This window comes from Indicator indicator, chromosome 19, assembly GCF_027791375.1.
Source record: "Indicator indicator isolate 239-I01 chromosome 19, UM_Iind_1.1, whole genome shotgun sequence".
Taxonomy (NCBI): Eukaryota; Metazoa; Chordata; class Aves; order Piciformes; family Indicatoridae; genus Indicator; species Indicator indicator.
The window spans coordinates 18,432,679-18,576,857 of record NC_072028.1 but is presented as its reverse complement, the minus strand read 5'-3'; the positions used below and the strand labels follow the sequence as shown (position 1 = coordinate 18,576,857).

At 39.2% G+C, this 144,179-nt stretch overlaps 2 protein-coding genes across 5 annotated transcripts; one reads left to right on the top strand and one right to left on the bottom strand.

The window, feature by feature from the left end:
* The first annotated feature begins 6,248 nt into the window (after positions 1–6,248).
* Positions 6,249–47,182, top strand: ESRP2 (epithelial splicing regulatory protein 2). Of its 3 annotated transcripts, none has more exons than XM_054389647.1 (15): positions 6,249–6,383; positions 7,308–7,436; positions 25,071–25,184; positions 27,629–27,743; positions 28,513–28,611; positions 28,734–28,788; positions 29,543–29,653; positions 30,117–30,249; positions 30,430–30,472; positions 30,993–31,294; positions 32,777–32,998; positions 33,941–34,139; positions 35,304–35,496; positions 36,484–36,661; positions 47,024–47,182. In XM_054389647.1, exons 1-15 carry the CDS (start codon positions 6,249–6,251, stop codon positions 47,180–47,182), a joined length of 2,187 nt encoding a protein of 728 aa, XP_054245622.1. The 3 variants fall into 3 exon arrangements, with proteins under 3 accessions (XP_054245622.1, XP_054245625.1, XP_054245624.1); XM_054389650.1 differs by lacking the exon at positions 47,024–47,182 and adding an exon at positions 44,258–44,347 and having other exon boundaries at positions 33,941–34,127; XM_054389649.1 differs by lacking the exon at positions 47,024–47,182 and adding an exon at positions 44,258–44,347.
* Positions 47,183–61,794: 14,612 nt separating this feature from the next.
* On the bottom strand, positions 61,795–128,336 carry NFATC3 (nuclear factor of activated T cells 3). 2 transcript variants are annotated; one of them, XM_054389905.1, is made up of 11 exons: positions 128,237–128,336; positions 111,904–113,035; positions 100,601–100,763; positions 87,372–87,571; positions 86,053–86,225; positions 85,133–85,273; positions 83,783–83,838; positions 83,086–83,212; positions 81,386–82,438; positions 73,613–73,714; positions 61,795–65,282 (listed from the first exon to the last, which is right to left on the bottom strand). In XM_054389905.1, the coding sequence occupies exons 1-11, from the start codon at positions 128,334–128,336 to the stop codon at positions 65,158–65,160; spliced, it is 3,372 nt and encodes a 1,123-aa protein (XP_054245880.1). In that variant the 3' UTR covers positions 61,795–65,157. The 2 variants fall into 2 exon arrangements, with proteins under 2 accessions (XP_054245880.1, XP_054245881.1); XM_054389906.1 differs by lacking the exon at positions 73,613–73,714.
* Between the last annotated feature and the right edge of the window lie 15,843 nt (positions 128,337–144,179).

The window sequence follows — 144,179 nt, the reverse complement described above, 5'->3', positions numbered from 1 at the left end:
TTGGACTTGCAGTGTGCAGTCTTTGGTTTTCACTCGATGATCAGTTCTTTCATCACTACTATACTGCAGTACACTGATTACCAGCTCTCAGTAAGTGAGAGCATGTAGATCTTTTGATGTAGGTAGTGACATTTACATCTCTAATGCTGTCTAATTGGGTTTTTATGTTTGCATGCGAGGTGACTGGAGCTGAATATCCAAAGTTCCAGGTGGCTTGGGCTGTCTCACTTTGAGATATCAGTGATTTTATGTTTCACTGAACTGAAAACTTTCTAGATCTACAGTGTGTGAATCCGTTTCTGTGTGGGCATATGGCAGGCTGGGTAGCATCAATTCATTGAAGGAGCAAATGCAAAAATTCTTTTGTAAAAAGTTGAAGGGTTTCCTGTGCTGCTGTTCCTCTGACTGGAAATGTTGATATGTTGGTATGTTGATATGTTAAATACAAAGTATAAAATGGCCCAAATTAAACGCTTCATGTAGACATCAGATCATTCTCATTTTCTGTCATTAGGTGTTAACCACTTGATCTTTTCACAGAAGTATATAAGGTTCATTCTGTCAAACTTTAAATATGTGAAATAATTTTAAATGTAATTGTTTATAAATTAATAAGATTATTCTATTTAATTGCGTGTAAATAGTAATGAATGAAAGCAAACATTTTGGCTTTGAGCTGTTGCAGTGAATTGTTATCAATTTCGGTATTTATTCTTTTTGCTGAGGTGTGTTAGTGGTGGTAGCAAAGATGGTGGTAGTGGGTTTTTTCCTTTAATAATTGATGTAACAAACATTTCATTATATTAAACCATATCATCAAAAAGAAAACTTTTACCTTTGGATATGCAGTCACACTGACAGACTTGTAAACTGCTATATCCTTTCAGTGGTCAAAGAGAGGATGGGTCAGAAGTCTTTTAATCTAAGGTTGAACATCAATTTGCTTAAAAACCTCATGGAAATATTATTTTCTATTGAATTTCCACTTTCATATTACACATGAGACTAGTAAGAGAAGTGATCAGTTGCAATGGACATTTATTTAGGCAGATTCTAGAGGCAAGAAAGCTTTGCACAAGGTGAATTTCAATCACAAGTGGAGTAGACTGAAAGGTTCCGGAAGTACTTGCATATTCATCTCATTAAGTAACAGAAATTGTATCACATGGCTTGTCTGACTTACCACAGCTTAAATATCCTGTCTCAACTAGTTGCAGTAAATTATTTAAAAATTTAGCAGTGAGATCAGATTGGCCACCAGGAGAAGGTTTCTCAGCAGCAGCATAGTGCAGCATTGGAGCAGGTCTTCCCTGGAGGTTTTCAGCACGGCTAGACAAAGTATTGGTTGGTTCACTCTAGTGCTGGCAGCAGTCCCACTGTGGGCACAGTGTTGAGCAAGAGGACTTCCAGATGTCCTCACCAGCTAACATTTCAATGATTCTAGTTCCAGATAACTGTAGTAAGTTATTTGAAGAAATGTGTTATTTCCAATGAGAGAAAAATCTAAATTCACTGTGTATTTCTTGTAAACTGTTAACTTTAATGGAAACCTGTAATAATATTAGGTACTAGGCATGCACATTGGGTAGAAAAGTAAATGCTTAGATCTTCAAAAGCCTGGCACCTATAATCTTGAGAAATCTGGCTAAACAGCAGACACCTACACTCCAATGGGAGCTAAGCACCTATAAAACACTGGATTGATTATCACCCCATAAAGGAAAGAAGATATGTAAAAAAATAGCAAAAGTAATTTCAGTTTTACTTATCTTGCGTAGTCACCAATGTTATGTTTTAATTTACCTCTGAGCCAACAGAAATCAAATTCCAATTGATTTAGTACTCTAAGTGAATGGCTTGATGGGGTGAATATTGGGAGGGTAACAACCCACTGACAACCACCTTTATGAAGCACTTTTGCATATTGCCAAGCTTCTGTGAATATTCCAATGGAAATTATTTCAAGGCTTCTACACTGGGTTGTAATCATGACAGACCTACCTGGCAGACCAAAAAATCAGATCTCTCCAAACATCTGGACAGCAATCAAAGAACAGTGTTAAGCAGTTGTTCCCATGCCCTTTCCCACTCATTCACTGTTAAAGAAAGGATGCCAGGAAATTCTTTACATATGGGGTTATGTTTCAGGAATTACATTAGGCTCCTCCTTCAGAAAATATTGCTACAATTGCTTATAATCCCACCCAGGAGCTCAGGGACTGAATGGCTATGAAATCTAAATATCTTCAGCATTAGAGATGTTTTACTTGCTGTGCCAATTGAAGATGCTGAGGCACACAGAGAATTTACTACTATCCTGAGTAGTATTTATTTAATTTAGCATCTCTTTTTCTTGGAAAGACAGAATAATTTTGTCTAAAAGAGACTTCTGCAAGTCATTGTATCCAATTTCCCTGCCCCATCAGCATGGCCAATTTTGAAGTTAGACCCAAGTTTAATGTTAGTTCACTTTTTTCATATTTTGCAAGGTTAAATATTGTCATCATTGTCTTCCTTTTAACTGATGAGTAAAATATTCATAAAGAAGAGAAATAGCATCTCGATATTACACAGGTTTGGAACAGAATATTCACTCCTAGCTTCCCTGAAAGGCTATTGAGGTATTGCTGTAGATGTGAATGTGGTGAGGGTATTACTCATGTCTCCAAGTTTCATACTCCTTTTATCAGCTATAACAAAATTACTTCAGTGATCAGGACACCCTGTCCACAGGAGTAGTTAATATGCAGGTAGTAAAGGTATAAAGAGGTGGGAGTGTTTTTTCTTCTCTCTTTTTCTGTCTTTGTCATAATCCATGAAACAGTGTAGTGTGTACAGTAAGTTGTCACTACAGATACATGCATTGCAAGCACAATGCACTTAATGAGTTTGTTCTGTATTCTCATGTGATCTAACTGTAAAACTGTTGTGTTTTCCAGTTTTGTTTGATTAAAAAGAAGCAAACAAAATAATCACAGTATTGATCTAGTATGACAATGAATGTCCATCTCTAAAACTTGTGTTCTCAACTCAGTTACATTTATGAGACTTTTTTCTCATATGGAGCCTACAAACAAGAACTTCATAAATATGCCTGCCAGGATTAAAGCTAAAGGTGAGCAATAAGTCTTTATTTCAGCAAGATCTTGGTTAAAAATTAACTTTGCTAATGCTCAGTGTACAAGGGCTTGTCCCACATGTTGTTTCAGGAAGCGGATCCTGTTTCTGTTCTGTGAAGACGTGTTGCCATTCCTTTGAATTTTTATGGTCCATAATGTTGCAGAGACTGGTATAATGGAGGGCTGCATACAGAGAGATGGAGGGTCATGGAGAGAAGGAGAATGGGAAACCAATTGCATAATCTGATACTTCAAAATTTCTGAAATCACAGGCCAGTTTCTTTACATTTTTTTTTCTCATCATTTTAGAAGATGTTTGAAGTCTGTTTAGCTAGAATAGTTCAAATGAATTAGTAACAATAAAATTAGATGAGTCAAGATAGTCTAAATGTAGAAACCAGAAGGGCTCTCTGGAAGAGCTACAGCTTGTTATTAGATGAGCTAATTTTGAAAAGCATACAAGCTTTGGGGCTCACTAGCCTTTGATACCATGCACAGATTACCAATAATTTTCAAGGATTTTTGGCATTGATGTGAGCAGGGCTTCTTTAACTTGACATGTTGCTGTAAGTGAATTATGATACTTTTTAGTTTCACATAAGATTCTGAGAGACAGTTATGTGTGGATTGGCATTTTCTGTGCCTGTTCACTGAAACCTGTAAATATGTGTGTCAGGCTGGCCAAGAATATTTCGTATGTATGACCTTCTACAGAAATCTTCTAATTATAATCCCATTCTCTCTGAGGTAGTTACATATTAGGGCTATGAAATGCCACCCTCATGAAGACAGCTAAATCATAGCAGACAGGTAGTTTTTCTCTGTGAACATAGCTACAGGTAAAATCTGTGTTTAGATTCATGCATACGGTCACTGCCTCCCCCAAACATCCCCATGATACAGGGACAAGTTGGGACAGAGGAACAGTTCTCACACCTGAAGTCAGTGTATTTTTGTGGTTCTTATTACAGGCTTAAGGGGTAAGAATCATCCTTAACAGGACGTTGTGCTGCTTCATTACCACTGTATCCAAAGGATATGACTAACCAAAAGGAATATTCATGGGGTTTTATTCTACCAAGGACTTCTAGACATGTATTCACAGTGGAAAATATAGTTGCTGTGTAAATTCCTCAGTGCCAGAAAGTAAACTGCTGAAAGCATTTTGAATATGTAAATATATATATATAAGTTACAGATCCAAGTTTTCATCTGTCAGTACTTAGGGATCTGCCTTTTCTGTAGCAATGATCTATCTTCAGGACTGCTTTTCAAGCAGCTGTACTGTGAGCAGCAGAGACAGCGGCTGAGAGGCATTTAACAGCTACCTTGTGATCTTCACTGAGATACACCTGTGTGCTGCTCAGTTCTTTGTGTGGCCTCTGCCAGGTGAAGACTTGCAAGACGAGTTCTAAGATAATTCATATGAGACAGCATCCTTAATCTATAATTTTAATTGAAATTAAAAAAATAGTCTTGGTGATGGTGTTAGCATGTGAATTGATATTGGCTGAAGAAGCCCCATAATAACTGCTATAATTAACCAATTATAAAATTAGCATGTGAAAGGAAGAAAGGAAAATTTGATGTTAATATTTAACATCAGATATTCACAGCTAAATGTCCAGCTCTGCACTTTCCTGTGATAAATATCAGTAGCTAAATAGCAGCACCATTTTTCATTGAGTGAAACCTTTATTTCCATACAACACTAACACTGAAGATTTATTAAGCAAAAGTAACGACCAGTCTAACTTGCAATATTTGGCCTTTAAAAATGATTGATCAGTGGTGGAAATAGGAAAAATAATAACATAGTGGAAACAGTTTAGAGGCCTTTTTAATTTCTGTTTTAAAATAAATCTGACTTTGGCAAAGTCTCCAAAAATAGCCTCAGCCCACAGTCTTACAAACACTATTGCTGTTCCCACTGAGCAGAAGTGGTTAAAGGAGTATTTTTATAGGAGCTAAACTAGATGTGTTTGTAGAGTCTCACCTGTGAGACAGAAAAGAGGTACAGAGAAATATTGTCGATATTGGACTGCTGTCAGTGCCCAGGAGATAGTTCTTTACTGAGCACTTAGAAGGGTAGAAAATACAGGGCTTTGCCAAACATCCTGGTTACATCCTTTCTCAAAACCAAAAATTATTTTACTAGGACCTACCTTCATGAACTACATGTAGAACTGGGCCTAAATCACTAAGTACTTTCTGCGTTAATATCTCTCAGCATTCCGAGTGGGATAATGTAATGCCGGTAGGACGAATTAAGGCCGGCATGGCTTGTGCAGTCTGTGCCCAGCGCCGGACAGGAAGGGCAGCAGGTGAAGGCCTTGGCGCTGTGCATTGCAAAGCTAACTCAGGAGATTCTGCTTGGTCACATTCTGTACTTTCTTTAGATTGCCGCAACAAAAACCAAGGATCTAGTCTGAGCACCCAGACCCCCATCCCGGCACAGCACACCGGGAACAGGGCCACACGTCTCCGCAGGCGCGGAGTAGAGCGCGCAGTGCCCGTACCCAGCACCAGACGGGATCCCGCAAAACTGAAAGCAGGTAGAGGCACTTCCTGCAGGCAGAATTGGAGAGAGAGAAAGGGAGTTTTCCTCTGATCTCTCTCAAAAACCAATCAGGCCAGATCAGCCAGGCGTTGATTCTCCCTCCGTCCCTCCTACACCTTTTCCAGGGGCCCAATGGCCTCGTCCCTCTGGGAGATTGACTAGAGTCACATGAGCTGAACCAAGGGCAGGTAACTCAGGAGAGGGGAAGGGGAAGGGAAGGAAAAAAAAAGAAAAAGCCCAGACTCAGGCTGGGCTTCTGCCATGATGTCAGAGGGAAAGGAACCCACAGTTTGCTAATTTCACCTCCCAATCAGCCCTAGGAAGAAGGAGATCACCGGGAACAGGTAGGGATGCAAGCTTCTCCATTTTTTTTGTCTCAAACACCCTACCTCCTGAAGAGCTCTTTCTCTCATCTTGATATCGTGACTCCTCGTTTGCTCCTTTCCCCTTTAATCACTTGGAGGTAGGGGGTGAGCCCTGTAAGATTTTTTTTTCCTGTTTGTGTCTCTTTTTTTTTTCCTCTCTTTTTTGACCTCTGCTTTTGATTGTAGTTGTTTCCCCCTGTGGTCATGACGGCTTCGCACAGTGACTCTTTGGTGGTGTTGTTTGGGGCAACAGCTGGTGCATATGGGGCTAAACTGGGTTCGGATGAGAGGGAACTAATTCTCTTGGTGTGGCAAGTTGTGGATCTACACAGCAAGAAGGTATGGCTTCGACCCCTGATGCGAGGCGCGTTCTCGGGGCGCAGGGCGAGGAGGCTCGCCCGGCTCCTCGCCGCCTTCCCGGAGCCGTTTGTTCATTTCACAAATGCACCGAGGGGAGGGAGCGGGGCCCCCTGCCCGGGGGTCATTCACTCCTTGGGCTAGGCACTCAAGAGGGCCATTTTTGTTCCGTTTGAAGGGAAGAACGTACTTTTAAAGCAAGCTTGGCCGCTTCCACCCCCTTCCCCATCTCCTTTAAAACATCTGTAGCTTCAAATTTTGAAGATGTCTACGGACTTGTGAAGCTTTACAACAAAAAGGTGTTCCCAGTAGGCTCCAGTCGTGCACGCTTTCGTCGGAGCTGGTTCAGGGGAACCCTTGGACCCTTTACGGCCTGCAGCGGGAGACTTTTTTTTTTTTTTTTTTTTTTTTTATAAAATATTTTGATAACCTTTAGGAGAATATTGTCTTCATTTTTTTAGCTAATATGAAAACATGCTCTGATTATTTCCTTCCCGCTCCAAAAGCCCTCTCATAAACACGAACCCCCTAGAGATGAAGGGCTTTGATAAAACGAACATGACTATCAATTTCATGACTAGATTCAGTAAACTGCTTTAGCATGATGTGATCGTCCCTTTGCAATTAACAACTCCCGCAAAAGTCGGTGTTAAACAGCAAAAGGCGTCACATGAAAAGCGGCTGGGATTCACCGAAGCGGAGAGCGTGGCCCTCCTGGGTGGGAGGGAAAGAAACTGAGGCCAAAGGTTTCGATTTGTGAAATCGACAAATGCTTTTTCTTATTGCGATTGTTATCGGGAACGTGATACTGCACCTTGCTGATTTTTCTGCAGTCTGGACGCGTTGTTACAAAGCGCTAACTCGATTGTGCCTCACTTTTGTCCATAATTTCTTAAATGTTTTTAGGTAGGGACATTACACAAATCCCTGGTGAAAGCAGACAACTTGGACTTAAGTGACCAGTGTCGTGAAGTGAGTGGCTTGACACCAGAGGGATTGGGCAAAGCTGAACCACTGGACCGGGTTCTTCAGCAGGTGAGATGCTGAGCTTGGGAGCATGGGTGAAGCCAGGGGACAAGATTCAGCTGATTTGATAAGAGAAAATAGACTTGAACTTAGCTTTTCACTTGGTAACATCTGAACCATATCAAACAGGAAACTTGTAGTTCTGAAACAGTTATACATAATGCCAGAATATTTGAGCTAATGCTGAAGTCCTTGGGAGATCTGCCTTCAGATTATTTTGTGGGGTTGTCTTTTATTTCAAGTTTTCCTTATTCTAACCTTTAAAATGCAGGCTGATAAGAGCATTACTTAATTTAGCAGTGTTCATCAAACTTTCAAAACTCAAGTGGTGTGTTTTAACCTCCAAATTCACTACTGTAATGTGTATTGAAAAACCTGACCTCTTTTATTCTTCTTGAAGTTAGTTGAAATTCTCAAAACTATACTTTCATAAAACATTGTCTGTGCTTGTTGCATATCACTCTCTTCTAGATGAACTTAATTAGTTTAGTGGATTATAAAGTGACTGGATTTTTTTTCCTACTGTTTCTGTTTTGCTCTTTAGCTCGCACTGAGACAGTAAATTTGTACATTTATATGATCCATGTGGTTCAAAATCAAAATTGCCTCACAAATGTTAATACAGTAGTATATACTTAAGCAGTTGCTGGAAGTTTGATTGCTTTCACTGTCTATTCTATGTGAAATGTGCTTGAATGGAAAAACACAATGGTGCATTTTTGTGTAACATACAAAACTAGCTTTCCACACCTTGTCTGAATCATTCATAGGTGTGTTTCAGCAAGAAACTTGTTTAGGCAGTAGAACAGGTTCGTATTGCTGTAACTTCTGGTGACACAGATAACTTGGCAGACTAGGTCCTAACCCTCTGATATTGAATGGTTAAGACTTCACTCTGGAGTGAGTAGCTTTGAGAATAGAAATGTGTAACTGTAATGTCTCTTAAAATCTGGCAGTGCTAGTTGCACATGCCATTTATTCTACTTGTACTGGTTTTACTGGAGTCCAAAAGAAGTTGTTTTTTTGTTGTTGGGGTTTTTTTATTTTTTTTTTTTTTTAAAGCTTCAGAATAACCCCTGAGAAAATGTGCAGCTGCAGGTTTGATCTTGTCCCACATCTTGCACTAAAGACATCTGGAACAGCTTAGCCTAGTACACTCTGTTTACCTTTATAACAGACACGCTTTAATTAGACTCAATGCTTTATGAGAGATTGTATCTTATTGCCGTAAATTGCACTGTAGGTGGGTCTGCTTTAGCAAGTAAAAGGAAATACTACCTTTGTGTGTAGGTGGGTAGAGACTCTTGAAAAACAACAATTTTTTACTTTTTGTTTGGTGTATCTATGCAACTAAATAATGATTTTGCTGTTATTTGTTGGATGCCAGTTGTGATGTGGCCAGTTCCATCATAGGTCTTCTGGAATTCACTTTACCTAAGTGTGTCTCCCTTTTCCTCCATGTGTCCTGACTGTAGGAGTTAGGAGGGAATTAAGTCACTTGTAATGGTGTCATAATGCAAAGTTCCATGTTCTTTAATAGTAGATACTTTTTTGTATTTTTGAAGATAAGTCCATTAAATATGTTGTGTCATGTATTTTAAGAATTAGTCAACTATTGGTCAACACACACAGATGTATTTTTTTTCTTTTGCTCAGTTAAATGTTTTGATTAGAAAAAGCACAGGTGGGTGAAGTCTTTATTTGAAAAGGAAATTGACTCGTAACTTAATTTGAGATAATGTTAGAGGGTATGTGAAATTAGCTTTCCACACCCTTCTTGGATTGTGGTAGAAAATTTGATGATGCAGCTGAAAATCACTCACTTCAACACACATCTCAGTCATGTAAATCAAAGTTTCAGTGCTTGCTTCTGGCTTTTGCCCCAGGTTCCCAGTCTCTGCATGTAGAGAGAAATGAGAATCGCTAAGCACAAATCCATTCTAACTTCTTTCTGTTCTTCAGAGGTCTCTCCCAACCTCAACCGTTCTCTGATTTGTAACTGGTAAACAGTAGAACAGGTGCTGTGAGACTGGACTTTTCCCCTTGATCACAGAAGGCCTCCTATTGCTCTTTAGTTCACTTTTCAGCAATGATACAATGTACCAAAAGCTTGTAATCTGTAGTTACATCTTTGCTCTGCTTGTAACAAGGCACTTCAACAAATGATGCATTATTTCATGATGCATATTGTTATGGTGTTACATCTCACACCCCATACTATTGGAGTTTGTCTTGAGAAATATTCTAAAATACACCAGTATGTTTTTGATGTGTAATTTTACAAAATGAGGTTCTGAAGCACAATGCCCCCAAATAACTATATACGTTCTGCTGCAAGTTTTAAAGTACTTCTCCAGAGTAGTGAGCACTTGATTGTACAGATGCTAATGCATTTATGGGATCCAACTATGTTTTCTGACACTGCACATCACCTGTGGTTTGGGTGGGTAGGGGAGCTCCTGATAATGCATGACTACTAGGGGAATAGCTACCTGAAGTCATAAAATATGTGCCTTTTGGAAGCAGTCTGCTTCATGCATTTAGTTCAAAATAGCATGAATAACTTTTCTCTGTTGTTGGACCCATAATGATGAACTTGGAGCTGCTGACTGAGATGTGGTGTTGTAGTTGCAGAATGCCACTGAGTAGAAAAATGAATTTTTTTTTTTTTTTAACAAAGTGTGTGGAACTGTTTTGAGCCTGTGATGTAAACCTCTAAACATGCATTGCTTATACTGCTTACAAAAGGGAATAGTGTCCTATGTTTCTTCCTGCATTACTGGGAAATTCTTGCAAGGTTTCATTGTTCAGGTCCTCAAATCAGAGGACTGAGTTATTTTTAGCTTGCTGTGTATACTTTTTTCTAAATAACTGCTGTTACTCTACGGTTTTCCAGTTTCCATGGTTTTAAGGGAGAAATTATTTTTGGGTTGCTCTCTGAAACCTTGCAGGAATGGAAGGTTCTTCTGAAGAGCAAAACCAAAATGAGGTTTATCTTTCTCACAGCCTTGTTGCACTGTCATTAAAAAGCTGATATCTTCATGTGCTTCTCTGATTCTATCTATAGGGCTTCTTAGTTAAAGATGTTTCTAAGTTGAAAGTGGTGTGTATTTCTTAATCTTCCCCATACAGAAAACCTCACCGAGTCAGCATGACTTGCTTTAAGACATGTTACTTTCCTTTTGCAAGGCAATATTTGCATGGCTTCCTGACAAAGGATAAGTCTCAGAAGAGCTAATAATTTTAGAGAGCTGTCTGCAGTATTTAGCTATAATTAACATCTTACTTTGAACGATAAACATAAAAAGGAAAAGGTTCTCATGAGACCTGGATCTGCTTTGGGACATAATGAATCCAAATTTCATTTATGAATGGACATTTCAGTATTAAAAAATTGTCTGAAAGTCTGTGCTAGCCTTGCTGATCTTTCATTGCATTGTATGTTGAATCCAGTGACAGATTCCACTTGTCATCTTAAACACAGAAAAGACAAAGCTGAGTCATTCCCCCCCCAAAACTATGCACAAACTGAAAACATTGAGGGGTTGCATTTCATCAGGTGATAGCAATTTACGAGCTTTCAGCTTATTGATCATCCAGCTGAGCTGCAGGTGCAATTTATTTTCTTACATATCAACATACTCATCAAGAAACAAGCTGGTTAGATGAGCATTTGGAAACGAATGGGCTGAGGGGAGAGGCAGAAGAACCAGTGAATTCATCTAACCTGATAAACCGGTTACAACTCCTTTCTTCTTTTTTTTTTTTCCCAAGAGAAACTTGTTCTACAGCCTCTTCTTCACAAAGCACAAAAGTAGAAAGTTTTCTTGGCTCGCTTACCAGATGTCACATCTTCATTTTGGATATTTTTTTTTCCGTACACCTCTGAATCTTCAGACTGCTGAAAAAAGCTTGAACGTGCAGAGTGATTGTTTTCTGGTTTGTTGGTTTTGTGTTGGTGGTTTCGTGTGTGTGTTTGTTTTCAAGTCTCATGGTTGATCTTCCAACTCCACATTATTTGGTGACTGCATCTTCTCAGTAAAGCTCCTAACAGAGTTTGTATTTTGGAATGTTTGCTGGGTCTGAGATCTGAAGTACTGAAGCAGGTGTTTGACAAAGCTTTGGCAAGTGTTACTGAGCAGGCTGCTTTCTCCACAGCAAATACTTAGGGTGTAGTTTCATAAGTTTGGCTTCAGCAGTGAAGCCAGCTTCTTTCTTGCCCCTGCACTATACTTTGCCATCTTTTTGTTGTGTCAGTAAAACACTTTGCGAAGCTGTGCTGTAAACAGGCTCACCGAAATGAGCAAATAGGGTGGGAACTGCTGATCTGCTTTGCTGTCCAAGCTCATGTCCCGTGAAACTACACCCTTTGGTTGTATTTTCATGATCCAACATGTCTGATGGCAATACCAGCTTAAGGTATTTCTGCCCCCGCATCATGTTCTCAAGCAGCAGTTGTATGAAAACTTGTTAGTGGCACCTTTCACTTAGGTGCTGCTATACTGGCCTCCCTCACCTATATTCTGCCACTACAGAAGTTTTTGGGGCTGCGCTTTAAACTGTAACAGGGCACTGTCCTGGGTTAGAATCAGTGCTGTTTGGAGCGGTTCCGTCTGATGTGCAGTGTTGCCAGTTAGGTAGTTAATCTGAGGGCAGTCATTACACCAAGGCGTGGACAAGCAATGTGGGTGAGGGATGTTTTAAGACAGATTGGCCACCAGGCAGTTTGTATTGTGAAACTGTGGCCTTGGATTGGTATTGGCAGTGAGAGGTAAGGATTTTTCTGATGGACTCGAGGTGCCCTTCAGGGTGTCAGGGCAGGCAAGTTATAAACTCCTGCTCTGTGTGTATGCAGCCTGGTGCAGGGTTCTTACTATATATTAGCATCCAATAGTTCCCTCTTTCCCATGACAAACTTAGATGAGCAGTGGTTAAATTACATCTGATACCTTATATTGGAATATCATCAGCCTTCATTGTGGGGAGCTCAGGATGTACTAATGCTTTCTGTAGCTGCAGGCTGTGACAGCATGGAGATTTTTTTTTCTTTATTGGTGAAAATGGATGGTTAACTCATGCTACAGAAGACTGCTTGTAATTCTCTTGTTGATGGTACAGGTAAACTATTTTCCCTTGACAAATCCTCTGTACTACCTAGCTCACACTATGACATTATGGAAACACGAACTTTTATTCTTTCAAAAACAGAAGTGTTAATAGCAGAAACAGTTCTTCTGTTATCTACATATGTATGTATACATGAATATACATATGTGGATCACGTAAATGCATTTGTTATTAGCAGCATTTCTGTTCTGTTAGGCTTTGTGGAAAAGCAATAACCTTAGCTTCTCTCATGGCTGCAATACTTTCATCTGAGTATTCCCTTTATACCTTGCTTTGCTCCTATATTTAGGTGCATTTCACTTCAAAATAAGCAGAGAATTAGATAAAGGATTTTGGGCTATCTTCTCTTAAATTTAGAAGTGGCAATAATCACTAGAAGTGAATAATTTGTCCCAGTGGTCTGAGGATGTGCCTAAGCAGATTTGTTTGTTTGTTTGTTTTTTAATGATAGCAGATGCTGTTGCTGCTTCTGATGAAGTTTAAAAATTTCTTACCAAATTTGGGGGTTTAGCGTATATAGGAAAATAAATTTTACTACGACCTGTCCAGAATAGACAGGTAGAAGCCAGGTTAGGAGCCTTTTAATGCAAAGATTGCTCAATTACGTGATCTTCAGAGACTCTGAACTTCTTTCCACTAACTTGCTCTAAGCAGCTACTAAGAAAGTCACTGGAAATGTGTTAATGGACTATTCTCATGGTTTTCAGATGTGCCTGAGGAATGGTAAATACAGAATACAAATTCTTTATTCTTCATTTTGACAATAATTATATGTGCACCAGTTCTTGCATGTTAATGTGGAAGCAGCTTGGAAACGTTTGTGGATACTCTGGATTGTCTGCGAACATTCATTGTTTCCCTCTTGCTCTTGTAGCATTTTAGCTGGTTCTTGTCACAGCATTTTAAAGAGTTGCACAGTTTCTCCATCTGTGTTGGTTTGCTTGGTTTTGTTTTTTTCTTTTTTTTTTTCTTTTTTTTTAGAAAAACCCTTCAGTTAAATGCAGAAGGTGCTGGGTGGCTGAGTGCTGCCAAACGAGGGCAACATCTCTGTCAACATATTGTAGTACTTCTTTGCTGAACAGTTAGGTTTAAGAGTGATGCATAGATGCTGGAATTGATACTGCTAGCTAAGCAATGTTGTGGCCAAAACTAGAAGTGCTGTTTAGAGATTAATAAAATAAAACCAAAAACTATTATGTCAGGCCTGTTTTATTTTATAATTTCTATGGTTAATATTGAAACTTTTATGTCTCTTAATTAGAAACATAAACAGTAATTCTCCCTCTTCCTTATATCTGTGTCCTTGCCATCTAATGTGTGTTCTGGCAAAACTTGCTTTTTTTTTCACCATAATCATGATCAATTTCTGCTAGCAACAATTTTATTTCCAGAAAGGAGGCAAATATTGATACTCTGAAAGGCAGCTTCATGTATGTCCCAAGAAGGTACTGAATCAGAAGTCACGTTTCCTCTACAAACAGTTTTTTAGTGCTTTGCTCTGTTAAATCTATGTTGCTGTTCTTTAACCTCCTCACAACTTACTCCGATATATTTCTCCCCAATAGCCTCTCGTAATGCTTTGTTTCTAAACACCTCCTTTACTAATCTGACCCTCATTAGTTAAATCTATGTGCTGTGAGGGCAGATGCAAGTTATAAAAGAAATCTTAGGCAAAAGGAATTGAAGCCTAAACACTACATGTGATGAGTGACCAAAAAAAGCCCCAAAACCAAAATGCCCTGCCACTTCTCCCATTTTTCCATTTAAAAGTATTTTAGTTTTTCATTTCCTTTGATACCTTTCTTTGTAGACCTGCAGTAGGCAGAGATGGAGGATAAGTGCTGAGAAACAGTTGCATTCTCTTTTGCAAAAAAACTTGGCTCTTGTGATTATTTTGAACACCTGTTAGCTTAAAAGAAAGGTTTCTATTTCTGTAGCTTTAGGGCTGTCCCTGAATTGTGTTATCATTTGTACTGAATTGAAATCAACACTTAATTAGTAGTACTTCCATTCTTTGGCTCCAATTCTTGAGCAGTTTTAGCACGTGCTTTAATATTCTAATGAATTGTGTAGATTCTGGCAGTGTGTGAAGTGAAATGTCTTTACAGAAACTATGTCAGAATTACTTTCCTGATAAGTAATTCTGTTGCAGTGAATTGCACTAAGGGTAAGGTGGAGCTATAGTATGCATCTTGGAAAATAAAATTGCTAAGACCACTGTGGAGGTTTTATTTTGTAAGTAGACCTTGCTGTAGCTGTGTACCTGGAAGTTAATTTAGCAGTCCTTTGCAGCAGTGTATGAAACATCAAACATCTTGACTCAGATAACTACTGGATAGATGGGGATGCATGAGAATGAGAACTAGAAAATACATAGCAGTCACAAGATGACTGACAGAATTGTAGGGTTTGCTCAAGTCTATTAGCTGATGTTATTTCTTACAGAAGAATTAAACTGGTACAGGACAAACTTTTGCTCATTGTAAAGGATGTGAAGTGGCACCATGTAAAGAAGTAGTGCAGGAGAAGAAAACTGCTGTTCTTGTGGCATGCTTAAAGAAGCAACTGAAAGTATAAATCAGGCTCACTTCCTATAAACCTCAGACCCTGAGAACTGATCATAAGAAGCTATGTGACTTGCTTCATATTTCAAGTAACACATCAAGTCTTTTCAGTCATGAAACCACTTGGGAAGCAAGAAGATACCTGAGAGGACGTAGTTCTGTAAGAGGAAGCAACATCTCAATGTCACCACTTATGTTCTTGTTCTATATTTGGCTGGTCTGAATCCCTTGGAAGGTGAAGTGTAAATTCTGATCTATTATGAATTGTTAATATCTTAGAAATAATAATGTCTTAGTCCGTTTTTCCATTTATCAAACATAATGGCTGATGCATGGGGTTGCTACCCTAATCTCTGAATTTAAAATTGCAGAGTCAGAAGGCAAGGTGATTTAAGGATCTACTTCCACTTCTCTTTTATGTTTTGTGAAAGCATGTTGAACAAGTGAAAACTCCACATTTCTGAAGCAGAGCAGAGCCAGTTTCGAAAAGTTTGCCTTTTTTGCTGATATTAGTAAAGGTCTGAGCAAGAATTGCTTGGATTCTTATATAAGCCAAGATACTTCTGGATATCAAGGCTGTTATCCAGAAAAGTCCATGCCTATGATCCTCTTACAGTATAAGTTTCAAGGAGGAGGAGGGTTTTGAGAGAGTTTTGAAGGAAACTGTATCATGGATAATGTGTACATCTTCTTTCTCTTTATATCTCTTCTTTTTACTTTCCCTGGATGTTGCTACAAAAATAACCTGGAATACAACTCCATAGAAAGAAAAGCTTTAATTTTGCAAGTATTGGCTATTCTACAACTGGTTAAGCTTGCACTGCAAACAATGAGGTAGTGTTGAGTAAATAGAGAAGTACCATGCATTGCAGTCAATAGAGCCAGTGCTAAAGATCACATTGCTAATGAAAGTTTGTCCTTGAAACACAGGTAAGTGGAAGTGGGGGAGGTGGAGAGCACTGAGGGAGAGAGCTGGTGCTTAAATCAAGACTTCAGGAAATATTGCAGTCATGGCATTAATTAAAACTTGGAGTTTGGAAAGTATGTTCAACCTTGTCTTTCAGGCTGTAATGACTTGCTCTGTGAGTTGAGCTGATAGCAAGCAGCCTGTGAGGAGTGTGAGGCACCATTGTAATCTTGCTTGAAATGTAGGTAAAAGGTTGACAGAATATAGATTTTTTTTTTTTTTTTGCTTTACTAATATTCAGTTTCTTTTTGCTTAAAGACAGACTTGACAACAACCTATGCTAACAAATTCCAAAGTGTTCTGCAAGATAGGCGTCTTTGTTGCATTACTTTGTTATTTTTGTTAGTGAGTGGCTTCTTTCATACAAGTTAGTATAAAGGTGAAAAATTATTGTATCTCAGTGTTTCCTTATTAAACAGTTTCCTGACACACAAAATAATAGTAAAGTAAGTCCAGAAACTGAAATTCTTAAGTTGCTGGACTGGGGTGCTTTATCTTATGCAAGGCTAACTTTGAGTATCTTATTTGTGGAGTACTCTGCATATTTCAACACTCTCTTATTAAAACAGATTGTGCTTTTGAAGATAAAAGCTGTGACCTGATTGCTGTGACATTTAGATGGCCTCAACCATGGTCTAGCCTTTTATGCTTAATGCATTACCTGAATTAGATGCTGTAGATACCGTAGCTGGAAAGCATGCAAATAATCTGGTATTGCAAACTTTCATCTAATAAATAATTAATCAAAAATGGTCATAAAATGCTCATTCTTTCCTCAGAAGAATTAAAACTTTCAGTTAGCTACTGTTTACTTTGTTGTACAAAGACCCAGGCCAATGGAATGAGCCAAAATAAGAAATAATGTGGAAATTTCATCTTTAAGAAAACTTACCACAGTCCTGAATCACAATGGTCTGTTTTCTGTGCTCTGCAAACTGCTGCTGGACAGACAAAGTGTAACAACTGTTGCTCCCTTTCTGTATTTCATGTTCTACCTGTCACTGAACCATACTAAATCAACCTATTTTTATGCAGAAAATAAATATAGGCTACTCTCACCTAAGCTACAATTTTCCAGGCCCTCTGTGTCATTCTGAAGGAGTGTGATGAATTTCAAAGTACTTTTCAATGTTTTGTTGAATGGAAGGATGTGATAAACTTGAAGAGCACCTTCCATTTTTCCCCCTTCACCTTGTGCAGTCATTATAAGAGATGTATATGTTCCTGACCTGAGAAACCTGTAATGACCTGTCTGATGACACCAGGAGGAGGACAGGGTGATTTTACTGCCTGGGACTTCAGCTTCCCAACAAAATGAAAGGTAAAAGTGGGTATCTTATAAATAGTTTTAAATATATATTAATTTGCTTGTGTGTTTGTTTGTTTTTTAACAACTTCATTTGAAGATTTGTGATGTTTGGAATTTTATGGCAGAACCTCAACCATAGAGTAGTTGAGACCTTAACTCTGTTACCTTTGTTAGCTCATGCCAGGGGTGGAAAATAATTGGTTTCTATGTATGGACACCCAGTGCAGATTAATCTATTTTGGAACAGCATCAGAAGGACCAGGATGTGTGGTATTTGGTTTGCTGTTGTTGGACTTCTGTTCAGGAAAGAATAAGAAATGACAACAAGATTAGTTGGTAGTAAGTAGTAACTTGAGGAGAAGACAGTCTATGGTGCTTGAACAAGCTCAGTGCCTTGTCCTGAGTCTCCTTGAGACTGAAGAAAGCAAACCTGCTTTTACACTTGCAAATTCCAAAGTTGCATAGAAACTGACTGGTTTTGGGTGGAATATACATCTCTTTTGTGGCCATTGTGACTGATGACTCATTCAGTTATTTAATATATGATCTCAGGAGTCATAAGGTGATATGTAATTTGACTGATCATACTGAGCACAGCTATATCGTCTGTGGCATGTTGGAAATGAAAACCATGCTTTTGTCCAGGCTAGTCTTCAGTCACTGAATAATCTCTGGCATTAGTGTTCACTAGAGCAAAAAATTGCTTTCCTCCTAATAGGACAAATCAGACTGGCAATATTGCTTTTGAACATTTCTGGTCAGTGGACCTGGGCTGCCTCTGTCATCTCCTGCAAGTTTCCCTGGCAAAGAAGTACAACCAAGGGACATTTCTTTTTCATGTTTGTGTCTGACTGGTATCTAAATACATAATTCTTTTTTACTGTTTTGCTAGAAGGGGGGGGGGGGGGGGGGGAAGTTAGCTGCTGCTTGTGGTTGTGCTGTGGCTTGCGATTCTCTATTTCTTTATTTTTTTTTTTTCTTTTCCATACAAAAATTTCAGTACAAGGTCACCATGTATCCATTATCAGCCATGTGGAATAGCAGTTAACAGATGAACAAAGGCAAAGACTTACTATAGGATTCTCTGTTTAAAAAGTTACCTAGCACAATAAAAGGTTATCATACTTGTAAATACTGCTGAAATGCAGGCTTGCACCTCCCACTAGTATTGACATGCTTTAAATTCCTCCATTGCATGGATAAGACTGACATTATCACCCAGGTTTGAAGAGTGAAGGAGCAGAAAAGTGCCCATGGAGAGTATTGTAAATAAATGTGAAACCCACATGGGTTCAGGATCTGAGGCACAAAGTCCAAGTGAAAATACTTCCCAAAGTTGACATGTCACTCTCTGTGTGGTATATGCATGCTAAAGCTTTGTATACTAAAGCCAAGGCTTGAGATTTCTCGTGTGGTGTTTATATCCTTGAAGTCTTAAGGGAGACTTCAGGGTTGCAGGATATTTGTTTTCCAGTGGTGCTTCAATCTTGATTATGAATATCTCCAAGAATGGAGACTCACAGCTTCTCTGGGCAGCCTGTTGCAGTGTTGAGCCACTGGAGGTCTCCTTCCAGGAACCATACCTGAAACTGTATAATTGATTTTGGGTGTACTCTGGCGAAAAAGTTGCAGAGGACTTCTTGTAAAACCAGGTTCTGAGGACAGAACTTGGGAGTAGAAAACCTTCAGACACACCTTTTTGGACCTGGTCACTGTTTTCTATGCTGCTTCTATCTGAAAGAAGACAGATCATTGTTATATGCTCTATGCTACAAGTGAAGAATGAGCCACACCAAAGGCCTAAGCAGCAGTCTAAAGCTCTGATGTGGTAAATCACAGTAATATCTAGTGATGATTACTTTTTAACACAAGTAAGGTTGGATATCATACATGGTTGTAATCAGTATGGCTTTAGTCAAAGCATATGTGATATTTGTGGCCAAGTGGTAGCATATATGATATTTAAAAGTCTGTGGTTTCACTGCTAGGAGAGCTGCAGTTAGAAAAGTTTAATGTCTTTTTTCAACTGACAGCTCACATGTGGCAAAGTGTGAGAGTATGCATAAGAGTGAACTCTGATATTGCTGGATTGAAAAAGAAGTGGTTGCTACCTGAGTTGTTTCTACAACATAAATCACTGTTGTATCTGCTTAAGACTGTGTAGATCTTAGGGCATTACTGATTTACCTTGGTAAATTGTATTTGATATTCTAACAGAATACAAGCTGTAGTTGTCAAACTTCAGCATGCTAATAAAATATAACAAATTTCAGCACTTAAAATGTTGAGAAATTAAATTGAAATTTAGAAATAATTTTATAAACTTAGAAAGTCTGAATAGACATCCAAACATGGAATTTCAGCTGATGTGATGAGATTTTTAATACTATAGTTTGTGTCATATATAATTCTACACCTAAAGACATGAATGCGTATGGAGAGATATGTGGTTTTTTTAGATTAGAGCTTCCTGCCTTTAATGGTGGCTATATTGCTCTCCCTTTTTGTTGAATAATTCATTACTGGAGGAAGTTTCTTATCTAGGTAAAATTATTTGCAAAGGAGATCTGAAACAGGTCTCTAGCTTCTGCTTTGCTTGGAGATCTGTGCTGGTCAGAGTGGAAATTTATTCTTGATTAAAAAAAATAATAATAATATGAAAAAAAAACCCCAAACACATTTAGCTTGTTTTTCAGGTTTGAGCAAAAGACATGTAAGCAGTTCACATTTATATGCCTTAGATATGTTTTTCTTTTTTTCATCATAAACAGTGTATTTTGCAGCTCTGTGGAGTATATTTTTACTTTCTCTAGGACAGACACATATCAGTAATAGGAGTCCTTCAAGGTCAAGGGAATATATTGGAATATATGAGCCTAGGGGAGCCAAAAAAAAAACTTATCTTCTGACTTATTCCTGAAAGTTTTCCTTTTAATAATGACCAAAAGATGTCACTCCTGAATAAGTTTTTCTTGGTTGTTGTTGTTTTGTTCCCAAAAGTCTGCTCTAAAATGCTAAGCCTGTTCTAGTTTTGACAGACTTTATTCCAAAGGAGGTATCATTTTCTGTCTTGTGTCCTAATTTTTGACAGGACCAGATGTAATTTGTCCTCCTCACTAGGGCTAAAGATGACATTGAAGTCATGATGACTACTTCTTCCCCCCCCCCCCCCCCCCATATCCTAATTTGCCAGAAACTTGATTATGCATTTATGTGCCATCACCAGATTATCTCTGCAGGCAATTTAGTAACATGCCTGTAAATAGCACTGATTTGTAATCAGTCCCAACATTTGAGCAAAGAATATTGATAATCTAATAACTCACCTTTCCACTTGGGTATAGGTGTGTGTCTACCTTAAGCATGGACTACAAGCTAAGCTTCTTTCTGCATATTCATGTTACACTTCAGTATAACATTCCAGACCTGCTTAAATTGCATGGCTGCCTTTAATTCGTAAGGCACAAAATTGTTCACAAAGCTTGTCTGGTGCTGTTTGCACTGATGCATCGGTAGGGCTAAAAGAAGCAAAGCGGAGAAAGTTTGTGTATTGTTAAAGAGAAGGATTCCATTTTGAAGACCAGTAGCTGCTAGTGGAGGTCTGATGAATAAGCAGAGCGAAATGTTTTGCTGTTTCTCAGAGGTGAATTAAAGAGAGAATCCCCCAGAGTATCTTGGTGTTTCAGAAATGGTTCACTTGACAACATGGATGTGTTCTGCCACTGAATTATCTCAGCATTTCACTACCATGCCAGGCACAGATGCAGTGGCCTTTCTCAAGGATGAGAGCTATTTTTATTTAGGGAAATGGGAATATCCAACTAGCCAGAGATCTATTTTAGTGCTTTGTGCATCATAGCTACAGAAAGAGCTTAATGAGGGATATTCTGGTTCCTCTCCTCCACAGCTTTGTTCAGTTACAGTTAAGGCAACACGAAGGGGGCTGTGTCCTTTCAGCCACTTGGGATTCATTTGCAGAAAACACAGCAGCTCAGGCTGGCTTTCATCCAGCTTTGCTTCTGGTGAAACATGCCTCTTCACTCTCTTTGTACTCTCAGCTACATGACCAAAATCCTGTTTAGCCAGTTTTTCAGACTGGTGCTCAAACTCTGTACTTCCCTCTCAGCACCCTTTCTCCAGGAACTCTTAGATTTCGTGGACGTAAATGTACACAGCAGCTTGTTTGATTCTTCTTCTCCTTTCTGTTCAGTTTGTAATCATAGTATTGAATTATTGACCATATTCCATTAAATGTGAAATGATTCATCAGAAGTCTACTAGAGAGACTGATCTGGTGGATTAAGTTATAGAGGGTGGAGGGTGATGCCAATGCATTGTGGTTCTTGCAGCTGAAATGAGGGCTGGTTGCAAGAAGCAAACACTGGTAATTAACGCTCTAGAACTCTGTTGCTATGAAATGAGCAGATTAACAAGGGAGCCACAGGGTGTGTGAGCTTGGGGGAGGAAGCCTTAAGGTGGGGCGGCTTTGCATGCTAAAGTGAGGGAGTGCTATGGAGGGCAGCACAAAGATGAATGACAGGAGGTAAATGGTTGAGATGGTTTTTATTAGTGGAGTGAGGGAGTTGTGGATGGAATTTACGAAATGACAGAGCTGTGGACAGGTTGTTCAACATGTGTGACAGAAACGTAATGTAAATCTGGCACTGGTCTTAACTTGCCTTTAGCTTGCTACATTTGGGTGTATGCTGGTTCAAGGTTGTTTCTTAGATACTGTCTGAAATTTCTAGTGAGTAAAAGCAGGCAGAAGATGGCTTTTCCACAGGAGCACTGAATTGCTTAACTTAGTGTGGCTTTATAGACACATCTACACTGGTTGCTTTAATTCCTTTTGATACATGTGATGGACAATACCCAGACTTAAGGGTCCAGCATGATCTGTAGTATTGGTCCCCAGCTCTGCTTTTCACACTTGACCTTTGCAGAATTTGGAGGCGTCTCACATAGATGAAAGAAGCTAGTTCAGACTAATTTCAAATATCTGTCCTTCCTTTGTGGCTAGGCTTGCTATTTTACCTATGCTCTTTCTCCTGGGTACATCTTCCCATTGACACTCTGCTACCCCATTCCTCTCCTCCTTTAACCCATGCAAGAACTAATCTCTTCTGGATAGGAGAGATTGCTTATGGCTCTTGACTGTTCTTCCCACACTCCTTTTGCCCTTTTCTGGAGCAGTACACCCCAAAGTTTGAGAAAGGCTGATTTTAAAATAGAAGTTTCTAAATAAGTACTCAGCAAGGCCTGCCAACCTTCTGGCATTTTATCTAAGGAACTTTAAGCTGCAATCCTCTAGTAAGAAAAACAGAGAATTGTTTTGACATGTCAATTGTCCCATTAGAAAGAAGCTTGTGATGTTGAATGTTATCACTGACATTTAATAAATATGCAGTGCAAATACTTAGGCTCAGTTAAAAATTAAAACAAATGGTGCTTTCTTTAAACCTTAGTATACTCAGAATATTTGGCCTATTGGTGCTCTTATGTCATATTTCACTTTTCTGGATGCCTTCTCAACAAGGGCTTCTCAAAATAGCTGTTGTGTGTCTGTCCTTTCAGCTGTGTGTTGTGTGGAAAACGCTACCTGAAAACAACGTGACTTTGTCAGTGCACAGTCTTGGTCTTTACCAGCTTAACCTCTACCATTTGACCTGAGCATTTCCTCCCTTGACCAAACATTTTTCTCTTTGTTTTCTGCCTTGGTGAGGTCTTTTTTGAATTGCAGTTCCTATTTTTCATTTGTAAAGCAGGAGGATGCATACATTTGCTGCTTCCCTCAAATGGTGTGTGTTTGATTTCTTCTTGTATCTGATCAAATTAGCTCCCTAACTGCACTGTTTATATATAGGTTCGTGTACATCTTCAGAGTGCAGGGTCCAAAGGTGAAGGTTTCAGGAGTGTTTTTATTACTGTTCAGTAAGACTCTGCTTCCTTTTGGCAAGAATCCCTATATACCTTTGGGAGGCTAATTCCTATCACAATTTCCAATCCCTTTTTACAAATATTTACTGTGCCCAGAAGTTAAAAAGAAGTAATAAGGTACTGTGTTTAGTAAGAACACTGTTCTTGTCTGTTATTGTAGTGAGAATATCTCTTGTTGATCTGTGGCTGTGGCTGTACCCAGAACTGTTTCTGAAATGGTTCCTTTTGAGTCCTCTGGAATTTTCTTCTTTTTCTGGTGTTTACACTCCAACTGAGGTATTTTGAGTACTCTCAGATCTCAGTTTTCTGACTTGAAATTGTCCTTAAACAATGACTTGCTTTATAGCCTCAGGTTCTTCAAGACGTCTGTTTGTGGTAGGAACACAACTTGAACTAGAAATCAGGAAGAAACTGACTTTCTGAAACTGCAAGGATTAGTTAGGCTGATCGTGTGACAATTTATTTGTTTATTTTTAATTTCTCTGTGTGCTTTAGTGTGTTTTAGTAGCATGCAATGAATTGCAATATAAAGGTGGCTGTGGGAGGGATAGTTCACTCTTCTTAAAGTTTCAGCTATCTTCTGCTTTTTAATAACTAGATTATATTGATGTAATTGTATCTGTATTTATATCTGTGAATTACACAACATGCTGATGTTTCTTACCCAGCTCTGCCCCTCAGTTCTCTCTTTTCTTATGTAGTAGCCACTACTGCAGCATTTCTAAATGCAGCAGCAGTGGAACCCTGCTAGCTGTCCAAGCCTAGAAAAGGGCCTGAATTTGGTTTGAGCAGTTGTTCTGAAACAAAGCCTGGGTAACCACATCTCTCCTCCTACTAAACCATGAGTGGTGGAGCCTTACCTTTGGCTTCAAATGCTGCAGCATTCGTTTTTACTGCAAGTACTTCATTGGTTTGGGATGCAATCATGAGGACATCATCTTTTTTTGAGCAGTCTCTAACCATGTAAAATGTCACATGTCAATGATGAAGCTCCTCATACAGAGGCTAAAAGACAGCATGAAGATATTGTCTGAATTTCAAGTCAGCTTATAGTTTGCTTTTGGAGATACCTGTTTTGGAGTTGTAAGATATTGCTGAGAGCAATGGGTGGCTAGTGCATCAAGATGTTAATTATTGCTTTGTTTGTGAGCTGATGCTTTCCTGGGAGGGAATAGCATCTAGGGGGAAGCTTAGAATAATTGTGTTTGTCCCCTTGAAAGGTGGCTAACAAGCTACTATTTACTGAATTCACACATGTAAATAGCATAATATATTATCTGACTATTATGAATAAGGAATTTAGCACTGGTATAGAGTAATGAATGGCAAGAAACTTATATAAGGATGCAAAATAATATTGAACAAGACATATGGAGACTTTTCCTCTTGTGAACTGACCTATTGGGGGTTATTCACCTTACACACAGGGAATAATTTTATCTAGAGTTTGTAACACTATCTCTACCAAGAACTGGCTTAGGTCCAACTCGATTATCATTTCACTGTTGAAGGCATTAGACCATAATTTGTTTGTCTTTTCTTTAAGCATTTAACTTCTGAAACATAAGTAAATCATGGGTAGCTTGCTTTTTTTTTTTTCTTTTTGAAGTTCAAATTAAAAACAAAAAATTAAGGACATAACAGAAGCCAAAGATGCCATTAAGTGTTATGGTACATGCTCCTTTTATGCAACTACCTGTATCAGTCAGTACAATGAAATTTATCACTCTCTTTTTCAGTTTAGTCAGCTGGTATCCAGTGATCTCAAAGTACTTGGAAGGAGCTCTTACACACTCTGCAGTGATGGCCAGTTACTCATTCGACAAGTCCTCCACCCAGAAACATCTAAGAAGGTATGAAATCACAACTCATGCAGAAGGGCAGTACTGTGTTTTAAGGACATCAAAGAAAGTATCTTAGATAAGTTTGAGATGAGAACACAATCCAGCCATGGGAACTACAGTGTTCCAAGGTTATTTAAGTTGATCTCCTCCCTATTTCAATGCTGAACAAGAGAGGAGACTCTGGCACTTGATTTTGGAAATCAATTCCAGTGCTTCAGGACTCTCAGATGAATATAATGAATAGGAAAACTGGGAAAGACAGGAATGATACAAGTACTTTGAGTTCTGTGTGTCAAGAAATGGAAGCAAAGGTACAGGTCTGACCTCACCAAGGTGATGGAGAAGCTTTGTTAAAGCTTGAGTTAAACCACAGGTTCCATGGGTTTCTACCAAGTGTCAATGTCATGTAGAGAGTAAACACGCAGGCAGTGACTTGCCCTGAGTGGTTCGCCATCTGCATTTATTCAGCAGGAAGTAGTGCTGCAGCTTATTCACTCCTCCTGCATGAAGAAGCAGCTTCCTCCCCAAGTTCCTGCAGGGGCATAAACAGGCTGTCTTGCACAGGAAGAAGAATCTTGCCTTTGTGCAGGGCGGTGGCTCTTGAATTAGGCTGCTTGGCAGGGCCTTCAGGAACCCCACAGGAATGGGAGCAGTTGACATGGAAATTGCTGACCAGTTGGGGTTTTTTCCCTATATAGGGGTATTGGCTCATGATGAGTTTCTACAAATAGTCGTTTGGCATTTTATAGAATCATAGAATCAGTCAGGGTTGGAAGGGGCCACAAGGATCATCTAGTTTCAACCCCCCTGCCATGGGCAGGGACACGTCACACTAGATCAGGCTGGCCAGAGCCTCATCCAGCCTGGCCGTAAACACCTCCAGGGATAGGGCCCCAACCACCTCCCTGCACAACCCATTCCAGGGTCTCGCCACTCTCATGATGAAGAACTTCTTCCTCACATCCAGTCTGAATCTCCCCACTTCCAGCTTTGTTCCATTCCCCCTAGTCCTATCACTACCTGATATACTAAGAAGTCCCTCCCCAGCTTTCTTGTAGCCCCCTTCAGATACTGGAAGGCCACAATAAGGTCACCTCAGAGCCTTCTTTTCTCCAAACTGAACAGCCTCAACTCTTTCAGTCTGTCCTCATAGGAGAGGTGCTCCAGCCCTCTGCTCATCCTGGTGGCCCTTCTCTGGACACGTTCCAGCATGTCCAGATCCCTCTTGTAATAGGGGTTCCAGAACTGGACGCAATACTCCAGGTGGGGTCTCACCAGAGCTGATTAGAGGGGGAGAATCACCTCCCTTGACCTGCTGGCCACACTTCTCTGGATGCAGCCCAGGCTCTGGCTGGCTTTCTGGGCTGCAAGCGCACATTGACAGCTCATGCTGAGCTTCCCGTCCACTAGCACACCGTTATTTGTGTTATATTAAAACATGACACTGTGGCTTTTTGTGAGAAGTGCCTGTTGATGCAGGGATGAATCAAGGAAGGAGACAGGGCGATGATGTTGAGCATGGAGAAGTGATAGTACTTTTGTGTTTTGTGGGTGATTCTTTCTGCATCCCCCTTGAAACAAATGGGCTAAACCAAAGCAAACTCCGTAATGTTGTGGGAGAAATAATTGTCCATACCAGATGGAAGAATGGACCTGAAAAAGTTCTGAGTCTCTTAATATTGCATTTCTTTCTCTTTTTTTTCCCTCTTCCAATGCTTTTTCATTTGTGAAAGCTTTTGCTTCCCTGCACACTAAATGTTAGTAAGCCTCAGATACTGGCTTTTGCTGTTCCTACCATTCTGAGAAGCATTACCTTGTGACTTTTCTTAATTCTTTATTTGTAAAGATTAGTGCTTTATGGCTAGGCTAAAGTCAAAGTTCTATATAGTGAAACAATTGGGAAGTGTGAGGAATTAAACCAGAATTAGGTTTATTTCTTGGAAAAAAAAATTCACTCAGACATTAGCCTAGTAATTATGTAATTAAAGTTCTTGTTCAGTACACAACAGTAATGAATAAATGTCTCTAAGTTGCTTGAAGATATTTTGTACATTGTAACAATATTTATTTAAACTTTATTACCATGTTTTGGTATAATGTTCTTTTGTAGTGTAGTCATAAATGAAGAAATACAGTTTCTTAAATTGGGAGTATTTATAAAGCAGAAAAACTTAGGTCCTGTTTTTATTGTAATTTTTTTTCCTTCTCCATCCATTTTCTCAAGCTGTTTTGCACAGGACTGCTTCTCAGAAGGTCTTTAGGTTTGCTCATCTAGACATCTAATTCTGTAAGGCTATGGAATTTGAACTGTTGCAAAGGACTAAACTGGTCTATTGTAGACAAGCTGATGACATGCATCTATGTGGTTTTTTAAAACTGCCTCTCTCAGTCCAAAAATATTAACTGGAATTTAAAGGATTGGTGTGTACAAAAACTTTTTGCCTTCTTCGTAGAACTTTCTGCTGTCGGACTGTTTCTATTCCTTTTATGATCTGCGCAAAGAATTTCACACTTGCTACCCTAGTTCAGCCGCCGTGAAAGATCAGACTATCAAGACCATGGCAGAATGTATCCTTTTGATGCAGCTTTTACACCAGAATCAGTTATGCTTCCTTAGGTTTTATCTCTGTCATTGTTACAGGTTTTATTCTGGTAAACTAAGATTTGGGTGGTGAAAACTCACAGGTGAAATGGCAGATGTGTTTGCTTAAGTGTGTGTTGAGGTGTGCTGCTTATTTTTTCTTTTCAGTTTGATTCTAATGCTGAATTTTAAACCAAATTTAGTAAATCCACTCAAGAAAAACATCACTTGCATTGATACTTGATCTTAAAGGAAAAGTTTAGATATCAGTGGGCCTTTTCAGCACCAGGTAGCGTTCAAGCTTTTACTATCTGCATATAGTAATAGTTCTGTTGTATAAGCTTGACTGAACTGAGTTTAAAAAAGGGGAAAAAATGCCAGCTAAACAACAGCAAAGCACGAACAAACAAAAAGGCAACCCAAAACCAAACCCAACGCCCTGCATGTAATTTTTAAGAGGATTGTTGTGGCCCACCTGAATGTGGTTAAAGTTCAATTATAATTGAAGTGATTGTTTTTCTTTTTTTGGTAACTGTTAACGCTGATATGATATAAGCTATCCACAGTCTTCAGATTGTTGAGTATTAAAGTGAATATTAACCAGTTTATGAGCAGAGTGACAAATGTCTAATGGTCATGTGTCCCTGCTAAAAACAGTACATTTGATTACCAGTTCTGTATTAATATCAGGAAGGCCTTATGATTTGTTTACAAATGATTGTGCAAGTCTGTTGTTTTCTGTAATCACCTGTTTAGATCTAGGCTTAGGGACAGATGAAACAGAAGAGGACTTTGGCGTGTGGCAAGTGAAAACCATGGTGGCTATCATTTTCAGCATGCTCTCTGAAGGTTGTAGTAAGTGAACTATTCATACAGAATGCATACAGGTCTTCCTTTTTGTAAGACCTAGCAGTGGTGCTGTCATTCTTCAGTGATCTCTAACCCTGGTTATATATAAACTTCCTGTTTTGTTGCAGATCATGTATTTACTGAGCCTGAAACTGTGAAATACAAGTATGAAACAGGTCCTTGGTAAGTGCCCTTGTCATGCTTGTTTACTCATCTACAGTGAGAAAATCTTGTGAAAGTGAGTTGGTTCCTGAACACAGTAACCCTGTATTCAGTAGTCTAGTGTGGACAGGCTGTAGCTGATAGGTTTAACGCTGTAATTTAGTCTGTTTCTTTAAAGTCACTTCAAGTTGAATGCTCTTTGTTCTCTAGCTTCTGTTTTGCATAGCAGTGAGGCTGACTTATCTTACCCAGTGGTGAGGAAATGTTTGTGAACTTTCCCTAAGTCAACAGGGCTGCTGGCTAGTGCACCCTGTATGCAGCTGAACTACATGTTGCTTCTGAGGAGGGGTCAGATGTGCTGTATTGCATATTGGGTTTAGAGAGAGAAGGAGCAGAATAGTTCCTTGTTTTCAAATATATTGCAGTGACTGGAGAACAAAACATCTTTAGCATTAGTAGTATGTACTCAGTTAGGCCAGCCTTGCAATCATCGATGCTGGATTGTTAGATATTTCAAATAAAATTAATCCAGTTCTTTATTACTTCCCTTTGAGACAGTATTCCTATTTTAGTCTTTTTGAAAAAGCTGTAATGTGTTGTATATATAAAAGGATTATTTTTCCATTATTGAAATGATGAATAACAGAACAGCCTCAATGGCAAACATACTCTTGATTTACAAGTTAAATTAGTTGAAAATTGAAATTTGGTATGAAAACAGAAAACCTAAATTAAAGCTTACTTTGGCTGTTTTATTTTCCTTATTTCTGTGCAGTAGCAAATCTGAAACAGTAGACAGTGAGACAGTAATACGTGCCAGAGGTTTGCCATGGCAGTCTTCAGACCAAGATATTGCTCGATTTTTCAAAGGACTCAACATTGCCAAGTAAGATAATACGAATGCCTTGCTTTATCACTTGTCTTTAACAGCAAGCTGTTTTAATATTTGTTTAACACACACCTCACAACCAGGCCCCTTCCCACCCCGTGGTCATAACTGAACAGATTTACCAGCCTTAGGTGTACAAGAGTTTTGAAGTGTGTGAAGAAAAGACTTATCAATGGAAACCCAACACATTTGTTTAGTGCTAGTACCTAAAGGGTGCAACTCCAGATTCTTAACACTGAGGAAAAAAAAAAAAATTACAGGTATGAGGAAATTCAAATCTGCATCTCTGAGATAATAAGAAGGGCTTGCAAAATTACTTCTGCATGGAAGCCCAAGTGGGGAACAGCGTGAGATCCAGGATCTCACTGAAGTGGATCATGTAGTACAATTGTGTTACGTGAAAAATGAAATTAAATTGTGGTCATCAGCAACTTCATTTTCCTTGCTTTTTACCTTCCAGAGGTGGTGTGGCTCTTTGTCTAAATGCTCAAGGAAGAAGAAATGGGGAGGCATTGGTTCGGTTTGTCAATTCTGAACAGAGAGACCTTGCACTGGAAAGACATAAGCATCACATGGGTAGCAGATACATTGAGGTAAAAAGTAGTGACTTGAAACACATCTTTGGATACCAACCTGAATATTTTAGACTAGAGTTTTAAATGAGAATAAACTTCTGTTTTGCACAAAGTACCAAAATACAGCTCTCTCACACTTGTGTGTGTGATTAAGAGTTGAATGTTACGATATTCATGTGTGGCTTTTTTCTTTTTAAGGTTTACAAAGCAACTGGGGAAGAATTTTTAAAAATTGCAGGAGGTAAGTGCTGCAGGAGTTCAGTGTGATTACCTAAGTTCATAGGAGTAGTGTTCTAGTTCCTTTTTTTTTTTTTTTTAACTGAGGACATAAATGGATAATGAAGTAGCTTTTCCTGTTTTGCCTTCCAAGAATACCTGACCCTGTCAAGTTCTGATTTCACGTGCTTGAATTTGAGCTGGGAGCATTTGGGCTGTGGTGTTCAGATAGGTCTTGTTGTTTGGAAGGAAGATGAGCCTTTGCAGTGGAAGCTTCTCTGTGCCTTGTATAAGTTCACACTAATATCATCTTTGTCCCAGTTTCATTAATATATCAAACACTTTCAGGGTAAGGCATTTTCAGGCATAATCTTTAAAACGGATTACTGTGAGGTAGTAGCATCTCATGTCTTCTGTGGGTTTGTTGCTAGCTACTTGTTCCTGTATTGCTCCTTAATGCTTTGCTGCTCCTGTATGCTACGGAATTAACAGACTAGCATGACCATATGTTTTGGGCTGACCATATGTTGTTATTTTCCCACCAGGCACTTCCAATGAAGTGGCTCAGTTCTTGTCTAAGGAGAATCAAGTTATCATCCGGATGAGAGGCCTTCCATTCACTGCTACTCAGGAGGACGTCTTGGGGTTCCTGGGGCCAGAGTGCCCAGTAACAGGAGGGAAAGAGGGACTTCTCTTTGTCAAGTACCCAGATGGCAGGCCCACAGGAGATGCATTTGTGTTATTTTCCTGTGAAGAATATGCACAGAATGCACTTAAAAAGCACAAAGAAATACTTGGAAAACGCTACATTGAACTCTTCAGGAGCACAGCAGCAGAAGTCCAACAGGTTGTAACTTTGGATTGTGAAACCTAACAGTTAAAACACTTCTTCTAACCCTTGCACACCAACACATTCTAGACGACCAGGAAAGTCTATAATATTAAAGATGCCGCATTCTGGAAAGGACAACACTTGCCCTGATGGTCATGGAAGATTGTGCAGCATTGGGTTTTGGTTTTGGTTGGTTTTGGTTTGTTTGTTGTGTTTGGTTTTTTTTTTTTTTCACTGTCAACATTCTTCAGATTGCAAAGTAAAAATCATTGGATAATTTTCTTCTACTTAAAGGTTGACTGAAATGAAAAAAAAAATTATAAAATTACACTAGATACATAGCATTGTAGTAACGCTTCTTGAAAATCAGCTAAGTTATCTTTAAATTGTGGTCTCCCTGTACAGAATTTCTAGCATTAAATTCAAATCTGGCTGTGTTAAAACAGCTTTTCCTATAACTGCTTTGTTGGAAACAAAGAGTTACCAGGATGTATCTAATTTTTATTTGGGAGACCTGGATAAAATGTGTATAATTATATTCTATCGGTATGTCATTGCTTCTTCCTCTCTGCCTCTATGATAGGTGTCTAGGATGACACACCTTTTTTTTGTTGTTTGTTTTGTTTTGTTTTTGGGGTGGGGAGGGTTGGGTATAAAGGGGGAGAATTGCATACTGCTTATTTGAGTAATTACAAGAGGTAAAGCTAGCTCTCATCTTATTAGAGTTCAGAAAAAGTGATTGCAATATCCTACACACAAATGAGGGAGCAGATTTCTAACCTGAAAGGTGCTACAAGTAGATCCTTAAATAAAGGCTTCTGTTGAGACAGGTTGCTGAGGCCGAATCATTATTGACAAAACTTAAGCTCTTATTTAGTACTGCTTTCAGTGGAATGTGTTTACTTCTTATTGTCCTGGGCTTGGCTTTCTGAAGGAACTAGAATTAGTTGTTTGTTTTTTAACTTGTGAGATACTTCAGGTCTCAGATCTTTAAAAATTACTCTCTTCAATTTACTCCAATCAAGAACATTACCCAAATTAAGAACTCTGTGACAATATTGGTTTATTAGCACAGAAGTGGTTTTCCGATGTTCCTTTATGAGGTATTTTTAAACGGACATTAATCTGCTTTTCTTAATAATGAAATTACAAAAGTCTGTTGTAAGGGCCTTAGCAAATTAAACTTGTTAGGCTTCCAGTTTCTGCTTCTGAGTCTGAAACTTTCAAATGCTCCACAGCAAACTACTGACATTCATTTAAGGTCAGGCTTGATGGGGCTCTGAGCAGCCTGATCTAGTTGGGGATGTCCCTGCTTACTGTAGGGGGGTTGGATTAGATGACCTCTAGAGGTCCCTTCCAAACCAGTGCATTCTATGACTCTAAGACAAGCATTTGTGTTAAGAAGGGATTTTTCTTTTTTTCTGTAATGTAGGAAATGGTTTTATTTAAATGTGGATTTTGTGTAGATCTCTCTCAATGTGCTTTTTTTGCCAACAGGTGCTTAATAGATACATGTCCACACCTCTTATTCCCACTCTTCCAACTCCCATCATTCCTGTCATACCCCCACCATACACCATTGCCACGGGTAGCATACGTGACTGTGTTCGGCTCCGAGGCCTTCCTTACACTGCAGGCATTGATGACATCCTGGAATTTATGGGAGACGCCACAGCTGATATCAAGCCCCATGGAGTTCACATGGTCCTTAATCAACAGGTAGCAGCGTTTGGGTTAACTTTCCAGTTACTGAACAGGCTAAAACCTCTTTCTGGCTGTTGCCCAGTCTTTCCCTTCCTTCTTTCTCTTCATTTCTCCTCCCCACTTACACAGGCATTTGCTTTTCTTTCTATTTATAAGACTAGACTATATATAGACTTTCTATATATAAGACTAGGGAGGGTGAAGCTTTTTTTTTTTTTTTTTTTTTTTTTTTTTTTTTAAATAACAGCTTTGTCCTGGAGGCTCTCTTAAATAGTCCCATGTGTTTCAGTCAAGTGCTGGAAATACACAAGGCACAAATGTCTCAGGTTAGATGACATTAGGTGATGTCTCATGTTTGGTGATAGCTGCTCTGTCAGCTTCAGGGTTTCTGCTCAATGATAGCTGTGGTTTTTGAGTGATACTTGTGGAAAAACTTAGGTTTTCTAAGCTTTTAACTTGATTAGAGATCTCTCAGGCTTTAAAGGAAATAAATAATTAAACATTGTTTCGGATATGTTTTAATAACATAATCATAAGGATATTTGTTCCCTGTCATCTTACATTAAAATTAGTCAAGCAGCTGAATGGGGTTTCCAGAGATGCTGCGGAATCTCCACCACTGGAGATGCTCAGATTTCAAGTGGAGAAGGTCTCATATAATTTGAAAATTAGCTCTGCTTTGAACAACATTTGAATTACAGGTCTGGAAACTTTGTTTCTGTGCTAAATTATTCTTTATTTCTTTTTGCAGAAGACAGAAGTGTTAACTGGGTGCTGATTGCTTGGGTCTTGCCTTTCAGCTTCTAAGAATCATAGTTGTGTGGTTAGTTGTTGGTGCTGGATGAAAAGGAACAATACAGATTTTCAGTAGACATTTCATCTTAGTACTTTCTGCACCTCTTGTGCTCGGGGAGTTCTAATAACAGATTGACGTGATTATTTCCCCCCTTTCCCTAGGGACGACCATCAGGTGATGCTTTTATTCAAATGAAATCTGCTGATAAAGCCTTTATGGTGGCTCAAAAATGTCACAAAAAAATGATGAAGGACCGTTATGTGGAAGTATTCCAGTGTTCAGGAGAGGAGATGAACTTTGTTTTAATGGGTGGCACTTTAAATCGTAGTGGCTTATCCCCACCGCCATGTAAGTTACCATGTAAGTCTCCCAATTCTTCCGCTCTCTGCTGCTAAAGGCTGATATGTGGTAGGTGCTGAAGCTTTGTGGCCTTTCACCTTTTGACTTGGGTTTTGCGATGATCAATAATCATCCATCTGTATACATGCTGAGATTGGAATTGTTCCCTTTGGGCAATAATGGGACTGGTCAGAGGCATTTTTATTGTATTTCGGTGGTGAGTAGAGGGCAGCAAAGCCTTGCCAGTGAAATTGTTGCATACTCTGCTTTTTATGGGTGTACTGTTCTTCTGAGCTCTGCGGTAGACTTGCCTGTAGTGAAACCTACTTGGAATTAGGGGGAATTTTAAAAGGGGGGAAAATTGTGTTCTAGCTGCTGATGAGTGCTCTTGCTATCTTGCCTTAGAGCATTGAGAAGGTACTCTATGGGCTTATTTTTGAAGGAAAACATCCACTGGGATGATACATTAACAGACCATAGAGGGGTGAAGTTGGGTGGATTTTTGTATGTTTGTTTTATTTAAGATGACAGCAAACTGTACTGTGGAACTATATTGGAACTTTACTGTGCTGGTCATGAGCAGATACTGACGTGTATTTGCAAAAGAGTAAAAAGCTGCTGAATAAAAACAGTTTAACTGCACACCAAACCAAGCTGTACAAATCAGATGTTGCATCAGACTAATGATCTAGTGAGGTCTTCTTTTTTCCATTTGCTGTATCCTAAAAATAATTTTTTAAGTTGGTGGAAGCTTATACATGAAGACTCATGGTCAGCAGTTGTGGATGCCTGTTTGTAGCTCATATTATGGTACTGTTGTCCCACAGAGTACAACTTCTGTTAGAAAAAACAGAGGGTGTGTTGGTGTGCACTCCTGCTTTCTCTGCACATGGCTTTATGCTTTCCTTGAGTAATTCTGAAGTTCCCTACTCTCTGTGTGCATACAAACAAGGTTGCTCAGCTTTAGGAGTTAGGTACTCTTAGGAATTGCTGATTTTGAATGCCCCAGTTGTCATTAATAATGATGCAGCAGGGATCTCCAGAGGAGAGACTAGAGAGCAGTCTTTGCACAAGTGCTTAACTCGTCATTCCTGGATACTGTTAATCATATTGGCATAAGGAATTCCTTTCCTGGAGCAGACATCTCCATTCTAATTGGTTTTCTGTGCCCTGCTTTGTTTTCAGGTCTTTCTCCACCAGCTTATGCTGCTTTCCAAACAGCAGCTGTGATACCAGCAGAGGCAGCGCTTTACCAGCCCCAAGCCCTCTTGCCAACCACCAGGACTCCCCAGGCCTCCACAGCTGCTCCTCCAGCAGTTACCTACTACCCAGCTCAGGCTGCTCAGCTTTATATGAATTACACAGCTTACTATCCCAGGTAACCCTGAGGTTTAGCTGCTTCTTGATTTTTTTTCATCTCAGTGGAGCAGGCAACTGTGTGGTCACCTGTGAACAGCTCTTAAATTTGTTTCTTTGCTGTAGATAATCCTGGGAACTTGATGTTCATCAGCAGAGGCAGCAGCTATTTTAACTGAATTTCTGTGGACTTATAATGAAGTCTGGCTTTTCTACAGCTTTCATCTGAATCTTGTGATAATGTTGGTCTAATATTTAACAGTGGTTTTGGCACCAGGGCAATGTCATCACGTCGGTCCTATTTCTTGGCCAAATGGCTCTACCCTCATTCCTTAGCTCTTGTACTTAAGAGAGCTTCAATACTGAAAGACTTGTCATAGTTGTGTACTAGGTTTGATTTCTGATATCAGTGAGACCAAAGAACACATTACATATATAAGTAAGGTAGAAAATTGCTACCTTTTCCCAGATGGATTCACTGGTCTGGTTCTTGGGTCGATGGAGAAATGGCTTGTCCATTGAGAGTTCCTAGGCTTGTGACACTTGAATTAGCTTGAGTGTTTGGTGAATTTCTAGACAGGCCCTGAGCAGAGTTGACGCTTTACTTGCTGTTTTGTGGCTCAGAAATACCAGATTTGGGTTCTTGTATGCTTTTCACTCTGATACCCCTCCACAGTTTTGTTTTTTTTTTTCCCCCTTTGTGGCTTTATTAACCAATATTAGAACAAGTCATCTGCAGCTACTATTTTTCTTCTCCACTGGGAAATCACAAGTACCACTCTTTATGTCTTTAACTACAAATGTTAGCTGTTTTCCTTTTCCTCTGCTCTCTAAAAATTAGCAGATGCTGAATAAAAAGCCCACAAAGTAGTCTATGCCAGGGCTGCTTCTTTTTCTGTGGTTTTGGGCTTATTCTCAAACTTAAATTTTCAGTTTGATCTTTGCCTATTCTGAGTAATAAAAGCAGTTTTTGGTTTTCATAACGATTTTGCCCTTCTTTCTATTTCAGTCCTCCAGTATCCCCTACCACAGTGGGGTACATTGCAGCTCCTCCAGGAGCTGTAGCTGCTGCTGCCACTGCCACCCACACTCCGCTTCTGCCTCAGCCTGGAGCGTTAGTCCGTATGCAGGGCTTGCCATATAACACAGGAATGAAGGAGATACTCAGTTTTTTCCAGGGGTACCAGGTCAGTATGCAGTCCTTCTTCTCAACAGGGTATTTGGACCTCTAAGTAATGATCAGTGGGGATCAAACCAAACAAGTGAGTGCTTTTGCAAATTGCTGAAGCAATTCAATACAGTGTGCTGTATTGAACTGGCAAAGTGTAATATGCAGTTTGCCTTATTTCTTATATACAAAGCACATCCTAATTTTAAATCAAAGATTTGGTGCCTGGGATTAAGATTTAAGTTTGAAGAGTGAGAAAGTGCAAAGCCTCACTGATAGTGGGGTTAGGGGCTGCCAAAAGCTTTCAGCCCTTGCCACTTTTTGATGGGAAGCCTAGGGAGGGTCACTCTTTGACCTTCAAGACTTCAGTGTTTAAGTCTGCCTGGAGCAAATTTCTAGTACAGAAGAAGCTATGACCTAGGTATGGTGACTGACTTGGAAGAGGAGAGAGCCAGGTGCCTTTGTCAGATGCTCTTTCAAGGACTTACTGTTGTTAAAGGCAGGAACATTTCTATTAAAACTGCATTACATTGCAACCTAAAAACTCCCTCTATTTTCTGAACTGTTTTATACTTATAGCAAATATTCTACATGCTGTAGGTAACTTCAGTCAGTGTGTACTGATTCAGTGAGCAAACACAAAGAAACTTCTCATCTTGAGGAATATTGGGGCGGAAGTGCACCATGTACAAACACTTTTTTTCCCCAGCAGCACTTATTACTCATGGCATGATTATTTCCATGTCTTCTGCCTCTCACCATCAGTGTTTGCTAAAAGGAAAGATGATTGAGTATGGTATGTTCTGGCAAGTATTTAACTTTTGTGGATAACATCGCATAGACAAATATCAAATCTGCCCTTTTGGTACTGCTTGGAAACCCTGACTTAAAATCCTCCTGGTGGGTCTCAAACCACTGATCAAGTGATGTATGTAAAAAGATGGTAATTTTGGTCTGTTTGTCTTTCAAAATTCTGTCAGTAGAATAACAGTGGATTCTTCTCAATGCATGGCAGCTGTTTATACAAAACAGTCAGGTGTGATATGTTTTCTTCAAGATTCCTAAAGGATGACAGCCTTCGAATTGTAGAGCCAGTTGTCTGCTGTGTAAATGAATGTAGACTGAGAACTGGTGCTTAAATGTCTGTCTTCCAAGTTTTGAGTATTTGGAAAACCTGTTGTGCCTTTTTTTCAGATGAAACTACTCCAAGTTACTGAAAGTAGTTTCATATTCTTGGTTTTTCAGTGGAAATATTTGAGGATTAGCTTATGAAAGGTGTGATGCATTTTGACTATTGATATGTTACCTTTTTGTTTGTGCCAACTGATTGGGGGTTTTGGTGGATGGATGGTGGATATATTGACTGGGGAAGCCTATTTTTGAAATTGAAATTCAGACAGTGTAAGTGCACCATTGAAAATGTGACCTGACCATGGTCAATGAGAATGTCTGGTAGGCCTGTCTTGCAGGAAATATTCAGGTTTTGGTGAATCATTGAGTGTGGTGCTGAATTTGCCTTAGTCTTTGGTTCCACATCTGAAAAGGAGTTTATATTGCACAGTTAAATGCTTCGAATGTCGCAAAATTTCTGCTCAAGGTGAAAACTTGAGTCTTCTGCTGCAACCTTTTGTGGTCACCAGTTACTGTTATTAAATTGGTCACCTCTTGGATTTCTTTAGAACATGTTGTCCAAATGAGATCTGGTTCCAATATCTTATAAAGGAGCCAAGGAACCCTGCATGTGGTGATGCTGGTTTTATACTTGCTCGTTCTTTTAGGGAAAAAGAGGTGATGACTTACTGTATTGGGACAATATTTAGTCTCTGAGCAGTGACTAATATTTTTTTTTTTCTTTTCCCCTCCCTTTTTCTCTCTCCTCACATTATTTTTCCATTTTCTGCTGATGCCCAAGGATTTATTACATGATGCTTCTGCTTGTTTATAAAGTGAGCCTCTAATAATCATCAGTGGTTTGGGCATGGTTTTAATTTCTGTGTAACTATTTGATGTTGGTATTCAATGGGCTTCAATGTTGGTATTCTGGGAGCCAAGTTAGAGACGCTGAGATTGAAGGCTGATTTTTGTCTTGGTATGTCCTTGTCTAAAAGGAATAGGTTTTTAAGTTTTAGTTTTTGTTTTATTCTCTTCCGTTTTCTTCCTTCAGTCTTCATGGACTCTGTATATTGCATGTGTGCACATGTTGCTACTTTCATGAAAGCACCTTTCATACCAGACCTGCCTCTTAAGAGAACCTTTGCTTATCATGGGCTTCAACAAGCTGGCCTCAACATCAGTACATGCTTCTAGTAATAACTAATGTACAAGTCAGCAGATCAGCATTTTAATTTTAGTTTAGTTGTACCAGCACTAGCTTCTTGTTCAGCAGCTGGATTTCTTCTTGTAGTTTTGCTTTCTTCTTTTCATTGCTGAAAGTTTTTTCCAGCTTGCATATTTAATGTATCTTACATTAAACAATCTTGAAAAACCTGTGAACAATTTTAATAGTTAGTCTTGGAGATGGTAAGTTTCCCCATCACCTTCCTGTATAATATTATAGCGTACTATAATCTTCCAGAGAGATGATATCAGTAGTCTTTGATTCAGTAATTAATTCATGTTACACTGCTTTTTAGTTCTACTGTAATGCAGCAGGGCCATCAGTTTGACTCCACTCATGCACTGGATGCATAGCTATATGATACTTAACCAAAACCACAATAATAAACTCCACCTTACAATTCAGATAGGACACTGGGATGACAGTGGTTGCTTTGACAGGTGCTAAAACACCAGCTGCTCAGCAGATGATGGTCTTGGGGTAGTACTTGGAGGAAACTTCCCGTTATAATTTGAAAAATACATGATTGTGAAGAGATCCTTCTGGAATTAAGAAAAATTATTTGCATTTCAGATCCTATGGGGGAAAGCCTGAGGAAGAAATGCAGAAATAGTTACTATATGTAACAGACTTTACGCCATCACTTTTTACAGCTGTAGAAGCACTGAGAGAAATCAAGTAAATAAGGAAGGAACAAGCATAGTAGTTGAGTGATGGTTTTACATAAATTTTTTTGGATATCAGAACAAAATTTTACGCTAAGGCATTTATTTACTGGCTAAATCCTCTGTGGATTTTATTCTGTGGATTTAGCCATTAAATGAATCAATGAGAAATATTTCTAGTGGGTGTTTGAGAGGTTTTTTTATGGGGTTATATTTGGGTTGGTTGGGTTTTTTGGTGGTTGTTTTTTTGCTTGTGAGAATGCAGGTTTATTGCTAACATTGGTATTCTGCAAGAATTGCTAGGTTTATGTGCAATTAGATGTAATTTAACTGTGCTCATGGTCCTAGCTGACCAAAAGCTAGTTTACAACTGTCATCTTATTTAGCATTTAGTAGCAGTTGCCCAGTTTATTGGAAGTTGGCATAAATGTAAAGTGAAGTCATCTCTGCCTGGGAAAGACCATGTGGATTAATTCTTAGAGAGCAGACTTACTATTTAGGTAAGTTATGTCTAAGTATAGTAGTATGTTTCATTCAGAATTAGTAAAAAAAACTGACTAGGAGAACACTAAGATTTAGGGGCTACAGTCACCATCTGAGCTTTATTTAAAGCCTCTTGATTTAGCTGGAGAAGGTCAGGATGGACATGTAGGGACTTCTTTGTGTACATGTTTTTATGTAATGGAAGCTTAAAATAAATGCTGTTCTTTAAACCTGTACTAGGCTTAGGTGCCTTTTATCTGTACCTAAAGAGAGCTTTTGCAGTATATTAATCCTCCAAGTCTTCAAAGAATTCAAGGCTTATTGTTGTAGGGGGAGGAGGAGTGGCTTGTGCTTAAAACAGTAATAAGGACGTGAAGGGAAGTGGATGGCTAAATTCCAACAGCATTAACAACATTTCTCTCTCATATCAGGACAGCAGCCTTCATTGTTACTGGCTGTAGGGATTAGGGTTTTTTCTCTGAAATGCATGCTTAAACAAAGAAGTGTTCTCTTTCCTATGGATTCCTTTTGAAATCTGATGCTTTGGAGTCAGAAGGATACCCCATGCTCTGTGTGCCAATTCCAGGCGTAGCACCTCCTAACCAGGGAAGCGAAAGAGGACATGGTAGGTGAAGAATTCCTATTTGCTGGTTATTTGAAGTCATCTGGCAGTTACAGACATTATTATATGCTCTCCCCCATGCTCTCAGAATAGAGGATGCTGGTTGTTCTGCTTGCCTAAATTTATCTTCCTGGAAATGTTGCCTGTGTGGAGAAAGCATCTGTGAGACTGTGACTACTAAATGAGTAGTTACTGTTTCTGGCTGCGGCCTCCCACACTTAAAGCAAGAGACTAAAAGGGCACCATCTTTGAGCTGTATTTTTGGGAACAAGCATTAGATATTCCACTGTCTGCACCACAAAACATTCAGGTAGTGGCTGTTCCACAGAGCATTCTGGTGGTTACTGGTGCTTACATTGGCACTCTTAAGGGAAAACTGATACACCTTAGTGGCAAAGCCAGTTTAGGGCATTTCTTCTGACTCTGGTGCTGGAGGTTGCAGTTATTTAGTCATTAAAACTGATTCTGTGTTCCAGACTTACTGTATCTAGACAGTTTCCCAAAGTCCAAGAGCTGGATTTCTTTCCTTTTGGGAGCTGTTCTTTGGCAGGGTTTCTTGGTCGTTTAGGCTAGAACTCCAGCTGCAGTGGCCATTTTGCCTCTGATGTTTTCCATTTCTGTCACTTCCCTTTGCTTTTGCCCAGTTGGGGCATGTTTAAATATACTTTCCAATTCTACTTTTGTTTTTATCAATGGATTTTAGTTTTTTCCCCACTAGATTGCTCTGCATATGCTGTTTTTAGACTGATCTTTGAATATCTATTGTAGGAACTGCAAAAATTAAATGGAAATCAATGTCTCTCTAGTTAGTGACCTGGTAAAATCTGTGCACAGTGTGTGAAGAAACAAGAACAATCCCATGTTCCTCTCAACACAGCAGGTATTTCTGAATCAAACAGCTTGGAGAAAAATCCAAACCAAACCAAAACAACAAAGAACAGGTAGAAAGAGCAAGTGTAGTGTAGTATCTTTTTATTAACCAATCTATCTTTGATTCCTGCTGTCTTAAAAAGCTTTGCACTGCAGTAAGAATAGCAGGTAATCTGTCTGGGACATACTACCACACGGGAATAACAGAATATTTTAGTTCAGAAGTGAAGTCCAACCCCACAAGAGCTGTGAGCTCAAAGGGAAAAGGCAGCCAAGGCAGCAGCTCTGAGGATAGGGGGCATTTCAGTTCAGAGAAGCAAGTCAAGATGATAGTGGGACAAGAGGAGGGCAGTGAAGGCACTGAAAGCAAGGTCTGCTTTTTTTTTTATTTCACTTAAAATGAAAGGGCACTCTTGCAGTACTTGGTAACTTACACCAGTTATTTGTGTATTAAGGCTAGGTATTTGACAATACATGGTTTCATGTTACCTCAGTATGGTCAATACTGTCTCTGGTCTCAGTAACATTTATACAGGAAACACACTGCTAGAATCTAGCTCAGTGAACTTGCACTTGGTTGTGCTAGGGGGGTAAATCTCTAGGTGGTATTTTTCAGATCTAAATGGAAGCAGAATTTGACCTACTGCACTGCAGGTAAAGCTGGTGAAGCTGTATTTCCCTTTTGATCAATGAGTTTACCCTTGGCTTTACAGTTTGGCTAGTGCAGCTGGATGTTTTTCTCACAGGTTTCCGAAATGGAGTCAGAAATACTTATGATCAAGTAACTTCCTCAGCCAAGTTAGGGTAGTTTTCATGTTATTCACAGGGAATAAGAATTTCCCCACTTTATTTCTTATCTTGATTTGCAGTAGTACTTTCTGAAATGTGGAAACTTGAAGAATTTACTGTTTCACAACTTCTGTCTTAATTAACTGCAGTATCTTACCAATCTATCTTGTGATTAGTTGTTTCTATTGCTAGGTATTTTGACTTTTCTTTCTTTTTCTCTTGTTATGCCTAGACCTAAACTTTAACAACCTTGATGTTTCTGTGCAGGGTAGTTTTCTGCATTTCAAGTGTAAACTTTTAAACATTGTCCCTCATAAGAGATTATAGATATTACAGATTTTTACCTACTGTACATCTACTAATAATCTAAAGTATGTACTATCTTGAGACATTCCTCCCAAAGAGTAAACATACATTTTGTAGATTTGTTTCAAGGGCAGGTCTGGGAACAGATAAATCTAATATTTGCACGGTCTGGTAGCTCTGGCAGAGACTATCTAGAAAACACTTCTTATATTTGTCTTTTATTAATGGCATGGGTCTAGATGTGAAGGTGGCTAGAATTCAGTAGTAAATACTCTGGGAGGTTCTTTTCTTACATTCCCTGGGCTCCTGGTTGGTGTTCTCTATGGAAGGTCTATGCTGTGATGTTTGTTTTTTTTTTTTTTGTTCAACTTCACTTTGGATGGATAGGATGTGCCCAAATATGCTTTTATCTCCTTAAGCTGGCAGGAGACTTTTTGTATTCTAGAAATATCAAAGGAAGCAGCATAATATGTTTACATTGTGTGCATTTGGTAATTGTCTAAAACATTAGTGCAAAAGAGCCAATTTTGTGGGAGACAGAAAATTCTTTTTGCCATTGAAAGGGTATTCTATAGCTTGGGTTATGCTAAACATGTTGTCTCCTGGATTATAAGAACCACTCCAGTAGCCTCTTTAGCATGTGCAAGAATGCTTAGGCCCTTTCCAGGACATGCAATTTGGAAAGTTTGAGATGTTTCTCAAGATCTGTTTTCTGACTGTTGATTCCATGTCGGTAGCTGGCTCTCCAGCAGTATACTTATTGCTTGGGTTCAGGATCTCATACATGTTTTTATATTTGTTTCACATTGGGCATTTTCGTTTTAATTTATTGGTGTGGTTGTACTGGGCAGGCACTTTTAATTTTAATATTCTTCTACTGCAGATCTATCATGATGCAGTTACACCGTACAGTTTATTTCTTTTCCCTATATGGAAATATACTGTAGTAGTGTAAATGCTACTTTAAGTGCATTCATTCCAAAACATGGATTTTCTAACTACACTGGTGTAGTCTACATAGTGCAAGTATTATACACAACTGAAGCATTTATCACTCAGCCCTGGAGAAGCTGCAGTTTATTTTCATGACTGCATAAAAGACCTGAATGAGATCTGTATGCTGCTTCTAATCCCCCACTTCAGTGTGCATGCTGGAGGGTGGTGTTATGTTCCAGTGAGAGTCCCTACCAGAAGAATGATTAATGCAAGCTGAAGAGTTTTGTTACCAGATGCTGCTGTCTCGTATAGAATGACGAAAGGAGCATTTCATGGTCTGAACTGTTTCCCTTGATAAGGAACAATTAAAATACAAGTTTAGAATATTCCCCACTTGTGTTTACTTGAAGTCTATTGCTAAAACCAGTAAAGCCCATCAGTTGATGCATTATTTTTTTTGAACATGCCTAAAAATGTCAAATTTACTGTCTCCTGCCAGTTGTTATAGCTGATGCTCTTATGGTTGCAAATGATCATCTATGTGGCTTGCTGTACCAGAACTGTTCCTTCTCTTGCTGATTATCATATGTCACACTTGTACTGTAGTATGCACCTGATGACTACAATGGCCTTATTCAGCTGAGTGATCAAGCAAGGAGTGTGTTACAAGCACCGAAAGAGTGGGTCTGTTTGTAACTCTTTGTAACTTCTGAAGAAGGTAAGATGTGACTGGCAGAAACTGCATCTCCAGTGGTGAATGGGAAGGGAAAGAAGGGCTTGGTGATAGTTTTGCTTATCGCTTTTCCCCTTCCTAGTTTGTGTTGGGATCCTTGCTTTGATTTTCCTGCTTCTGTCCTATTAACAAAATCAAAAGGAAACTGGTTGGCTGTGACCTGTAGCCAATGGGGAGCAGTGGCAGAGGTAGTGTGATTGCTTGGTTCTGCTCAGGTGGTATGTTAAACTTCCAGTTAGTGCTTGGTCCTCATGTGAAGCTTTCAGTCCAATATTTTATTTTTATCATAGCAGTAGAAAATGATTTTTTTTTTTCTTGACGTGGCTACTAAGTACACACACATTGTGTGAGCAAAAGACCTCAGACCTCTGGCTTTCTCTTTTCTGTATGACATAGCTGTCTAGAGATTAACTTATTTGTGTCTTGATCTTCCTAACAGAATGTGAACTATTATTTTTTTTAAGGAGAGGTTTCTTTAGTATAGCAACGTTCTTATCTAACTAAATTTGTTGAAGGTAAACCTCCCTGTATTTTTAGCACTAACGTCATTCTTAAAGATGTTTTATTGTGACCTGTGGAGTTTGTGATGTCCCCATGCTATTGTATGCCATTCAAGATGCTACTGATTAGTTACTACAGGGTTTTTTTTTCTCCTCTAAAAAACCCCAAACAGTACAAAATAAAGGCCATCAAATACTGTGCCTTGATAGAATTATCTTCATAGATAAAGCTAAGTTCGTGTAATCGCTATCAACTCAGTTGTTTTCTAATTAGTTGATTTCTCATGATAGTGTTAGACCTGCTAGGGAGAAGATAGGCTGGAGGCTGCATGGGCTGGTGGTTTACAAAGAACACCCACTATTACTCTGAGCATTTCTGTGTTTATGTGAGATTGGACGATCTTGTCTGGCTCTCATTTCACCCAGGTTAACTGGAAAACCAGAGCAGCAATATAGGGGTCTACTATGTATGACATGGAAACAGTCTTTGATGAGAAAATAATTCATGGAGTTACTCATCCTGAATTCTAAGCAGTCCAAAGTAGTATCAAGCAGATACCGTTCTGTTTGGAACAGAACATCAGGGAAAAAAAAAAAAAAGATTTGTACTTATTTGAATCTATGTTTGGGGAAAACAAAAACCAAAACAAACAACTTTTTAAATCTATAAATCTGTGTAAATAAGAACCTAAAACTAGTGTGTCTTAAAATGAAACTCAAGAGTTCTATTTAGTGCTTAATTATACTCCTTGCAGAATGTGTAGACTTCCCTGCTATATTTACATGCAACTCCTATAACATGAATTTCCAGATCCTTTCATTGGTATTACACCAGTGCAGCTATTTGAATTACTTCTAAAGCTCTCGGTGCTCAGAGGTCTGACTGTTCTCCATGTGTGTTTTCAGCTGACTCTGAACTGCAAAAACTTACATTCAGGACTGATGCTTAATTACTTGATCCCATATGGATTAAAGAGCTGTTTTAGAGCACACCATCTTTTAGCTCCGATTTGTGGCTCAACACAAACCATGTAGAGCTTTCTCTTTGAGCACAGCATTGGTCTGAAATACACTAAGATTACCTCTGAATCTGACCTGAGCTTCAGATATGATGAGGTTTATTTGTCTTTTAATTTTTCTGCATGCCATTTCATGACTAACTTTATTTCTGTGAGAAGTAATGACATGAAGTCTATACCAATTGTCTTGTATGTGCTTTTAATTTCTAAAGCATACTGTTGCTTATATCTTAAGAATGCTTTTGCTGCCTGCTAAGTGTTTGGGTGAGTGAAGCTCTGACATGTACTTGCTTTCTTTTCATACGTTTGAATGCGAAGCTGGTCAGAAACTGCTACTTGTAGTGACTGAGAAGTCTGATGTTTCTTGTAGCATACCAGGCAAAAAGTGAAACCCTTAAGTATTTTAACAGGACATGTCACATGAACTTGAATAGAATTGAGTTAATAATACTCATAAACCTGTTTGTTTTCCAGCATTGAATGTATGTTTTGTTTGGCACTGGTGTCTCCAACAAACTAACCATGTATGCTGAGCTTTGCTAATTTAACCTGTGGTTTCAAAACTTCGCTGAGATCCATTTCTGTCCAACAAATAGCACTCCCAAACTTTGTTGGGAAGGACATTCAGCATGTTATAAGAAATGGTTGGGGTACCACAGGGCAGATAGAGATGTCTGCTTTAAACTCAGCAGTTTAGAACTGTCTTTTAAGAATCCAGGAGGAAAGATGCACTCCAAAGTAAAATCAACTCCCAACTAAATCTCATTTTGTATCCTGTTTTGGATCTGAATTACTTCTTTAGCAAAATCTTTACATGGAATTATGTCTCCATCATCCTGCTCAGCACACCAGCAGAATAAGAGCTGCTGCTGTTTGCCAAGCCAAAGGCTGAATTCTTTTGGTCCCTTTTTCTCCTTCCCATTCTTACATCCAAAATCTTTTTGCCACTGACACAGAAATGGGGTGAACCAGATGCAGAGCATTAAAAATTGCATTTCCAGGTGCGGTCTCTGGTCTTAATCCTTTTTTTTTTTTTTCTTTTGTGTGTGTGTATGTGTTTTTTGTTTTTGTGTTGTGTGTTTGGTTTTTTTTTCCTTTTGTCATCTTGTCATCATTGCAGCTCCATGCAGATTCCATCCTTGTGTTTTACAACTTTAGTGGGCAGCCCAGTGGAGAGGCCTTGGTGACTTTTCCAAGCCTGGACCTAGCTAAGAAAGCAGTGGCTGAGAAAAATGGACAGCTCCTGGGAAACCACTGTGTAGAATTGTATCTGGTGTAACTAAACACTCTTTTGGGGCTGCGGAAAGAACGTCCCGCTAGACACCGTGCCTTTGGCAAAATAAGAAGTCTTCCCATGCCACCCAGGCAGCAGCAAATGTGCCTTTTCAGCATAATATGTTGGAATGCAGAGTGGTACATGTCCTGTGTTTAATTTGAAAAATGGTGTGTCCTATGCCAAAGATAAAGTGAAACCAGAAATTATGCTGTTAATTTACTTAATTTCTAATGTACTTGTTTGAAGCTGAGCAAACCTGCTCCTGGCATCTAGTTAATTTTGAAGACAATCTAATAGCACTTCAGCTATCATGGCCATGGAGAAAGGAACCTGTTCAGTAGTGTTTGAAGTAGAAAGTGAAGCTGGAGTCATTCAGATTCTTCTGTGTTTAGTTTTTAAGCATTTACACTTGACAAAGTATCTGTTTTTTGTAGAGTTTAAATGTCTTTAGAAAGGTCTTTTGGAATGCATACCTTTCCCAGTTCAAAGCCTAGACCATACTGATAGATTTATTTTGTTGTTGTTTTGGTTTATTCTTGACTGGAAAACACCAGGATGCTGGACCCCAAATGCAATTGTGCTTTCTCATGTTTTCATTATACATTGTTTTGCAAAAGCCATATTTGTCTTTCTTACCAATGTACTGCTGCCAATGTGTAAAGCAAAATAATAAAAACAACAGCATAAATCAGAAAGATCCTTCCAGCCCCTAACCCCAAACTTTTAATCTCTACAGGACAAAAATGGCACATAAACCTGAGTACTAATAAGTTATATTTTTTTATTTAAGCGTAATAGCTTTCAGATACTGTATTAAAGATTTTGCTCTAGTTTATGTGCATGCAATTTGTTTACATCTTTAAACTACTTTATTTGTATATTATGAAAGAACATGATGTGTTGGAATCTGAATCCTCTAGTGCATGCTTTTTTCTTTTTCCCTGTGTGTATATATACATAAGCTAGAAGAAGTACTTTTACGTCATGTAGCATGTGTTTAAAAAAAGACATCTGCTGTAGAAGCACTAAATTACTTTGTTTTTACTGTGCCTTACTTCAAAACCATTCCAAGTGCAATACCAGCAGAGCAAAATGTAATGAATCCCGTTGTAACATGTTCATGGATGTCTGAATTGATCTTTTTGTTAGTGTACAATTTGAGTTGTACTTAAAGGAACTGAATGATGTATGCTTCTTTATATTACAACAAATAAAAGAGATGCTTACGATGTGTTTTGGCTTTTGAAAGTAACTTAGGCTTTGCTCTAATGTGTTTTCATGGGACATGACTCTGTGCTAAATAACCTTGTACTCATTTTTCTTTCTCCTAGTTTTAGGTAAGCATACATACCTTGCAAGAGTAGTGTGATTTTTTTTTTTTTTTTTTCCCCTCCCCCCCCCTTCCTTTCTTTTTTCACACACTGGTAAGCCAGAAAGATGCATTGTACATATTTCCCGGGTAGTGGAACACTTTTTAGGCAATGTGATGACGTAGCTGTTTACAGGCTTAGTGCTGATATACTGGTGCTAGAGGAAATGAAGTAATGAACTTGAAATTGTGTTCGTGTTTGGTTTTAACTGGCCTAATGGGTCACTGGCTTTTCTGTGCAATGCAAAAAGCTATGGTTATGTCACAATAGAGTCATCACCTTTCTGTAAGAATCATAGAACCATAGAATTGTTAGGGTTGGAAGGGACCTCAAGGATCATCTAGTATGTATGGGAAGGGGAACAATCATATTAAGATAGTAAGGCTTGTTTCTCTCTTGGCAGAAGCATCCCATGCCAGATACCATCTCATTATTAAAACTTCCCAGATGCAGTTTTATCCCAATGAGGTGGGACTGGATGTAAATATTTTCCATTATCTTAATGTGTGACTGTTTGAATTAATTTGTTTCCAAGATTTGTCTTTTTGAAGTCTACCAAAAATCTGACTTTCAAAGTAATTTGAGTATTAGAGAGGACTGCACCATCACAATTAAGGTTCTCATTGTGCCTTTGAGAAGAATGTTTCTCCCTTTGAAAAGCTGTGGGATTCTCTGTCCTGAGCAATACAGTACCTGTGCTATGTAGTTACCAGTCTGTTTATTACACCATTACATTCTGCTGTGGTGCAGATGGTCATCTTTTGATGATGGCTTTGCACTCAGAGAATCTCAGAATGGGGAGGGTTGGAAGGGATGATCCAGTCCAAGCCCCCTGCTAAAGCAGGGTCACCCACAGCGGGATGCACAGGGTCACAATCTCCAGGTGCATTTGGAATTCTTCCAGAAAAGGAGATTCCATAGCCTCTCTGGGCAGCCTGCTCCAAGGCTCTGGCACCCTCACACCAAAGAAGTTTCTCTTACTGTTTAGGCTCAAGTTTGTGCCCCTTGTCCTGTTTCTGGACATCACTGAAAAGAGTCTGGCCCAATCTACTTGCCCTTCATCCTTTAGATGTTAAGATCCTTTCTCAATCTTTTTTCTCCAGCCTCAGCTCTCTCAGCCTTGAAAACATCTTATTTTTCTCTTAATTTCCTGTATGGAATTTGTAGTTTTCTGTTAGCTAAACTAATGCTTAATTTACTAAAAACAGCTAGTGTTTTCACAACTCCATCTGTTGTACGTGCTCTGCCCCTTTCTTGGCAAGAGGGACAACACCCCAAGTAATACATGAGCCATGTTTTGAATGTAAAAATTTCCCTTACCCTTTTTAACACTGTCATGGCTTAGTCAACAATAATTGCAGTTTAAAGTGCAGTCTGGTGCTAACAGGAATGAAAAATACTAACATTCTGCTATAGGGAAAGAATGTTTCTGTGTGTCTGTTAAAGAAAGAGGCTTTAGCTATTCCAACTGCCCTTCTATCCTTGTTCAGCCTGAGATGGTGAAAACTAGTTACAGAAATTGAGCTGGGGTGTTTCACATCGTGTGTTTGGGTTTGCCAAACCTAACAGGTGTGTCTAGGGCAACCTAATAAAACTCAGCAAGACGGAGTAGAGAGTCTTTGCACCTGGGGGGGAATAACCCCATGTAACAGTACCGATGAGGGCTTGGATGCTGGAAAACAACTTGAAGGAGAAGAACCTGCATATCCTGCTGGACAGCAAGCTGCTCATGAGCTAGCACCATAACTGTGTGGCCAAGAAGGGCAATGGTGAGTGCATTAAGAAGAGTGTGTCCAGCAGGTTAAAGGAGGTTCTCTGCCTCTTCTCCTCTGTCCTAGTGAGGTCACATCTGGAATCCTGGATGCAGTTCTGGGCTCTCCAGTTCAAGAGAGATGAAGAACTACTGGAGAGAGTCCAGTGGAAGCTATGAAGATGAGGAGGGGACTGGAGAATCTCTGTGAAGAGTAAAGGCTGAGAAACGTGGGGCTGTTGAGCCTGGAGAAGAGTGAACTGAGAGGGAATCTTATCAATGCTCAGCACTATCTAAAGGGTGGAGAGCAAGGGGATGAGGCCAGGCACTTTTCAGTGGTGTCCAGTGATATTGCAAGGGCCAATGAGCACAAACTGGAACCCAGGAGGTTCTATCTGAACATAAGGAAAATATTATTAGCTGTGAGGGTGGCAGAACCCTGGAGCAGGCTGCCCAGAGAGGTTGTGGAGTCTCCTCTGGAGGGATTCCAAATCTACCTGGACATTGTGATCCTGGGCAACCTGCAGTGGGTGACCGTGCTTTAGCAGAGGGGCTGGACTAGATGATCTCCAGAGGTCCCTTCTAAACCCCACCATTTTTTGATTCAGTGATTTGTGAGCAGCATACATTATTTAGACATCTTTGCAAAACGACTGCAAGGGCGATGACAGTGTTTTGGTTAGACCAGAGAGCCTCAGATCTGAGGATCCGACAGCACATCAAGCCTGGACACACTCTTACTCTGACCTTTCTTGCTTGTATTGAAAGCTGTGGTCTTGCCTGAAAGAGAAGTATGAAAAAAAAACCCCAAAACCCAACAGTAAGAGACTATTCAGTGGAAGAGGTCAGTTCAACGCATCGTGCTGCAGCATTCAGAATGCAACATAGCAGTAGCAATAACAAGGATGCCAGCTCCGGCCCCTCTGCGAGCTGGCCGCCCCGCTGCTGGCCCTGCCCGCCGGCGGAGGGACAAGGAGGCACGGCAGGGCCGCGGCTGTCCCCGGCTCGCGCCGCCCCCTGCTGGCGGGGCCGGGCCCAGGGCTCGTGCTGCCCGCAGCCGTTAGGCTCGCGCGGGCTTGCTGCCCTCAGGGCCGTGAGCCCCTCAGCGCCTGCAGCGCTGCGCCTGTCGCACTCGCTCTGCCCTGACCGTGAGGCGGACGCTGAAGCTCTAGCACGGTCAAGACCTGACATCGGACAGGCAGAACAGTTTTTACTTCAGCCAGGCGGTGTTTGCAATTAGCGTTCCAAGTTTCCTTGTAGCGAGCCAAGAAACAAACCTCGCTTCACCGTGACGTCTTCCTGCCCGGGCCCGGTGGATATGGCTCACCTGGCCCTGAGGGCTTATGTGGCTCAGCTGTGGGAGGGGGAGGCTGCTCCGAGGTCAGGGGGAGGCGTTGGAGTGAGACATACAAATGCGTTAGGGAACTCAGGTATATCAGGCAACTCCTGGGCGTGTGTTTGTGTGTTATATCTTAACTGTGCTTCTGGAAGCAGCATGCAGTTGAAGTCATGTCAGTTTGGAGTTACTGATGTGCATTTTGACAGTAGAGGCTTTATAGCTGGTGAGCTGGCTTTCAGGTCTACAAGTTCTTCACAGCTAGAACATCAACATTTGCATTGTGCATCTTTGGTGCCTTACATCACTGGAGAAGGCTGGGAACTGGGGGTAAGGCCTAAATATTATTTTTCTTCTATGTGTGTATTTATTCCTTGTGACTGATTTTTTTTAGACTATGCTGTTTTGCAGAAGCCTAATTAAAGTGATGGCTGTCTTTACATGCAGTTGTTTTAATGGTAGAAGAAAAGTAAATACAGAAAATGCTGAGCATTAAGTTTTACATAAAAAGAAGTGAGGTTTTGGAAAGAACTGGGGTTTGACTGTTGTTAAAGAAGGGTCTCCAGAGTATCATCAGCTCCTCCAGAAGCTTATTCTGAGCTGGTAGTCAGCAGTGCTCCTTACCTGTGCTTGTATTGCTTGTTGTGTAACTGAAGAACAGAATTAGTGTCATCTGTATTGTGTTAGTTTTGTGCTTCTGATACAGTTAATTTGGAGATGATACCTTTCTGTGCTGGTTTGAGGCCAGACAGAAGGTCTCTTGCCCCGAAAGGGACAAAAGAATGAGACTCACACAAACGGATTGGAGAGTGATGGAAAGTTTAAATAGAAAAGCAATTGGTGAAGCTACAAAAGACTACAAAGGATAGTGCCAAGAATATCCCAAAAGCATACAGAACCCCTCACAGAATTCCCAAAGCTTCCCAATCCTTCCCTTCTCCCCACCTGAGGGTCTACCCAAACCCCCAGGGCTCTTTCTTCCCCCCTCCTGCTGCTAGGCAAGTCTCAGGCTAGCCAGGTCTGAGACTGCCCCCCCCCCCCCCCCCCCATCCTCCTCCTGGCATTAGGCCTAGTCAGGCCTAAGTGGCCTGAGATACCCCCCGGCATTACCCGATAAGAGAGGACATCTCCCATGGGAGCAGGGAGGGAAGAAAGAGGAAGAATATGACTCTGCAGATGGATTTATAGGGCGCAGGATTTATGGGTAGAAATATGCCATTTCCTGTGTCCACCCCTATTGGGTGAACATCCAGGACACCAGAGGTGTATCTCATGCAGCAGTGGCAGGGGGCACCCAGCCCAAACTGCCACACTTTCCTCGTGTATTGCTGTTCTCATTGTCTTGATGCTAATAGTTTTATCTAAGAATTAGTCATATTGTGGTTTATGCTACATGAGGTATTTCCTGTTTAGAGACAAGAGCTTATTACATTTAAGATGAGGTGAGGTGGGCTATTCTCTGGTTTAATAGTTACAGCTGTGCTTTCAGATCAGGTGTTTTGTATTGGAATTTCACCTGCAGAGCAGACTCGCCTTAGGAAGGCTTGAAGTTTTGCTTGTTTGTGAGGTAAGATGTTTTTAAGAAACTTTTTATTAGTGAAACTCAATCGCTGTTTGTTTTTTTTAATAATTTCACCATCTTCATCTTTACAAGAATGTTTATTTAATTTCAGTCAGTTGATCATAAGGCTTGCTGTTTAACTGGTTACATCCTGGTTTGTATAGATTTGTATTGAGCAAAGCCCATGGTAATGAATTTTGAGTCTACCCCTTACAGTATCTTTGAGATTCTGATTGCATCTAAAGATAACCTGAAATACTGTACAGCAAAATTTTTCCTGCTATCTGCCACAGTAATCAGTTCAAAACTCTGCCTTTTTAGACTTACTGGATATGGTTTTTCTAAAAAAGCAAACTCAAAATAAATGAGAGGCCTAGAGAGCTTTGTTCTTTTTTAGTTGCTGTTTTTATACAACCAGGTGAGAGCCACTATGTTAATTATTTGGAAATATAAATATTGAAATAAAGATGGTAGGGTGTTAATCTAGACTTTCCAGTACCTGTTTCTTACCATATCCTAGAGTGGTTTGGTTTGGAAGATCATATAATTCTAAGTCTCTGCCATGGGCAGGGACACCATCCATTAGACCAGGTTGCTTAAGGCCCATCCAACTTGACTTGAACAATTCCAAAGTCAGAGCCTCCACAACTTCTCTGGACAACCTGTTCCACTGTCTCACTACCCTCATGGTGAAGAATTTCCTTCTGATGTCTGTTCTTTGGTGTGTTGTTACACCTTTTTCATTTTACTTTTTCATGTGATCATTTAAAAAAAAATCTAGCTATCTGATGTTGGTCTCTGTGTGCTTGCTGATAAAGAAGAGTAGAACTGACATAATTTTTTTTCTTTGTATAAGTACTGTTATAATTTTGTTTATTTAATGTTAGTTGAGTCTTTGAGATAATAATGTTTGCTATGGGGGTGTGTGTTCTGTGGGTTTTTCTTTGTTTTGGTTTGTTTGGTTTTTTTAAGTAATCTTTATTTAGAGGCTGGAGTAGGAGTTGTAGATATTAGAAGCATCATTGGCTTTTTAGCTCAACCTTGTAATTGTTGGAGTTTCCTGCCTGCACTAATCTGTGCTAACAGCAGATGTCCCCTTTCCATCAGGATTTACAGGTAGCATACTTGAAATACAACTGCTTAGGGACTTGTGGGTTTTGTTGTTAGCAGCAGCAGTAGTAGGATCTTCTGCTTACAAATTTCAGTAAATAGTCTGGTGCCTGTTAGTCTTAACGTGGGAGTTCATTATGTTTCCTGTAAAGCAGTTGATTTAATTTATTTTTACTTTGTTCTTGCTTTTCTGTTTTGCATGTTTTCCATGCGAAGTGGTGTATTCATTGATATTGGCTAAAGTTGCTTTGAAATGTAAAAATTTATTTGAAATTGTGAAAATTACAGTAATATGATTCTAGTTGGAAAACCAAACTTTTAAAAAATGCACTACAAAAAGAAATCGTTAAAATCTCTAACAGAAATCCAGTAGAAATGGTTGGACCAAAGGAGCCCTTGAAGTGTGAGCCTAAGATGTTTGAACATAAGAAACTAAGGGACCAAGAAATGAAAGGAAAATGACTCTTTAATCTTCTGGCTCTAAGAAAGGAAAAAAAAAAAAAAAGTTATAGCATAAGAGTATAAGACTGACTAAATTTGGTAGCAAAATCTATGGCTGCAGCCTAAGCTGGACAAGTGTGTGACTGCGCTGGCTCTGTGCTCCCAGCTGGTAGACCTGAGTGTGATGTTTATTCTTTGCTGACTGATGTACTTGCTGTTGGCTTGTGGCTGGTTCTTGTTTTCCTTGTGCGGTGTGATGGCCTCAGTATTGGCAGGGTTTCTCTCAAAGAAGTGGTGACTTTCTCAAGCTGCTTGTTCAGCTTTTCAGTGCTGGGCCTTGTAAACCACTGTTGGCAAATTTGCTGTGCTTGTTGTTTTGAATCCTGTTTCCAGCCAACTGCAGATCCACAGCTGCTGGGTATCCTAACACGGTGGTCAGATACACAGGGACACTGTTACTTTCCCTCCTCCTGATGCTGCCTTTGCAGAGCACAAGCTCTGGAGCATCTGATGCTGGAGCTCAGCATCAGGGGAACCACACTTTTTATTTACATCTGAGGACTCTGATGTTGTGAATCACCTTCTGTGTGTTAATTTCCCTTTGTAAAGAAAAAGATAAATTGGTGACGCAGGCTTGTTTTTTGGTTTGGGCCTTTCTGCCATCTCTCAGGTAATTTTTCTTTGGTCATGGTGAGCACCATGAACTTAAGAAATTGTCTTTGTAGGGGATCTCTTTCATGTTAAATGCTTGAGCTATAGTGTCTATGTAGTATAGAATGACATTCCCTAAAAATGGGGAGGGATTTTCAGTGTTTGGTATTTGATAGTCTTGCGTTGCTTTACTACTTGCCACACTTTGGTATTGCCTCACTCATTCAAGAGAGAGTACTGTGACATTAGGTTGTGATTGGGAGGGTGGAGTTGTAGATCTGTAGTTCCACTATTAAAAAAATTAACCAAATGCTCTGTTCCACAACCCTTAATCTTCAAACACTTGACTTTGTAGATTTTTGTTGCTTTGAAGCATTCCTTTGTATTGAGTGTTGTGATGTTTTCCACACAGGTCATATGTAAGTAGGGTATTTTTAAGTCATTTAAAATGTAAATGTAGCAATAGAACTGTAAGGAAAAATCATTAGCTCTTGAAGTGAGGTATTTATAAGAGAGATGTTTTGTTAGAAAAGAGCATACAAGACTATAAGAAGCTCATTTCCAAGGTATATTTTTAAGTCAAAGCAGATAAATCCCAAATTTTTTTTACATTACGAATTCTAGTATTAAAATCTTGAAGTATTTGTGATTTCTTTTTTTCTTCCCTTCCCTGTAAGCACAGGGAGTATTTTAATCAGATTTCTGACCCTGTACTAAGGGTGTCGAGGTAGCAGAAAGTGCAAAGGAATGATGAGAAACAAGGGGGATTATAGAGAAATGTTAGCAAGGTTGAGCTAATACCAATAGAATAAAAGATACACTGTTATGAAAATGCAACCCACATTGTGTCAGATGCTTAGGAACTTCCTCTGTTTTCTGTAGTGTTTTGCTGTTGGGAGGATCTGCCTTTCTAGGTCCAGGTGTGGGCTGCCTTTGATATGGATGGCAGATACACAAAGACCTGCTGTGGGAGCCAAGGGAAGGTGTGGTTTAACTGAAGAGCAGACAGACAGGTGACCAATAGGTGCTGCCTTGACTCTAGTCAGGGCAGGAGAGGTGAAGTGATGCAGGGGCAGTCTGAGTCTCCTCTTGAGTTTAACATGCATTGCTACAACTTAATCCAATGGTTTCTTGTTTAAGAATACTCTGAAAATGTGGGTCTGGTTCCTGTTGGATTAGGTGTGTCTTGCTGTGGGTTGATTAAATGCAGTGTTTGTGCAATCATGACTTTTACCATGACAGTTCACACGAACTGCATTGAATATTCTTTGTAGTAATAGTATTTGTTTTGTATGTCCTTAAAAGGTTGGGACAACCTTGTTTGACAAGCAATGCAGGAACTTAAAAATACAATGAATTTAGCTTGTTACTGACCTGAAGTCATCTATACCTGATGAATATAAGTTTTAGGATCACTATGATGCTGTGTGTTTTGTGTATGATTTTTACCTCATAAATCCTTATGAAGAGAGTCAAATACATCAGGTTTCTTGGGATTACTCTGGATAAACCAGAAATGGAGCAGTGAAGCAGAGGAGAAAAATCAAAGCACTTTGTGTATTTCTTTGAACGGGGGAGTTCCACACTGCCAGGAATGCAGCCGTGGCAGCGTGGAGTGTAGTTACAGCAAAAAGCTGGACAAGTGAGGGTGTAGTTAACAGTGCAGAAGTCTTTCTGCTTATGTTGGTAATCTCATGAGCTGCAGTCACACCTGATTATGAAATGGACTGTAGATTTTTGGAGACAATTAAGATAAACCAAACTGGGGGAAAGGTTGCACGCCTGTCACTTAGTGTAAATGAAGGTTTAGCCTCAAGATATAGAATAGGAAATTGGATTTGAAATGAGAAGGAAGAGCCAAGGAACAGCTGTTCTTGTGCCAGCAGTTTTCATCCCTGTAAAAGAAGGCTGATTTAGCAAGAGACAGCACGTGCTGTTTGTATTAATACCACTATAAAAAGCATATAACTTTGAGATACAATTACGTAGCTGGTAGAGAACCTTTGAATTTGTAACTCTAGCGTTTGAGACAGAAATTTGTCAGACAATGTCTTACTGAATTAATAACTTTTGAATTTGGTTTAGCAGGCACACTATCTCATGTTTTGTTAGTGATTTCAGGAATCGTTTCATTTTAGTTATAGATAGAAATTTTTTGAGGTATAGAAGAAAAATATGGTTGCTGTTTTAACAGGCTCTGCCACTCAAACTTGAACTCTATAAACTCCTTGTGTAAGAGGACTCACATTTTTTCCTGAATGCTCAAAACCACTGCCCTCCCCACCCCCACTAGAATGTTTTTCTCTATTGTTCAGTGTACCCAGGAAAAATAAGAATCTGTGGTTTATAATTAATTTTTATTTTTTTACCCATATAAACCATAGGGTGTTTTTTGAGGTTCCTTATTAAAAACAGTCCATCCTTCATTCTCTAAATCAACAGTGTTCCACTGATACCTAAGAGGGTAGTTGTCAAGTATTTTTCTTGATGCAAGAAACAGTGCTTTGCAGATACATGTTATGTGAAATTGTGAGTGAATAGGTGTGCTGTGCAGAGTGGTAACTGGTGCTTCACTGGAAGCTAGAATGTTGCAGAGAATACCACTTAGCCCCTCTTCTCTCTTAAAAGGGTTCTGCTGATGTGCTTTTGGAATTGCATAATACAGTCTCATGCTTGCTGCTCTTCAACCACTCCAAATCTCATAGATTTGAAACAAGTTGGTGTTTTTTTGGTTGGTTTGGTTTTTATGGCTAATAAAAATCTAAGATCTAAAACTCAACCACTTCTTCACCAATGGCAGGGTTTGCAAACAGATAACTATAGGTAATAAAGAAAATAATCTGAAGTGCTCCCTGTCACTCCAGTGGCTTTGCAGTTCTAGGAAATATGAAAGTGCAAGTGGCAATTTATAACCAAGGTTGTATAATAAAATTAGTGTGACAGGAAAGCTTTTGTCCAAGGTTTTGATGCTCATGAGTAGCTCCTCAAATTGTGCTTTCAGTACACCTAGATGGTTTCACATCTAAGAGTTTGGCATTTCTGTGGCCTGTTGTTTGTATATTCCCCCTCAGAATATACTCTACCTCTGTATGATGGCCAGTTTGTAACCTCTGCATAGCAAACGTTTTGTCAGGTTTTCCACTGTGTGTTTTTTTTTTTTTTTTTCCCTTTCTCAGAATGAATTGCACAAGTAGCATAGGCAAGCCGTCTGTCCAAAGCAGCAGCCATCCCTGTCCAGGTTTCCTCTGATGGTTGCTAAATCTAGACTTCATTTCTGAAAGGAGCTCATCTAATTTTGGTTATATTTGGGTACATTTAAAGCATGATGGGAACGTTTAGCTTATATTTGCTTTTGTTTCCCATATAGTATCTCAACAGTGAATATGATCAGTAACTTATGTATCCCCCCCAAAGTGTTCAGACTGTCATTTAGAAGCACAAAGAGATTTTTAAAGAAATGTGATTTTTTTTTTTTTTTTTCTTTTAGGTGGATACAGTAAATGCAATCTATTTTAGACCAATAGTCAAACCACACATACAGCCTTTTGACTCATGTATTACAGTATTGAAGATAATGTTCTCTTGATAGTGCTTCATGATGGGAAAGCACTCTTCCCTTTCAAAATCTGCCTTTGCATTTCTCTTACTGCAATGTTCCCTGAAAGATTGCTAATGTGGAGCTTTATAAATAATCCTTTCTGCTCTGCTGTAACAGTAATTTAATGGATGGTTCTGAGAGGACAAACTGGTGGGAAGGTATTTATAGGAATTATCGAGGGGTGTCTGACAAACTGAGGTGCATGATTTGCCTTTTGAGTCAGAGTACAGAGCAACAAGGAGGGTGGTGGTGAGCAGTTTGCTGCTGTGCACTGTGAGCACACTTTGTGCCTACTGTTCCCAGCCCACCCATCATGTTCTGAGAAGAGCTCGGCTCTTCAACTGTTGTAAACATTGTTCCAGCTGTGTGAAGCCAGTGGAGTGGCTGCAGTAGTTGCTGGAAGGCCAACCAAGGCCAGCCTTAATTATGCAGAATTTTTAGAGAAAATAATTTAAATGTCTCCAAAGCTGAGCAAACAAAGATTTCCTCTTAACCCTAGACAAGCAGGAAGCTCTTTTGCTGGAGGACAAGCTTTTTCCTTGCAGAATGGCTTCTCTTGATGTGAACTGTCACTGATTCATTAGTTGTACCTGGCTGTGGCTCTGAATCCACTTCCTTTTGCCAAGTTTCTTCTTTTTTTGGAAAGGGAGATTTCTCCATGCAAAATTTTGCACTGCTCTGGAGACAAATAAGGCTGTAGAGGGTGGGGTTTTAACCTCATTTAATTTTTTTTGTGTATGACGTGCTGTAGTAGATTTTTGGAATAGCAGGAATGTGTTTTGCAAGTTTTAATGCCACCTTCATATATACTTTCCCGTGTCCTTGAGTTGTGCTTTTTTGTGGAAACAACCCAGTTGTAAAATACTAGCCTTCAGGTAGTATCTTTTGTGGCAGGAGGACACTGATGACTTTTGAGCAGTTGTTCAGCATGACTGGTGTTTGAGGTAATTTTCATGTGGTTTGGGTGGTTCTGTATTGTTGTAGGAATGAGGGATGTTGAATTAATTGTTTATCTATAAATTATTCATTTCTCAGTTTTAATAATTCAAAAGCAGAAAACACCTGTTAAAGATTTCTAGGCTTCATCAAATGCCATCTGTTCCTTGAGTGAATTTGATGTTTGGGCATAAATAAGACAATAGGTAAGCCTGAATATCTTTCAGTAATAGAGTTTTGGAGCTGAAAAGGAGGGTTGTGCATATGAAATAAGAGCAACAGAATGGAGTGAGATCAGGCTTTGTAACCAAAGAACTGACAGAAGGCCCTGGTGCCATTGCTGAAGTAGGTTGCAGATACTACAAGCACTTGAGTAGCGCTGTCCTAGCCACCCTTTGCACATGTGCTGCTTAGCAGCTTGGTTCTTTCCCAAGTATGGTGAGAACTGGGGAGCTCTTGTGAGTGCACCATCTGTGTAGTTCTGGCTTCCTAAATAGGAGGATCTCTGTCGCTGATACTTTTGTTCCACCAAGCAGAATCTGATATGGATTTGCTGAGTGGTATGTAGGGGGAAAGAAGCCATTATCCTTCCATTAACACCTTAAATTTCCTCTGGTTTGGAACGGACTATAAATGGTAAATATGTGGGGGTAGGGAGGGAAATTGATAAAGCTGTGAATAGTTGAATGTTTGAGTTACGAGAAATACCAGTGATGGATTAACTCATGCTCAATATGTGGTATGCTGACACATACAGACATACAAGGTGCACATTATAAGGACTCTAAAATGCTATATATACATGACCTGAAACGTCAACTGAAATGTATACTGGGTTCTGGAAATCACAATACTTAATAGAGATTTAATATTATCTCTGTGGAACAGAGTGAAGAACTTCATGTAATTCAAATGACTATCACTTACAAAAACATTTATCTAGTGGTCTGCATGAACCCTGGTAACTATACAACACGAGCTTGAACCTCATCTGTATACAGTACAGCTTGCTGTGATGTTTCTTAATGTAGCTTATTAATGGCTCTTGAGGGAGACTAGGCATTATCCTGCACTCAAGGGTAGCAGATTTCCTACTTCTTTCCCTTCATAGGCTTCCTAACATTTTGTCTGTCACAAAGCCAGTCTCAGCTAGACGCTTCTGCATTCTCCTCAGCCCTGAGGTGAAGTATGTATGACTGCTGTATTAGCAGCGGTAGCAGAAATAGCAACTTCGGCTTCTACTGGAGGCAGTCTGTCTCAGTGACCTGTCATTCTGTTAGCGTCTTCTAGGCCACACTATTTTCTATCAGTGTTTACCTTGTATATTTTCCTAACCATAGTCCACTCCTTAGTTAATTAGAAATAGAAGCAGCAGTGGCTTCACTGGAGCTTGGTGTAGAGGAAGTGCAGAAGTTGTGAACCTTCTTACCAGCTGTTTTGTTCAGTGCAGGCAGGACAAAACTGTCTTCCTCAGAACAGTCTGTGTGTGAGATTTCATGTACTACTCTTGCTTGCTGATGTTTATTTTGTGGGTGTTGTGGTGAGAGTAAAGTAACTTGAAGTATACAAATGGGAAGAAGTCAAATTGTCCTAAATCTCCCTGTTGGTTAGAAATAGAGGAGTAAAAGTGGCGTGTCATGAATTTCTCAGTTTATGGCAAATGTCTGCGCCTTTGGGAGCCTCACAAAGTCTCAGCTGTATGCGTATCAAGAACAGAAAGGAAAAAGAAAAGGAAAGAGCGAGGCTGCAAAGTTAGATACAGCTTCAGCATTATGCTGTAAGTGAGCAGTTGCTGACTCAAGCCACCCTCCCAACTCTACAGTATGAACACATTACAATGCATTTCCATTCCTTTCCTTTATTTGAACACTAAGATTTCTGAGCCTAAATGCATGTTTTTCCCTTTATTTCTGCAAGTAGCACTGCAATCATAACTTACAAAACTGTTTAAAATACAAAATGTACATGAAATTACAATACAAGGCTCTGTAAACATCTAGAACTTATTCTTTATTGTCCCACATTTTTAAATATAAAACTTCAATTTGAACAATTTTGAAAGCTCAAGGAATGACATCCATTATGAGTATCAAAAATAGAGTTTCAAAGCTTTGTTTTTCTATCAGAACAAATCTGTCAAGTTCTTTTCATTCTTTGGTTTCAAAAGGATGGCAGTTCCCCTGATAACATGACAGTTTTTCTACAGAAATTCTGATTGCCACTTTCTGGTACTTTCAAAAATCACCCCACTCCACCTACCCCTTGCATTAATATACCACCACTTAATTTCTTGCTTTTACCATCTTTGTCTCTCCTTATAGTAAAGTTACCTCATCATTAAGGCTTTCCTTCAGGATAATATACATTATTACACAGTTTTGGAAAACTACTTTAGGGAGAAGAAAGGACTTAAGGGCAAGGAAGCGGATGCCGACAAATTATCAACATATCTGTTGTAGAATTCAATTTGCATAGTCCAATAGAGATTGTGTGCTTTTTATACCACTAATGTTACACAAGATTAACAGTCTTTACCTACATTATCACACAAGCTACAATGAAATTAAGACCCTTGTATTAAAGCTTTTACAAGGCAAATACAAAATTGCTTTAGTATCAAAGCTATATTTTTTTATTTTATTTTTAAATAGGAAAGCATCTCTATCTCTACAGGCATCAAGGTATTTAAAGGCATCAGAAAATTTAGTGCATAGCAATTCCGGATTGTTTGGGCTCCTATCTTTTAGGTACAGTGTGAATTCCAGCTACTTGGAGAACCTGCCAGGAGAAGTCTGTACCAGTAGGATAAAGGAGCAGAAATCCCATAAAATATGAAAAGCTTTTCAGTTACAATTCTCCTATAAACAATGGTTAATGCAAAAGACCCAATATGTGAATGAAAACTGGAACATGCCTGGCCAACACCACTCACTCTTGAGACAATTACATTTTACAGAGAGTGTTGTCTGGTTTGGGGGTTTGGTTTGTGGTGTTTTTTTAATTTTTTTTTTTTTTATTTTTATTTAGAAGTGTTAGAAGATTTACTAGATGTATTTCTGAGCATGTGAATCCTTTTCTTGGATCTTTAATGTCAGTGAGTCGGGGACAAAGTGAAGCACCATTGCTGTGGGGCAGTTACAGTATCACACTTTTTTTTTCCTGCACGTTTAAAGATCTGCACCGTTGACCAATACATTCACAAAAAGGATGCTTCAGATTCCCAGCATGCACATGGTGGCCTTGCATTCAGTTCTCTGCAGTAGTTACGAAACATCAAGATAATACTCTCAGGCTGCACTCACAAAAGGAGAAGTATATGATACAGAGTTCTCACTGCAACCGTTTCACTTACAGTGTCTTTCAAAGTCCATGATTCAGATGTTGATAGTATGTGATTGTGGCCACTGTAACGGTATTGGCTTGGATGCCGACTTCTGTTTACCTAATGTTTTTCCTACAAAAGGCTCAATGGAAAGTTTTCCCCATAACTCTGCAAAAACACATCATCACAATCTGTGTTCACTCCTACTGGTATTAATTCAGTAAGCCATGATAGCCTCTTTAAGACTGTTTTCTGTACTTTTCAGAGTCTATTGTAATTGCCTATAGAAAGAGGCCTGTGCTCCTGTCTTTGTTTCACAGTCTGCCTTCTGGGTGAAGCCTTACACCTTACAGCCTATAACTGACTGAATTAATTCCAGTGAAAAGACACTTTATGGATTTCACAATTTTTGAGTGTATTTGCTCTTAATTTTCACTGGAGCATCATAGCTCACCCAAATGAGGAACTAAAACTAACATCTTCAATGTTTGGAGTGAACTTCTGATCCTCCTCTGCCATTACTGTTGTACTCTGTGTGCTCCACACCAGAAGGCTTTGTAAAGGACCACATCTTCTTGGGGAGGAACATGTTTCTGGCCCAAGCAGGCAGTTTCAGATCCTCTCCTAGGTTTCTAATCATAGAGGCCTGACATTGTTTATTTTCCTGTATACAGGCTGTTTCAAATGTATCAGATTATGTGGGTAAGAGAAATGCATCCTTTGAGTACATCTTGTGTGTTTCTTTGGTAGCTTCTGCTTTGCACCTTTACAATTAAACATGAGCACCATATTCCATCCTCATCACTAATTCACAACCAATTCCTTTTTAGTCAACTGATGTTTATGAACATCTTAAATTTCAGGAACTGTAACTGACATCTCTTCAGGACCTCCAAGTGGCATGGTCAGGCATACAGCATATAAAAGAGAAGTGATCAAATGAGTTATTGCATGGAAAACTTGATTGCCACTGAACTGGTGATTTCAAAACTGTATTCTGCAGGGATAACAGGAACACTTAGATCCTTAGCAAATACCACAAGTTTCTCCTGTATCTAACATGGCTTTGATGTTGCTGTTCTTTAATCTAAAAGCTTACTGCTCAAATTGGATTACAAACATAACTTCCTATGAAAAAGCTATTTCAAGAAGGAGCCTGTGCTAAGAAAGAACAGGAAGATTATCCACAAAGTTATAAAAGTTAAATTTTGGAATGTCATTTCTATCCCAACACTTTCATGATGGAATGGTCTTTTTGCAGCCTATCAAGTAACATTTTTCAGTTTATAAACGAGTGCAGATCTACATTTGGCTTTGCTTCCTATGAATCTAAGAAAACGCTACAGTATTTGTATACACAATGGCTTCCATGGCATTGGCTGGAGATGACAAGCATGATTTGCCACTGGAAGATCATATTAAAAACAAAATTAAACAATAGAAGCTTTAAAGGCTTTCCAAAATGACCAAAAGGTGTTACAAACTAGACTACAGGAAAACAGGACACTGAAGTTGTGTATTAAATCTTTTCCCACAATCAGTACTGTGAATATTATAAGAACAAACTAACATCTCCACACATCTGAAGCACTTACAATATAAAAGGATTCTATTTAAATGCAAAAAAGCAAAGCTTGTTTGTAACTTTAAAACAGTTAAAATATCTGGTGTAGATTGTGTCCATTTCAGGAAGTCTCTTTACAGCATCTGAGGAACTAGAATTAAAATGCTCTTTCTCTACATCGAAAATGTAACCCACTAAAAGGGCTTTGCAAGGATCCACTGTTCCAGTTCATAAAGGCCACAGAGTTGGAAGCACAGTTAAGTCTAAAGAGGAAGAGGATGAAGAAATATTCAGAGAAACTGTTACATGTACATGGCTATTCAGTTGTAAGCTTATCCCTTACTGGATTCCATCAGATATTCTTGTCTCCAGAGATCCAGGACACGTATGTGCAGACTGGCTGGCCACTGCTGTTCCATGTGACACTGAGATCTGTGACATATCTCTTCCTATGATCTCATTCACTACAAGAAAGAAACAAACACACAAAATTACAAGAAAATCTAAAAGTGAGTCTGCTTTCCAAAAGGCAGAACTCATCAGTATATCCCTTTTAAAAAGAAGCATTTTAATGCTAAGCCTTGAAGCAGCTAAGTTTCAGAGGATGAATGAGGAGCCTAATTTCAGTAACACTTGAGCAAAGCAACAAAAATATAATCCTAGTTTCTCTTAATATTGCATTTTGTACTTACCATAATCCATGTTGGAGAATCCTAAATACACTTGAAAATAAGAACATACATATTCCTGACAGCCAGGTAACTGAAAGGCACAGCACAGGGCAGATTCCCCCCCAGAACTCTTTCTGGTAAGAGTGTTACTGGCACAACAGTTCAAACAACTCTTTAAATCTACTTAAAGAACTTCCTCAGAATTTGGATTTGGGTTAATAAAATATTCTTTTTAATAGTATATACCTATTTAATTGGCCAGTTTTCTTAATACTTGCATTTCTAAAAATTCACTGACAAGATCTTCCTTTAACTGTTCTAGAGTGAAGAATTAAGATCTCATCAGTTTGTGTGTCTGTGTGTCATATTCTGCAAAAAATAGTGAACTGTGGAGATGAAAAATACCACATTGCATGGTAACGGCAAATGCTAGAGAAATATTTTAACTAAAACATAAATTATTTAATAGAAGAGGCAAGCCGGCATGTTGTTTTCCATGACTGAGGGGCAGTAGGTATACAGTATCTCTTTTTTCTTCAAGACTTTGAAATGCTGAATTACAGTAATAAAAGAAAAGCCTCTGGCATGAATTTGTTTAAACCTTCTATAAACAGGCATTTAATGGGGTGCTTTGGTTGAATGAGGACCATTTCTAGATTTTGTTTTGCTAGTAAGCTGCTTCTACTGAAAATCTTAACAGATTTGGAACCTAGGCTTTCACTCTTTTGTTCTCCATCAGGTAACTTCACAGAGCAATACTGATGTACTTCACCACCCTTCTTAATGCTTCCTTAATTTTCCATGCAGGATTCAGCTTCCTATGAACCATTTGTGTCTGGTAGAGGCATAACAAAATCAGTCTACAGGTAGCATAATTTGCTGTCTGTTTATGGGATGTTCAACAGTCTGCACGGTGCCTGCAGCAGAGCATAAGTGAGTTTGAAAGGCAATGCAGTGCTACTGTGAATGTATATGAAATTCAACTCTGAAAACAAGGTTTGTCTCTATTATTTTAGTTTACTTTGGAAAGCGTTAAAATGTTCTTCTGTCATACACCCGCATGTAACCATGGAGGAGATCTGTCTTATCTAATAGTCCATCGCTGGCAGTGGGTCTCCCTTGCATGAATGCAAGGACAGCCTGTTAAAAATACACATTAATGCTGCCCAGAGGTTCAAATGGTTCAGATGAGCTATGTCATAACCAACTCCCTCCAGCATCACAAGACTTGCAATTTACTGGGCTTCAAAAACATCTTTACTGCAATGAACTTAACTGGCACTATGACCCTGAAAGTGGTGTGGCTGCAGGTAGGATACTTTTTGAAGTATGTTTACTCTCCTAACACAATGCAAAAGTAAACAGCTGTTCAAAAGCAAGACTTTAAAAAAAAAGAAACCCAAACAGCAACAACCACCAAAAAACAACCACAATTCAGCAGTTCATTGGTTAAGAACTTTGTTCCATCCGTTTCTGTTAGGGCACTTTTTAGCTTGCTCTAACCCCAGGACCTCTATTATCTATTGTATGCTACCCAGCAGTTGTTTCATGCAAATAAAGTATTGCAGATGTTCAGTACTACTGAAACTTTGCTGAGAGGTACAATAAAAAGTAACACAGCTAAGTACCTTCTGTATTTCATATTTGTTATTACTTCCTTTAAGTTCTGACATATCTCTATCTGTACTGGCAACATAGAACAAACTGCTCTGTACTGCTGCAACGTTTTGCAGGTCCCACAGGCAAAGGTGTTTGACAGCATGTAGCCATGTGGCATTACATGTCACATTGCACTGTGAACACAACAGCTGGTCATGGGGAGTTATTTGCTGAAGTTTTGCATAATTTATTACATAGAATATTACATTATAGGTTAGTTTGTGGTGTGTGTTTATCTTTCCGCAGTAATGATGGATTAGTTTACAGGGAGTTGAAGTGCAACAGCTCTGTCATACCTTTCCTGTTGCTGTTGAACTCTCTTGGCAGCACTGTTAGCATGCGGCTAGTACGCATCTAATGGCTTTAAAGGAAATGCAGTAGTGTGTCTTCTTCCCAACAGAAAACTTGACTAGAGTCATTTTACTTGCCACAGTCACTTTGTTAGAATTGCTCATTCTTTCAATCCAACCGCTCTTCAAGTGTACCTTTTCTTTAATTATTATTGTTAACCACCACCACCCTCCACCCTATCCCCCAATATCTATATCAGTGTTTTGTTAGAGTGCCAAGCAGGCCTACAGAGAAGTCCATAATCCTTGTTCCTGCAGTGTCTGGCAAAAGTGGTGTCACTTCTTTGCATACCACAGCCTCCTGACTAACTCATCTTCCTATCTGATACTTGCCAAGAGTGCCCATTTCAACTGTCTAGAAATATTTAAGCAACAAAGGGAGGAGGGAAGCCTGCAGACTCCAGAAAACATACTTTGGTTTAGATTATGTACGAAGTGATAAATCCTTTCAAAGAAAGCAGGATCTGCAGAAGCCTGCAGCTGAGATCAAAGTGTGCTATCCTTCTGTGGTGCAATAGTCTGGCTGCCAGGTTTGAGACCATGGGGTAGGGTGGTACTGGGAGCATAACTGGGAATTACTGGGTAACAGGCTAGAGAGGCATGGACCTGCTGCCTGTCCAGCATGCTTGTGAGCCCTACAAAGGATGAATGGGGATAGTACCCAGCTAGCATGCAAGCTAATGAGTGGAGGAACAAATGAGCAAATTTAAACCAGGAAAACAAGTTTCCTACAGAAGGCTGGTCTCTTAAAGCCTGAAAAAAATGTAAATGAACCGTGTTGAATATTTCCCAAAGTTAGGCCTTGTAGAAATCCCTTGGAACAGCTCACTGCAGCTATGTACAGCTTGGTTGTAAGGCACCAAATAGTGAGATGCTTCTGTATATCTAAACTGACATTTATCAGCATTATTGTATCTTTCTGACAGTGGAGTTGTATAAAAAAAAAAAAGTCTAAAGAGTAAATCATGCAGTCAGTAAAAAAGTGTTTCAAATCCTGTATAGAAATGTACGGGGCCAAAGGTAAAATCATGGTTTTTCCTTTCTGTAATAATTTGTGGTGGAGAAAATCGTATTAGTTTAAAGACTACAACAGAAACCCAAAGGTTAGCATTTGAATGCATATCACCTTCTTCTACACAGGACCACTCACAGGACATTCAGTGGTCTGTAATCAGAACTGAAAACTTAATTCATGAGCACAAACACAGGTTTTCTATAATGTTGTCTAGCAAAATCCATATTCTTAGGTGACAGAGAAGAAGTCCGTCTGAACAGTCCTGAGAGGATGAGCTCAGGTTACACCAAAAATGCTTTACAAATAAAAAAAAAAATTCTTTTCTTCCAGTGAACTTTTTATTCCACCTTTCCTTTTTTCAACTATGGGGTAATGTGGCTAAGCTCTCCTAGAAATATAGCTAGAAAGATTTCACATGCCTTTTTTGCTTAACCTTGAAAGCCATCCAGTTAACTAGATATGGGGAAGTTAAGATGCATGGCTTTTTATAACACTTCCTTTCTTCCTTCAGCACAAGCTTCTAGGGAAGGCTGCAGATCTCATTGAGGATTCAGTAATACTGATCTCAAGTATGTTAACGGTTGTCTGTGGTTTGTGTGCCAGCTTCATTTGTGTTACAGTTTATGCTTCTGTTTCCTCTTTAAAGAGAAAATTTCTTGAGACCTAAGATGGGAGACTTAAGAACAGTTATGTGAGTAGGAGTATGACTGTTCCAACCTATCACCACCTTCTCTGCTCCTTCTACCCCTCAGATTAAATCTGTGCTTGTCTGGTATATCCGATGTCATGTTCTGACTACTAATTCCATACCCTGGGCATTTATTTTCAAGAGGTGAAGAACCAGAAATAGCTTACATACTCAATTACAACAGAGATCTAGCTGATGTTTAGTAATCTTTAGTACCCACTGATCACCTACAATTGTTTTGGATGATCAAAAGTGTTACCAAATGGTTTATGTACCAATAATGCAGGTAGCTAATGTCAAAATCATGACTGGATCAGATGAAAAGAAGAGGGGGTGGTACACACTGCACCTCATAGAAATATGGTCAGTTCCTCCACTACAGAAGCACTAACTGCCTTTTGACAACTTGTTTGTCAGATATGGCAGATCAAAATGCAATACAAGTTGTGGGTTTTTTTTTCCTTCAAATCGGGCTGTCAAGTGGAAATGATTTTAACAACTTTCCTGTGTCTATTTGATTGACCTCTTTGGCACCTATCCCTGATTTCAAAATTTCACCTGTTACTTCATTTGCAGTAGTTTACCTTTTCTATCCCTATCATTTATACAGTCTAAACTGGCTGATAAATTTATATTAATAGTTAAATTATCTTCTGCACAATGTTTTTAACATGGTGGGGAGAGAACTTTTTGCTATAGCTAGATTAGATTGGACCTGTTAGTTTTGGCGGTACTGTAGTTCTGATTTGCAAAGATTTTTGTGTGGTGTATTTTTGTTGTTGGTTGGTTGGTTTTGTGGTGTTTGGATTTTTGTTTTGTTTGGGATTTTTGTTTATTTTCTTCGTCCCCATCTGTACTGTATTTAAAATGCACTGAAAGTGATCTAGAGGCTCAAGTCCCTATAGCCTTTCAAAAAAAAAAAATTTAAGTAGCATACTGAAGTTACTGCTCCAGTTGTCTGCTGCATGAGCAGACAGACTGTTCATGAAGATCTCTGAAAACTGTTGCAATTTACAATCCAGAGTTTTAAGTTAAACTCAAATTAGGGTGAGCAGCTCAGCCACTTGTACAGTGAATGACACAGAGCCAAGGGCACTAAGTTAGTTTATCAGCTGTCCCAATGGAGATGTGTCCTGTGAGTACTGCTGGCCAACTCCTCAGGAGATATTCTTACATACAGAAAGGTAACCTTAGCAGCCAATTGAACAGAACAAAGCTCTTGTTATGAAGCATGACATCATGATGAAAACTGGTGCTTTTAATAAGTTTCTGAGTGGTTTGGATAATTTTCTTTAAAGGACCGATTTAGTGTAACAAGTTGATAGAAAAGAAACTGGTGCTTTTGATATTCTACTCTGCCCTGGTGAGACCACACCTGGAGTGCTGTATCCAGTTTGGGGCTCCCCAATTCAGGAGAGATGGGGATCTCCTGGATAGAGTCCAATGGAGAGCTATGAGGGTGATGAAGGGACTTGATCTATCCTATAAAGAAAGTCAGAGAGGGCGTTTTAGTCATGGTCTCTTCTCCCAGGTTACTAGTGGTAGTAGGGAGATTTAGATGCAGGCTGCCTGAGGTGATCCTGCTTCAGTAGGTGGTTTGGACTTGATCGCTGGAAGTCCCTTCCAGCTCCTAATGTTCTGTGATTCTGTATGATACATTTGCAAGAACACTGCTTTTTCTCCACCACTGTTTTAATCAGTTCTCCAAGATCACCTTAACTTAGTCTCTCAGTGTGAGGCCAGTCACAATTTAACAGTCCATCTGTACATCTCTGCCACAATTTTATTATAGTTAGGATGTTCTCCTCAATTCATTTTTCTGGCTGGAGAGTCCTACTTGAGCCAACATGACTTCCATTCCAAGTCTTTGGTCATGTTAGTTCTCCTGAACCAACACACCCCTGACAGTTAGGATGTGGGCACATAACTAATCTATACAGTACCATTTGTTCCTTTTCTGCTGGTTTCCTAAATATTCCTAGCACTTATTCACCTGTTTAAGACTGCTTTTAAAGGCTGCTGAGCAAACCTTCATACAACTGGTCATTTTCAATTCAAGAGGACTCCAAACGAAATAGAGCAGAGAGCTTGTCACTGTATGTATGGAATTAAGACAAGATTCTTTTCCTTCCTGTACTGTAATTTCCATTCCCTTAACTGATTTTCTTTAATCATAAGGCTTTCCTGTAGAGGTTTCCAGACAGTTTTTGTTTTTCACTGCTCTGAATATCTGAGCAGCTATAGCCTCACATTTACCAACTTCCAGTCTCCTAGCTCCGTACCAGTCTTAAGCAAGGGGTTATACGTTACAGTTATTAGTTCTGTTGCTTACTCTTTTAGCTATTCTCTGGCACAGTAACTAGTTGAAGTGAATTGTCACTGTCTGCTTCTGTTTGTTCTGAAACCTTTTAACTGACACTTCAACTTGAGACAGGTCTTGCAACGTGTCCCTTTTCCAAAGGACTGTGGCATAAGACTCTCCACTTTCTCAACTATGAACATCAATACAAAACCTGTTCAAAGTTCATTTATTTTAATTGAATTCCTGATTTGCTGTCTGTTAGCTGGGTTTCACATTTCACCTATTCATTTTCATCCTCTTTTGTTTTCTGCATTTGGAAGGAGCTTGTAGTCTGTCTCACTACAGAGTGGTTGTACACTTCATCTGAACCTTTGTAAGTAGTTTGCAGACTGCTTGCAGCTATTTTACTCTTTTGGCCACCTATTTTTTTCTTAAGTGGTGTTATTTTTCCATTCTATTTTGAAGTCTTTTTGGAAGCAGTTCCTGTATGTTCCTTTGGACCAAATAAAGAGATATTTCCCCTTGTGGGTTCTTCCCATGACTTAGTGCTCCATAATGCAGTCACCACATTCACACTTCTGTAAAGGATGAATGCAGGATTCCATTAGTGTATTTCCTGCCTTTGCACACTGTGGCTCTCCTGTTCAGTAGTATAATTTAGAAGCTATACTTTTTAATTTAAGCCTGGTAGTTCAGTCTGTACACATGCAGTGCTACATTAGCATGTCTTCCTGTGTGAACATAGCCAGGTACTAATGTAACAGCAATCTTTCTTATACCAAATACCCAAAATGGCCATTATTTTAAATTAAAAAAAAAAGTTTCTCAGTTGTGTTGCTCTGATACTAGCAGTTGTTTGTCTGGATCTGAGATTCTGTTTGTGTGCCTTTTAATAAAGGGACCTGCTGGTGTAAGTTCTATAATTGCAACTGTGGTGATTAGTTGATAATACTGGTATTTGGGTGTTATTTTGGTATTACAACTGAGTTTTCCTGTTTCAAGAACTCTTCCAACAATTATTCTGTACCTACCAGCTTCTGAGTTACACAGTTTAGAACACAGAAATATCCTAAGCCATAGCTGGGATTTTACCAATTGATTTACTGTTTCAAGATCCAGAAACATCCGTTCAGAGTGAAGTCCTTTGCCTAGTTTTGCCATTCTAAAGAGTAGCTACTTACCTTACTAATAACATTTGGATAAGTAAGGAAAGCAGAACTAAGTCAATTTTTTGACCAATATTCATTGTAGTTTCATGGGCAAGCTGAAGATCAACTACACTATACTATAGGGGCTATACGCAGAACTTGATCACTTTACCATCAATCCAAATCACTATTAGCTATTCCCCTTTAAAAAAACTAAAGGGAAAGCAAAATGTGATATATGTGTCTACATATAAAAAAACATATATTGAAAAAAGAAGTGGGAGACACAGTATAGTGTTCTGACATTTTAGGCACGTTTGTAATACAGAGAAAAATAAAAAGAATGAGTATGAACACAAACAGGACCAATATACCATGTGTCAGTTTCTCATATCCTTGCTGTTGAACACAGTCATAATGCATAATTGTCTTGCTTATATCTGACATACAGAAGCTGAATGCATCTTAAAATCCAGATCATCTTTCCCAATTGGTGCACATTGAACTACAAATGTGTTTAAGAATCCATATCACTAGTACTTAGATTGCCAGTGCACACCACTGTATACAGCTGGTTCAACTTTGCACTGTTTCATCTTTTTAAAAAAAGCAGAAACATTTGGGATTTCTTAGTGTTACCTGAAGTGGTCACTCTACAGCTTTGCCCTTATTTGGTTTAAGATTTTAATATAGTCTTCTGTTGTGTCGTTAGATCCTACAGCACTTGGGAAGTTCAGTGGCAGCTATACGCTTTACTTGGATGTCTTTTCTGAGTGTGTGCACACCTGGTTCCCCACTTCTGAACTTACAGCTATTCCAGAACAGGCAGGTGTCTAGTTACAGCAACACTGAGCTTCTACGTAGCACCTTTCACTTGTACTTGTTAAGACTATTCAAACAGTTTCCCCTTTGCTTTGTGCTCCAATTTCAAACATTGAAGCATTTCAGTAAGCAGACTCACCCTCTAGATTTTCCACATAGGAGTTGGACATGAGTGCTGAATGTTGAGTCCATTTCTCTGTTGAACCTGATGGCTGGTATTCCAGGTCAGAGATAAAACTGTCTGTGTCAGAGAAGAAGACAGACATAACTACTGACTGGACTAAACCAAGAAGTTAGAGTTCACTCACCCAGGAAGTGACTTTTAGTTGTCTTTTAATAGCACTAACTTCAAATACCCAGTTTCATTCACAGCTACTACATATGTTGACACAAGTAACTATTTATAAATTATCAGAGTGACTATTAAAAACAATATACCTTATCTTGTATATTTAGTTACTTTTCAGTTAGTAGCTGGAGCCATAAAGGTAATGGTTAGGATTTTTGGATATCTGCCCTGTTGTATCATCATGGATTTTATACAACATAAATCTCACTTTAATATTTGTATTAGTTTAGAACATTCCACCTGCCCTTTTCTCAATCCACTTCACCTTCTGTGGTCAAATTAAGTCTTATGCTCCTTGACAGTACCTCCACTGAACGAGGTTGGCAAAAGAGTATAATAGATAAAACCTTTATTTTTATTTCTCCTTTAAACACAGGAAACTGTTGCTGTACACAGCTGTTAAGACAACCTGACAAGTAAAGGGGAAACTATGATTTGCCTAAGGTACTGAACTGCAGTCAGCCCACACAGAGTCTGAAGCACTGGAACACGAAGCGTTCTCTTGGTAGGGGTCACTCTATCAGACAGAAGCAATGTGACACATCACAAAGAGGTGCAAAACTGTATTCCACCGAACCATTCTTCCTGCAGAAAAAATGAACGTGGAATAGTGTATTCCATACTTGAACCAGCAAGGGCCTGTTTGTCCAGTTACAAATGGTAACTATGCAGAGCTTACAAGGCTGTTATGTGTTGGGTTTGGTTGATTTTTTTTTTTTTTTTTTAAATTTCCTGCCAAGACAGAGCTGCAAGTTTGGTAAATTAGATTTTAATACAATTAACAAAAGTACTCTAGAAACTGGCTAATTTCTGCCTTCTGGCTAGAGCCACACATTTCCTTTGCCAGTGTGATTTCTAAGCCCTCATTAGGGATGACTCCCGGGAGAATGAAACAGTCTATTCTTACTTCCTCCTGAAATTCAAGCAGTTCAAATGACTTGGATGACTTCTTATACTTGGTTGTATAAAGCATAATGTTAAATGGATTTCAGCAGGAAGTGGAAAGCATTAGTTGACTTTTACTGAAAATGTTCACTGCCATTTTGAAGAAAAGGAGTAGATGAAGGGCAAGTTCTTGTGAAATAACAGGACATTAAGGAAAGAATATGTATTTTATCCCCCAAGCTATAATAAAACCACAAAGAAAGTGAAATTTAAATACAGATACAATGAATCCAGGGAGATGGGCAGAAAACAACCTAGGGATGAAACAAATTCACTTTTATTGACAATCCTCTTTAAAGCTTGGGCTTTCAAAGGAGCAGACAACAAACACACTGACACAAAAGGCCTCCAGACAGAGCAGTGGTGTTAATTAGCTCTTTTTAAGCAAGTCTCTGCACCATAAAGTCTGCATAGTTCACACAGTAAGGATTCTTTGTAACTTTAGCAGGGAAATGCAATTCTGAGCTATTATTCTAATCAATGTCGTACACAGAGGGATTCTGAAGTTCTTCTTCCATGACCTACAAAGCTGCTGCCAAGACTGAGGGTTTGCTTTTATAAATACCTAATAAGACATGTTGTGTAGAACATACAATGTGGCTCCAGCCAGCACCTTCTGGAATGAAGCATGCAATTGCCTTGGGCACACCGTGTTTGTTATTTGTGAAACGTGGTAGATAAAGCAACAGTCTTTAAAAGTGTAGTTTAGCATAAAGATTTTGTTCAGTGCACACTTAAGTTAAATAGAACTTGGGCTACCAGCTAAATGTGTATTAAAAATGCCTTTCTACCTCAATTTCACAAACATTTGAAAGAGGTTTTTATTCCCTTAAGCAACACAACACACATTTTAGTACCCAAAGAATATAAAGCTAAGATTGAAACTATTAAACTAGAGTAAAAAAACCGAACTCCTCTGACATCCTATAGATCTATTTAACTGATGAAAAATTCATACTTTCATGAGCCACCTCTTTGTCTTGGCTCCTTTAAATAAAGAAAGGTTAAGAAAAACTTTAAACCCTGAATTATCTGCATCAGATGCAGGTCAAAGCAGCAAGTCAATGGGAGTTCTGTTATGGATACAGGTGGACCAAAAAGCTACTGGAGTTGTGCCATTTGGTTTTCAGGATCTCTTCCCACAGGAGTCAGGTGACTTTGTTTCATGTTGCTCTATCCAACTATAGGTTTAGCCTGTCTGTCCTGTACTACTCTATTGGACTAAAATAGGATGTGTGGGCAACAGCTCCTAAACTAGAGGATGTACTGGTCTTTTACAGTAGATCCCCAAAATATTGTAGAATGCAAGACTGTTTGTGATGTCACTAGAGTACTTGGCACAGAGGGGAGTTTTGGAGCAGGCTGTGCAAAGAGAAGTTTGCTGTAATTGTACAGGAGATGCTATGAGCTGTCCAGATTTGGTAGGACTGCATCATCCACCTCTTAATTTCCATGATTTACAGGACTGATGAGTGAACTACTGTATTTAGAGGTGATAAGAATCAGTAAACATCAAAGAACATTATGGAAATACTGCAGTTCTTCAGATGCAGGCCTTCTGTCAACTCCAGATAGACTTATCAGCTGCATTCATGTGAAGAATCCCTGCAGTTACATCACACTGGTTAGTGCAGTATATTTAGCCTAGTTTTGACTCCACATGACTAGCAAGTAGTACAGTGTCAACTTTCCCTAAAAACGAAAAGCTGCCAGGCTATAAGTAAGCCTCAGTATTCTCTTGTGTTGAGCAGCCAGCTGATTGTGTTGGTTTGTGATCAAAACCAGTCATATGGCAGGCGGTATCTGCAATTGCAAACCATCAAGGACATGGTGGGCTGCCTTGCAAGGTACCATTTCAAGCTGTAGGATGGGCTTACTTCTGCTAATATTTGGGTTCAATGCCAACTTTACTTGGTACTTCATTAACTGATAAAATTTGATTGTATGAAATGTTAGGATGAGTAGAGTTTTCCTGTGCATGTTACATTTTATAGCTATATAGACAGTCTGAATTGTGCCTGCAGACTTGCTACACAAGTTCTGCATTTATCTTGGTATAGTAACAAACCTCCCTGTTCATGTCACTTATGATCTCATACTATCTGCATGAAACTACTTCACTGAAGTCCGATGTTGACCCCTTTCTCTCACCCAAGGGTACAGATGAATCTCTCGCATACTAAGGATGAAGCATGAACCTTGAAGCTGGAGGACAGGTGTTGCATGGTGGAAAGCAGCACGAAAGCTCCTCAGTGTATTTTTGCTGGTGTCCCAAGGGCATGCCTAAGTCCTTCCAGCTCCGCTGCTGTTGCCAGCGCTTGCACTGTGATGTAGATGTACCACTAGCATTCAGTCAGTTCCTAACCTATTCTAGTTCTTACATGGGCATCTCTTTGTGCAGCTAGCTGAGCTTACTTTGTATTAGTTATAAGGTGTTCTGTGGCTCTCAGAAAGACAGAGGGAGTTTCATACATTAGCTGGTCATAGGTAGCTGAGGATTTATCTTAAGTTCTTGACACCTCAGCAGTCTGTAACTTGTCTTCTCAATACATGCCTGCCTTGCTGGCTGGCACAGATTCTATGAACACAGTGAATGAATCCTCTAGGAGATATGACCATAGCATTCTTTAACTATTGACAACGCCAGCTGAATAACATTCTCTTCACCTTTTTTCCCTGTTCCAGCCTTTTCCTTTCCATCAATTGCTCAGTCTGGCTTTCTCTCTATTTTATTCGTTACACCCATTTCTACAAGTAGATGCCCATTCTCTTCCAATATGTTTGAGGTTCTGCCTTAGCTCCTTACTCAACTTCAAAAACCTCATTGCAAGAGCCCATAAGCTTATGAGAATTTTGAAATTGCTAACTGCTTTATTATCATCTCCATATTGCCAGACAACATAACCTTAATATAACAGAATATTAAGAAATGAGGAGTTGGAACACAACCTTATGAAACCATTTATACTAACAGAATTTTCAAAATGCCTCTTATCGATGGTAATATTCTGAGATTTCCATCTACAATGCAGGTGTGTTCTTGTCCCACAAATCCAAGTTGGACACACTGCAAGATGCAACATTTTGTTCTGTGCTTGGAAGACAGTAAAAAACCCTTGAGTTTGGAATCTACATCAGCAAGAAGAAAGGGTTTTTTTAGCTGCTCTCCTGTGTAGTAAATTGGACCATAGCATTTAGTATTTTTGGTGTTCATGTAGACCTTGGATGCTGTTTGGCAGGACTCTGCCTCAATTCAGAATAACCCAAACTGTAAATATATTGAGAAATACAGTCATTCTCCAATACTTTCTTACTAGTTTCTACTGTGATTCTCCAGAATTTAAGATGAAGCTACTATAAAGAGCTACCTGTAAAGACATACACACTTGCTAGCAAAGATCAGAATCTCTGAGCTTCCCAGCAAGAGAATGTATCAACTAGAGAGTTATCACAGAACTATTAAGATGAATGAATGCAAATGGCTTGGAATTCTCCATGGAATGTGTCTGACAAAGGAGACTTACTGCTTTATGTACACAAAGTGGTTAGAGGATTTCAGTTATGATTTATAATAAGTCTACTGTATCTACTAGACTTTCTAATCTCCAGCTTTATGTAATGGAGATGTAATGAGTAACAAAGTGTAAGAGGATTAATAGAAGGTCATCCCAATTTGCTGAACACAGCCTATCATAATATCTTAAAAATGGTTAAACATTTGTATGTTAGAAATCTCATTGCTATACAAAGCCATGAAATCCAAGGCAAACTTGCTCCTAAACTGCAAACCTCAATAGATTAAATTCTACATCAGCAGTATTAAAATAGTTTCAAATCTAACACTTCACCACCACACATGGGGCACTTCTTAAAAAACAGTGTGTGTGGTAATAAGCCTGAACATTGGCTGAAGAGGCTCCAAGATTCACTTTTGGAGTCTTGCTTAAAGTAATGCATGTAACTACTAACTGGACTGCCAGTTTTCTAGGTGGGTTTTTTAGGTTTATTTTAGTTGTCTTGTTCAGGGCAGTGGGGGTTGTTTTTTGGAAGGTTGGTTGTTTGCTGGAGAAACTGATACTGTGTCTCAAGTAAACCACCTTAGTAATTCCAAGACTAATTTTGTCACAGGATAGGCACTTCCCTATTACATCCAAATCTTGTGAAAATTGCTTAAAATTTTGTTTTTGTGGCAAAGAAAATATCTACTATGCTAATTTTGAAATAGTTACTTAAAAGAAAGAAGATTAGTTATGCTGTCAAGATTATTTTTTTACTTTTTTAAGGCTACTGACATAGCAATTGAGACATGATTTGTAAAATTTTCAGTTGGCTTTGCTCTAATGTTTTATTTGGAGATCTTCAGTTGCTTGAATTGGAAAATGTGTTTTTAAGGGTTACCAACTGAATATTATCTGGGAGAACATACTTGATCCACATTCATTCATGTATGCAATTGTGTTAAGATATTTTTTCTTCATTGTTACAGCATGAGAATAACTGATTTGCTCCTTTTGTACAGGACCTAAAATTGAATTATACACAAAAGAGAAACTGAAATAATTTTTTAAAGTACAATAATACAGTAGACAAAAAAAATTCCTGTCTAAACATGCTGGTTTTATTATTATTTAAAGCTGATTAAGCAGAGGAATCATCTAGTCATGTTGAGAAAACTGAGCAGCTTCAAGACTTCTTGAAGCAGGTTTCAGAATAGACATCCAATTTGTTTTTGCAGATTGAACACCAAGAAAACACTGAACCCAGGCACTCAAGCAATTGGCAAATGACAGCAATATGAAACCAAGCTGAAGGTAATATCTGTGCTTGCAAATAGATTGTTGCTGCTACGTGGTAGTTTAGGATTTAAAACCTTGTTCAATTTTCCATAAAGGAAGTGTCTATAGTTCACCAGCTATCAGAACTTCTGTAGATTTCTATAGCAAGCTTTATTTAAAAAGGAAATTAAGCAAGCTGTGGCCATTTTATGTGTCTACACATTTATTATGCTCCTCTAAACTACTGGCAAGTGGCCACACTTCAAATGTGGGTCTTGCAGCTTTTCCAGCAATTCCATGTCTCTGTCAGCACAGAAACAACTCGGTAGTTTCACTGTATTAAGTAACAAATATTTTCTAAAAGCTACCAATATTTGTAATATTGGGGGGAAAAATTAGTAACAAACTTTTACTGTGCATTCATTTGAATTTCTGAGCAAGCATAAACTGCCAGGATGCTCAGAAACATTCAACACTTCAGTAAAACTTTTCACCTGTTATTTGGTTAGTTTCTTTATTTCTACATCTCTTCTGTGGGTGTGGAGGAAAGAAAGATGAGGAAAAGGTAGGTTATAACATGATAGCTCTTGAAATAGTCGATTGATTTCTCTCTCCACTAGTACAGGTATAGAAAATGCTATTTTTTGGTTGTATTCTGTTTCATAAAGCCCTGCTCTTCTCTCACTAAGTCCTTGATAGAATCAGCCTCTTCCTCTCTTTCTAAATAAAGTTAAGTTGATGGATAAACAGTGTTTCTAAAAAGAGAGCTTTGTTTAATTAGAGTGGCCATTTGACTGGAAGCCCAACTGCATTATCAGTTTCTCTCATGTTCTTCGTAGTATGCTATGTTTTTTTAGAGGCGTTTCTTATTACATCTTTTTACTACTGCCTGAAGGGAACAATAGCAAACCTCCTGTTATGCAGGGAACAGGGACTGACATGGATATTTAACAGATGGCCTACACTTAAGTCTTTACTGCAGATGCAATTAAGTAATTACTAGAGATGATTTTTAAAAAACAAACTGCAACAGTTAAGGCTGCTGTAGAAAAAAGATTTCCATCAACAATACCAAACAGCTTTTGCACACCTTGTAAGAACAGGCAGCCTGTCCTTAAAATCTTATCAGCATGACAAGTTCTTTACTTTGCTTTGCATCTCTGCCTCAAGTAGCCTAAGTTCAGGGTCTTTTTACTTGGTTGGACAGGCTTTGTAAATTAACATTGAGTATTTCAAGTACAGAACTTCATAGCCTGGTCTTTAGCAGTAGAATGTCCTTGCTCTGTTCATGTTACAAACAAGTGAGTTTCTCAAAAAGGTAGCCAGAGGGGCAAGGAGAAAGCAAACAGCTACTGCGAGCAGAGGTGCTGAACGATGACAGCATGGGCTACAGGACATCTGTGAAGCGACTAAGACAGTGCCAAAGTTCATAGAATATGTTTTCAAAAAACCTACCCTGCCCGTACCCAAGAGACAAAGCTCCAAACTACATTTTATGCAACTCCAGGTCTAATATTGTGACTTTCACTGAGGCATACTAACAAGAAAATCATAGAAACTTAGAGTTAATTCCTTGTATATAAAGGTGTCAATATGTGGATCTTCAAGCCCTATTTTTATGACAGAAACAAAGTCTATCAGCAAATTAGACTGATGTACTTGAACTTTACATCTACAAACTGTAGCTGATATAATTAGTTTTAAATAAGTCATTGTTTTGGCCACAAAAATGACTGATGATTTTAAAACATACCTCTGTGGAACGTGTTCTGAACAAAGCAACCTTCCCACACCTACTCTGTAGTTTAATGTACACTATATCCCAGTATTAAAATGCACTTACCATCATCTAATGTGATGTCCTGCAGTCCTATTGTTTGGAAATTCAATTCTCGATCTTCAGGTTCTGGTTTGATGCTAACAGCTGCCCCATCTGGTGAGAAGGGAGATGAGTCGCACACAGTGTGGTGCACAAGGGCCGGTGCTGCGTTGAGAGCGGCCAGCACTGGGCTGTGTGCCTGAGGAGAGTGCTGGCCCGAATGACTGGCCGTGGCTGGTGGTGGTGATGAGGCAGGTCCTGAGCTAGGAGACTGGTAAGGCATGGGCTGAAGCTGTGGTGAGGAGGGCCCAGACAGCGGTGAATGGACCAAAGGGTGGGAAGCTGTTGGGGATGGGGATGAAGCAGATGCTGGATTGGTGGAATGGTATGGGAGTTGCTGCAGCTGGGGAGAAGACTGCCCAAGGGACCGACTCATTGCAGAAGAGATGGAGCTCTGCCCAGTGCTTGGGCAGTGGTATCCCATCGATGGCAGGTGAGAAGATGACTGTCCTGAATGAGCTGGCTGTGCCAGTGGGTGCCCTGCTGTACTTGATGTTGTCACAGAACCTGAATTAGAAGAATGAAACTGCATTGGTGGTAGAGCTTGGCAGCTGAGGTTTATCAAATGAGGTACACCCGTGTCTTGCTGAAATGAAATAGTATCAAACCCTTGACTGGAGGCAGAGTTCATAGGAAGACAAGACTGTCCATTGTACACATCATTAGACTGCATAGGCTGGTAAGAAGGCCTCACAGGAGGTGCTGATGTTACCTGAAAAGACTGAACCACAGCAGGAGGCAAAACATGACACTCCTCATTTGGACTAAGGTTTCTACCTTGCATATGTGGCAGGTGGGATACTGCTGAGGTCACCATTGCTGTGTATGGTGGCTGAACTGGACACACAAGGCTCCTAGGTGATGTAGATAGTAAACTGTCATGTGGATGCCCTTGCTCTGGTGAAGGCAGTTGAGATCGGATAGAATGCAGGCCCTGGATGTTGCTTGTGTGAGGCAGGGCCAAGGAAGGAACAGCAGACAGATCCACCTCATCTCTGTGCTCTTGCTTCATTATAACTAGAAAAAGTAAAACGCTCCATTACAATCCCAACCCATTTGTATCCTGTGATAAATACACACCATGCTTTCTGAAAAGAAATCAGTAGCAGGCAAAGGAGGGGGCATTGCAGATCTTGCAGTTACCACTGCTTCACACCAAAGGGACAAGATTCTGCTGCTTTAACTACACGTGCAGTTAATATGGAGAGATTTCACTTCTGGTACTGCTACAAAATGTTTTCTCTCAATAGGCTGCAATGTGTCCAGAGTGGATTGACAACTGATTTATTTTTTTAAATTCTCCTTGTATCTAAACTTGGATATTTTCTGGACATTTGGGGGCAAAAGGGGGAATGCCTAAAACCTGTTATTCTATGATCTCGCTATCCTCCATGTTCTTACCAGGGTTATTGAGCAGTGCAGCTTCTGAGAATCACTATCATTCTCCAAGGAGAATGCAAAATTACTCCACAAAAACTGTAACAAAAAAACCCCTTGCTGTATTTTTGCCACTGTAGCTTATTACTCTATGTTTCGGCTTTAAGCAAACATAAGAAAGTTGTTACATAAACAATTCAAAACTACTCTTATATACTTGTCAAAAGCACAAGACTTATCCATGTCTACATAAAAAAGACCCAGAATGAAGTTTTTGTATTCAATACCTGGTGTGTAAGTAAAACGTTGAGACTGGCTTTTTTTCCTCTTGCCATTACAGAGATAAAACTGCACCTGAACTGCAGCTGTAATGGTTTTGTTATGGTATGGAGGAACTTCAAGTATGATGTTTGCCTATATGAGTTGAAACAAGAGAGTTTAAAATCTCAAATGCAAATGAAATTTAATTACAGAAAAACTAAACACTTACTGCAAAACTAAAGAAACTAATACTCTAAAATTGGGAAGTGTCAAGTTTCTGCATATTATATAGTAAGAGTATTATAAGCAGGTGTTCTGAAGGAAATGCTTTTAGTAAACATACGTCACCTAAAGAATGCTTTATCTGCCAGAACATTAAAAAAAGAAACAGTACTGAAGATTTGATAATTAGCTTAATGATCCAAAAGGTAAAAATAAATAAGGCACTTGAAATTATTTGTCATCTTAGCAAAATTATCTTCAGTTTTCTTTTCCAATTAGCAGTGATAAAAGAAACTGAGTTCACAAGAAGCACACTATTTCCAGTTTCTTCAAAGCATTATCTTAATGGCTGCTACATAGTATTAAACCAATTTTAGAAGTCTTCACCTATCTGAGTCAGACACTGATCTGCTTTACTAAATGAAGTATAAATTTCAGAACAATGTCTACCTTACTTTAGAAAGCCTTCTGTTTTAAGTAAGAAAAAAAAAATTTTCTCACCCCTTGACACTTCTCCCTAATTATTTTCCCTTCTACCTCCCACTGAGGTCGTCCATCTGTGGAGAGAAATTTGAAAATAATTCAAGAAAAATATTTTCCTAAAACGCTTAAATACTTCATCTTAGAAATTCTTAGTATCAGAGCATACCTCTTTTAGGTCAAAGAGGCCATTCAATAGACAGATTGTAAATGAAGTGTAAAGTACAGAGCTGCTTTGGGAGTTTCAACACTACAGAGGTTTTCCATAAGCAGCACTCTGCACATGAACAGAAGCTGCTGCCACTATGTTGTTACATCTTACCTGAAACGAGGCAGTCTGTGCTCTAAGCCTACTAGCAGATTTTTTGTTTCCCTGTGTTTCTAAAACCTGTTTTTGACAAGTAATTCAATTATGACTCAGATTTGTGACTATTCAAACAGGCCAATGACTTCATCTGTAAATCACCATGTGAGAGATAACATAGGCCATATCTTCATGCACATACCCACAGGTTATACATTGAAAACAAACACCCTTCCTTGAACTGAAAGACTCTGTTCAATTACAGGGCAAGCTGTCTGTGTTGTGAGGGCAATCAGTCACCTTGGTGAACCTCTCTTTGCCCTGACCTAGCATAACCCATTATCCTTAACCTAACTCTCAGCTCTCCATTGTTGAGCTTTGTTCAGGTTATCATTACATGGCTAGCACATTTCTCATGGCAGTGAAACACTCCCCTGGTGTGTCAAGCCAACACCTGTTTCACACTTGTAAGAAAGGTGGCTGTGTTCACACCCAGCTTGTTGCCAGTTATCTGACTCACATGTGCTCCTACCTGGTCACAGATACAAAGGGGGCACAGACACAGCTGCAGCAAACACCACACACCAAACCTGAGCCACATCTTAAGACTAAAAAGAAACATCCCCTAAGAGTAGCTTCTACAGAAAAACTTATGCATTTATATGGGGAAAAATATCCAATAGTGCTTTCTAACTAGTAGTTACTTCATTGCTTTAGGAGTAAGTTCCCATGCCATGATTAAATCAGGTGTAACATGACTCCTTGCCCAATGGTAGGTTTTCATTGATTCCCATTTCTAATTTCTTTTATAATAAGGAGAAAATATCATTTCAAGTACACACAATTCCAAGTAGGCTAGCCTGTAACTGTCTTCCTTAATCAGCAGTAACTATTTAATTACTAATTGCCAACCAGCATATAGATCAATGCCCAAACTGAAGTTTCAGATTACTGCTCCTGATTTCTTTTTCTTTCTACCTTTCTTTGTAACATCCTCACTTCCTAAAATCAAGCTCAGGTAGTGATTTTGGGATGATTAAAAAAAACCTCTGTAAGATAGTATTTACCTTGTCCTTTTTCAAAAAATATAATCTTGGATTCTGGAAGAAAATTGGATCCAGTCACCACCATTTCATGGCCTCCATTTACTGAGCAACTACTGATACTGTACTTCTCAATCTGAGGAAGTTCTTGAGCAGATCGCTGAGCTTTAAAAGAAAAAAAAAAAAACAAACCCCACAAACACCACCACCACACCAAAACAATAAAACAATCAAAGTAAAAATCATAATTACAATTTTAGTCATAGTGATATTTCTTTCATGATCCTAACTTTAAGAATCAGGAGTGAAACTAGCACAACCATCTTTTACATACATAGATCATATTTGTGTCAGATTGCTTTGTTTTCAAAATTATGATGAAATTGTCATTAGAGAAAAGAAACACCAGAAGTCCATGAATACCAAAGAGCAAAAATAGAATATCTTAGTTTAGGAATACTGGTTTAAAAGTTACTGTGGTATTTAGACACAAATTAAATTCTAGAAGAAAGATTGTTTCAGGTCATGTTTTAATTCCCTAGTGCTAGCATTTAATAATTGAACTCTCTAGAAGCTCATCTGTTCATTAGACAATACTGTATACAGACAAGTAACAGTATAGACTCATGTAAATTAAATAGGGTATTAGATCTTCCTCAAAGGAATTTTATTTTCACTGAAATCTATCAGCTGCCTCTGCTGACAACATGAGCTACTGCAGCTGTGTGACTGCAGTATTAGGTTTAAAGCCTAACACATTCTTTTTCCTCCAAACCTTCAGGCTGCCACTTGGCAAGTACCATCTTTAAATAAATATGATTTTGGCAGTTCACATCCTTCCATACAATGCTTTTACCCACACGTCATATATATGAATTCTGACAATCAATATTGTTAGAATGACCAGACTGCTGACATGCATAAGTATAAATTAGCAATCTTACAGCATTCCACAGGTATGGAAGCAGTCTGCAGAGATAAGACTTTTCCACTGGGCTGTGGGACGTGCACACGAAACACAAGCCGCACTCTGGTGTTCTTTCTTCCGATATCGGTCTCTCCTTTGCGGAGCTCTATGTCTGAATTGCGAAGCTTCAAAATACCTGCACAATCAATGCTGCAGACGGGAGGATGGATGCATTAGAAGAGAAGCGGAACAAAACCTATCAGGCTATTGCCAAAGTATATGCTGTTCAGCCTTTCTTTTGTGAAGGAATGAAGAGCCTTCCATTTTTCTGCACTAGGTTCTTTTAAATGTTATTTTAAATGCCTGCTGTTTTAAAGACCTGTTAGTGTAAAAAAAAAAAAAAAAAAAAGCAGCAAGTACTCTTGAAACATTCTGTCCTCCAAGTGTCTAGCTGCTGCTTTTTGAACTTTCCAAAGATGTGTTATTGCATATTGTTTAACCTTCAACAGGAGTTATTAAACATAGTAAACATAACTTACAAGGAGCAAGAGACCTGTATTTAATTCTGCCTTAGGGAGAAAGAGAATGACAAGTGTGGCCATCGGTCCCAGCTACCCTTCAACAGAGTTATCCATTATTCATACAACACACACATTTTAATCAGGTAACACATACACACACCACCTTGTGAGGAGTGCTGTCTTGTACATCATCATGGATTCAGTGCCCAACGGAACTAGCATAAAGTCTGCAACTAGGAAAATTTAAGCTGAGTTCAGAAGTTTATGTAAGAAAGAAATGTGCTATGTATGCAAACAATTGTGCTCTGTTCACTGACACTCCAGCTAGAGCAGGGCACTTTAATTGTTATTATAACTAACCATTATACTATTACTTAGTATGTTCTATCTGGCAGGACCTGAAAACTCAGAATAATGCAACTGCTAACAATCATAATGAAAAAAAATCTAAATAAGGAAAGCATTTACTAAGATACCCAGAGCTAAATCACCACATTAAATTAAGAAACAATCAACTGAAGCTTATGACTGTATTTTCCTAAGAAATGTCATACTGGCCAGTAACCCACATGCAATTCTACAGCTGTGGAGTCCCATCTCTGTATGGGCAAGTACAATCCAAGAAGCACTCATCTACCTCCCTGTCAGTCTCGAGAGCTGCCCTCCTCTCTACTCCTTTACTTCGGACTGCCTAAACACTGACATTTTTAAAGAGATGTCTCGCTCTTACTCAGAAGCTGTGGTTGTGGGAAGTATGCTTTCTACACCGTTTTTCTTTCACATTCATACAAATAAATAAAAAGCAAATTAGCAGTTACTTTAAGGTGTGCTGTACCTGGCTGACATGTTGTTTTCAGGAAGGAGTGGTATTTCCAGAACCTTTGTGCTGGCAATGATTATCTCTTGACTAGCTGTCGCAACTGTTTTTCCAGTGATCCGATGCACCTGGTAGAACGCATGAGGTCTTAAGTAGCGATCATCTGCTGTTCCAATGAACATTTGTAGGTTTACTGGCTTCTCACTGTAGCCCAGGAGCTGATGGAAACAGTAGATGTAATATTAAAATAAGTTGACTTTTACTGCCTTTGTGCATGCATGGTTAAAATACACGACCAGGACAAAGATTGAATAGTCAGAGTATTATTCAATAAACTTCTCCCTCCTCAGAAACCAGGAAACTGAGTACAGGTATCTGCCTCCCAATACAAGTATCAGCAAATACATTTACCAGAACAAATGGATGTCAAAACAGCTTTATTACTTTTGAGTGCCTCAGAGAGGAAAGAATCCTTTTAGATACAACATTTCTACATCAGAACTATGGTATATCAGAGGTGCATTTTTGATAGCATTTTTAAGCAAAGCCAAGTTATCAGTTTCACTAAGATACCCCTAGTAAACCTAGAAATACAAAAAATATTTTAAAGTTAGTTTTTGTACTACAGAATGCAGTGTTGAGTTTTAACAAGCTTCAGGGAATTTATGAATCTCTTCTGTTAGGATAAAGAAAATTTAATTCATAGCTAGCAAAGTCAAGTATGGTTTATTTTTGGCAAAGAGGGTTTTAGAAACTGAAATTTGAAAAATGTTAATTCATGTATCTTTCCTTAGATATGACTTACCATCAACAGACTCTGCTGTTACACAACCACCTATTGCTTACCTAACAGAAGTAAGTCTAGGCACAAAACACAATGAAACATCAGAAAAAAAACCACACCAACAAACCAACAAAGCCACACTCTAAAAGAAAAGGCTGTTTTCATCATAGGACACTGGCAACACACTATCCAAAATATTTAATGAAAAAAATGTAATCTGCAGGTTTCCTTTAGCCACTGCCATTCTAAATTCAAAGCCTACAAAAATATGTTTTAAGTCCATGAAGTTCACTTCACTTTCCTGCAACTGGCAAACTGAAGCATACTGCAAGTAAAATAATGTCTGAGCAACAATACCGCAGATTTACATGCCATCCATCTGGACATCAGACAACATTTACTCTTGGTTACTGTGTGTTGATAGTGGAGCATGAACACATAGTTCCTTTTTATATGTGATTTTTTTTTTCAATACAAAATAATGTTTTCATATTTTCTACGAGTCTGAGTTATTTTACAAGTTCTAAAAGGAAATGTATGCACGTGTTAGTTTAGCATTTACAACAGCCATCTTGTCCCAAGTTCTCAACACTGACTCCATCATCTATTTTCTTTAGAGTTAAAATTAAATCTTAACACAATGGAATACAGCCTAAATGTGACTTTGGTTGCATGTGTTCACTCTCATACTGGAAATTATATAAATTACAAGGCAGACCTATTAAAAAACTTGAATAAGTTCCAAATAGGGTCACTGTGACAAAAGCCAATTTCCAGTTAAAGCTATCCTCCCCTTCCTTAACAATGGCCATGTACACAACAGTTCTGGAGATCCTGGTGATAGGAGAAGCTGGGAGGAGGGAGTCATACTCAGAAAACTAAGCTGGTCTGTCAACATTCAGTAGAGATACTGTCCACTACAGAAGCCTACACAAAGCAAGAGCTTAACTTAGTGAAGCAAAAGACCCCATGCCAGCAGCTGCAGTGGTACTGCCTGTGAGACTCTGGCCATACACTACATTAGAATAGCTTAAGGCCAAGTCTCACACCAGGTTTTGCCTCCATTATTCTTGAGCCAGATACGGCCTCATTTCTGCCATGCATGTTGTGGGAAAGGAATGGGGTGGGAACATCTGGCATAAAATGCCTGCCCCATTTGCAGAGAAGTTCTATATCCATGAGCTGTCAAGTGCTGCTTCTGCAGGATGTTCCTGTGATACAAGCTCATGTGCTTGTCAACTGGCTCACACGGCTGCAATGCACAAGGCCTAGCAAAGCGGCAATGTCAAACTATGGTACTACAGCTTCAGAAGAAATGATCAAAGTCCCACAAGACGACCCTACAGGGTACTATCACGTTTAGTCACTTCCCCTCTGGTTCATATGTTAAATTAAAATGAGAAATGCAATGCCCGAGGGAAACTACTACAATGCAACAGAATACTTCTAAATTCCATAAAGTAATTTAGAAAAAAAACTCTGCATGGTGCAATATATAAATAAAACATCTCACAATTAAAAATGTTTTGCAATAACATCAGACAAAACCCTGAAAAGTTCATGCATATTTAAAAGCCATGTAGCACAAACCAGTTTCAGAACAAACAAGCCAACAAGCTGCACTCTCTGCCCCCCAACTATGTCATTTAGCTGCTTACCCTCTAGCTTTGTCTCAAATGAACTGCTGAAAAGGATCTGCAGTGAAGTCCTGTTCAAGGTACAGTAACGTATAGATTTGTACAGTAGTACAGACCAGCAAGGTTAACAGAGACCTCATGAATTTATATTTTGCAGAACGTCTGTTATTGCCTTTTTTCAAAGTAAAATAAAATGAGAACAGTATAGAACAAAACCATTGTCAAATTATAAAGACAGCCAATGTGTGCAAGCAAGAGTGGCAGTGAAGTAAGCTGGAAGGTGAGACAGAAAAGAATAACCCTGTCTTTGAGGTGACAGAATGCAACAGTGGGCCTGAGCACTGCAACAGGCACACATAAAGGAAACAAGAGACTTAGGCAAGCCCTGGGAAGGCTGTGCAGAGTCTTCGTGCTTCCAACAGCCACATTTACAGGAAAAAAAAGACTGCAAGCTTCATAGGCTATGGATGCTGACAAGACAGTTTTATGTGCTAGCAAAAACTTAGAGGCAGGCAGACAGATTGTCAAAAACATGGCAACTAAAACAAACCAAACCACCAAAAGCACCCAAGCTTTATTACACAAATTTGTGCCTTGAGGGGAGAATGTCAATTCTAAATCTTGCCTGCTAAATGAGCTGACAACTCCAGGCATGACATGGATTCTGCAAGAGTGAAACAGAAAATTTACAGCATGTCTGTAATCAAAGAGAAGAGTCTGTGGAGGCCAGTGAGCCAAGGGGCAGGTAGAAAACTATCCAGTAGCTTGGGGCAAGGATGCCTGCACTGTTGCCTGTCATTTCTATTACATAACCATTCAAAGCCTTTAATGAAACTCACATGCTGTACCTAGCACCACATTATTAAAGACAGCCTCTGTCTCACCATTCCTGAGAACCAGGGACAGGGCTGGATCACTGTTAGCTCTCCCGCTGGTACTCCTACCTTATCTAATTGCACATGCAGTCTGAAGTTTGCTGAAGAGTCAGGAAAAATTCTGAGTCCATTACATGGCTAATCCTGCTAACAGGACACCTCAGCATCTCTCCCTACACAACACCCTTACAGATCCATAGATTGCATTAGGTTGGAAGGGACCCTCAAAGGTCATCTTGTTCAAACCTCTGCAGGGAGCAGGGATACCTCCAACTACAGCAGACTGCCCAGGGCCACACTGAGCCTGACCTTGAATGATCTTAGTCCAAAATAAAAACTATTCCTATGTGTGTTTTGAGTGTGATCTTTTCCTTCTATATTGGGATTTTGAGCTAGACCTGGATTCTGAACAAGAATGGGAATGAGATTGACTGCCTTTTCTTTCATTATTCCTTCCACTAGCTCAGCAGAACTTCCTACCCATCACACTTGGTCCCCGTCAAGAGGCAGAATCGTCAGGAAATCTGCACTACCTTCATCTCCTAGGAAATGTCAGCTCTCCCCCAAAGAAAGTTGATATTCGGACCCTGAATTGTCATTATTAGTGCAACACCTGTACTTACAATAATGAAAGACTTAACTCTTCCAAGCAACTCCAAATCAGGAAGAATTACATATCTTTGAATTTGAAATGCATTACAGAATCACAGAATGTTATGGGTTGGAATAGACCTCAAGAGATCAGGTCCAAGTCCCCTGACAGAGCAGGATCACCTAGGGCAGGTCACACAGGAACACATCTAGGTGGGTTTTGAAAGTCTTCAGAGAAAGAGACTCCACAACCTTTTAAAGTTTTGTTCTCATTAAAAAGTTGATAGTTCTTAGTCTTCTTGACAGCAGGAAGACACTTGCTTATTACCTTGTCTGCTTTACACACTATTCTGTATGTTGAACAGTCCAAGCACTTGTCAGTATAAAAAAATATTGCTAATTGTTTTTAAATGACGATACCTACATAATTAACTTGAATGAAAGATGTTCTGCTTCAATACTTCAGGAAGCCAGGGTAACTGTACCTTTAGTTCACCTTAGTGAAGCATACACAAAGCATACCAACAAGAACAGTGTCTCTACACAGGTCTCAAGTATTTAACACAAATTTAACAGCCTGCTGGTAAGTGCTGCAGAGTCACAGTGATGAAGACAGGTTATAAATTGCCACAATATCAGCCTGCCCAAGATTTAGTCATGGGTCATTTACATGAAGACAGTAACTTAAGCTACTGGTTGAGCACCAGGTGTATTTCCAAATATTCGTTCCAGCATTTAACTCCATGTGCAATCATAGAGCTGCACACTATGAAAAGAGTTATTAATTAGACTTAAAAAAAGACCAACCACTTTCCCAAGAGTAGCCAACAGTATGCTGCAGACAGCTAGTAAGTTATTGTAGGCTGTCACTACTGACCTCTAGCAACCCTCCTCTGTAACAGAATACTGACACACCACCCACTGCTTTGCAGGAAACTCAGCCAAGTTGTTTTTGTGTTTCTGTATCGTTTCCATAGCAAAGGTCAGTGCATGCGTAAGTTAAACTAAAGCTGGAAGGCTAAAGACTGAAGGTCACTACAGGATAAGCCAGAAGGGCTCCCTGCCAAAGCACTTCCAGCCCTGTTACTATACTGCAGGCAGTAAACTCATGCATGCATTTCAATACTTAGTTTATAATTTTGCCCAAGTAACTACAAAGACATTAAGTTAATGAAAGAATTTTTGGATGATCAAGAAGTTGTATTTTACATGGAAAAAACATTCATATATTTTTAATACACATACGGAAAATCCTTTAAAAATGTGGAACCTAGGAGACTATATAGATTAATTTGATCACTGAGGACAGCAGCATTTAAACTCTCAATTTTGTGGTAGTGGTGAGAACCTTTTCCTTGCTGAGAAAAGCAAACGAGTTCACATTAATAGGCATCAACCTGTGAAAAAGAAGTTAGTATTTCTCCAGATTACATGCAGATTATATTATGACTGTATCTGGCTCATATGTCATCTGTTCCATGCTCTGATCTAAAGGAAAGCTTTCTGCACTCAAGCTTGCGAGAAGACTTTTTTTTAGTCTCTAATATTTACAAATTTTACCTCCCCACCTTTTTCAAACAAGTAGGCTCTGTCTCTTCCACTTATTGAAGCAGCCCAACTATCACCAATTTCTGTTCATTCAAATGTAGATGTTATTTATCCACCAGATGTGATTTCTTAAAGCCTGTAATGTAACTTGAGAAAAATACTCAACAGCAAATACACACTTCAAAGTAAACAGGCACTCAGACAAGAGTAGCATACTTTGAAACAGTGTGGTTTTGTGAACCAAAACCCCCTTTGGTTCTTTACAAAATCCCCAATACCTAATAGTGTCACTCACTCCAGAATTAATGGCAGGATTCCACATGCCTACTCTTTCTGACTGAAAACTAAAAGGAAAACCAAACAAAACATTAAAATCCAATAGAAATAAAACTTGGAGGGAAAGGTAGAAAAATAATTTCATTAGCTAAGTTTATGCTCAGCAGTCAAACACTACTACGATACCAGTGACATTCAGACACTGCCAAAACACATTTGATTGTATTTTTAAAGCAATTACCCTGCAAAACTTTCCAGCATTTATTAGGAAATTGCCATATTTAACCAAACTTATAATACTCTTAAGTTTTATGTGCCTTTGCTTGCTAATTGAAGATGAAGAGTCTATCAACACTTCAGTGCCCCTTCATCTTTGCACAATTAAACACTTACGGCATTACTGGATTTGTAAAGCAGACTTGATGAGAATGAACCCTCTGACACACAAAGAGGCCTCCCTAAAAATAGGGCATAGTCTTGAAATACATGACATGTCTGGGGAAACGTCTGGGATAACTTCAGTGAAGGGACAACTGGATTAACACCTTTATCTTCACCAAACACACCAGTATCCATGTAAAAATCCCCAGTTCAAACATGAAGAAGGGGAAGGAAACACAGCTGTGTAAAGAACTATCAGCACTTACTAAGCATTTCCTTCAGATGGAGATTTCCTAGGCTTTTCAATGCCTAGGAAGCAGGTTGTAACTAGTTATTTCCTCCTCCATAGTCTCATGGCAGCTGGATACGTTTCAATGACTTCTGCAGCCTTAGAACACCCCCTAAAGTTACAAGGTAAGGAGGGTGAAAGAGGAAAATGGAGGTCCCATGTTATGCAGGAGAAAGGAAGGACCAAGCTGTTCTCTTGAATGAGGTATTTTACTTTGGAAGATTGTACATGTATAGAGACTGTATAATTCACCAGGAAATCTAGAGAGTCCTAAATAGAAAAGAACTTTCGCTGGCCTCCATTTTAGTAATTTCCAAAGTAAAATATTTTTAATTTTAAAATTTCATTTAAAGGAAGAAAGCACACCTTTACCATGTTTTTCCCTCTGAGACAGAGATGTGATCCACAAGCCTGGAATCTTTGGACAGCAGTATCAAAGAGTCATGGGTGCATGGCACTGAAGAACCAAATGTTCTATTCCAGCCATTTCTCCACAAGAATTTCACTTTTGAGTGGCACACAGTGACTGTAAAGAACTGTAAGGCCTAGTGCTTTAAACGTTGAAGGGCTACTCTGCCAAGTTCCAGGGCACACCTATTAGCAGCAATACAGGAATAACAGCAAGGGATGACAAAGACCCAGAGCCATGAAGATAAACATCATTTGAAATGAAAGGCACAAATGACTAATACCAGCAGCACAATTTATCAACAATTTATCAACAGCTGCACTCTGAAATCCTTGAAACAATCCATATATATGTATATAAACCCAAGGAAGGGTTCAGGGAAGTTGCTGAAAACCAGAGTGACCACAGCCATCCCCTTGTGGCCTCACAGAGGTACAGTGAGTGCTGACCTATGATCTTCAATGGAGCGTTCAAAGGAAACTGGAGAAATTAATGAAGAAAACCCCATTCAGATCTATAAGGCAATACCCAGGAACTGGCTTGGAAAAATCTTAACAGTACATGGGAATTTTTTTTTATTACTTCATTCTGATTCTGCAGGGGCTATAATGGTACCACAAGTGAAATGTCTGCTTTTACAATTAAATATGTTAGACCAAAACAACATCTACTTCCCCTTCCTGAAGTTCAGCACTATTTCATTTGATTATTTGATGTATCTTTCCATTAACTGAGAAAGAAAAGCATGCGCATCCAAAAAAGATTTTTCTTCATTCTTAGCTAAATAAGCTTATCAAGTAGAGTGACTTGAAGTCTTTAAAACGGTCCAGACCTTTGCAAGTCTGAAAAAAAGTGAGACACAAAAGGAACAGACTTGAATAAACTATTAGGTAGTGGCACAAGTCCAAATCAAAAAACATTTTAAAGGTCATCCCAAAAACAACTGGGTGCTGGTCCTGCGAAGGACTAAAGCAAACAGTAATGGCAAATATCATCAGTGCTTTGTTGGTCATGATACTCTAAACACAGGGCATACAGAACATCCCTTCAGGGTTTAAAAACCTCAATTTCTGTTCCTGAAATCTCACACTTCCACCCAGTCACTGACTGCTTGCAGACAGAATTTAAATATTTGAAACACTCGTTTCAAGCATATTTTGAAGCATGTTTTAGCTCAGAGTCCTGTCCCATTCTACACTACCCAAAAAAGGATATCAATTCATAGTTCAAATAGTGTCAGACAAATAGCACCACTTCACACTGCAGAACTACCAGTCACATCTAATTAACCATCACAATACATGATCCATCTGCAAAAATGTGCTATTCCTGACATACCAACTCCCAGTGCTAAATTATGCTACGGACAGGTTTTGGACAAGGATGTCCAAGATGGAAATAGGTTATTCCCACACAACCTATAGAAGACCCCCATCAATTTGTTTTACTTTTGAAAAAAATTACTACTTTCCCACATTGAGCAACCTAGTGTGAGGTGTCCTGGCCCATGGCAGGGGGGTTGAAACTAGATGATCCTTCAGGTCCCTTCCAACCCTAACAATTATATGATTCTATTTTAGTGAACAAACGATACCAAAAGCAGACCAGACTGCTGTGTTGTCCAGTGTACCCTTTTCAGTATGTGGTCACTTGTGACAAGAGGCTGGCATGAGCCAGGCATTACCCAAGGATTTGAGTGTTAATTTCTGCATTTTCTAGACGACTATGTGAACATGTTAGCTCTACCAATATTGCTATTACTCTCTATTTTGGGGATTTTGTAGAAAAAAATGCCTAAATAGGCAAGCAAACTGTTCTTGAAAGATTGGTGGGTTTAGATCTCATCCAGAACTCTATGTTTCTCCCAATACAGTCCTCTACATGGTTCACACAGGCTGCCTTGTAGAATTATTTGGGGTTGTTGTCACCGAACACCAGTAGGCAGATAGAGCTGGGACACAGCTTGCCTTGTGCTGATATACAAAATAGGAAGGAATTCAAGACAAAAATACAAGTTGATAGAATGGTTTGGGTTGGAAGGGACCACTGAAAGTCATCTAATCCAACCCCTTCTGCAGTAAGCAGGGGCATCCTCAACTAGATCAGGGTGCCCAGAGCCTTGTCAAGCCCCATGTTGAAATCTCCAGAGATGGGGCCTCAACTACCTCCACAGGCAACATGTTCCAGTGTTCCACTACCCTCATGGGGTAAAGAACTTGGTCCTAACATCCAATCTAAATCTACTCTTTTCTAGTTTGAAATCACTGCCCTTTGTCCTATCACTACAGATCTTTGTAAACAGTCTTTCTTGTAGGCCTCCTTTAAGTATTGGAAGCTCATTATTAGGTCCCCACAGAGCCTTCTCTTGAAAAGTCAGAGATGGGAAGAATGGGAAGGATCATGAAACACAGAAAACATGCTGCATGTGTGGTTTAGAGAACAGGAAGAACTCTGATATCTACCTGTTAGAGTGAGCAGTTACATGAATTGTGATGCAGAACAGCTGAGGCAAAGGTGACAGCCACAGAGTACCAGGCCAGCAAACACACACGCATTTAGACAATCCTTCATTAGTTTACGTTTATCGGAAACTTGTAGGTTACAGTTTCTCCCACCAGAACTCAGGCAGTTTGGCAGGCTTTTTGAGAACACACTTCCATTTCAGAATTTTCAAAGTAGTTGAAATTTTGTTCACTTTAGCTCAGTTATTTACTTTTTTTTTCCCCCCATTGCAGCTCTTCAGTCATGACTTCAAGATCTGCGATCACTTTAAACAGAGCTGACATTCGGTCCCCCTTTTACAGGTCTCCACTAAAACTCACACAGGAAGTTACTGTTTGCTTAGTAGAAGCAAACAGTTTGTAGAAGTGTATAGCCATTTAAATAAACTAGGTTATATTTAATATTTCTTTAATTTTTGATCTTAATGCTATGTTGTTCATACTGATCACAAAATACTTCCCCATCTCTGCTACTGCAGAAGCAACTAGGGTAAGAAATGAGCCTCCCTATGAAATTTAGTAACAAAAAATATCACTAAATTTAAAATAGTTAAGAAAAGTTAGAAAACTGCAGAAGCTGACTTAAGTAGCAGAAACATAGTACACAAAACAAGTCAGTTCACTTAAAAAGAAGTTACTTTATATCAGACAGCTAAAATAAAAGTTAAAAAACCCACATATCCCTAAGAGCTCTTTACCATGTGTCTACCTGCTCTTAAAACACTTGTGGTTTTCGTCACATAAGTGTTAACCAAGTGAAGGCTCATGAAGAACCCTAACCATTTTGGTTAGCAGTAAAAACTCATCTAGCAAATTTTAAGCATAAACTTCATTTTATTGTGTACAATTTGACCTATGGGGAGGGTGAGACATTTAAGCAATGGTGATCATTCATTTAGAGTCAGATGAAATGTGGCAGCTAGTTGTGTGAAAGGTTTCACAGATGGGTAAAAAGTAAGTACTCTAACCAATTGCATTAGAAGGGTAAAAGGCAGACTGTCAACTGACAATACCATTTCCAAGTAACATGCGTGACAGAAGCTCAACGTTTCCCCTTGCCAACCCTTCCACCAAGATACTTATTCCTTTCCCTTTGAAAACTGTCATTGTTATCTTGCAGATTCGCTACCAAGCTAAAAGAAACTGTTCCAGATGACACCGATTAGCTGGCATACACTTCCAGGAAAGCAGGAGATTAAAATGACAGGTAGCTAGTATTTAGAACCTTCTGATGAAAAAAAAAACATGCTGGAAACAAGAATTTCATTACACAATTTCCTTCCTTAAATGAACCTGCAAAGCAAAGCATGATGCTCTACTCATTTCATTTCCTCACATTTGGAAATAAGCTGATTAAACATAAGCACAAGAGATGATGCCGAATTTGTCAGAAGCTTAGTCTCCTAGCAACAGGTATGGCGCAGTATTAGTAATAGATTAATGACAGGCACTAATAGATTAATGGCTTCAAGCTATGTACTTTCATTTTAAATAATAGATCAACTGCAGATGCAGAACTATAGAGGCTTCACAGTTTGGAAATTAAATATTCTAGCTTTGTATAAAATAACATTAAGGAACAAAACAAATTCTGTAGGAAGTAGAAGCTCACGGGCCTTCAGGCACCCAAAGATGTGGCAGCTAGGCTTCCTGTTCAAGGTAGGTTCCTTTCAAATGAAATACTCTGTTCACCCACATCTCTTCTTGTCTCTGACATTGGTCATTTCACACTAGAAAACACTGAGTACTTCATTGCAATTGAAGTGACTGGTATAAAGCCAAAAAGAAAAGACAAACAAATAGTAATGCATATCAGGAACACAATTTGCATAGTAAGCTTACAAACATGCTGGAAAATATCTCACTTTTTTGTATTTAAATAAAGTAATTCTAATCTGTTCACAGCTATTAAGTATTTACCTTTTAAACTTAGCCCTTAGCATACTGTTTCACCCAGCAGTGAGTAAAAAGTTAACACAAATTGATGTTTTGTTTCATAACAACTTCCTCTCTTCCACCAAGCACAACAATTAATTTCTAATCCAGCTGGAAGAGACCAAACTGCAAAGCAGAATATTGATTTGTATTTGTATTCACTGTGATAGTGAATAGAACAATCCGTTTGTTTTAAGTATCAAAGTGTCAGGCACAAATACTACCCCCCATTTTTGAAACGGCATTCTCATCATAACAAGGTATTCCACAGTTGTAATACACATAGCTTTAAAATTCATTGCTGTAAATCATATAGATAACAGATCTGATTTTAATAACTTGCATTTAGTACTGTAAGCATCTAGTTCTGTAAGCAGAAGAAATCCTACATACATTTGTCAAATCTTATAAACAGCAGCAAAACAAGTTCCCTTAATGCAAGTATTCGTGCAAGACAAGTACGCAGGTTAAAAATAAAAAAAAATAAATGCAGTACACAAAACCTTAGCAGAGACTTTTGTCAGCTAAAAATCTCTCAAGTTTCTGACCTTGTTAATGATGTGTTAAATTCCACTGCCAGCACCTTGGCATATGAAAGTAGTGTCTCCTTGTTCTCCACTAAAGCAACACAACGCTCCCTGTGAAGCAATGTGCCCAGCTGGCTTTCAGATTCCAGCCTACTCCAGGCATCCTCAGTTTTCTCTAGTGTGCAGCACAGACTTGACCCTTGCCTCTGTGTGCTGAGAAATCTACTCTGTCTGACAGCAGCTGCTGTCAGTATCATCACCCTTTGTCAGCCAGCAGAGGCCTGCCTGCTGTTGTAAGAGAAAGTTTGTGTGATTCTCCTAAAACAATGGAAATCGTGCCAGAAAAAAGAAAACAAGAAACAAGTCTTACTTGCCCTTACAGATAACGAGTCAAATTCTAATGAAACTAGATGATGCCTTACTTTAAGGAGATAGCTACCATTAAACTGAATGATAAACTTTGCTGAAGAAAGAAGTCAGATTTAAATTTATGTCAAACATTTAAATGAAAATTATCAGAATTTGTAGGTACAATTTCACAGAAGTAAGCAAGTAAGAGGTATTTATAGCGATCAGAAAGCTGTCTCAACACCAAAAGAAAGATGACTTCCAATTCAAATGAAGCTATTCTGTCTTTCAGTATATAAATACTGTATTTCAGTATAGCTCCAAGTAACCTGTTATTGACACTTTTCTTACCTGCCCCCATGCACACACCTTCCTCCTCAAAGTTCATGTTGAATAGGCTAAATTATACACTAGTGTACTGTGAATCCATTCACAAGTACAAACATGCACTGTTACTGTAGCAAACCAAATTTTTAAACATTTTAAACCAGCTTTTGTGTTGAATAAGTTACACTTAAGGGAGAAAACCCCCAACATGGGGCCAATTAATTTTGTAATGTGGTGGGTTGAAAATTCTGCCCCAACATTAAATTTGCCAGACCAGCTCAGTTGGAAGCAAATTAAAGCTGTATTTACAAGCAAGACTACAATCTACAACAAAATGCAATGAAAATGTACAAATATACAATACTTACAGGTATTTACAATTAATGGACAGCACAAGGACCCCCCCGACCTGCCTCCTTCCCTACTCCCTTGTACACCAGGGACAAGAAACAGAGGCAGAGAAGTTAATAGCAGTCACAATATAAGCAGCACAGCCAAGGCCAAGCAGCAGCAAATTAATCTCTCCCAGAGCGAAGAAGCGAGAAGAGAGATACTGTTTACAAACATTACTGGCTTAAGTCCGTTATCTTTCCAGTGGGATTGTTTAGAATTATCATTATTTTCCTTTTTACACCCAATAGTGATTTATTTACATTTTTACCACTTTCTGTTCAAGATCTGTGAACATTTTTGAAGGCATAGCCTAAAAGTACCACACCCAGGAAGGACTGTAAACTTCACACAAGAAACAATTCACATTACTATAAACACCAATAACTGCAGTTTTAAATTATCCTCAAAAAAACCCAGACTTCCTACCTTCACTACAGGGTGTCCTCCAGTAGATGCTTTTACTGCTCCTCTGCTTCCTTCTGTTTCATAGTGAGCTCTGTGATGAGTTTTAGGCTGGACTTCTATTTTCAGTTCACACTGTCCATAAAGACTTGGTAAAGGCCAGTCAAGAGGCGGCAATGAAGATGTGCTGGAATCAAAATAAGCACACCATGGTTACATAAACTATGCGGTTTGGCCACAACACAAAGAAGCTTCACTCTTAAATATAATTATGCCACTTTCCTGACAAACGACCACCAAATAGCTAGTAGCCTAAAAAAAAGTTACTTGAAAATGCCAACACTTGGCTCATCCATTAAAATCTTTAATTCAGTGTTTCTTTTGGGGTTGAGTGGAATTTCTTCCTTCCAATAGCTGATTAAAAAAAAAAAAAAAAAAAAAAAGAGTACTGTATAAGTCCCCCCAGTCCCACATTACCAATGCTGTTCTATAATGCCTTTATGCAAGTAATTTATCCTCAAGAATATCAGCAAACTAGTTCAAGCATTGTTTAGAGAGAACAGACTAAATTCACTAAGTCATTAAATGTTAACTCTCTGCATTATCTTACAGCTTGTTTGTTTTTTTTAAAACTGGTAAGTACTGCACTTTGTTAACCGTCATTAAAACGAACACTCTGATGATCCAAATTTTCAAGGCTAGTAGCCTAAGCATAAAGACTTACTGCAACAGACTCAAGTACACACTCATCTTACCCACAGATTATAAATAGCCTTGCACATAGCAGTAAAGTCACTCCAGGTAAGAAGGACAACAAAATACAGTAATAGAAGTAATATGGAAAAACCTCAAAGGGAAACAAGCCACATGGTATCACCAATGTTTTCATACCTACCCTTTTACCTGCACCGATTTATACTTACGATTCTAGTAAAATGAACAACCAGATTCAAATCAGAAACTACCCAGTAGTGCAAATTAATTTACGAACATTTAAAACTCATTGTTTATAGCATTGTGTACTAAACAAGAACATTTACATAGAAATAAGCTTTTGGTAAAATATTTTTTGTACTATCTTGCTCTGACCATCAGGGAAAGCAAATTGGGTTTTAAAGAGAGAGACAAATAGCGTTGTCATCATCTGAGAAAGCTTGATTCCATTTCTTTCCACTTTACAGCAAATCCTACCACCAATCCAAAGCCATGTGGAATTTCACAAACATGAATAGCCACAGGTCCCAGGAAGACAAACTATATCTTCTGGAGAATTTGCCTAAGACCTATGAAACATATTCACAGTTCAGAAAGATGATAACGTTTGGACTGAACAAAAAAGAAAAGGAAGTTCTGTCTTTAGCAAGTATCTGGATGGACTTGGGCTCAGCCTGCAGCACCATACATCTACCTTTTACTATAAAAATCACCATCACTAAGCATGGAAAAGTTGAAGAAATGGCACTGCTTGCTGGCCTCCTCATACAGGAGAACAACCTACAAGCCTGCTGACCTGCTGCTTCATGGAGTCTTGCTTCATGGAGTGCCTCTTATTGTGCACTTCAGGAGAGAGCCCATGTTGTAACATCATATTTTAACATAAGCCTTATCTCCTGAAGTACCATTCTGAGAGCAGTGGGAGGAACAAGAGTATTTCCCTTCTTACTGAAAGGAAGGGATGTGAGTAATAAATCACCTCCAAAAGCATTCAGCATACAGCAAAGACTCTTCATTCCCCAGTAAGGAGGTCTGTTGACTGGTCCTTTCCACAGCAATAGTATTTACTTGGGTAGGAGAGGACTGATGATGTCAGCCATGAGTGAGGGAACTGACAGAAATGCAGTATAAGCCCAGTCCTTCCAGATACTTACCACAGGCTAAGATGTACTGCCTAAATGCTACTAGTGGCTATCAACTAGACCTTGCCATTCACTTTTTTTAGCTACTGAAGGAGAAGAGGACTCAAGTCTTCAGTCTGAAAAATGAAAGAAAATATCAGGATTAGAAGATACTGAAGAGTTTTAAAAGAAATGTAGCATGCGAGAAACGTTTCTTTAGCATTTCTGGAAATATTTTTTCCCCATATAACCGAATACATTAAAAAAAATGTGTACACTACAAACAGATAAAATTCTTAGGAGAACTTGGTATAGCAAGCACACTACAGACTACATATCCCTTACTGGAAGGTATTACTGGATGTTTATCATTAAACTTAGTCAATAAAAAAAGTGTTTGTGACCACTCTTCATACAACCTCTAAGAGAGGTTTACTCCTTCTGCAATTAACTAATAAAAATGTGACACAAGCTGGATCAGACTACCATGATCTCTTGAAAAAAAAATATTTGAAACACTAGAACAAAGAGGAGACAGGAAAATAAGCAGTTCTCAAGATTTTGTTATTCTTTGAAAACAAATAGAAAGTATCAGCATGAGAGAGCAAGCAAGTGCACAACACATGCACAGATGCATAAAACATTAAAAAAACCAACCAAACAAAACCAAACCAAAACAACAAAACCCCGAAAGCTTCCATAACACAGTTCTCCAAATAAATTACATAGCCCTTGAGGCTGTGCTGCATCAAACTTATGTTTTCTAGGTGTAACAGACTAGAGAGTTACAGCTGCTTCCCTTTGGAGTTGGATGTTAGATATCCAAACTCTTGTTTCTTTCCAAGTATTTTTCTTGCCAACTTCATCACCTTCCACTTATCAGCAGCAGTGGAATCTTCTGAGCACACTGAGCACCCTTCTGCCCTGTGAGGATGTCAAGTTTAATATATTTCTGCTTCTGCATCACCCTTTCTCTTTTGAGACAAATGCTGTTGAGATACGCATTGAACTGGATGAAAGATTTAACTTTATTACATTCTGAAAGGTAAAATTTTGAATCCTGCTAATTTACCAAGCCCCAGTTGTCTATAGAGCTTCTTCAAAGAGAACCCTTGGGAGAAAAGCACAATGGGAACTTTCTAGCCAGAAATATCTTCTGAAAGTCACATGGACCCACAAGCTTGGACACCAAGTAAATTTTAAAAAGTAGCAGAATACAGCCTACAAACTCTTGGGGTTTTAAAATACCATGTAGGAATCAATATCAAACCAGAAGATTCACACCGGTATTTGGGAAGCAAGAGCTAACAAGTGTGCATATATTTTGAACACTTCATAATATAACATTTATTTTGTACCAGATGCTGAATAGGGGACAGAATCTGAAGCCAATGGCTTTACTGCATTTAAGGATCTGTTCTCAAGAGAACATTGTTCAGTCAACACTATTACGTGAGGATGAGCAGTAAAACTGGTAGACTTTTAACTCAGTAGCTTGCAACTTAGTCTTTTACAGAAGTTTCTCTAATCCTTTGTTTTCTTTAAACGAGTAAAAACCTTATTAACAACAAAGTGAAACACCACATCACGTCGGGAAATGGAAATAATGACTGTCATTCTAAAACTTCCATTAAATCAAATCTTAGCATGTTGTTGAAACAGCACCAATCTGTAAACCTACAAATGTTCTTCCAGTAATACCAAGAGTCTTATAATCTGATTAATGCAAGCCTCCAAAAGCCCATACTGCTATCACATCAAGATTAAAAGCTTCAGAATACAGCAGCTATTAAAGGAAACTTAGAGGTAAAGAAGGAGAAGCAGAAGCCACTGCATTTAAAATTATCACTTCAGTGATAATTTTATTAATATTCATTTAACTGATACATTCCTCCTCTTCAATCATTATCTGTACAACAGAACTGATTCAGGCTGCACAAACTGATAAAGTATCTGATGTACAGCATAGGGACAGCCAAATGTGTCCACATGGCATTCAGTATACAGAACTGTGGACACTGGCCCAGCTCATGGGCTGACTATACCTCTTGCACAGCAAGAAACAAGCCCCAGAAACAAGACTGCTTATTTGCATTTGACTGCGGCCCCACCACAGTACACGTGGGACAGAAGGAAGAACAGTGGCTATGACAGTCACTGAAAATAATCCAGTTAAAAACCTAAACCCTTTACCTTCCATTTGTAGCACTCTTGCTGGGTAATTCCTTGGACAAATAGTTGGGGCTCTGTGCAGACTAACTGCTAATGCTGGTGCCTCAGCTGAAGCACACGTGTGATTGATTAGCTTAGGTGCAGTGTACTGTGCTCCTGGACTCCTTGTTAGAAAGTTTCTGAACATAGATGGAACTGATACAAGAACTCGATTTAGCCACTCTGTATGTACAGGTCCCCCCCTCTCTGTAATCACTAGTTCTAGTAACAACTCTAGAGGTATCCCTAGAAGGTCAAAATGCTTACTTCCTTCATTGGTTGAGATTCACAGATCTAGAACAACTCTTCTATTATTTCTTAGTTGCAGTAAAAATAACATTTTCCACTTACAGCTCCTCCCACCACATCAAAAGGGAGAAAACTCATTGACCACACAATGGATATTCCAAATCTTTTCCTCACCCCAAGTTTTTGCAGAGATTAACTAACAGCATATCCTGTGACCAAGGCAATGTTACAACACAGCAAACCTCCTCTGAGAATCCCCAGTCGTAACTGATCCAATACTATATTCCTTGTCAAGAATGCTTGTAAATCAAAAATAGTGGTTTGCTCTCTACTACCTAAAACAAAGCAATTTTTTTTTCCCTGGGGGAGTGATTTTGGAGTTAAGAATTTTGAGGCCATTCCAGTCACCACAGTGGCTTATCAATAGACTTCAGAAGTACCATTTACATTCAAAATATCACTGTTCTACTGCTAGGAGACCCACATTTAACTATGTTTTCAGAGTACTGATACAGGATACTGCCAAATAAAATATATGTTCTGTCGTTTCAGACCAAGTTAGAGCCAAATGACATATACAGCAGAAAGGCTACATATCAAACACTACCTGAATATCTCTGCATTCATTAATGGTATGTAAGCATTACAGCACCAGCCTAGCTTATTAAAACGCAAGGAGGTTCAAAGTTCTCTTTGCCTGTCTCACCCTAAGTGCATCCTTATGTTCAAAATCATTGATTTGCAAGTATTTTCACTTTAAAAGTTTTGCTAACATAGCATAGCTGGTGTTATTTCTATTTATTAAAATAAGATAAGCAGACCAAGTTTGCCTATGGGCCACTCACATTGAAATACATATTCTTAAGACCAAAGTCACAATATTATGTTGGAACATAAATCTGTTCTTCTCTACTCCCCAGACTTTCAAGAGAAACATTCGGGCAAGACTTTTTCTCAAACATTTGTCCATCTACTACTATATTTGAAATACTCTTTTCTTTTTTTCTCCTGAGAGGGAAAGCAAAACTGTCAGCAATTCTAGTTTCCAATGGTAACTGCAGGTAAAATTGTCTCAAGTTGCGATTAAATATTCATCACGACAGAGATTCCTGAGCTGTAAATACATCTGTCAAATACATTTAGTTCATCACCACTGCAACAAAGAAACTACTTGATATCCCATCACTTCTCAATGCTCTAGATTAAATCTGTGACAGTAGCAGGGAGACAGTATCAGCTTATATAGCAGTTTTGACTTCAGTGTCTAAGAATTCCATGAGGGAAGACACAGTAGAAGAAACTAGGTTTTGTTTCAAGACTTTTTCTCATTAATGAATATTTGCCTCGTTATCTACCAGACACAAAACACACCAGATGTTCCCACCGAATACTTCGGGGATTAAAGCAAGAAACAATGAACATTAAAGTTGATTACCCTGCAAAGTGCCCATCTACTTGAAATACAAATTAGATTCTCAAGATCTGCTTCACAGAACATAAACAGTATTGTCCCACCAGCCATTCATGTTAAAAATCAGGAGCTTAAAACAAAAGAAAACAAAACAACAAACCTAAAAGCAAAACCAACAGAACCCTCCTAATTTTGAGCTGCATCATCACTGACCAATTTTCTAACAAAATGCCCCATATTGCTTGTTGTTGTGCTGGTCACTTCTGTGATGGTTGTTATCTACACAACACCATAACCATGGTTGTTAACACCATAAACGTTGCTGATCTCTTACCAATTGTACTTGGAGTGACAAATCCTCACTGAAGGCATTATATTAAGTGCTTGACAGAGGTTTCTGGGTCATCCCTATGCTTTTTCCTCCCCTTGATCAAAGAAGATTGTAAAACCAAAACAAAAAAAACAAACAAAAAAACCCTGAACACTTTCATTATTTGTTTTTCACTTCCTAGAAATCTTCCTTTCAGGGGAGATGAATGGGACATAGAAAAGCAAGATATATTTCCATAATACAAGTGTATCTATCACTTCAAAATACTACTTGCTACTCCTCTTCCTAATATAGCAGCATTGTACTAGAGGAGGCTGGCTAGAATATACACAAGAAAATCAATAAAAGCATCAGTCTTGGAAGAGCTTCCCACTATTACATAGTTTCATAAAGAAAGGAGTGAAAGAAACCAAATCCAATTAATAAAATCTGAAATAAATTTCATGCAGAAGCCTAGAAACAAGTATTTTAAAGATATGTAGTGGAGGGGGAAAAAAAAGAAAAACAGCAAAAGCCCTACCAATCAAACAAATAAATAAACAACAACAAAACACCAAACCTGTTGCACTGGTTCTATCCAGTGCCACTTGTCTAGATTTAGGATTGACAAGGAAGCACAAATGTGACTCAGGACACATAACACACGTATGGTTTTTGTATGCAGATTATGTTTTTCTGTGATCAAATAAACTATCATCTAACAAAATTGTTTGGATAGAATCTGAAACACAAGTAAATTGATCAAAAGCATGTTACATTCCTTTGAATTTTGCTTATTGCTGTACACTTACTGAACAGAGAAGAAGGAAAACACAGTTAGGACTTGCCAGATAAACTAGATTTCCAAAATTTCAGATAGCATTCAAAGCAGAAGGTGCTATCTGCACATTACACACCATGTCACCTGTGAGGTGAGTTACTCCTACCAGAGCTCAGCTTACTGTGGGGGGCTTACTGTGCATGCTGCTCACAGTCACTTAAGATGCACTTCATGCACTACTTTGTACTTGACAATATCATTAAGACATTTAAAAAGCCTATTGGCTGTAACATGTTGTAATTTATATTACAATTAATATATTTCTATATATAAAATGTAGTAAAGATAAATTGCAATTAATATCCAACACTTCATGACAAATGAGTTGCTCACTTTTGGTCACTATCCTGAACTGTTTAAGAACTTTTTGCATTTAATTTCTAATCAGAAAGCATAGAAGTCAAGTTAGCTCTCCCACTTTTATAAACATCAAAATAGACTGAAGATGCACTGTCTCACAGCACCCACAGAGCAGGCTGTAACTGCTAAGTAATTCCGCATGTTTTATCTACTTCACTTGTGAATAGGCATAGCCTACTTTTTAATGAAAGCAGTAAGTTTGATTTTTCTGCAGTTCTGCTCAGTTCTCCGCACTACAAGAGGAAGCAGGTTTATCTGGATATCTACTTTTGTTAACTCCTTTGGTCATCCCACAAAATCACCATAGATCTACCATGCCTCTATATTTATGTGCTTTTACCCTTCAGTAGTGTTCACCTTTCATGAACTATGCTAGCCTGCAAGCTAACAAAAGAGCCAAGTTTGGTCTGCTGAGTATCCCACATCAATACAATTCCAAAACACACATCTAAGTAAAAATAGTTATTGTTTTAGCTAGAATGAAAAGATTCCAGTAACAGAATGAGGATCTTTTAGAATCAGATGAGCAGATTGGAGCAGAATTACAGAAACACCCAAGACTTCAAGACAGTTAAGGTATCTTATCAACACAGTGGTTTCAAATCTGGTAACAGAATTTTCCAGCTAGCAGCTTTGTATCTTTGCTGTTAAACTTCACATTCATAAACAGCTATATGGAAGCTATATAGATTTCCGAGTAGAAGAGAAATTAAAATGTGTTTATCCAGTTATGCAGAAATTACTACATGGCTGAATAAACACTAATTAAATATATTTTCAGACGTTAGCAATCTTAGGAGACTGACAACTTCTAAAGAAATTTAAACCACTGTTGTGTACAAATAACAGAAGTTTTGTATTAATAAAAACGTGCCTTCTGTGTGACACTGATCTAGCAACCAACACACAGGAATACATCCAGCAGTAAAATGGAAAAGTTCACTGTTATAACAAAGCCAGCATGGCTTTACTAGGGGCAAATCCTGCCCAACCAACCTAATGGCTTTCTATGATAAAGTGACAACCTATGGATGTGATCTATCTGGACTTCTGCAAGGCCTCTGACACAGTTCCCCACAACATTCTGCTCATCGAGTTGGAGAGATACGGATTTGATGGGTGGACCGTTCAGTGGATAAGGAACTGGCTGGCTGGTCACATCCAGAGGATAGTGCTCAATGGCTTGAAGTCCATAAGGAGAGCAGTGACAAGTGGTGTCCTTCAGGGGTCTGTACTGGGACCTGTACTGTTTAATATTTTTATTAATGATACGTACCATCAGCAAGTTTGCAGGTGACACCAAGCTGAACAGTGCCGTAGATATGCTAGAGGGATGGGATGTCATCCAGAGTGACCTGGACAGGCTGGAGAGGTGGGCCCAAGTAAACCTCATGAGGTTGACCAGGAACAAGTGCAGGGTTTGGCACCTGGGCCAGAACAACCCTCGCTAATAATACAGACTGGGGGATGAGGTCATAGAAAGCAGCCCTGTGGAAAAGGACTTAGGGTGCTGATGGACAAGAAGCTGATGGACATGAGCAGACAGTGTGCACACACAGCCCAGAAGGCCAGTTGCATCCTGGGCTGCATCAAAAGATGCATGGCCAGCAGATTGAGTGAGGTGATTCTGCCACTTTGTTCTGAGACCTGACCTGGGGTACTGCATCCATGTCTGGAGCCCTCAATACAGGAAGGACATGAACCTGATGGAGCAGGTCCAGAGGAGGGCCATGAAAATGATCAGGGGCTTGGAGCACCTCTGCTACAAAGACAGACTGAAAGAGCCAGGGTTGTCCAGCCTGCAGAAGAGGAGGCTCTAGGGAGACCTAGTAACAACCTTCCAGTACGTGAAGGGGGCCTACAAGAAGGATGGAGAGAGACTATTTACAAAGGCGTGCAGTGGTAGGATGAGGGGCAATGGCTTCAAACTAGAGAAGAAAAAAGTTAGATTGGATGTTAGGAAGAAGTTCTTTACCATGAGGGTAGTGGAACATTGGAACAGGTTGCCCATGGAGGTTGTTGGGGCCCATTCTTGAAGACATTCAAGGTGAGGCTTGGCAGGGCTCTGGGCAACCTGATCTAGTTGAAGATGCCCCTGCTTACTGCAGAGGGGGTTGGAATAGATGCCCTTTGGATGTCTGTTCTAACCCAGACCATTCTCTGATAACTCTGACGAACACTGAAATCTATCTGATAGCACCCATTAGAAGTGACTCTTCAGGAAGCTCTTAAAATTATGATTCACTTATCTTCCGTTTGTTTCAAGGACACTTCACTGTACCATGAAAGCATTGCTTTATATTTCACCCATTTATATTTGTAACTTCCTTCTTAGGTACTCAGCAGTAAAAGTTACAGCTGAATTTGATCCACTAGTTCTGTGTTTTAACACATGGAAAGGGTCAGTAATACCAATCTTTAAGTGATGACTGATTGCTCCTGTATTCTATAAGAGCACATCTATGTCCCCAAAAGAGAGTAAGTATTCTAAAACTTGCTTTCAAAAGGCTTGTTCATCTGATAAAACATCAAGAATTAATGAATCAAGATGTTAAAATGATGCAAGAATGACATGTGAATTTGGAAAGAACCACCGGAAATGGGGGGTTATATAAAAATTACCATGTTGCCATGGTAGTCCCTAAAAGAATACTTCTTCAGTAAGCTTGGCTTACTGGGCAATAGTTCTGCTTTTCTGCTGTTACTAAATTCTTCTGCTAAGAATTTCATACTCTGACAGCCAGGGGGAAAAAAAGCCTCCCATAGTGGATCTCTGTCTGAAGCTTGGTCAGAAACGTTTCTTTTTTTCTTCTTAAATTTTTATTTGCTTCTCTTATTTTAGGGGAGGAAGTGCTAGCAGGGAGGAAAATAGTAAAGCCATGAATATTTTCTATGTCATTCTTTCTAAAATTAAAATACAGAGTGTGAAAACAAGTGCTTTGCAAAGACAACTCTGCAACAAGAGGAACACCGTATCTTGCCATTAACTTTTAGGCCTTAAGCTTTGCTCTCTTTCAAAATAGAACAAATACACGGAGAACCCTACCCTATCTTCTTCCCTTTAAGAAAGAAGAGTTGCTTCAACCACTGCATGCTTAAAGAGCAAATCTTAAGCACTGCCTGATGACAAAATGATACTATTTTAATCAAAGTTATTTTAAAATCAATGCAGAGTAGCAAGAAACCACTGACATTTAAATCTGTGATATGACATTTATATGGATACTCGTGTTTTACAGGTATTAATCTAAAGGTACTTTTCTTACAAAATGTCCACACAAAACAATATTCTTCCTCCTAGTATCTTCCAACTCCTTATTTTTAAAACCTAGTAAAAGAAGTAAAAAGTTTAGGAATCAAATGGGTAACTCAAGCTGATAAACACAGTATCCATCCAGTAGCAATGCTGCATCCATGCATGGTACTGGCAAAGTGATTCCAGTAGCTATATGGTTGGAAAGATCACAGAAATGCTCTAAAAAGCAACAGCATAGAAAGGAAGGGGAAATTTTTACCCCAAGCAAACTAGCTCCCTCTTTGGAGCCTTCACAAATCATCCTGCTAGGAAAAGCGTGAGTTAACACAGTACCACAATGGTGGAAATACCTTTGGTGTTATGGCTCAGAAATCAATTCCTTCTGGATGATTTCAGTGCAGCATGCAATTATCTTTAAAAATTCTGCTATGAGCCCAAAGAAGCAAGTAAAACCAAAAGCAAATAAATTCCCCACCTCTTTTGTAGTCTCTGCTTTATGAGAATATGCATGTCAGGTTTCTTTAGCTATAGTGAAACATTAACTGGTCAGATTAGATGGAACTGCAAGACATGAACAAAATCTGCAGACATTTGATTCAGCTGGATTCTGTGTATGTATGCAAACAAAGTATTTAATTCAAACTAATCCTATGTCACAATGCAGCTACTGTATTTTTAAAAGAAGAAAAAGATGTCTCTTTGGTGTGTCAACTTGGTTTTTCCTAACTTTATCATCTCCCTGATGTAAGTTTCCTAAAAAGTCTTAAAACATCACTGAGATAAGCACATTTAAGTGTCTACTTAAAATGCACAGGAAGGGAAAAATGTGAGGGAAGGAGTTTCTAATGGCTTACCGAAATATGGGAGTGTGACCAGGTTTTGGTTTGTTCCAAGTAAAGTGCGAAGGAACAGAAAGAAATTGGTCTCCAGGCAAATCTTTTTTCAAGGTGTGCTGAGATCCAGAGCAGTCATCTACTGCAGCTTCGAGGGATGCTGATAAGTTACCCTGATCTTCAGGACAGAGATCTAGTTTTCCAGATAAAGTGGCAGTCTGATCTTCTGAGGTCTTTCTTGTTTTTAGTGGAATATCAGTCTCTGTACAACACTGAAATGGTGAAAGGCCAGAATTAAGGCCTTGTACATTATGGATGGAAGTGTTTAGCCATGTGTCTTCTGTTATGCTTCCTCTGGGAGAATGGCCAGGTGATGGAGTTGGAGAATGGTGAGGAGAGAGAGAACCAGCATAGCAAATCTCAGCACTGGAGTGTCGTCGTTTCCCACAGGGGGATGTAGGTCTTGATGAAGGTCTTGATGTTGGTCTAGGGCTTAGCCAATTTTCATCTGTAATACTAGTTCTAGGAGAATGACAGGGAGACTGTCTAGGTGACAAGGCGTGCCCAAATCCATAAGGCTGCTGCCAAGATTCATCGCTGGGACCTCTCGGAGAACCACCAGGAGATGCCAAAGGAGAGCCAAGGGTAAATCGAGCAGCTGCTTCATTTAACTCTGAGTCTACATCATCATAAACATGGGAAATGGATTCACAAGAGGAAGCATCTGAAAACCAACTTCTGGACGAAATGCTGCTGGCAGGGCTTGGACTAAGGGATGATTCCCTGTATGACGGCTCAAGAGGAAGATAGAGGTGGTCCCGTGAAGGCCTTTCCATATACTCATTTTCTGTGCCATTTGTGTGCAATTCATCTTCACTGGCTTCAATCCCGTGGTGACAGTTAGGTGAAATTGATGTAATTTGAATACTAGGGCACTCAAAGGGTTTGGGTCCACCTAGTGGACTGTATTTGGATTCTGGTACCTCACAAGTTCCTTCATAGTTCTTATGACTCTGAAGTCTCGTAGGTGGTGACAGAGGAGAGGAATGAGCCTGTAGTCCATGGCGAGGAATACAAATTGGCTGATTTACAGATGATGATGGTTGGTCTACATTAAAGATGTATATTGACGCACAATCATCTGACTCGAGATCTGAGAATAGAATCAAAAAGAAGAGGAACACAGTCAGAATGCAATACTTGAAAAATGCAATAAACAATTTCCCAGGTAGGGCCTGTTTATAACACCCTAGACATTAGCCATTATGCCAGCCACAGAAAATAAAAGCTGATTCTTAATTTTCCTCAGCCATTTACAACTAAATGGGACTACAGCATAGTTTTCTGTCATAAACCTTGTTTTCAATCAGATTCTACAGTTTATACCCATCTTCGGTGGTTGACAATGTAACACACAGAAAAATGGGTTCAGAACCTTGAAAGTATCTAAGGTAGAAGACTCAGCACCTTATCTTTCATAGCTACAATCCATTCATATTTAAGCGTTTTTAAAAATCATAATCCATTACAAATTAATCCTTTTGACATTAATAGGACTATGATACTTTCTGCAAGCCCACCAGTCATTAATTACAAGCACCAGAGTAACTCATACATAATATTTATCTCCTTTGACACTAGAAAACCTCTTACAGTGACTCAAACTTCAATGAATGACTCCAAACATTCAATCAAAAGAGAGCCTACAAGAGAAAATTAAAGATATTATGAAGACTCTTACTCCAAAGATCATTTCTGATGGCTTAGAAAACTCTTAAGTGCCTATCTCACAGAATAGCATTTTTGAAGTGCAGTCTCACAAAGCTGAAGCACAAGTTATTCAGCATAAAAAAGGCAAACCAAAATATTCTCAGATCTCACTAATTTATTCAAAACACAGGAAGTATTCCAAAGAAAAACAAGCAATTGAGAGGCAGCAAATCAGCAATTTTGTCTGACAGAACCGAAGCAGATTTTCTTGCCCTGCTTCTCAATACTGAATTAACTGCCCATCTGAGACATTTCTCTGAAACAAAAGTAGAAAACACAGCTATTTTGGTATTTTGCAACCACTGTGCTTCTAGTCCGGTGTCTTTCCTCTCATGAAATAGAGCCTTCTATCACAGAAAGCAGGTATATAGGGAGACCTCAGGTAGTTCAATAGTCTATCACCTCTTATCTGAGGACATTAAATGTATTTGGAACATACCCACTAAACACAAACTGGACTCACAATCTGTTAACAATATTGCTTCTACTATCTGAGCAATTTGTTTGAATGCTGAATCTTGAATATCACTAGACTATTAATGCTTGTTTTGAAATAAATCTAGTCTCTCTCACAATCCGATAAAATACACAGACAGGAAAGCACATATTTTGGGCCTTTCCATGATGAAATAAAGCAGTATGTTGAGTAATCATTCTATTGTCAGTTTGAAGAATAGCCATCACCTTAAAATTAACTAAACCAGAAACAAACCAAAAAAGCATCTCTTCAGAGACAACAAGTAAGCACTGTCAAGTGGGAGAGAAAGCATGTTACCAAGGAATGGACCATGTTTCTCAGATTTAAAAAAATATATGGCTGAAGATTCACAGGCAGAGAGCAGTTCTATTAGTAATCTATCTATTAAAGAATTGAAAAAAAAAATCACATTTAAGATTAGTCCTAAGAAGTTTTATAAGCACTGTGTGGTTTTTATATACACATGCGTTTTCAACACAGGAAATGCAGAGAGCAGTTACAGCTTTCCACATCCATCAGTATATTCATGTGCAAGATCAGATATCTACATTTCCTAACTCATTATTAGTATCAGAAATGTCACTGGGATTTATGAAAAACACAGGTGCATTCAACATTTAAGTTTCACAGAAAGATCAGACTAGCACAAAAAAGACAGCTGGAAAGAAAAGGGGAAGAGATAGAGAAGGCAGGAGATCCTCACTCTTCTTACTCGGGTCTCTTTTGTCCTCCTCCACCACAAACAACTTCTAATGAGTTTGGCACCCTACTCTCTCATTACCCCTCCCCATTGTACACTCAAAAACCAGGATGCTAGAAACCAGGAGTAAGAACCATGTATCTAATGAATGCCAAATCCCAAAAGCATGCTTTAATACCGTGGAAACAATATATTGTAAAGGCTAAATCACCCAAATCATTTTCAGACATGATCAATAAGCGGTTAGATCTATTTCAGTTCGTACACAAACCCCCCCCCTTATAGTCATGTGTTAAAATAACCCGTTAGTTGCTCATACAAAGAACAACACTAACTACTAAGACCTTTTCATATCGTGTCATTAATTCTACTAGGCTATCTGTCAATAATGATTTGAGTCCTACTGAAGACTCTATAGAGAGAATACAGTCTGGAAGAGCCCTCTAATTTGAAGGCACTAGTAAATATACAAAATTAATGTAACTTGGGTGAAAGAAACGGGGAAAAAAACCCACAAACAAACAAAACTAAACCCCAGCTAACAACTCTTAAGATGGAAAGAGGTGAGAACAGCTAAAAAAAAAAAAAACCAAAACAAACTCAAACAAAACCAAAAACCCAACCAGCCAACAGAAAAAAAAACCCAAACAAACCAAAAAACAACCTAAAACCACAGGGCTTCAAGAACACAGAGGGTAAACAAACTCAGGGAAGTTTCACAAAAGGCAAGTACAAGGCAAAGAAGAAATAAAAGGTTATGGAGAATCCCAAGACAGAAAAAAGGAGCTATGGAAATGTGGTTACTTAATAGGAGAGCTATTACATTCAAACAATCCTTTTGGGGGAGGAAATACAGTAAAGTGAGAAGTGAGGCTGGCCAAGCCATGAGGCCTTCATTGACCATAAAATATAAGAAAGAAGCGTTCAATAAGCAAACAAATCAGGTCAGATTACTAAGATAGAGCATGAAAACTACCACAAGTACACAGGGGCATGATGCTAGATAGGATAGAGACAGCAAAATAAAAAGACTAAAAGAAATAGAGCCATTCACATCAAAAGCCTGCCATGACCCTAAAAAGGCAGGTGCGCTAAACGTTTTTTCTTTAGGAAAAATGCAACTGAGTAAATTGCTAACAAAGCAATAGCAATGCAAAGAAAACTGGGTTAAACAAAAGGTTAAAAAGCACTTGAAGAATCGCAGTCCAGTAAGTTCAATTTTAGAAGTAGTATTAGTAGTTTATTTGTTCCAGTAAACATTTAAAAGGAGACAGAGAAACAAAACAAAAAGTCGGTGTTTGCTGAGAAAAAAAACTGCGTCAAACAAGTTTTGTTTTACTATCAAGGGAGGTCTTCTGGACAACTAGCAGAGAAATAAACTCAGCTTTGTTTTAACTTATAGCAGCTTTTAGCACTACCAGGCATAGCACCATCATTATGAAGAAGCCACTCAACTGTTTAGAAACGTAGTGAAGCCTTCTGCCTCACCCCAGTGATCGGATTGACTACTGGGGGATCACAGATGTAGATGCTCTATTTTTACGTAGTTGCATACAAGCTATGCAAACCTGCAGGCTGCCAATGCAATCTTACATCAGACCTCTGTATCATCCTTTATCAATGAGATGCACAAAGTCTGTCATTTTTGAATGTGCATTTGCTACTGCCTGGAAAGAGACTGGTTTACAAAAGCTCTTTTATTAAAACAGTGCTGGTTTATCCTTTACTCAACTGCTAAGAACACTTCAGCATAAGCTAACTGGAGAATATAAGCAAATAACATGGAGAACAAATACTCCTAAGAGATATTTTGCTTGCTCTTTGCCTTATCAGACTGCACATTCACTCCTCAGCCATGTCCTGGCACATACACATGTGCAGCTGTACAGAGAGCCAGATTTCTCCACAGAAGGAAGGTCAATTACTATCAAATGTCTGAACACAAGCCCTGTGCCAAAATTATCCAAACCACTTTTTTATTCCAGATTCGTAGGCACATAAACAGGTTCAGACAATAGAAGTTGTTATAAGGTAGTAAGAAAGTGCAACATGACCTAGGTCTTATAAAAATACTACTGTGAAAACAGGATCAGTAATCAAGTCCTTTAAATAGCATGAGGAAAGACTTGAGCATTGCCACAGACATCATGTGTGTTCTCAGACAAGTCATATAATCTGTCTCCACTCCCAAACTTTAAAAAGAACAACAGCCTCTTCTGTTTCTCAGTTCTGCCATGACATTTACCATTATCTCTTTCTGAACAACAGGTATCATGAAGAACAGCACAGAAATGGCTCAAAATAGGAACAAAAAGCATATGCAAATTAATTTTAAAATTTCATTACCCTACTAATTTGCAGCAGTTCACATAGTTCTTGGGGTCAAAAAGGAGTCTTAATCTTCACAAAGAAGCCAAAATACCCAATAGTCAGTCTGTCTTGTACAATCACAAAGACGTTGATCAGAGTTCTTGTTGATATGCTACCACGCTAAAGCTCTATAACTGGTCATTCAACTCTAGTTTTCCACTGAAAGCTCTAAGTTCTCCAGAGACATTTCCTACAAGTTTAAGTGCCAACTTAAAAACACAACCCCAAAAAATCCTAAAAAAATACAGCAATGCATTAGGAGCATAATTGACTAGTACGCCACCAAGTATGGTACTAAGTATAACTTGTCAAAACAATTAAGGTAGCAAGAAGGAAAAGGGGAAAGACATCCTTACAGACCAACACAAAAATCAGTAGTGCAAGTTTAAGCTTTCAAAAAAAGATGATTTGCAGCAACTGTCATTTTATGAAGCAGTTCTCCCCTCTTCAGTGATTTTGTGCTGTTTGATGGTCATATCAGATTACTCACAATGGATAAAAATAAATTTTTCTTCTGTCAGTCATGTATGCTAGAGGCAGCTCTGTTATGCTCATCAGAATTTCACTCCTCTTGTGTTAAGTGACAATATTGGTAATATACAAGAAAAACAATCTTCTCAACTGTATGAACTCCTCTGGAGACTTTTTCAAATTCTAGACCAGATGAGGATTAATTATCCTAAATAGAAATGCAGAAAAATAATGAAGTCACACTAGTTTAAGCAAGAAAATAATACAACATTATCAAATATTTACAGCTGACATGGAATAAAATAAGCACATGCTGGCTCTCAAGGTGTTAACTTCATGTTATGTTTTTTTGAGCAGCAACTACTCTCCTTAACCTCCCAAACACACTCACTCACCAAGGGGGAAAGGAAATGACAGGTATTTTTAACCCAGATGATTTTGGCAATCAGCTTTGCAAAGCACTAACACAAACACCTGTATGTGTGTGTGTATATATATATATATATAAAAAAAAAAAATCTGACAGGATGACAAGCTTTAGGACAGGGGAGAAACCAGCAACCAGAGCAGAAACTGCAGGTGTTCTCACTACAAACGTAACATGCAACTAAATCTTTAGGCCACAAGCTGAGATGCACTGAAACTGGGACAGCTGTCTTAGTGTACATGCAGTTTCACCCTGATGTAACAGAATTAGCTTCCACATAGGGAAATAATAACGATGAAATTTTATTCAACTTGTAAGAAAATCAGCCTACATAAGCATGAAAATCAAATGCATCTGCTTCAGCCATAAGCACAGAAAATCATGTACTTCTACTGTACTAGAGTGAGTATCAGTTGAAGTCTTGTCTCTTCCCCCCCCCCCAAATAATTTCTGATAATCTTTCATAGTAGAGTGCTTTGAGATATGCTGATCAAAAGTGATGTATAAATCAGGCAAGGAATCCAGCTTGTAACTAAGGTTCAACAAGAATTAGTCATTCCAAGTTCAGTTACAATAGCAAAAAAAAAAAAAAGAGCAGACAGAAGCACCATGCAGTGTTTGTACCTGTGCCTTCTCCAACTCTCCTGGCATTTCTGGTCAATTACGAAACATGTTCTTAAATGAAAACTTTGAGTATGTAGTTCGGTATTGAAGAACTATGAATTAATACTCATAGCAGGTTAAAGAAAAATATTTGCTTTTTGTTTTAAAAATCTCTAAAACGTACAGGTTTCTCCTTGCTTCCTTTTTCTCTCTGTGGGTATGTCATTCAAGAGCCATGGTATTTTATTGCACAATACCCTGCTAGACAAAACAGAAGCTGTTGCCCTTCAGTCTGATGAAAGCTTCATTTGTCATTCAGTGTTAGAAATTCATCTTAACACTACCCAGTAGTTCAGAGAAATTTAAAAAAACACTATGGCCTTTGCGAAGATTCTTAAAACAACCCAATATACATCCATGGAGCAGTTACTAGCACATAGTACCTATAGCCTGTCACAGCTGTTCTGATGATGAAGCACATTACTCCACATGATTATGTGTTAGAATCTGTGAACAAACTGTAGTCCTGCAATCCCAGAGCATCTGGTGTGTACAGACATGGGAGCTGAGAGAAGACTGAGCACTCCAGAATGGGTGTGATGTGTCTGACACATCACAAGAAAACTGATTGTAAAGAAAAGCAAGGACATTACTCAAATACTGATTGAAGAGAATAAGTGAATTACATGCTTTAATCACCAGCCAAAGATTTATCTACATCCTTGGTACTCAGGCCAGTTTATTATCCACAACCTAACTCTTCCTTTGTGAGGGAAAAACTAATGGACTCCTGCTATTCAAAGTTCTGATTATGCTGTACTTATAAACTGAAATCCTCACCTATCTACATGGATGCCTTTACCACTGATCAACTTCTAACACCAACACCATTGCCGCTAACAACCTGCTGCTTTATACAGACACCTCCAGGTTTACAGTTGTCTCCAGTCCTGAACCCATCACTGAGCAGAACCCAAGTTTCCAAGATCAGAATGTATAAGGAGGGCCATAGCAAATAAAGCAAGACAGGAACATGCAAGAAAATGGGTGTTTTAGTTTACAGGAGGGTATGGTGACAAAGGTCTTTGAGAAGATTGTTAGAAAAGGAATGCAATAAGCTAAGGCAAGAAGTTAAGAGTGGGGAAAGGTTACACAGTAAGGGAGACCAAAATGGGGACATCTCTCGTGTTTATTAAACAGAACATGGCCCAGAGGCTAAGAACAGGTATTGATAGCACCTGAACAAACTAGTTCGAGAACTCTTCACACCTTAGCAAAGTTCCACTGTATTTCTGCAGCTGACCTGCAACATGACAGATGGCAAACCATACCACAGAATGCAATTCTACCATATAGCGATAACTCAGTATTGTTAACATTACAGTTTTTCACCAACGTATTTTATAATACAGCTTTAACGTGGACTTCAGGTGCACAAAACTCAAATGCTTTGTATATCTAAGGTCTGAAATGAGTCAGAATGATAATCTGAAACTTTCCTGTTTTTCCAGCTGTTCACATTAACTCAGAATCAGAAACACCTTGAATTCACTTTGCTGATTGACGTACTAAGCAAAACAAGCAGAAATAGTAATCAAACAGCCAAATGAGAAAGGGGAGCCTGAAGCTGAGCACAAATGTAGTTTGTTCAGCAACTTTCAGAATGATCCCCCAAAACACAAGGGAGACCATATTTTGGCATGCTTCAAAACCGTGCCGCATGCAAGCTCTGAAACCTGCATCCCTTCAGAGTCCTGAACAGTTTGCATTTAATCCAGCAGAAGTGGACGTTTCACTACATACTGTATCTAATCAGCCTAAACGCCTGCCCACAACCAAACAAGCTAGGCAGTTTCACAGACAGTAGCATTTGCTCTCAAAAGCCTAATTTTGACAAATTCCACTGATGAAATACAGAGACACAGAGCTAATTTAAAGAAGCTATGAGAAACAAAACGTTGACAGATTTTCTTGGTGGTTCTTTGGACTAAACCACACATTCTCTTGTGGCCCTGTCACTAAAGTACAGTTATCCTAAGTGACACCATTAAAACCTTCAGTAATCATAGAATCATTTAGGCTGAGTCAAGACCTTTAACATCATTGAGTCCAATCATACAGTTACTCCAGCTCCTCATCACCTTTGTGTTCTTGGTTTAGGGAACAACTACTAGAAAGCATCCAAGGTACACGAGTAGCTATAAATCATTGTAGACATTATTATAGCCCATTATGTAGCCATCAAAAGCAGGAAATCCCTTTCACTAATGGTTAATAAATGCACTGCGACTATGCTATCTTTACAGCATGTTTGTATTTTGGGTTACTCTATGAAACAACTTTAGTTAGAAGGTAACAGTGTGTCCAGTCACAATTCCATTCCCTCTCCAGTATAGTAGAAATGTTGTTTAACCATGAGTTTAAGTTGTCTGGTCTTTTTGTTCTGTTTACCAAAACTATTACAAATAAAATAAAATCTGGGGTTAAAAAAAACAGCATTTCTCTTGGCATTTGTTCCTAAAAAGCAAAGTGAGCAGCCACTAAAACATGAAGACTCTCTTTAAGCAGGTACACAAAAATGAGGTCTGAGCCTCCAGAACGCAGGCAAAAGTATCTTCTCTTCTATCAACACCTATCATCCTTTGTCTGATAAGTAACCATAAGCATTCACTGATATTTAATCAGAAGTATCACATAAAAGCTGAGGTTCAGCTGTTTGGTTAACTCAAGACATGCAGGCCACCGTACAGCCCCAGAGAACCTGCTTGTCAACCAGTGCTACAGTTCTTCAGATTTAAATTCATCTCTCTGCATGACTTTGAACACTTCCACTGTTTTTTAATGTTCTATTTCACCAGTATTTCAGATGAATGCTCACAGATGGGCATACTAAAGGTAGAGGAGAATGTTGGCTTGTTAATAATGCCGCTCCTATCTTGCAATTTTACTTAGCCTTACTGATCGTTTCGCTCATCTTAAATTCCACTGACATCCGAACCCCACATGGCATGCCTGGACAAATGTAAGGACTTGGATGTTGTTTTACAGGCTGGGCTGTCTGCCAAGTCTGCTCCATGCACTTCCCTGACCCAAGACAGCTTTAGACAAAACCTCCTATATTTATGAACAGCCACACTGCTGCTTACTAGTGACTCAGGCCCAATCTGCCTCATTTCTCACTCATTCACAGCCATGTCACTTATTTGGCTACACTTCAGGAAGGATACAATAAACTGCTTAAAGTTGTACAACACAAAAGGAAGAAGATGGTTCGATGTTTTAAGCAGAGGACTACTTTTAAGAAAGTAGTCCTGAAAATTTCCAATTTTCAGAGATATGCAAGATAAAAGCATTAGCACAAATGCTTTTGTATCTTGCCCATCTGCCATATCTTAGCTCTTGGGATTTGTTTTCACTTGTGCTGTGCCCATAATTAAATGAGGGGGAAGGGGGCAGAAGGTGAGGTGGGACCATGAATTCACACACAAAATAAGTAACATTTTCTCAAATGGGATCTTTTTCAAATCCTTGCACTACACAGTGACTCACTACAATAGTGATTTTCAATGCCCTATGTAGTGATCCCAGAACCATATGCCAAACCATAAAAGTTATGGAATTATCTCAGGTGCAGCTACAACTGCTTCACAACAGCACACAACAGTTGGGTATTTTTTGAAGTAGTCTCATCCTGGTCAAGCTTCATCCAAAAGGGCAAGACTGTGGAAAAACCACAACATACTCAAATGTGCCAGCCTCCCAGGACTATGAGATTGATCTGTTACTCTGAATGACCATGCAGGTCTGACTCCACCAATACCAGATTTGACTTTAATATAAGTTTTTCTTTGGTTCTTCCTCAATGTCTCTCTAAGTTATTATGAAGTCACAAGGTTCTTGTCACAGACCCTCTATTTTTGGTCAGATGCAGCTGTTTGGTTTTCTCTCCTCCCCTGAATCAGAAAATTATATAACCACAGTTTATGACTGATTTGCATTGTGTCCCTGCTTGTCAATCTTTCACATGCAGAGATACCACCTTGTAAAATAAAATTATAGTAACTGAGATTCCCTTCAGTGGTGATTCCTATCACAATACATTTAATGCTCAATAACTAATAATTAAACGTTTCTGTTAAAAAGTATGCTTTATGTCTAAGGGAGAAGCTAAAAAATAAATGGGCTCAAGCAACTTGTCCATTCATTCCTTTCTTAAAGGTGCACCAGTTGACCCTGCTCTTAATCTGCATGAGCACTATTTTGTATAGCAAATGGTTACAGACCAGCAGAGACAGCTGGATTTATATGGATGGCTCAAATTATACATAATAACCACAGGGCTACCAACTTGTGCAAAGACTTTCTCTCCTATCCATTTATACAGGAAACTAAATCTAAGTAGAATAAAAAAAGTTTTAAAACATAAAATTTCAGGTGAACCATACAGGTACACAAGGTAGTCTGTCACAGAGACTTCCTAAGATGAGTTTCTCTTACTCAGCTAAGGAAAACAAACTTCATGTCAACTCTGGATCAGAAGTATGTGATGACAAAAAAGAATTTAACCAACAGCAACCCTCAATCAGCTCACACCTCAAGTTCAAAATTATTGCCAGCATCCTTATTTTCCACTCAATCTAATTATGAGACTACTCTTTCCTACCACAACTTGACTGGTTACCTTAATCACCATCTTAGGGAAAAGACAAAAAGTTCAAGCACACTGCAAACTTCTCTAAAGATCTTTGGCAATTTTCTGCTCTCTACCAACAATCCCTGACAATAATACTTGTCACCAATAATCACTAAGATGTAAAAATGAATACCTTGCATATCAGTGATCTAAGTAAAGCTATAACGACTAGTGCTATGGTAGTATTTCAGCACAAATCATTGGTTATAGGAATTTTACTAAGTTAAATTACACATATATAGCACCAGTTTTTGCTACAGAGAACCCAGCCTAGATACTGAAGAAAAATTCAGTGCCTGCCATGGCTTCAGAGCACTCAACACATAGACAGGGGTAACTGCTGAGCAGCCAGAGGAGCTCACAAAGTTCAGATATTGAAACCTCCAAAAGAAAAGGTCAGGTGTTACTTTGACAGTCACTATGGCAAAATGTGTGTTTCAGCCATGATATTTAATAAGAGCCTCAAATCAATAAGCTAATACCTCTAAGTTAGGGGGCAACAACTCAGGAGGAGAACATGAATATAGAGATTTTCAAATAAACTGAAGATTCAATTCCAGATATACTGTCCTTATTCAGAATGAGCCTCCAACTGACAAAGATGTTTTGAAATTCACTAAATTCATTACACAACTGAGATATTTTTTCATACCATACTTTTCAGGAGAACAGTAAGCGAAATTGTGAGATGTATCTGTAAAAAGATTAGTAAATAGCATTACTTAACCAAATATGAAGTGAAAGGAAATATGGAGAACCTCTTTTCAGATTGTTCCATAGTTTCCAAGAATCCAAAACAGATACTTAGAATTAAAGATCCAAGGAGGATACTTTTACCAACACTTTTAGATTTTTTTTTTTTTGGGGGGGGGGAAAGGTGGGAAAGAGCTGAAGGAAGGAATAAATCAAACAAAGGATGGCCACTAATATTGGAAGATAATGAACGATGACTTTTTCCTCATATACTTTACATCCCAAGAAAAAAAGGTGGATGTTAGGATGAAATTCCATATATTACTGTGTTTCACTGGGTAACAAAACCTTAACCCTTCTTTTGTTTTAAGAAGACTTTATCAGAAATAACAGGAACATTTTAGACAGGATTCTGAACAACCATATCAGTAACTCATCTTCCAGAACTTCCTAAATAACTGAGTAAGTAATTTTCTGGACATTTAACAGTTTGTAGCCTCTACTTCTAAGCATACCTATCTGACATATTAACAAAGAATAATTTTGTTACAAAACCAAAAAAGATTCAGAGCTCACAGCTTAGTACTACATACACCAAGATCTTTAAAGGCTCTTACACTGTAAAAACTCATTCCTTAAAACAGAAGGTGAACTCTTAAAATAAGAATTCAGCTAAGGAAGCCATCATAGCAACCTGTCTTTGCGCCCTTTTTGCACTGTCTGGCATCTAAACGGTATACTGCATCCTCAGCATAGTTTTTAACAGTAGTAAGGACATCTTAATGCAGCTTGTTTAATGCTTAAGAAGTTCTAGGCAACTTCCTAAAATTATACTGAAGAGTATTATAAAACTGGGTGGGTGAAGACTATGGGGGCATCATCAGAAAAATATTCAAGTTAAATTCAAGTGTTGTGTATTACATCTCAAAAATCTCTTCACTGAGAAGACCAAACATAGTGGCAGCTCAAAGTAACTGACAGAATTAGTTACAGGACAATCAATTTTTCAGCATGTACAGGATCTGAAGGATACTGGAATTCAAATGCCTACTTAAGCATTTTAAATGCAACCGATACAAGGTGGCAAGATGCAATCAGATGCTGCTGCAACTAACCAAACAGTTCCGCAAGAAAGAGTACACCAAAGAGATTTGGTTCACTTCAGAGTGCTCTATACCATTACCTTTGGGCACTGGAGACCCTAATTATATTGCCAGAGAAAGATGAAGCTCTTTAGTACCTAACACTATACCACCTGTTTTGAGTGCTAAACACGGCAACGTTAAAGAGATTGTTTCTTTCTTGAGACACCAAACTATGAGCAAAAGATTTTCCAGAAGCTGCTTGATACCCAGCTTCCACTTAAAAGCAGCTGAAGAGCTTTTGACAATCTAGTTGGCAACCACTTGAGCAAATTTTTACTTTAGTTCACAGGTTAGGTGAAATGGGCTATCCCTTGGATTAAGTGAAGTATGTTGCAAAGACTGTAGTGTTCATCTAGAGGCTTTTAAGCATCTTTAAACCATCTTTCATGCATTTCCCTCTGTGGCAGAAACTGCAACTTTCCCATCAAGCACTACTGTAGAATGTTAGTCTCAATTCCTGCCACTTAGCACAAAACTATGTTAGTTCTACTGTCCTGCATGCCACTAAAATTATTCTGTATAAGTGATAATCCCTGCTGCTTTAATTTCTCCTACTGTCTTTTTAATATCATAAAAAAAGTAATCTACTGCCTGGGACTAGCATTTCCTTAGTTGTTCAAAAATCAAGTTTATTAAAGGAAATTTAAAAACGGCTCACTTTTTCTTGCCTTTGATTAAAAATACAGTTTGAGATAAAATATATGAATACATATACTTATATATGTACCCATATGAAATAATAAAATCTTCATACCACTACAGTAGTGTCAGCATAAGAGAAAACATTAAGGTACATTTCCATGTTCTTTACACAAGAACCAGACGCGTCTTTCACAAGGATGCCAATCCCAAACTTCTAAAGATATGGCATGAAGTGTGAGAATGTGTTTTCAAGCATTCTCCATCTTCATGGAAAATTTAGTAATTTAATTTAATTTATTACAAATTAAGCAACTTTCCCTGTGACCTGCATGTTTTATTATTCACATACATTAGAAAATAAAATACCTTTAACACTTGCTTTGATGCGCTTTGCAGCAACAACATCACTGCTGTAGGGAGATCTAAGAATTTTTGTTCAGCTAACTCACTTGGACAAGGGGGGAGGGAACAAGTAAGATTTCCAGTATGTGTCCTCTCTTCTATGAAATCCAGCTGTTCTTCCTATATAGAATACATGGACAGAACTAATGGCCAAACTCTGGGGCAATCCTTTTAACAGATTACTTGAAGGCTAGACCTACTCAAGCCCTTTCGCTGAAGGCCACATCTGTGCACAGCAGGCAAGCTCACCTCCAATATTTTACAAAATAAGGAAATTACTGAGCTAAAGATGCAAAATTGCTTATTGAAAGCTACAGCAAACAAGTTCACAGTCTGAATATCAGTTTTAAATCTGCCTGAAAAATAGCTTTAACTTATCAAGCATAAAAATTCTCTGTATTCAGAGTAATATCTGAACTACTTCTTAAGGAATGCTGACAAAGTACAAATATTACAAAAGTGAATTGAGTGCCACTAGCATTTCCAGTTTTATAAGCAACATGTTACCTCATTTTCATCCACCACTGACAGAGGAGCAAAGTTTAGACTACTAGTTTTGTGTGAAAAGAATAGAAACAAAGATGTCAGTTATTTTTGTTGTACTCTGTTAACATTCCCCATTGTTTTCATATGGCACAGTAATGCATTTATTTGGCTACTGGAACTTAGCCCCCGTTCCCAAAAGCACCATCTGCTATTCTACCAAGTTGGAAATAAGCAAAGACAATCTCCCCTCACCTGAAGAAATCTCTAAACTGAATCTCAGCATCAATACAGTTAGAAATTAATAAACTAATCCTAAGTGTTCACAAAGGATGACATACAAGACTGTATGAAACTTTTCATTTCTAATCAACTTATGCAGACAACCCAAGTCACAGAATAAAACAACATGGCTGCATCCTTTAGCCTGGATCCAATCGTGTTTCAGAGTTATCTTATCATCTACCCAGTTAGACTTCAGACAGTGCACTACCAACTAGTACTTATTTCAAGTAGATCAGAAAAAAAGGCATGCAATCATCGAACTCTGGTACACCACACACGGCACAGCTGGCTCTTATTGATTCCTCACATCATCATTTACAAGGAACACTATTTTCTGCAGTTTAAAGAAATACGAGGGGTTTTTAAAGGGATTTTTCAGACTCAAATACTACAAAACCGAATAAAATGGAAGCACTCCGAGGCGCGTGTATGCATCCGTACAAACGGACCGAAAGAGCCGTCAGATCTCAACACAGAGCGTTTTGTTCATCCAGACGCACGTATACGAAGTTTATAGGCGCACACTGGAGTAACGATTATGCTTACATACGGGGAACAGTTAGGTTGAAACTTTTCACGGCAGGAGCCCCAGCCAAGCCTCCAGTGCAACCTCATCAGTATTCTGTTGCTTGCTACCCCATGCAGAATTTGGCGGCTCGCTATACCTCGCCGGGACACCCCAGCCGATCGCCCCCCCCACAGCGAAGGCGAACACAGCCGCGCCCCTCCGTGCGGTACCTGCGCCAGAAGCGACAGCGGAACGCCCGCGGACCAGGGAGACGACCAGGCCCACCAGATCCCAACCGCCCCCCGCCTCGGCAAGAGCCGGGGCCTTTCCCCCTCGAGCCACCGCGCCCTGGCGAAGGCTCCTCCCGCACGACGCGAGTTCTTGGATTTCTTTTCCCAAAGAAAGTTGTAACGGCGGCGAGAGGCCCAATGAGCCCCGGCCCGGCCCTGCTAGCAGCATCACCCCCCCCTCAGATCCCACGTCCCGCGAGCGAGGGTAGGGGAGCTGAGCCCTGAAGCGGCCTGAGGGAGGAGGGTCGGCGCCGCTTCCCGCCCCAGTCTCCCACCTCCCGCGGCGGCGGGGCAGGCGGCAGCACCCCCCTTCCCCGCCTTACTCGGAGGAAAACAGGAAGCCGACACCCCCGTCCCAGCCCCAGCGCGGCGAGAAGGCAACGGAGGAACGCACCTGCAGGCCCCAGCGGCGGCCCGGGGCCGGGCTGCCCGTCCTCCCCGAATATCAGCCTGAAGTCGAACTCGTCGGTGGCGCCGCAGTTTGCCGTAGTCATGAGTTTGGCCGAAGAGGCAAAGTGAGACCCCGTCACCCTGCCGGGCCGCGCCGGGCTCCTGCCGGGCTGCCCTGCCCGCCGCCGCTGCCCCTCAGGGCCGCCTCATAACACCGGATGGCGCCGAGGAGGGAGCGGGAAAGAGGGCGAGCGAAGAAGGGGAGCTCGCGGGCAGGCGGCAGCGCGAGCAGCTGCTCCTGCCCCAGCGCGAGCTCCCGTGCCCGGGCGCCTTCTGTCAGTAAGGGGAGGGGGGAGGGGGAGAAGGCAGAGGGGAGGGCGCCTACTACGGGCCGCTGCTAGCCCCGCCCCGGCTCGCGCGCCTGCCGGCCCTGCCCCCCGCGCCGTGCCCCCGGGCAGAGCCGCCCCCTCGCCGGCGTTTCCCACAGTTGGTCTCGCTCTCACGCCGTGACGTCGGTGGTACCGACGGCGCCTCGTGACTCGCACCGGTGCTGCTGAGAGAGAAGGGACGCCGCGCGGCAGGTCACGTGGCGTCAAGAGCCTGCCCTGCGCCGCTTTCTTCCGCTCCCCACCCCCACCTCGGCGTGCTCGCGCCGCGCGGGCTGCCGGGGGTTGTAGTTGGTTGGCCGGGCGGGCCCCCAATCCGGGGGAGCCAGCTGAGCGGAACGGGGTGGGGTGGCTTCGCGCTGCCACGTGTCCCTCCGCCGTCTAGCAGCAGCTGTGGAACCGTATGCTGTGCGGCGCTTTCCTGCGCCTCGCCTCGCCTCCTCTCGGCGAGGCCACGGGAGCCCACGTCTGAGCCTCTCTACAAGGCGCGGACTGCCGCGAGTGGGAGCAAAGAGTCCCTCCGAGGATGCGGATTTCAGAAACCTCGCCTGTAGATAGGTGCTATTTTTGATTGAGTAGGTTGATGTCAGCTGAGGAATGTGGCTTGGGTAATGAATGTTGGCTGCAGGACTCCGAGCTGTTAGCCACTTACCTTCTAGGCTACTTGGAAACAGTAGCGATGAAGCAACTGTAAGGAGCCAAATTAAAATACTTTCAGCAATGTATGCCATCAATCAAGGGAGCCATGTAGTCATTAGGAAGAGCACAGAAGTTTCAGAATGCTCTGCCTGCACAATAACATACTATCAGTTATTGTTTTGCCTCACATTAAGGTTGAAACACAAATAAAAGAAGGGGGGGGGGAAATAATAATTTAAGTTGCTCTTGCAGCAGAAGCCTGATCCCAGCAGTGGATGGCAGTGTAGAAACTAGCTTGATGTGTCTGGAATTTGAGTCTTAAGAAATCCTGGAATAATTTAATGAAACTGTGACTGGGTGCTGTGAAGTTAGTAAAAGATTAATTCTCAACAGATGTGATCTAGGGAGATTTTAGGTTTGTGCTGAAACTGGGGCATTGACGGGAACTAAGGCTACTTGGCTATAGCTTGTTATGAGATATTTTCAGTTTTCTTGATGTTATGTGCTGTGAAGCTAATATTAACCAGGCATACCATGGTTATGTCTTTTAAACACTAAAGGACCAGGTTTCATTACTTGAAAAATGTACTGAATGAGTGTTAGTGTGTCATGACTTCACAGCCATGTGGAAATCATAGGTTTATCTGTTAATATTGTTAGATTCACGGATTGCATTGGGCTGGAAAGGACCCTCAAAGGTCATCTTGTCCAACCCCCCTGCAGTCAGCAAGGACACCTCCAACTAGATGAGGCTGCCCAATGCCACATCAAGTCTGATCTTGAATGTGTCCATTTGATGGGGCCTCAACTACATCCCTGGGCAGTTTCTTCCAGTATTGTACCGCTCCCATTGTGAAGAACTTTCTCCTTACATCCAGACTAAATGTACCCTGCTCCAGTTTCAAACCATTGCCCCTCATCCTATCACTGCAAGTTCTTCTAAACAGTCTTCCTCAGCCTTCCTGTAGATCCCCTTTAGATATTGAAATGTAGCTATAAGGTCTCCCTGGAGCCCTTCTCCAGGCTGAACAGCCCCAACTGCCTTAGCCTGTCTTCATAGGAGAGGTGCTCCAGCCTTGCACATTATTTTGGTGGCCTCCCTCTGGACATGATCCAGCAGGTCCATGTCTCTCTTGGGGGCCCCAGAGCAGGACATGCCAGGCAGAAGAGAGTGGCAGAATCAGCTCTCTTGACCTACTGGCCATGCTTCTTTTCATAAATAACCAAATCGTTTCTATGCATAGTATTTTTTGTCTGCTGCTGTTTGTCCAAGCAGACATATCATACCCTACCCACTGGTATCTAAATGTTCTCTTTACAGATTGTGAATGAAAGCAAGAACAAGGCAGTTAACCTGAAGGGAACTGGCTACAGTCCAGCAGGCTGTTGTTACAAGAGTTCAGTTAATTCTGTCTATCTGTGCTCTCATATGGAAGATGAGAAAACTATGCTGAAGAAGGCATGCCTAATGAAAAGCTACTTCGTCGACTTGCAATTCTAGTGGAAACAGACAGCATCATATTAAACAAGCCTATGTACAACTTGTGACAGGCATTTGCCCAAGTAAAAAGGGGAAGCTGCTTCTAGTGCCCAGAATACAAAGCAGCTGTGTTCATCTTGTAGTTGATCTTCTAACACACTGTCCTTTCTATTGTCACTTCCCACAGGCCCTCTATTTCTTTGCTTAAAATGTATGAGCAACTACAGCTACTGTTCCCACAATACTTAAACCAAAGGTTGATGCTCTTGTTAGGGTAACCAACTGTGATGGTTTTAAGGCTATACCTTTAATTTCTTCTTCAGAAAGAAGCCCAAACCTTTATAAGCTCAAACCCAGTTGGCTTGTAGCCTCTTTTTACCTCTAAATCCAGGCTCACGTAGCAAGACAAGAAAAGAACATGTAATTGGATTAACCATGGTTAAGAAAAACCTTTGTGTGTTCTTGAATGAAAATAGGTCTATAATGAACAATTCAGTAAAATATACTATGTATAAAATGGCTCTTAGCAACTAATTTTTGTCTGAAAACTTCTGAGTAGTGTTTCACATTTTCAGAGCAGATATATAAGAATTTGTCTTACAGTTAAATAATTGTTGTGTCAGGTTACAGCATGTGAAGTAACCATAGCAGTTTCCTTTTCTGCTACACCAGTAGATTATTCATTATGCATGTCCCTGGAGAAAAATACAACCAAAATTCCCATAAGGGGAAATTAGAACAGCAACAAGTATTTGATCTGTATTCTTTTATAAGATCCTCACAGTGCATTTCTAATGAGTAGGCTAGATTAAAATACGTATATATCTATATTCCATTCTTTTACTATAAACCAAATATTTTCTCCACTGTTTGAGACAGTATGCATTCATCAGTCATAAAATATGCAGGCTATTAGGCAGTGCTTTTAGTCCTACCTACACTTGTCAACTAAAAAGGACTATATATTCTAAAATAAGATATGCTAATTGCTTGTGTCACCTACCTAATAAGAATTTGCAGCATATGTAGAAGGTAAGGTGGCATAGTAAGCAATTTGTATTTTTTACAGTAATCTTCACAAAGCTTTTAACATAAAAATAAGATATATCTGATTTTGAGTTCAGAACTTCCATTTCTTGACAGCAATATCCTTTCTTTTTGGCTTGTCTTCACCATATTTTTCATTTTGCTGTCTCTCTCCTGCTGCACCAAAACGTGCATCCTTTCTGCATTTGAATTTGCAAAAAGAAAAACACCTCCAAGCCCTTTCTATACAGCTAAAGAGTAATTGGGGCGTGACTGAGAGTGAGTTGGCAGAAGCCCTAAAACGACTGACGTGGGCTTACATCAATTTCCAGTGACTTATGTCAGCCTCTGTGCTTGAGGTCCACAGCATGGATGGCTGATTTGGCTTTTGCTTGCTATTAAGAGATGAAACAGTGGCAGTAACAAGGCCAACTTTACTTCACTTGTGGTTTTGTGAGAAGGGGGTACTTTTATTTATTGATTTATTTAGTATGCATAGGTGGTTTCTGTCCTTGCTGCTTTTAGGCTGTGTTATTGCATCCAGATGGGGATATACCTTGATCTGGTCAGAAGCTGGACTTATTGCATGTGCCTTAAGAAGTAAGGAACGCACTTCCTGTGGTATTTGAGTCCTTTCCAAACTGGGGCTATTTTCTAGGCGTGTTGTGACTTTCAGCTCCAAAAACCTGAGGGCTACATTGTGCTGTGTTTTATTTTCCACACATCATCCAATTCTGGATAGCTAGGAATTCTGGATCTGCAGCCACATCCCAGATCTGTATTTGTGTTGGAGTAATAGGGATTCCTCCCCCCTTCCTATGGGCAGCAAATCAAACCCAGCTGTGCAGTTGTAGCCAGGGCAGGCTTTGGAAGAAGCAGGGCCAGGCATTCGTTCCGCATGATTCAATAAACCAAACAGCCTTGAATTAAGAGTATAACACATAAGGTTGTATTTCATGTTCTTGATCTTGTTCCTGTTTGTGGTTGAATCTGGACCCGTTTAGAAGCGACACACACCAGCATGGTACAGAAAGGGCAGATGAGAATGCACAGAGAAAGACTCCTGGAATCAGCAGATAGCATTCCTTGGCTGCATCCATGGTTATTCCTTTTACAGCTGCAATTGGAAAAACCATGAGGGCAAGAAGGGTGATTTTTTGGACCAGCATGAAGGTGCAGTTATACACTTAAAAGTTATTTGCAAATGGCATACAAATAAAATTATCACAGCCCTTGTGTCTCTTACAGCTAACAAGGCACATCCATTTTTTAAGCATGCAGAATGTGGGAGAAGGATACCATTTCAGGAGAGAGGCTATATTCAAAGAGGTTAAATTCGGCAGTCATATAGGGAAGGGGCTTTCATTCTGCACACAAGGCTGTAGGTTATTTATATTTAGTGTCTTGCATCTGGCATTTAAAATAATTTCCATGGGTAATTACCAGTGCCTAGGTGAAACATGAAACTTCTGCTATCAGGGAATTAAAAGGAAAACAAAACCAAAAGTGGCATAGCATTGGGAAGTTTTGTAGGAAAATTAGGACTTGTCCTCATTCAGGCATTAGAATACTTGGTAAAGGAGGGAAGAGTAAAAGGGAGTCATTTGAATGAACTTGGATACACTTTAAGATTTCAGTGAAACTCTGCCATCACCCCCTATGCCATGAGTGTTCATTACAACTGTCCTATCTAGATCTTGTGCTCAGCCCTTGATCAATGGGGCATTTGTAACAGCAAGATTACAGAGGTTAAACTAAAATAAAATAAATAATGCCTACAAGGTGTGTGTTGACAAAAACACACGTACATAAAACCTGAATGAGGTCAGTCTCATTTAACCATTTTACAATCTTCCCCAAGAAGTTTCATCACTCTCCTAAACTTACTGCACTCATATTAGTACACTTTAGTATTTTTTCTTCAATATATTTTTACATTAAACAACCATTACTTTGCTTTCTCGTTTGTTTAACATTCTGCAATGTAAAGCAGACATTACTTCATAAAGTTTGCTGCTACTATACATTTCTATAGTTTTATGGAGCAGGTTGGAATCCTCCCATTTGGAAGTTACAATCAGGTGTGTTAAAAAGACTAGAGGGTCTGGAAATCTGGCACTTAACTGCATGGCTCTCTTCACAGACTTTAAATTCACAGTATTTTGCTCTCAGATCGTCAAGTGGAAGCAAAGGAAAATTGTTTGCCGCATTGTTACTGACACCAATATGTAAGGACACTCCAGGCATGAGTATTTGCTTCTGAAATGATTGCTTTTACAGATACCTTAGAGTCTTCTTACAAAGCCTAAAGTGGTTTGTGAGTGAAATCAGATGGCAATTGAGATTACTACCGGAACAAGAACAAACTCCTTTAATGCACAGTGATGTTTGCATGCTATAAATATTTTCAGAAAATCAAATGATGCTTCATAAAAGCTCTCAGGCTTGGTACAAAGTAGTCTGGTGGCATTTTACTTATTTTTCCATTGTTTTGACTGTTCATTCCCCAGCAGTCCTCTTGTACAGGATTGGGATATACAAAATAGCAGTTCTGTCCCAAGCTTCCAATTTCTTGTAGTTTAATTTTCAGACTTTTTCAAAGTGGCACAAATAACTTACTATTTATGTAGACACAAAACACAGCCTTAGTTTCCCTCTAAAGTGAGGATAACATCACTTCTTTTGTTCCACTTTCCACTTAGATTGCAAATGCTTCTGAGTAAGAACTCTGAAGTCTGGAATCTTTCCTATACATAGTGTTTAAACAGTAGAGCAGCCTGGGTAGATGATTTGGGCTAATATTTCTCTTTCTACTGCTAAAGGAGAAGTATTACACAACTGCTGAAGCAAATTGGAACTCCAATGTCTCAGCCTTTAACTGTTGTATTCTGGGATGTATACATACCATGATACTCCTATGATATGATTTTATTTTGTTCAACTGTAATGCATGTGTAGTGTAAGGTGTGCCAGGGTTTTTTGTATTCTGTATGTATATTTGCTGTCTTTTGATTAACTGAGATAAAACTACAGTGTGCTTCAGTCATACCTCCTTATATACTATAATCTAACAAATGACACATAGCCTTTGCTTCTCAGTAAATTATGGTTTCTTTATCAGTATATTACTTGTCTTCAAGGGTTGCAAAAGAATATTTTCCCTCATTACAGCTTTTCACCATAACTCATAATAATCAGCCAGATGAAAAGTATTACTAATCTTTTCTTGATGTGTATATTCCCAGGCTTCTGTATAAAGTCTGGTGGGCATACTCTTAGTGAGGATTGCTAGCTTTTGAGCAAATCATTCTTTTGCCCTTGACTCAGATCAGACTAAGCTGACACAAAACAATAGGTTCCAGTGCTGCGGAAAACTTCAAAGGCTGCCTGGTAGTTTGCATCTTGGACTTCTACCTTTTGTGCTGTGGAACTGGATCCATTCTGCAGTCCTCAGGCCACATGTGCTCACACCGCTTGCTTCATCTGTGTCTAACGAGCTTTCTGATGCAACATCTCAATTTAGATTTCATTCAGCTGAAGCCTGCTGTAACAGGTGTTGAACATGACTGCCATCCCAGCTGTGGCAGGTGCCTGTGTGCCTGCCTTGCTGTGATCCATTCCAGTATAAAGTCAAACAGGCCAGCCAGGTGGTTTACAGTTATTTTTTCCTTTGCATTGGAACAGAGGCAGTAGTTTTTATTAGCAGCTCTTGCATTTCAGGTTTTCAGTTGACTGTGTTTCTGCTTAGCTTGCTCTCCAGATTGCATGTAAGAGGGTTGTTTCTTTGACAGAGCAAGGGCTGGGAGGTTTAACTACTTGATTTGATCAAAGAATCAATTTTCACTACAGTCAGTCATGTGATGTCATGCTGCTGGTCCTAATCCTTACCTTTCTACTCTAATTCTTTCCCCAAGAATAGCCTTAGCTGCATCCTCTGGCTCCTTGTATGTTAGATTAGATTGGGAAAAAGGTACTGCTGTTTATTACACATTTATGGAAAGCTAAAAAGACAAAATACAGAAAGAAATTAACTGGTTAAATACTATCTCAGTGTTCTTCCAAGCTGAAGAGTGAGCTATTCAATTAATGAAGTGACCTCAGACAGCTCTGGAAGATATTCAGTAAAGGCTCACCCATTTACATGAATTTATTTTGGCTGTATTTGCATATCCTATATATTAATTCACCAGAATACATATAAAGAATCATTTAGCTGTTGATTTGTATTGAACAAAACACTAGTTTCAATAAATGCTCACATAAAATGGATTTTAACATGTATTCAAACTAGAAATCTTATCACAAGGATTCATGTCATCTAGTTAGTGACCAAAACCAAATCATATCATCAGTCCTTTATCAAAAAAGCCACAGGTGTCTGAATATGCACAAATCCTCTGTCTGCAAATGCAAAAATAAAATGCTTGACCTGCTGCTTACTCCTTTGGAAACCAGGGCCTAGTACTCCCATGTGTTAAGAAGAAATCATACCAATAAGCTATAAGAAGGTAACAGTAATAAGCTGAAAAAAAATATTTTTGGATGAAGAAAATAGGTAAGACAAAAGGCTAAACTTGTTAAATTCAACATTATGATATTATTGATCAGTAAATAATTCTGTGAGGTCCTTACCACAGTTAAATAGATTATCTTCCCATTAAAAAATGAAATTTGTCTGAAACAATTGTATAAACCATGACATTAATAGTGAGTCATTAAAATAAAGAATGCATCCATTCTGTAGGATCATACAGACTTTTGAGTGGTCAAAATGTTTTCCCATGTGCTTCACTGCATAATGTCCTTTAGCAGTATTAAAATTGCTTGGGTTTGATAGACTGAAGATACGATTATGCGTACAATAGGTTATGTACCTTTACCACTTGAAATGCAAACCAGGTAAAATTTTAGGTGTTCAAGACTGCAATAATTACTGGGGAAAAAAACCAACAACTATTCATTTTTATTTTTATTTGGTTAGATTTGTTTTAGAGAGAGCATTTGCTGATACCAAAATTCACAATGTATTCATTCATCAGAAAGTAGCCAGCAATTGCAAGATGTGCCATTAGAGAATTGCTCAGCATGCAGGCTACTCTGTCTTCTCATTTACATCTACCTCCTGTCATTGTTAGGAAAAATGTCATAGTAGTTATATCCACCATGGGAATAACAACTGGGAGGCAAAGAATATTAGATAATGGAAATTGGTCACCTCTGTGATAAAGGTAGCTAATATCCACAAATCAAAAGCACTATTAGAGAGAAAGTAGAATGGAAGCCAAAAAATGTACTGTAAAACCTCTCTATTCTATATGTACATATAACCCACAAAGTAGCAGAAACACAGCAAAGTGTTTCGTCCTTGAAAAAATAAGTTCCTTAAACAAAACCATAAGGGAGACAAGGTTTGTAAAAAATGTTGAGTTGACAACACCAAAAAAAAGTGGTAAGCACAAAACCCAATTTAGGTAGCAAATTGTAAACAAACAATTTGCCTTATACTGTGAACTCTGATGAAAACACTTCAGTGATCTCTCCATAGCAGGAAGACTGGCACTTGCCATAATGATACCAGAGATGGAGGTGTCTTTGTTATGTTGGTACCTGTACTCTAACACTGCTAAACAATTGGTTGTAAACAGATTCTGCTCAGAACTGATTTGGTACAGCTTCAACCAATATCCTGAAGATTAAAAGATGCCATATATTTCTGCAAACTATCTTCAAGGCCTTTTCCACAGATCGAAGACTAAAACGAGCCAGAGTTTTAGCAATGACTGCTATGAAACAACTATCTGGATGATAAAATGCGAAACTCCTGAAGATCTACAAAAATCAGAACTAATGCTGCTCAGGGGAGTTGTGGGGTCTTCTTCTCTGGAGGCTTTCAAAACCCGCCTGGATGCATCCCTGTGCGGACTACCCTAGGTGATCCTGCCTTTGGCAGGTGGGTTGGACTCAATTGTCTCTGGAGGTCCCTCCCAACCTCTAACATTCTGTGATTCTGTGAATGCACAGCACAAAGTGTTCTATCAGTGACATAATGAGGTTTTAAAGATATGTTTTTGATAAAGATAATACAATGGAGAAAAAGTCACCGAAAGAAAAAGTTTGATGACCATCTGAGAAAGGAAAAAATAATCAAGAAAACAGGGAGAAAGACATTCCAACTAGGAATTTCCCCAACTATAAGGAAGGAAAACTTGAAGATTATTGTTTTGTCTTTTCAGTTTCCCTTCACCTTATTTTTATAGACTAAAAGCCAAATAAAACATTATCAGAAAGATGGGTAATTTTTCCAGGTAAAATATCTACTGCTATTCTAATGTCTGCTATATCTAATGTCATCTAACTTTTATGCTATTATAAACAAAGAAAATAAGCAAACTGTATGAGAGTTTTAATGTAAACATAGAAAAGGAAGATGTTCTAACAGGGAATACTGTAAAGAGATGAGTAAATGTAGGCACCACTGAGAGTGCCTTCCACAGAATCACAACTAATAAACTAGTGTAAACAGGTGCCACATGTACAGACTCCTGGTCAGTCTTTAGCAGGACTAGGAGGTAGCAGACTGAAATCCAAGCAAGGACAACAAAGGACACACTTTCAAAAGATTGCCATAGTGTCCTGATTGGCTGGGATAGAGTTAAATGTTCCTCCTAGTAGCTGGTATAGTGCTGTGGTTTGGATTGCAGGTGAGAATAATGTTGATAACACCCTGCTGTTGCTAAGCAGTGTTTACACTAAGTCAAGGACTCTTCTCATACCACCCCACCAGCAAGTAGGCTGGGGGCACAAGGAAATGAGAGGGGACATAGCTAGGGCAGCTGACCCAAACTGGCCAAAAGGATATTCCATACCTTATGATGTCAGTCCCAGTACATAAATGGGGGGAAAGTTGACCCTGGGCTGCTGCTCATGAACTGGCTGGGCAGTGGTTGACAAGCACTGTCACTGTAAATGTATATTCGTGGCACGCTAGCTGGTGATAATAGATATCAACCTATTTCCTATTCAAATCAAACCTGCCTCTTTTCTGAGTCTTGTTCAGTCTGAAACCAAATAGTCCAAGACGTCTTCTGAAACATGTAAAGAAAAATATTTTAATCAGGGTGAAGATCCTGAGGAAAAACCCATGTTTTAGCAATAGTGTGCAGAGCACTAACGTGCATTAAGTTCCTCTTAGAGCAGGAAGTTATGGGTTGAAGCAGTTTGAAGGGAAAATACCTCATAAATACAGTTGAAAAAAAGGAATCAACTAATCCATAAACCCACCAAAATGACAAGTTTCTAAATAAAAGGATGGAACTAATTTTTAAAAAATATTTATAAATAAGATAAAATCATAAAATAGAAGGGAGGCCTTCATACTTTCGTGACAATGTCTCCATCACCTTAATAAACCCTTTGCTGAAACAAATGGACTCACAGACAAGAAAAGCAAGGCCTCTGGACTCAGCTACTTAGTTTCCATTTGAATTAAAATATATACATCTTTTCCAGTTTTGCTCAATTAAAAAAGAAGAAACAATCAATCATCCATGTAGTGGTTTCGGCTGGGCAGGGATTCAGCAGGAAGTAGTCAGCAGGACTGTATGTACCCACAATCACTATAATGCATGACTTTTTTAGTATGTAGCAGCATTAAGCTGTCTTGATGGCTTTGACATGCTTTTTGCTCAGCAAAAATATGCTGAAGAGAACAACAGCTGCCCTTCTTGGTGCTCTCCTACAGGCAGACTCTAATCCTCTGGGTTTATACAGTTGTTCAAGAAACATTAAAAGGAAAAGCCTTCTAAAGTGCCAGAGGCACCAAATGGGAAACTACTTGATCTCAGTTTTAGCTATATTAAGAAAAAATGTATTTTAGGCTTTTACCATTTTTACAGTACCACCTTTCAAGCCCAGTCTATATATTAAAGATCCCTATCACAGAACACTATTTTGTATTTGTTATCATAAAGGGAGGGGTGCGTCTGCTCCAGTATGGCCATAAACTGGAAGTCAAGACAGTACATGAATGCTATTTGTCTAGCAGCTTCCAAAGTTGTAAACCCAGTTCAACTGGCTACCAGGCTCTGACTGTACTTAGTACAAAGCAATTGGTATGTACCAGTGAATCAGACAAAAGATCAACCTAAAAATCGTTTCACCACCAGTATTTATATACCTTCAGAGGATTAAAAACAGCCTTACTGGATTTCTTAGGCTTTTTCTCATTGGGAATGCCCTAACAAATTACACTGAGGCTGTTATAAAATTGGTTGTAAAGTTTAAAATTAAGCTTTAAAATTAGAAAACAATTGCAAGCCAAGAAATGTTAAAACTTGAAAGAAATCCAAACTTGTTAAGGCTTAGAACTTCATATAGTATATCTGAGTAAGGTTAACTCTTTCCTATATCACTCCTTTAGCTGGAAAAGAAATTCAATCCATCTTTTAATATGATTTTAATCTGGGATTACAATCTCTTATTATAGTACATGATGTGAAACATTTGGTATTAATGTACAGTGTTTCTGGGGTCAGTAACTTTATGAAATATCTAAAACTCTTAATTAAGTGTAACATCAATTCACTGAGTGAGGCTTCATGTTAGGAAATAGTAGCTATATGTGGTTTATATTGCTAAGAATCACAAATAAGAAAAGATCCTAAAAGGAAAGCAATGGTTGCCAGTAAACTGTAGAAGACCAAAGGTTAAGTCACTCTCAGAACATGAGGTTATGGGTCAAAGTACTTAAGGGGAAAATATCCCAGAAATACATTTCAGAAAATGAACTAATTAACCCATAAAGTCACCAGAATGACAGGTATTTAAACAAAAGGGTAGGAATAATTCTTTTTTGGGAAATCTGCTTCAATATTTATAACATAACTGGCCCAAATATGACTCAAAATTAAAAATTAAAATTAGAGTTGTGTAGGCTTTAAATTCCTTTGTACTTAGTATCTCTGCATTTTTCAGCAGTGGCTTGATTTCTCAAGAATAACAGTATTCCTAAAGGGAAGCTTTTACAATTTTTTTTGCTTCAATTTAGGGTGTATTTCTCTAATACCTTAAGTCAACCTAATTTACAGTTGCCATAGCCTGGCCCTCCACCCTACCCTCAGCTGCTCAGTGATTTGTGCTGATGTGAGCACTGTGCAGCAAGTCAGCTCAGGGATCTGAGCCAGCTAAAAACAAGCTCTCCAAAGAAAGCAACTTTTTGTCTTGGTTCCTTGAACTGGCTCATGGTAGCATGAGTGGCACAAGGGTAGGACCTTAGCTAGCTCAGTTTCATGCACATTTGATAGAAGGTCCTAGAGAACCCCTGGGATCATTGGCTGTCCAACAGTCTCTGGCTAACCATCTTGTTATGAGCCCCAAAGTTCATAGTCTAAGTAGTGACTTCAAATATAATTAGCTTTAGGTTCCACTAATACAAGAGCGAGTAAATGAAACTGATGGAACTTCACTAAATCTGACAAGGGAAGAGTAACATCTTTCAGAAGAATGCCACAAATCATTCAGCATGGCTAATTATAAATTGTTAGCTAGAATCAACTCAATAAAGGTGCAGTGTGATAGCTGCACTGATTTGTTACTTCCCTGTTAGGGAAAGGAGGGTTTCTCCATGTCTTCTCTCATGTGACCCTCAGAGAACTGACTGAACTTACTAAACCGGATGGAAACATCTCACTCACTTTTGCCGTGGTAATTCTCTGCCTGGGGCAGTATCAGGTGGGAATGGACTTACTTTCATTTGGAAGCAGCAGGTTGTTTCAGCTCTGCTCAGCTCGGCTTGCTGCCTTTGCCTGCAAGGCTATGGATGCATGTCCTGGTCTGAGGGCTACAGGGTTCCATAAAGAGGTTACCTCTCCCAGCCACCTACACAGCTCACACAGTGAAGCAGTGAACACTCCCACTTCAGTTACAGTTAAAATAAGCCACGTAGCCCACACAGCTTAAACAGCAGATCTGTCTTCCTTAACTGCCTTTGAAAATCATCATGGCACCTGTATCTTGGTAATAACCTTAGTTTTCCTCAGAAGCAACCCACCTGCCCATGCCCCAGAGAGTTCTTTGAGGTATCTTATGCATGTGTACCGGAGCTCTCTCATTATGCACCTATTTTGCAAGCAGGACACAACAGTAGTGAGAAAGACAGAGCTTTGCATATAGCTGTTCCTCTGTTGTTGTGCCTTCTACAAAAATAAAAAAAAAAAGGCATTTGTACCATACTTAGTTTCAAAAAAATCAAGTACCAATAAGGATGAACCTGCTGTTTCAGATAAATTGTCGATTGCTCGCCTTGTGCCAAAGTGGGGGGGGGGGGGGGGGGGGGGGAAGCCTTAAAACCAGGAGGTATCTGCAGGCTGGATCAAAGAACAATCTGTGGAGAATGAATGCAAGGCAACAAATGCACAATTGCAGGTTTCTGACCTACAAGACTGACAGGAAAAGCCAGTCCCAGTCAGGTATGGTGCAGAAATCACTGGAATCAGTTCAATTTCACTGAACGCCAGAGCACGCTCTCATGCAGGGAACAGAGCCAGACCTGACCCCATTTGCAGGACCTTTGTTGCTGTTTTAAACACATATCCTTACTGCGCCAGATAACAAACCAAAGATGATATTAACTTAGCAATTAAAGAATAATTAGCAAAAGAAGCAGTGCTTTGATCCACACAAGTTAGTCAGCCAGCCATTAATGCTGACTGGGTATATTAAATATAGCTCTTGCTCTAACAACATTTTAATCAACTGGAATAAATAAATTAATTTAGGCTACACAATAAATTAGAGCAGTTAAATCTCAAAATCTTTTCCTTTATTCATTTTTACTTAAAACCAGCAACTTAGACATTTAATATTTACATCTGTTTGTACTTTGAGACTAATAAGAATATAGAGTTAGGCAATACCAGCTTAATGGTTTCTTGCTTCCCTCTGCACCATAGAAGCATGCGATCTGCTCAGCTGTTTCGGCACAGCCAGTTGTGAGACCACCCTGTGAGCCAGACCAAGGAAGCTGACCCAGCTTCATTCTTTATTTGGGGGGAGTGGGGGAGGATTGTTCAAGTCAGATAAGTTCCCTGATCTGATCCACAATGGGGCCCCACAAAAAAGCTGTGTCAGCACAAATGTTCAGGGACAGTGTGGTGGCAGCACTAAGCAATGCAGAGCAAGGATATCCTAAGTTAGTACTGCTGCCAAATGCTTTGTGTCATGAGACAAAAGGGCAGCAGCAGTACTAGTCACTGGGCATGCCTGCAAGGGGCAATAGCTCTAGAGAAACACTCTAATGCAGTGCCATCATACTGATGTTCTTCACAAATGCCAGTGAAAAACCTGTAAACAAGTACATAAATGAACAGATGGCATCTCAGGATAAATGCTGTGAATACATTGCTGTAGAGTCACTTTAGAAGAAAACCCGTGATGAGGCTGATCAATAAATAGTGGAACTTGCAGAAAGTGAGTCTGAAAAGTAAACAAGTTTAATGCAATGATAACTGAAGGGTTAACAAGGGCTACTGATACTACAGGATTTTCTCATTAACCTTAGTTTTACAGATATATTTTGCATTCTGGATCATTACTTCAAGGAATCATTGTCAGAAATAAGTAATACACAGTAGTAAACTATCAGGAAAAATGGACTGAAACTTACTACAAGTAAGAGAGAATCTTTAAAGCACTTAGACAACAATTCATCAAACCATCCCACTCCCTGCAATTCGTACCAGTACCAGAGAACAAACAATGTATTCCCTAGTGATGATTGTTGTTCTAAGCTGTGGCTCTGGTGAATATAGTTTTCAGTCTCAGATATAAGTAGGAGCTACAAAAGGTTAAAAAATGTGGGTATAGTTCAGATAAACATCTAAGAGTTTGGAAATTCATCTGAATGCTTTCTGTCAGAAAAAAATGTGCAGTAAGTCTCGTGAGAAAAAGGCTTATTTGTGATGTTGCTGGCACTTTTATTTCTGTTCTCAGCTGGAATATGATGAGAGTAGTCAACTTCTCACATGGTGTTTTGTCTTCAAGAGTTGTGGGGAAAAAGTTCATTTCTAAAAATAGAAAATCATGGTGAGACTCCTATCCTATGCAAACTGGCTTTTGGTCTTGTTACTAAAAGCGACAAAGGGATGGTAAAGTAAAATTTTTGTGAAAACAGAAAACTTGCATGCAGTTAAAGAAGAAATTGTTGTTTTCATTTTACGAATTAAAAAAGGCCCCACATATTCAAACTTGAAAGACAACTTCTGATTTTCAGTTACATAGCACTAAATCAAAAAATGCCTTGAACTTGAAAAATAACTCTGACAACCATCAAGTTTCTTACAGCAGTGCCTTGAGATGAAGCTGGACTACACACAGCAGTAGGACTAGGGTCTTAGGTATGGATGGAATAAATTGTGCAC

Coding starts and splice junctions, on each gene's coding strand:
- ESRP2 (XM_054389647.1), top strand. CDS start 6,249: ATGACGGCTTCGCACAGTGACTCTTTGGTGGTGTTGTTTGGGGCAACA. Junction 28,612..28,733: donor CATGCTCTCTGAAGGTTGTA/GTAAGTGAACTA, acceptor GTTTTGTTGCAG/ATCATGTATTTACTGAGCCT. Junction 28,789..29,542: donor AAGTATGAAACAGGTCCTTG/GTAAGTGCCCTT, acceptor ATTTCTGTGCAG/TAGCAAATCTGAAACAGTAG.
- NFATC3 (XM_054389905.1), bottom strand. CDS start 128,336: ATGACTACGGCAAACTGCGGCGCCACCGACGAGTTCGACTTCAGGCTG. Junction 87,572..100,600: donor GAGGACACCCTGTAGTGAAG/GTAGGAAGTCTG, acceptor TGTTTCCATCAG/CTCCTGGGCTACAGTGAGAA. Junction 85,274..86,052: donor TTCCATACCTGTGGAATGCT/GTAAGATTGCTA, acceptor TTTCTTTTAAAG/CTCAGCGATCTGCTCAAGAA.